At 46.9% G+C, this 142,829-nt stretch overlaps 2 protein-coding genes across 2 annotated transcripts; one reads left to right on the forward strand and one right to left on the reverse strand.

Moving 5' to 3' along the window:
* The first annotated feature begins 8,208 nt into the window (after positions 1-8,208).
* On the forward strand, positions 8,209-74,211 carry CMTR1 (cap methyltransferase 1). The gene is made up of 24 exons (XM_081247738.1): positions 8,209-8,364; positions 10,345-10,482; positions 19,897-20,048; positions 21,573-21,731; positions 29,377-29,469; positions 30,868-30,939; positions 32,075-32,169; positions 32,288-32,360; positions 37,378-37,576; positions 38,448-38,566; positions 40,591-40,687; positions 41,010-41,142; positions 42,053-42,232; positions 63,670-63,726; positions 64,486-64,543; positions 65,048-65,116; positions 66,111-66,242; positions 67,146-67,268; positions 67,947-68,038; positions 68,898-68,966; positions 70,349-70,396; positions 71,336-71,448; positions 72,064-72,172; positions 72,845-74,211. Exons 2-24 carry the CDS (start codon positions 10,350-10,352, stop codon positions 72,975-72,977), a joined length of 2,508 nt encoding a protein of 835 aa, XP_081103864.1. The 5' UTR covers positions 8,209-8,364; positions 10,345-10,349; the 3' UTR covers positions 72,978-74,211.
* A 1,243-nt stretch (positions 74,212-75,454) lies between these two features.
* Positions 75,455-90,829, reverse strand: CCDC167 (coiled-coil domain containing 167). The gene is made up of 4 exons (XM_081247739.1): positions 90,746-90,829; positions 77,537-77,631; positions 77,285-77,337; positions 75,455-75,825 (listed from the first exon to the last, which is right to left on the reverse strand). Exons 1-4 carry the CDS (start codon positions 90,785-90,787, stop codon positions 75,722-75,724), a joined length of 294 nt encoding a protein of 97 aa, XP_081103865.1. The 5' UTR covers positions 90,788-90,829; the 3' UTR covers positions 75,455-75,721.
* Between the last annotated feature and the right edge of the window lie 52,000 nt (positions 90,830-142,829).

Consider the following 142,829-nt stretch of genomic DNA (forward strand, 5'->3'; position numbering starts at 1 on the left):
GATCCTGCATGCCACACAGTGCAGCCAAAACAAACAAACAAAAAAACCTAAGCAAAAAAAATATATAAACAAGATCTATATGAGGAAAACTGTAAAACTCTGATGAATTAAATCAAAGAATTAAATAAAATGGAGAGATATTCCATGTTCATGGATAGGGAATTCTCAGTATTGTCAAGACGTCAGTTCTTCCCAACTTGATCTATAGATTCAATGCAATCCCAATCAAAATCCAGCAAGTTATTTTGTGGGTATTGACAAATTGATTCTAAAGTTTATGTGGAAAGCGGGAATAGAGGGAACGTACCTCAACATAATAAAGGCCATATATGACAAACCTACAGCTAACAGTATACTCAATGGTGAAAAGCTGAAAGCATTTCCTAAAAGATGAGGAACAAGACAAGGATGCCCACTCTTGCCACTTTTATTCAACATAGTTTTGCAAGCCATAGCCACGGCAATCAGAGAAGAAAAAGAAATAAAAGGAATCCAAATAGGGAAAGAAGAAGTAAAACTGTCACTGTTTGCAGATGACATGATACTATACATAGAAAATCCTAAAGATGCTACCAGAAAACTACTAGAGCTCATCAATGAACTCGGTAAAGTTGCAGGATACAAAATTGATACACAGAAAGCTCTTGCACTTCTATACACTAACAATGAAAGATAAGAGAAATTAAAGAAACAATCCCATTTACCATTGCATCAAAAAGAATAAAATACCTAGGAATAAACCTACCTAGGGAGACAAAAGACCTGTACCCTGAAAACTATAAGATGCTTATGAAAGAAATCGAAGATGATACAAACAGATGGAAAAATATACCATGTTCTTGGATGGAAGAATCAATATTGTCAAACTGACTCTACCACCCAAGGCAATCTACAGATTCAATGCAATCCCTATCAAATTACCAATGGCATTTTTCACAGAACTAGAGCAAAAAATCTTAAAATTTGTATGGAGACACAAAAGACCCTGAAGCAATCGGGGTCTTTTGCCAAAGCAATCTTGAGAAAGAAAAATGGAGCTGGAGGAATTAGGCTCCCTGACTTCAGACTGTACAGTAAGTCCCCTACACATGAACCTTCAAGTTGTGAAATTTCAAAGATATAAACGTGTGTTCGCATGTCCAGTCACGTAAGTTAGTTCATGTGTCTGGCATACATTGTCACATGTGTGCATCCTCTACAAGTGGTTGTACAGTACTGAATAGAGTACAGTAGTACAGTAGTACAGTATTTTTATTTCAAGCCCAGGATGTCCGGAAGCAAGTGTAAAAGCAGTGGTATATAGCTGATTGTGTTAGTTGGGTACCTAGGCTAACTTTGTTGGACTTACGAACAAATTGGACTTACGAACATGCTCTCAGAACAGAACTCGTTCGTATGTAGGGGACTTATTGTACTACAAAGCTACAGTCATCAAAACAGTATGGTACTGGCACAAAAACAGAAATATAGATCAATGGAACAGGATAGAAAGCCCAGAAATAAACCTACCCACCTATGGTCAATTAATGTACGACAAAGGAGGCAAGACTATACAATGGAGGAAAGACAGTCTCTTCAATAAATGATGCTGGGAAAAATGGTCAGCTACATGTAAAAAAGTTAAATTAGAACATTCTTTAACACCATACACAAAAATAAACTCAAAATGGATTAAAGACCTAAATGTAAGACCAGATACTATAAAACTCTTAGAGGAAAACATAGGCAGAACAACACTCTTTGACATAAATAGCAGCATAAATGACATAATGACATAAATATCTTTTTTGAGCTGTCTCCTAGAGTAATGGAAATAAAAACAAAAATAAACAAATGGGACCTAAGTAAATGCAAAAGCTTTTGCACAGCAAAGGAAACCATTGACAAAACAAAAAAACAACCCAGAGAATGGGAGAAAATATTTGCAAATGATGTGACTGACAAGGGATTAGTCTCCAAAATTTGCAAACAGCTCATGCAGCTCAATATCAAAAAACCAAACAACCCAATCAAAAAATGGGCAGAAGACCTACGTAGACATTTCTCCAAAGAAGACATACAGATGGCCAAGAAGCACATGAAAGATGCTCAACATCACTAATTATTAGAGAAATGCAAATCAAAACTAAAATGAAATATCACCTCACACCAGTCAGAATGGCCATGAAAAAAAATCTACAAATAATAAATGCTGGAAAGGGTGTGGAGAAAGGGGAACCCTCCTGCACTGTTGGTGGGAATGTAAATTGGTACAGCCACTATGGAGAACAGTATGGAGGTACCTTAAAAAACTACAAATAGAACTACCATATGATCCAGCAATCCCACTCCTGGGCATATATCTGTAGAAAAACATGGTTCAAAAAGATACATCCAACCCAGTGTTCATTGCAGCGCTGTTTACAATAGCCAAGACGTGGAAACAACCTAAATGTCCATCGACAGATGAATGGATAAAGAAGATGTGGTATATATATATAATAGAATTTTACTCAGCCATTAAAAAAATGAAATAATGATATTTGCAGCAACATGGATGGACCTGGAGATTATCATACTAAGTGAAGTAAGTCAGACAGAGAAAGACAAATATAATATGCTATCGCTTATATGTGGAATCTAAAAAAAATGATACAAATGAACTTATTTACAAAACAGAAACAGACTCAGACTTAGAGAATGAACTTATGGTTACTGGGGGGAAGGGTTGGGGGGAGGGATAGAGTGGGAGTTTGGGATTGGCATGTACACACTTCTGTATTTAAAATAGATAACCAACAAGGACCTACTGTATAGCACAGGGAACTCTGCTCGATATTCTGTAAAAACATAAATGAGAAAAGAATTTGAAAAAGAATAGATACATGTATATGGGAAAAAAATGTAGTTGAATGCACAACAATGTGAATGCACTTAATGTCATTGAATTGTACACTTAAAATGATGAAAGTGGAAAATTTTATGTATATTTTACTTCTATAAAAAAACAAAAATATATTTGCAATAATATTAAAAAAATAAATTTTCTGTGGGTAGGCAAAAGATCCAGAATAGCCAACACATTACTGAAGGAGAAGAACAAAGTTGGAGGACTGACAGTACTCAACTTCAAGACTTACTATTAGGCCATAGTGATTAAGATATAGCAAAAGAATAGACAAATAGATTAATGGGCAAAATATAGAGCCCAGAAATAGACCTGCATATATATAATAGATTAATGGGCAAAATATAGAGCCAAGAAATAGACCTGCATATATATAGCCAACTGATCTTTGACAAAGGAAAAATGGCAGTACAGTGGAGCAAAGATAGTCTTTTAAAAAATGGCACTAGAGAAAAAAAAATGATACCAGAACAACCGGACAGTCACTCTTAAAACTCTTAGAACTTAATAATAAGATAACAAGGGACTTCCCTGGTGGTCCAGTGGTTAAGAATCCATCTTGCAATGCAAGGGATGGTGGTTCGATCCCTGGTCAGGGAACTAAGATTCCACGTGCTGCGGGGCAGCTAAGCCAGCGTGCCGCAACTACAGAGCCCATGAGCTCTGGGCCCTCACACCACAATGAAAGATCCTGCGTGCCGCAACTAAGACCCGACGCAGCCAAAAAATAAATAAATAATAATAATAAGATAACAAATAACCTAATTAAAAAATGGGACAAAGACCTTAACAGACCTCACCAAAGATACACACATAATAAACAAGTATATGAAAAGATGTTCCATATCATAGGTCATCAGGGAAATGCAAATTAGAACGAGATACCACTACACCCATACTAGAGTGGCCAAAATTTGGAATATTGACAACCCTAGTGCTGGTGTGGATGTGGAAAAGTGGGAACTCTCATACATTGCTGGTGGGAATGCAAAATGATACAGCCACTTTGGAAGACAGTTTGGCAGTTTCTTATAAAACTAAACATACTCTTAACATATGATCCAGTAATTGTGCCCCTTGGTATTTACCCAAATGTATTGAAAAATTATGTCCACAGAAAAACCTGCATATGAATGTTTATAGAAACTTTATTTGTAATGTCCAAAATTTGGAAGTAACCAAGATGTCCTTCAGTATGTGAATGGATAAATAAAACTGGGATACATCCAGACAATGGAATATTATTCAGTGTTAAAAAGAAATAAGCTGGGACTTCCCTGGTGGCGCTGTGGTTAGGAATCTGTCTGCCAATGCAGGGGACACAGGTTTGATCCCTGGTCCAGGAAGATCCCACATGCTGTGGAGCAACTAAGCCCATGCGCCACAACTACTGAGCCTGCATTCTAGAGCCCATGAGCCACAACTGCTGAAGCCCGCGTGCCTAGAGCCCATGATCTGCAATAAGAGAAGCCACCGCAGTAAGAAGCCCATGCACCACAATGAAGAGTAGCCCCCGCTCGCCACAACTAGAGAAAGCCTATGTGCAGCAAAGACCCAATCCAGCCAAAAATAAATAAATAAAGAAATAAGCTATCAAACTATGAAAAGACATGGAGGAACCTTAAGTGAATCAAAGAAACAAAAACCACGCGATTTCCTCCAGTTTCTCTGACCTATAGGGACTTATTTCTTGCTTCTGGGATAAGAAATAGATGGTTTCTTGGAGCCCTTTCCATCTGCACCCCTTACACGTTCCAGGTTTCAGGCTGCCTTTCAGTCCTGTCCAGGAGATACCAGAGGGGGAACAACTGGGAAACTCACCCCGATTTGGTAGTTCTTTGACTTCTGTTTTTCCTTCCAAGAATTCTGCTGGGCTTCGCTGGTGGCACAGTGGTTAAGAATCCGCCTGCCAATGCAGGGGACATGGGTTCAAGCCCTGGTCTGGGAAGATCCCACATGCCGCGGAGCAGCTGGGCCTGCCTGTTGTGCCACAACTATTGAGCCTGTGCTCTAGAGCCCGCGAGCCACAACTACTGAGCTCACATGCCACAGCTACTGAAGCCTGCGCGCCTAGATCCCGTGCTCAGCAACAAGAGAAGCCCATGCACCGCAACGAAGAGTAGCCCCTGCTCGCCACAACTAGAGAGAGCCTGCGCGCAGCAACAAAGACCCAACGCAGCCAAGAATAAATAAATAAAATAAATAAATTTATTTTAAAAAAAGAAGAATTCTGCTACCATTTCTTTTCATAATCCTCAGATAGGTGTTGCATGCATTCTGCCTAGGTTATAAATTGCATTCAGTGGAAGAAATGGGATGGAATGTGTTTTCTCCATTTTGACAGGAATTGGAAACTTCTGTTTCTCTTTTTGTTGTTGGGTATTATATATTTTTTTGGAAATAAGTCATTTGTCAAATATTTGTACTGTGAATGTTTTTCTTTCAGTCCGTGGCTTGCCTATTCAATTTCTTAACGGTGTCTTTTGATGAGCAGAAGCCTTTGTATTTTGTGAAGTCTATTTTTCTCAATTTTTTCTTCTGATTAATGCTCTCTGGGTCCTTTGTAAAAAATATCTTTGTCTACTCCAAGTCTGCAAAGATATTTTTCTATGTTTTCTTTTTTTAAACTTCTGTTTTCCCCTGTTTTATTGAGATATAATTGATATAGCATTGTATGTTCAAGGTGTAAAACATAATAATTTGATATATGTATATATTGGAAAATGATTACCACAGTAAGTTAACATCCAGCACCTCACATGGTTATAACTTTCAAATATACAATACGTTATTGCTAACTATAGTCACCTATGTTTTCTTTTATAAGCTTTTTTTTTCTTTTCCGTTTTTGCTCTTTGTTTAGGTCTGATCCTTTTTTTTTTTTTTTTTTTTTGCGGTACGCGGTCCTCTCACTGTTGTGGCCTCTCCCGTTGTGGAGCACAGGCTCTGGACGCGCAGGCTCAGCGGCCATGGCTCACTGGCCCAGCCGCTCCACGGCACGTGGGATCTTCCCGGACCGGGGCACGAACCCGTGTCCCCCGCATCGGCAGGCGGACTCTCAACCACTGCGCCACCAGGGAAGCCCAGGTCTGATCCATTTTGATTTAATTTTACATATGGTGTAAGGTAGAATCAAGATTCATCTTTCCCCTATATATTTATCTGGTTGTTCCAGCATTATTCACTGGATTTACTCATATATATAAAAGTAAATTTATCATTAATTTTCCTGTGTTTTAAATGCATTCTCATTATTTAACGCTTTACATTAAAAGTAAATCACAATTTAAAAGTAACTGTATTTCGGGGCTTCCCTGGTGGCGCAGTGGTTGAGAGTCCACCTGCCGATGCGGGGGATGCGGGTTCGTGCCCCGGTCCGGGAAGATCCCACGTGCCGCGGAGCGGCTGGGCCCGTGAGCCATGGCCACGGAGCCTGCGCGTCCGGAGCCTGTGCTCCGCAACGGGAGAGGCCACAACAGTGAGAGGCCTGTGTACCGCAAAAAAAAAAAAAGTAACTGTATTTCAAATAATTGATTTCCTTTGTAATCCTATACATAGTATATTATGCCCTTCAAATTATCATTTTGAGAATGGGTTCACAAGCTTTACAAGATTACCAAAGGTATCCAATACATGTTAAGAATAATGTCTTAACCCATGTTAAGAACCCCTGGTGAGGTGGAAAGACACAGCTTTAGAACAGTTTAAATGCTCATTTGTTGCTTCCTAGCTCTGTGACCTGGGGCACATCACTTAACCTTCATTCATTTTCCATACTTCCACATATTCAATTAAATGTCTATTGCGTACCTACTACCAGCCACAATATTAAATCTTATGGATTTAATACAGACAGACATAACCTTTCCTGTACAAAGTTTACAGCTGAGTGGGGAGGCAGATGAGTCAGTGGGTCATTGTACAAGACTGGTGAGTGCTTTGATAGTGAATGACAGAAGGCTATGGAAGCTTAGGGGGACTCCCCACTCAGACTTGTGGGGTCAGGAAAGATTACCAGAGATAAGAACACTAAACAGGCCTCAGGATAAGTGGACATTATCCAAGCAAAGAGAGGGAGAAGAGCAATCCAGGAAAGGGGATGAACTCTTTCGAGAGGCATGGCATGGTTGAGAAACCAAGAGAAAACCGCAATGGGGAGAACTAAGGGACCAGTAGCTCAAAGTATGACTGCAGAAGGGGTCAGATGGGAGGGTCTTGTATGCCATCCTAAGGACATTGGCTTCATCCTAAGAGAAGTGAGAAGCCATTGATGGGCTTTCATCATTGATGGGTTGTAACAGGATCAAATTCGTTTTTTTTTCTTTTAATAACTTTGATTTGTGGAGACTGCACTAGAGGGATCCCGACTGGAGACAGGGACAATGATTTGGAGATTATTGGAGAAATCCTGAGGAGAGAAGGTGAGTGCGTGGTTAGTGGCAATGTGGATGGAGAATGGATAGATTGGGATAATTTGTAGGTAAACGCAATAAAGTATATACTGGAGACTCTGGGGCATGAGAGGAGATTTCTGGTTGGACCAATGGTGGTGTAATTCACTGGAAAAAGAGCAGGCTTATGGGAGAATATAAGGTCAGACTTGAATCTATGGGTGTGAAGTGACTGAGTGAGGATGTTCGTCAGACTTTTGGCCATATTGGTCTGAAGATCAGAAGAGGGGTTTGGCAAAGGAAGCCATCTGTGTCCATATGGTAAAATGCCACAGGCGGCCTTCTTTCTTTCCTCTGGACCTTCGTTCAATATCTGTAGAGAATGTACTGTATGCTGCGTGTTGGGGATACAGCAGTGAACAAGAAGACTGGGTTTCTGCCCTCAACCAGTTTTCCGTTTACCTCTCTAAACTTGTTCCTTTTTTTTTTTTTTTTTTTTTTGGCCGCGCCGGGGGCCTTGTGGGATCTTAGTTCCCTAACCAGGGATAGAACCCATGCCCCAGAAATGGAAGCGTGGAGTCCTAACCACTGGACCGCCAGGGAATTCCCTCTCTAAACTTGTTCTTAATCTGTAAAATTAAGATAATAATGAGATTAAGAGAGATGAGTTGATGTGATGGCACCTGGCCTTTTTTGTTTTTAATATTTGTGTCTCGTACGCAAAGCCGCAAGATACCTGGTTACTTTTGCTTTTGTGTCCTTTCCCCGTTGGGTCTTCTGCGCAGGCGCTCTGGGCTGCTCGGGGGCAGGGGGTGGGGCGGGCCAGAACTAAAGCGGTCTACCCCGGGGCCAGGGCCCGGGAGGGTGGAGGGAGCTGGATGCCCTGACGTCATCAAGCTGCGCGTCCCGCAGGGCGGGACCCGAGCGCGACTACGCGACCAGCGGACCGGGGCGGGCTTGTGGGGAAGCGAAACTGGGGGAGGAGGAGGCGGCTCTGGCAGCGGCAGGGCCAGGCCTGGTGGCGGCGGCATCGGCGGCCTGATCCCCCCCTCTCCGCTCCTTGGCAGCTCGCCCTCTTCCCTCAGCGTGAGTGCCGACGCGCGGCCCGGGGGGAGCGAGCGGGCGGGCCCGCGGGCTCAGTATCTTCCCCTCGGCCCCCCACGGGCGGTCGTGACCCTCACCGCCCTTTCTCTCTCCCTTCCTCCTTTATACCCTTCTTCCCCGCGCCCCATCCCCAGTCCACCAGCTGCCGCTGCCAAACGTCTCTGCGCACACATTCAGACACTCACGTTATCTACAAATGAAAAGACTGGCCCTGGGAGATGTGAGCTCATCTCTTCCCTCTATGAATAGGGGTGGTAGTGCGAAACCGAGGCCCAGGTAGAGAAGACTGGAGAGGGGATTTGAACCCCTTCCCTGGGGGAGCAGCAGGTAGAACCAGGCCTTCTGCCTTCCACTTAGAAGTTCTCTGCCAGGGCACATTCTTTTGGATGTGTAGGTCACTTGAGCTGGGCACTGGTTAGCTGTGCGGCCTTCCCCTCTCGGGCCTCAGTTTCTTTTAGTGGAAAAGGAGAGGGTTGAATGAGGTGATTTGGAAGGCCCAAATCTAAGGTGGTTTGGGAGGAGCATCGGTATCTCCTGCCTTTCGGACGCTATTTCCTCTCCTTTGTTGGCACCTACCTCAACACAGTTCTTGAGTTTCCTGTGCTTCCAGTCTCCCCCGGAGTCGCTAGGAATCAGAGGGCCCTTTTTGCTTACGTTATGGGCCTTTGGGGTGAGGGGTTATTTAACACCGTAGTTTAAAGTGAAATGTGGCTCAGCCTGGTTTTGCTTTCTGTTTGTTCAACGTCTCCTGTTCTTCCTACTTCCGCAGATAGCCCCTGCCTGTGCCTAGTAAGAGGCTGCCTCCTTAGGAAGGAGGAGATTATGTGTTGGGTAGGCTGCCTCATCCTTGAGCTGGGGAGAAGTGAAACGTGATTCATGTTTGAATCATGAGGGGATCAGTGGTATCTTTGGATTTCATCACTCTCTTGCTGCTGTGACCCATACTGTAAGCCTGTTCTTGTGCACCTGCAACTCCCCTTTCCTAAGGAATTGCAGCGCAGCTGAGCACCCACCTGTTTGCTCCTACTTTTGAGTACTTTCTCTTTTCTGAGTCCTCTTATAGCCCACGGTTGTGTGTAAACCACACTGTATTCACTTCTACTCCTAATTGTTCTTTAATTTGATCATTCCTTAAGATTTCAGGAATCTCATAATCACTTCATTCCATCTCATTTTTTCCCCTCATGCTTGCCTCTTATGCTTACCCATGGGCATGGATGATGGTGACATGGTGCCTTGCCTGTTTCCATTCTTTTTTGTGGAGGTGGGTTCTTGTTCTTAAAATTGTTTTTGTACCTGAGTCCTATGATATGGCTACCTCTGGTCCTGCTAACTTTCCCACTCTTCTGTTTTCTCAGTCCTAAGTCAACCACTACTTCCATTCCTTACTCCGTTTAAAAACTTGCCCAATTCTCCCATGTTTTCAAACATCCTGAAGTAAACCAAAACCCAACATTTGTATCATATTGTATAATCTCTTAATTGTCCTGGTGAAATAATAATGGTGATGTAGCAATCATTCTGGGATGATTTTTTCACCTTGGAAATATTTGTTGATATTCATCAGGTTTCATAATTAATTTCTAGTGTACATGGTTGTCACACATGGCCAGTGTTGCATCAAAAATACAGAATAACAAGTACGCAAGGTCTTTTTCCTCCTGTGGCTCGTGGAGTTGATCCATGACTTTTTGGTATCTGACACCAATGGCCCAGAGGCTGCTGGGTCTGTGAGCACCACATTTTCCAGTAAAACTAACAGCTGTTATTGAAAACCAGAGCTTGGCTAGCATCTTTCCTGGACCTCATTCTGAGGAAGAAGCTATTCAAGTGCTGGCAATGGAAGCTGTTTGGAGTTGCCAACGTTCATGCATTAATGGTTCATTCCCATTCTTTGGAATTCCTGCTGTGATCCTAGTGTCTCTGACAAGGGCAGCTGACTATCTGGATTTGTGGTTGCAGCAACAATGAGGAGGAGAAATGATTCAGAATGCACTGCCCCTCTCAAGAAACAGAAGAAAAGAGTTGCAGAGCTTGCCCTGAACCTCAGCTCTACATCTGACGATGAACCTCCCTCCTCTGTCAATCATGCAGCAAAAGGTAAGCTTGCCTGTGTGGTCAGAGGCCACTGACCATCTGGTTATTTGAATCGCTGATGCCTGAGTTGGGCAGAATACAGTTCAGTGTCTCTTGAGGAAGATTAGGCAAATTCTACAGAGAGATACTGGTTGTAGACTCTCTTCTCTTTTGTCATTCTCCTCCTGGGAGTTGGGAACATGTTTTAACTAAAAAATTGGAATTTTTACAGGTGTGCCTTAGTTCTGTTGTGGTCCTTCAGTAGGTGGCACTCTTTTGCTCCCTTAAACCAGGTGGAAGTAGTGGTGAGCATTGAGTGCCCTGTGCTCTCAGCTGTTAATGATCTTGGGGCTCTTTCACAGGGCTGGACTCTTTGCTGCAGTGATCTGGCCTAATTCCCCTCAAGTTTTTGCATTCTGTTTCCTCAATTCCCTCAGCAGTTATGATCAGAAACACCCAAATGAATTGGAGCATCCCTGTGTTGACTGTTTACTTTAAGCTCTAAGGATTTCACTGATCTAGTTGAAACTAGCATTTTGCTTTGCCTGTTTTTTAGGGTTACAGATGTTCACAGTTTCCACAGGTGCTTTCTTTTTTTTTTTTTTTTTTTTAAAACAGTTTTATTATCCCCTACCCTGTTTTCTCACCGTTGTGGTCTCTCCTGTTGCGGAGCACAGGCTCCGGATGCGCAGGCTCAGCGGCCATGGCTCACGGGCCCAGCCGCTCTGCAGCATGTGGTATCTTCCCGGACCGGGGCACGAACCCGTGTCCTCTGAATTGGCAGGCGGACTCTCAACCACTGTGCCACCAGGGAAGCCCCACAGGTGCTTTCTATGAGAAATTGTGAAGCGTCTCAGAGCTTGCCTGAAATACCAAACAATTAGAAGTAGTTCAATTTGCATTTACTTTACTTGCCAGCTGTATTAATTTCCTAACAAAGTACCACAAATTGGGTAGCTTAAAACAATAGAAATTTATTCTCCACACTTCTGGAGGCTAGAAGTCTAAAATCAATGTGCCAGCAGGGCCATGCTCCCTCCCAAGGCTCTAGGGGAGAATCCTTCCTTGCCTTTTCTAGTTTCTGGTGGTTGCTGGTGATCCTTGTGTTCCTTGGCTTGTAGCAGCATAATTCCAGTCTCTGCCTCTGTGTGTGTCTGTGTTCAAATTTCCCTCTTCTTATGAGGATATCAGTCATTGGATGAGGGCCCACCCTAATCCAGTATGACTTCATCTTAATTTGATTACATCTGCAAAGACCCTGTTTCCAAATGCCATGTTCCCAGGTGCTGGGTGGACATGACCTTTTGGGCACTATTTAAGCCAGTACACCAGCAGTCTTGCATTTTGTATCCTCTGCTGGGTCACTGGTAAATTGGAATGAAATTTGGTGACAGATTGATGACTGAAAGAGTGTGAAGAATCCTTTGAGGGTGATAGAAAATACAATTTATTCTCAACTGGTTGGCTAATTGAAGGGCAGTTACTCATCAGTTGTACCGAGTAGCTGGTCCAGAAAGGAGAAGCTTGACAGGCCTTACGTACAGCTAATGAAGGCTTTGGGGCAGCTGTGATCCTGGCTGGATCAAGAGACTCTCTTATAACCTTGTGTGTAGAGATACGTGTGCCTTTAAAGTTGTCACAGTGTATTCCAGGGTAGGTGAGAAAGGCTGTATGTATTGAGGTTACTAAGTGGGAGAGCAAAAATATATTGGGCATATAGGTTCTAGGGCCTGTTGAGGAAAGGGAGTTTTGCTTATCATCTGGGATTTGAGCAACTTGATGAAGGTAGAGTCTCCTTGGGCAGGGCTCTGGGTTAGTGGGAGAAATGGCCTGCAAGAAAGGGAGAGCGTGCCTGGGGGAATAAATGATACTTAGGTGGTGGAGGTATCTGGTTCTAAGTGGATCTTGGGGGAGGTCTGCTCTCAAGAGAATGGCTCCCAGGTAGAGGAAGGTGTATAGTTAAGGATCTTTCAAGGGAACCAGTCTAATTTAAATTTCAAGCTTTTAAAAATGTGACTGTGAATTGAGATTATCCTCCTCCCTCCCACCCTCCCACGAACTCCCTTTAATTGTACCACATGTCTTTAACCTTTTCTAGAAGTAGCACCATATGACTCAGTCAGGATTGACTGTTGCTGTTTGTACAGAATGGAAATCTAGAGGTGGCCTGTACCTTGTATGTGTCTGGCAATAGGCCGTTTGGTCCCTTTCATTTGCAGAAAAATGAGGCAGGAGACAGCGGCAAACAAACATTGTTAGATTTCCCTGGGTCAGCTAATTTTAGGAAGGGCAGCTCCACACTGACAAAAAACCTCTGAGGGCTGGAGTCTGGTGTCTTCATCAGCAAGACTGCTCTCTGTGCCCCTCCCCCTGCAACCCTATGCCTGGTGTGGAATAAATGCTCAGTAAATATTTACTGAATAAAACTGATGGAAGGCAACAGTAGTATCTTTTCCAAGAAGCTTAAAATGCTTTGCCTCATTCATTTTGCCTATGCCTCCTCCAGTCTGCAGAGGATCATTTCATTAAGTACTTCGCATTTATATCATCTCTGTTCTGTGTTGGCTTCTCTTAGGCATCCCCTGGACAGTGTGCCCTGGTAGTTAACTGTCTCGCCAGAAACTACATATCCCCTGAGATCTATATGCGGCTTTCCTATTCAAGTCATTGCATTAAAGCAGGTGTGTTTCCTTTTGCTCCAACCCCTTCTACCCGGACATACTGTTGAACAGATGATTGAAAAATACTCTTTAAGGAGTACAAAAAAAAAAAGTAGCTGCTATTTCTGTCTGTCTGGGCCTTGTTTGTGCTTTCTCTGCTAGATCAATGTGATGACTCATTAATAGATCTATTTAGTTTAATCGGTTTTTATTTTACATTATTGACAGGGTAGCTGCATTGCCAGTCAGAGTCTAACACCTGACCAGACTAAAGAAGAAAAGGGATGTTGTTGTCATGGCCACTGGGGCATCATATACTCTTTAGAGTATTTTAAGAGGAATTTGAAGGCATTTTCAAGCCTAAAGAAACTCTTGGAAATTTGCTATTAAATAACGTTTTGAAGCAATGACCTCAGATGGAGGTCATTTTTTTCTTTTTGGTTGTTTGTCACAGGGAAACTGTGGTCTAAACCCCAAGACAATTTCCTTTTCTCTTCAGCTGTGCATCTAATGTGGGCTCCTGGCCCTCCCACAGCATGTTGCTTTGGAAGTGGCTGGGCTCCTTCACCAGCACCACACTGAAAGTGCCTTCCCCTCCGTCAGGTTTAATTCTTCGCTAAATAGGCCATTTTCCCTGAAACACCATCGTTTTCCTGTCAGCCCAGATTCATGACCTTAATCAAAAACTTCCTTTATTGGTGTCTGTTTAAATTGCTTTAACGAGTTACCATTTGTCTGGCATGAAGGAGAAATTGAGTCTTTAACCAGGAATGAGTGTATTCCACAGCAGTTGTTAGGCAGGATGTGGTGTTTATTAAAGTCCATAATTTATTCTTCTGCATCTGTGTGCTGCTCACCTTGGCCAGTAGTGGTTAGAGCTGTCCCTCCTTGTGTGTTGTCACTGTCATTTTTAATCTTGGCATGTTTGACCTACTGTTCTGTTATGGAAAATTTTGTCAGTAGCTGGGAAATCTCTGATTCTTCTATAAAATGAACCTGTTTTCTTTAAACTGACTTAAGAGTAATGATTTCTATCAGGTAGAGAAGAAATCTTAAATGAAAGCTCTAAATAATGTCTTGGGCTCTCTGGTAGGTTTTAGAAGGGGAGCTCCTGGGGAGGTAAATGGGAATGCCACCCAATTTTGGCAAGTTCTTAATGAAACTCATGATTTTAATAGACTGACCTTATTACTCCTGTTAATTTATATCCTCATCACAAGATTGTCTGCTCAATGTTTGCTAAATTCTTAGCAGTCTTGGGAGGCTGAACTTCCTCTTTAGCTCCTGCTGCAGCCAAGACAGTTGTCTTCTTTTCATCTGAAAAGAGTGGCCCCAAAGGCCCAGGGTGAAAATGAATAGTGGCTGTGGCAGTCTGTGGACATCAGGACTAATCTAGGGAACTTTGTCTTAAATCATGTCAGGCTGAGAATTGGCTTTAAATAGCACATGAAATAAAAGAGAGAAGTAAGGCTTATCTGCTTATCCAGCACACTTTTTGATCTCACAAAGAAAAGCCTTGTAGGGTGATATTTTAGCTCTCATCAACCTCATTCTCAGAACCTGGACAGGACAGCTATCTGTACATTAGGTAACACCTAAGGAAGAGGAATGGAGTGGAAAGATCTTTGTGCCAGAGTCTGGTGCTAGAATATTGCACCAGAGCCACCAAGGATTTGTCCAATGAGCCTTGCACCCAAATTTGGTTCTTCCTGTCATTTTGGTCCAAAAATGGCATGAGGACAAAGAAAACAAAAGATCTCTCTCTGAGATCTGAGGGTGGCAGGAACCCTGCATGCCCAGGAATGATATTCATACCATTGGTGGGTGCCCAGTGATGGATCCTTAAGCAAACCTAACAGCCTGGCTACTCCCTAGAGCTGGACCAAGGGCACACTCTCCTTTGAGAAGGACATCAGGTTTCCCTAACCTTTATATAGATAGACCTGTGAATCTCCAGATAGCTGGTGAAAGAAATAACAGCTGATTTAACATTGTAGCTTCTAGGTTAGTCTCTGGATTCCTGGGCTGCCCAGGGAAACTATAGGGCAGTGCTCAGGGAGCTGCCCCCATTCCTGCACTAATCGGTACAGGTTGGAGGCATGGAAGCAACTGAGTGAAGAGACTCTGCACCTTTGGAAGCACAGTTCTTTAACATATGGGAGCTCTGTTGCAGAGCACATTTCTCCTTCACGTGGGCAATGAGAGATGAGAGGCCCAGGCTTAGTTTTAAGCTACTCAGAAGGTCTTTCCCCTCATATCTGCTGTCCTCTGAAGATTTCTCTGGAAAGGAACCAAATTCTGCACAAGGCTTAGAATGATACTTTATTTCTTTATAGCTTTCTTTTAAACCCTAATTTTCAAAGTAATATATTCTTATTTCTCACACAGAAAATGCAGAAAAGGCAAAACAAAATAAATATCACCGCACATCTCAGTTTCCATGGTTACTCATTGTTAATGTTCTGGGTCTTTCCTTCTGAGTAGCAGTCTCTGGCACTCTGTGACGTGTGCTGCATTGGTCCGTGTAAGCGAGTCAGCTCCTTATTGAGGGAATTGAACAGCCACCTTTTTAAAAGGACGAAGGCAGATTTGGTGCCTCTCATTCAGGGATATTCTCAACCAGAATTCCTCCTTAGGAGCCAGAATTTTGGTTTTAAGTTTATTCTAATTTTTTCACACATGTTCACCTGCCTTTCTTTTGCAAAATGTTTTACCCTTAAAAATGCATATTTATTTTAGCTATTGGAGTTTTAAGCTCTCTGGGGGTAAGATTGTTACTTTTGGATAGTACTCCATTGTATATAGCATGGACCGTTTATAAAACAGGTCCTGAACCAAAGTTGTTGTCTGATCTGTTAAACAATATCAGATGTCCTTTTTCAGCCTACTGGGGTGCAGGGTGCTAAGTGATCATCCAAGGGGGACTCAGTTCTCTGCTAGGATATAGGTATTCCATCCTCATGCTTAAACTTTTTGTTGTTTTTATTGTTGAACCTTTAAAAAAACCTTTTTTTTAAAGGCTTCTTTTTTTTTTTAGAGCAGTTTAAGGTTCACAGCAAAATTGAAAGTACAAAGATATCTCCTACACACCCTGCCCCTATATGCACAGCCTCTCCCATTAGCATCATCTCTTACCAGAGTGCTACATTTGTTACGTTGATGAACCTGTGCTGGCACAACCTTATCAACCAGAGTTCATAGTTTATATGATGGTTCACTCTTGATGTTGTACACTCCATGGGTTTGGGCAAATATATAATGACATGTACCCTTCCTTATATATATATATATATATATATATATATTTTTTTTTTTATTTTTTTTTTTTTGCGGTACGCGGGCCTCTCACTGTTGTGGCCTCTCCCGTTGCGGAGCACAGGCTCCGGACGCTCAGGCTCAGTGGCCATGGCTCACGGGCCCAGCCGCTCCGCGGCATGTGGAATCTTCCTGGACCGGGGCACGAACCCGTGTCCCCTGCATCGGCAGGTGGACTCTCAACCACTACGCCACCAGGGAAGCCCTCCTTCCTTATATTTTTGAGGGCTGAACGTCTTGCACTGCATGTATGAGGTGTTGTAAGAGGAAATATCCTGAGGTACACTTAGTAGGTGCTTAGCAAAGATGACAACTGGGTGATAGTTCTTTAAATTCACTACAGTGAGCGGTTAATTCATTTCTGTTAAATGCAAAGCCTTAGTCCAAGTGTTGGAGATAGAATGTTGGTTGTGGCAGAGTCCTTGCTCTCTAGGAGTGACCCTGTCCAGTGGGGTGGCATGTGACAACTAGCTCTCAGGAAGTGTGATGAGTGCTGTGCTGATGGTATGAATACTGGTGCTACTGGAGCACCGTGGAAGGGAGAGTCAGGCCTGGGGTGCTGGGGAAGACTTTGCTTTTCTCTGAATGTCAACCCTTAGTTTGTGTTCTCACTGGGAAATGGGTGTCTTTACACAGTCTTTAGAATTAGGATGTAATCCTCAAGTTCTGAATACCTGTATAATGCCCATTTTGGGTATATATAAATAATTTTTTTACACGGCTGCCCTTTGTGCCTTTCCTCAAATACCTCCCACAAGCAGCCAAACTTTGAGTCAACATCTCTTCTCAGGGACTTCCTTTCTTCCTTAAAGGAATTGTGCTACATTGCTAAGTTAGTTTTTTTTTTTTACATTTATTTAAAATTTTAATTAAGATAATTAATATTATCTTTTAATTGAGATAATATATTCACATGGTTCATAAATCAAAAATATAAAATGATAGCCAATATAAACTCTAGTGATATAAAAATGTAAATCAAGTTTCACTTCTTCCCCTTTCACTTGTTCCAAGTAATCATTTTGGTATTCTTTTTCCATGCCTCAACCCCACATGTGTGGATAATCACTTTTATTGGTCTTGTATATCTTTCCTTCCAAAAGCTCTTTTTGTAATTACCAGAAATAAAAATTTATATTTTTATTGTCCCTCTTTAGTACACAAGAGTTAGGATGCCATGTTCATGAACATGGTCTAGGTCTTCTATTATTCAGTTGACAATGTGTCTTGGTGATCTCACCATTTCAATACAGAGGGAGGTTCCCAAGTTTTCTTGGTTTTGGGCACTCTTAGTGCTGCCTTAACATTTTTCACCATGCCCTAAAAATACCAAAAGAAATACCTAACAGTTTAGTTTATTAAGTATTTAGGTCTAAATAACAAGCATTTATATCCTAACAACTAATAGATGTTTGTAAGAATAATATTTGTAAATTGAATTAAAAAATTTTATTCTTAAATAAGCACAATTACTTATTAATGAGATTTGTATACTGTTGAGCACTATACAACTTCTCAAACCTTGGGATCAGATTGGATACTACCACCCTTATTTCCTGCTCCGCATTCCTCCTCACTTGCAGTTTAATACCATTTTCAATGGGAATATGCAGAAATTGTTTACCAGATTTTTTTTTTGCCATGCATAGCAGCATGCGGGATCTTAGTTCCCCGACTAGGGATCGAACCCTTGCCCCCTGCAGTGGAAGTGTGGAATCTTAACCATTGAACGGCCAGGGAAGTCCCCTGTTTACCAGATTTTTGAGATACAATCTATTTCCAAATTTGGGTGGGTTTTCATTAAGAAACAACCTCAATAAAATTATATTGGGTTGAAATATCTTTTTTTTTTTTTTTGCGGTACGCGGGCCTCTCACTGTTGTGGCCTGTCCCGTTGTGGAGCACAGGCTCCGGACGCGCAGGCTCAGCGGCCATGGCTCACGGGCCCAGCCGCTCCGCGGCATGTGGGATATTCTCAGACCGGGGCATGAACCCATGTCCCCTGCATCGGCAGGCGGACTCTAAACCACTGCGCCACCAGGGAAGCCCGAAATACCTTTTTTTTGGCCACGCCGCGTGGCTTGCTGGATCTTAGTACCCCAACCAGGGATCTAACCTGGGCTCCGGCAGTGGAAGCACTGAGTCCTAACCACTGGGCTGCCAGAGAATTCCCTGAAATATCTTTTTTAAAATAATTAATTAATTAATTTTTGGCTGCATTGGGTCTTCATTGCTGTGCGTGGGCTTTCTCTAGTTGTGGCGAGCAGGGGCTACTCTTAGTTTCAGTGTGTGGACTTCTCATTGCGGTGGCTTCTCTTGTTGTGGAGCACAGGCTCTAGGAGTGCGGGCTTCAGTAGCTGTGGCATGTGGGCTCAGTAGTTGTGGCTTGCGGGCTCTAGAGCACAGGCTCAGTTGTTGTGACACACGGGCTTAGTTGCTCCGTGGCATGTGGGATCTTCTTGGACCAGGGCTAGAACCCATGTCCCCTGCATTGGCAGGCGGATTCTTAACCACTGCGCCACCAGGGAAGTCCTGAAATATCTTTTAAGTTAAGAGATTCACGTATCTATAGAAGATGGGGAAAGACCCAGTTACAGTGACTATCTAGACTGTGGATTATCCCACTTTTGACCAGGAGACAGGTAACCCACCACTTCCGGCAGCTGCTAAGGTGGGTCTTATTTGGAATCCTTTGGCACCAAGGTTGCTGACAGTGAAGATAGAGGCTTGGCTCACTCAGGCCGGCAGCTCCCTCCTGGAGCCTTTAAGTGCAGCTCCTCTACTCTCCGCCTCTGTTGGTGTTGCTGCCTGAGCGCCCCATCTTCACCGTCCTCTTTTTTGCTTCTCTTTTTCCTTCCTCTCCTGTCTTCCCCTCCCCCTTCACTTCTCCCTTTCTCTTCCCCTCTTTCCCCCTGTGAGCCGGCTCTTCTCTGGGGCTGTGCTGTAGATCCACCATCTCACCTACAAGTTTGAAGGACTGTGAAAACAGGAAACTAGGAGGTTAAACAATCAGAAACTGTTAGTCCTGTGATAGAATTGTTGAAAATGAAACCAGGTATCAGTGTTTGGAAATTGATATTCAAATAATAAATAGCAGAAATAACAATCATATCATCAATAAATACATTTTATATCTGACAGTATACTTTCAAATACACTTTTTCACTTAATCTTCAAACAACCCTATGAGGAAGGTATTACCATCCCAGTTGTGTAAGGGATGGGAAAGGAAAACTGATATTTTGAACTCCTGTTGTGTGTCACGTACCATTAGGAACCTCAGTGACTTGCCTAAGATTACACAGTTTGTAAGAGGTAGAGAATACATTTGACCTGGGTCATTTAATGAACTTCATGTGTGCAGTGCATATACTGAACACTAGTTGAATAAATGAAACTTGGACTTCTAGAGGCTATATTGTTCCATAAACGCACCAAAACATCTTCCTTTTTTCTTTTCCAGCATCTGCTACAAGCCTAAGTGAGTCTGACAGTGAGACTGAGGGGAAGCAACGCAGCTCAGACTCTTTTGATGATGCATTCAAAGCAGACTCTCTTGTGGAGGGAACTTCTTCTCGCTATTCCATGTATAACAGTGTGTCCCAGAAGCTTATGGTATGTAAGGGCTTGGGTTGGGTTGGGTTGGGTTTCTGAAGCTCTACTAGCAGAGTGAGAGAAGGGAAATTGTATTGGTATGAGAAGAAGCAAAGTGAGGGCATGAGTTTTTCCTCTGCTTTAGTTTAGTAGAGAGCTGCTATAGTTTAGTAGAGAGAATGTGACCCCTTCTTGATAGAAGTATCACATTTGAATCATCCACGGGAAGTGGCTGCTCAGGCCTGCTTCTCCTGTCCTGTCCAGAGCTGAGTTCTTGTGAGCATATGTGAACACATGAATGTGTGTCTGTGGATAAAGAGACTTCATGCTGAGATTTTTTTGCTCTAGTGAGTGATATCAAAAGAAATGACTAAAATCCTGCTCACTCCTAGGTATAAAATAAATGGGAGTAGTAGTCTTCTGTATTACTTCCAAAAGAGGGCCTAGTTTTCCTTAATAACTTCAGTACCCCCATTGGTGTACCACAAGAAGGAAGGTGAAAAGGAAGATCTGCTACTTTCCTTATGAGACTTCAGTGTATGTGCAAAGGTTAGGGAAATCCAAGTTTGTCTTCTGTCTAGCTTCAAGAATATTATAGTTGACCTCTCCATTTTCTGTTGGATTCATTTAAGAATGAGAACTGCCACTTCTGAAGTCATAGTCAGGATTCTGGGTTGGGGCCAAAAACTTTGGGGAAGTGGAAGATGGGGAAGTTTGTGACTGAGTCAGACTCTTTGACCTGGGGAAAGATTTGTGGCTACTGTAGGAATTTCATGTGGCTCCTGAGCTGCTAATGCCCCTTCCATATGGAATATAGACCTTCTAGGTAAATCAGATCTTCTTAGGATTGGAGTTCTTTTATTAGACAAGGGTGTGTGGGTTTTGGGATTCGGGTCTCTGGTTTTGGGGGTATGTAACTGGGTTCAGTGACTCTAGAGTTTAATGTAAGCTTTTTAGTTAGTTGTGACATTTAAAAAAATGTTTCTGTCCAGAGTCTTATAGTATCTCCCATACCTCAGTTTTACATGAAGTGATTTTTCAGTTAATCTCTTGATTAAGTGGGCTGCTACAAGCCCTCATTGTCCTTGCTTAGTAAGGCTGTTTGACTGGTTAAAGGGTAAGGTTTAGAAGTTGCCGCTTGAAGCGGTTCTATTTTAAATTATGTTCTCTTTATCAGCTTTACTCTGGATCTACTTCTCACTTATTCAGACAAATTAGCTGGAAGGGTAGTTGTGCAAATGTCCGATGAGATTCATTATATACTCTTGGTGCCTTTAATTACAGCTATGAGGTCCCTTCTCTTTTATCCAACTTATAGTTGCCCTAGAGTTTCACCTCCAGAGTAGACAGCCACTGGGCCCACAGTTAAACTGCAGTTATTTATTTATGTTTCTTTTCATTAGGCTAGAAGGAAAACCTTAGGCCTTACTCGTTTATATTTAACACGTCTGACACATGATAAGGGCTTAACACGTCTGACACATGATAAGGGCTAAATAAATGTCTGTTTATTTATATAAATGCACCATTACTTCTCTTTTTCAGGCCAAGATGGGCTTCAAGGAAGGTGAAGGATTGGGTAAATACAGCCAGGGTCGGAAAGACATCGTTGAGGCCTCTAATCAGAAAGGTCGACGAGGCTTGGGTCTGACGCTGCAAGGCTTTGACCAAGAGCTGAATGTGGACTGGCGAGCTGAGCCAGAGGTAACTGATATGGAGAGGAGGAGACAGGAAAGCCATTTATGGCTTTATGAAGCCATATTAACATTAACAAACTAGAAGTCTCCAGAGGCAGTATGATCAGAGTGGTTAGTGGAGATTGGAGCTAGTTTCTTGTGTGGAAGATACTGGGGGTGTCCAAAATGGAAAACAGTAGTCTGGGGGAGATATGGTGGGATGTGGATTTGTTTCCTGTTGCTTCATATAGGACTGTCTAAGACCAGTGGGTATAAGATGCAAGAAGGCAGGGCTTCCCTGGTGGTGCAGTGGTTGAGAGTCCGCCTGCTGATGCAGGGGACACGGGTTCGTGCCCCGGTCCAGAAGGATCCCACATGCCGCAGAGAGGCTGGGCCCGTGAGCCATGGCCGCTGAGCCTGCGCGTCCGGAGCCTGTGCTCTGCAGCAGGAGAGGCCACCCAGTGAGAGGCCCGTGTAGTGCAAAAAAAAAAAAAAAGATGCAAGAAGGCAGAGTGTGTCTCCACAGAGAACTTTAATAAATAGATACAGCTTTCCACCAGTGACGAAGGTGCCTAATGAGGTAGTGAGCTCCTTTTGCTGAAAGGATTCAAATGGGGCCAAATGAGGACCTACTCTCCCATTGTGTGAATGACTGGATTAGGTGCCCTCCAAGGTCCTTGCACCTCCACAGGTTTATAGGTGTTTGTTTATGCCATATAGCTTTTCTATTGTGGGTTTAGTCTGCTTATCTCCTTGGATATGAGTTTGCTAAATACCAAAGGAGGCTCTATCCTTTTACATGGCACAGGTAATGTTGAGATTTTATTTTTATTTATTTATTTATGCCCTACCTTATTCCACAGAGGATTTGAAGTAGGTATAATAAAAGCACCTAAAAATAATGGTAAAATATTACCATTATAGAGTTGAAACTAGAGAAAATAGAACACAGATATCTAGCCTTCCACATAGTTGCTGTAGTTGAGCTTCAGATGTGGGTCTGAGCTCTGGAAAATTGATATTTTATTTGTCTCCTGAACTGATGTTCCAGTTCAGGAAAGAAATCCTGTGAACCTGTGCATGATAAAAGCCTAATAAGGTGTCAGAGTAAGATCCTGATAAGCCAGGAGCTAATGGGTTCTGGGGGTGATCCTGCTGTGCTGCCTTGTAGTTATGAGGAGACGAGACAGGCAGAATAGGGCAAATGTTTGTAACTGGGGCTAGATGTAGGTTTTTACTTCAGAAATACTTGGTGCTTTCCATGTCCTCATTTGTGTGAAAACAAGTGAAGAGTCCCCATCCTCTCAATGGGGCAGAATTAGAACTAACTTTGCAAACTTAGAATCTGAAATTTGCTCATAAAATCTCGGTTTTTAATGTAGACAGGCTATTGGGAGAAAAGAATTTTTTTTTTTTTGGCCATGTTGCGCGGCTTGCAGGATCTTAGTTCCCCTGATCAGAGACTGAACCTGGGCCGTGGCAGTGAAAGTGCTGAGTACTAACCACTGGACCACCAGGGAATTCCATGAAAAATTTTTTTGAGGCAAAGCTGTCCTAATTATCATTTACCATAATTTACTTTTTCTCTTAAAAAGATGTCCTGTCTTTTGGTTAAGAATTTGGCTCAACTATTAGTTGGTGGCCACTTCTTTAAGGTAGATGAGTCTGGGCAGCCTGAGGTGAATGTCCAGTTCCTGGAGTCACCACACGGAGAGTGCTCAGTGGCCACTGCAGCCCAGGAATATGGAGTGCAAGGTATGAAGCTTCAAAGTCCACTTTGTGGGTAGCCTTAATGTTCAGACTTCCATGGGGAGATTGAGTCTGCTTTTCCTCTCCAAAGGGGCATCCAAAGTGTATATGAGCTTCTTTTTAGAGGTTATAATTCACAGCTATTTATGCTTAACGGGGGTGGATTTGACCAGGGGGAGAAACCATTATTCACTGCCAGATTCATTGACAAAGTTTTCGGTAATTTTTCTTTTAAACTTTTTCTCTGTTAAGGGTGGTTGTCTTGCCCTCAAGACCTTGCATTGTGATACCATTTTATGCCTTTCAGAGCATGTAATATTGCCTTTAATCTCATCACTTCAATTCACAGTGGTGAATCTCTTCTCCACACTTGCTTGGAGGGAATGTGTGGAGCTGCCAGTGCAGGTTAGCCACCTGTTTAGGTTTTATAATCCATGTCTTTCTAGCCCAGTGAACTTAGTTCTGGCTGCACGTTAGAATCACCTGGAGACTTCTAAAAACATACTTATACCCAGTCCCCACCTCAGACCAATAGAATCATATACTCTGAGGGTGAGGCCCAGGCATCAGTACTTTTTAAAAGGTCTGCAGATGATCCTAATGTATAGCCAGGATGAAAACCACTGTTTTAGCTCGATAAGGAAAGTAATTGAAAAATTAAGAGGAAGCAGCATTAGAGATGCCAGTTTCTGCTCTGTCTTGGAATGAAAGGTATCAGGAGGTGAGACTCATTGCACTGAGTCTTCCTGATGTAATTACCTTATCATGGACTTATATCCTACGTGTACTTCTCTGTGTCCCCACTGCTCTGACTATAGGCCTCTTGAGTTAAGGACCATGTCTTTTTTTTTTTTTTTTTTTTTTTTGGCCACGTTGCACAGCATGCGGGATCTTAGTTTCCCAACCAGGGATCAGACCTGTGCCCCCTCCAGTGGAAACGCAGAGTCCTAATCACTGGACTGCCAGGGAAGTCCCAAGGACCATATCTTTTTTTTTTTTTTAACATCTTTTTTGGAGTATAATTGCTTTACAATGGTGTGTTAGTTTCTGCTTTATAACAAAGTGAATTAGTTATACATATACACATGTTCCCATATCTCTTCCCTCTTGCGTCTCCCTCCCTCCCACCCTCCCTATCCCACCCCTCTAGGCGGTCACAAACCACCTAGCTGATCTCCCTGTGCTATGCGGCTGCTTCCCACTAGCTACCCACTTTATGCTTGGTAGCGTATATATGTCCATGCCACTCTCTCACCTCGTCATAGCCTCCCCCTCCCCCTCCCCATATCCTCAAGTCCATGCTCTAGTAGATCTGTGTCTTTATTCCCGTCTTACCATCTTACCCCTAGGTTCTTCATGACCCTTTTTTTCCCCTTAGATTCCATATATATGTGTTAGCATACGGTATTTGTTTTTCTCTTTCACTTCGCTCTGTATGACAGACTCTAGGTCCATCCACCTCACCACAAATAACTCAAATTTCATTTCTTTTTATGACTGGGTAATATTCCATTGTATATATGTGCCACATCTTTATCCATTCATCTGTTGATGGACACTTAGGTTGCTTCCATGTCCTGGTTATTGTAAATAGAGCTGCAGTGAACATTTTGGTACATGACTCTTTTTTTTTTTTTAAACCATTCTCATGGGTGTATAATGATATCTCTGTGGTTTTAATTTTCTTTCCTTGGTTACTACTGATGAGCACTTTTTTTTTTAATGTTGAGCCTTCTTTTAATTAATTAATTTATTTTTTTATTTTTGGCTGTGTTGGGTCTTCGTTTCTGTGCGAGGGCTTTCTCTAGCTGCGGCAAGTGGGGGCCACTCTTCATCGTGGTGCGCGGGCCTCTCACTCTTGTGGCCTCTCTTGTTGCGGAGCACAGGCTCCAAATGTGCAGGCTCAGTAGTTGTGGCTCACGGGCCTAGTTGCTCCGCGGCATGTGGAATCTTCCCAGACCAGGGCTCGAACCCGTGTCCCCTGCATTAGCAGGCAGATTCTCAACCACTGCACCACCAGGGAAGCCCAGTACATGACTTTTTTTTTTTTTTATTTTTTTATTTTTATTTTTTGCTTTATAACAAATTAAATCAGTTATACATATACATATGTTCCCATATCCCCTCCCTTTTGTGTCTCCCTCCCACCCTCCCTATCCCACCCCTCCAGGCGGTCCCAAAGCACCGAGCTGATCTCCCTGTGCTATGCGGCTGCTTCCCACTAGCTATCTACCTTACGTTTGGTAGTGTATATATATGTCCATGCCGCTCTTTCACTTTGTCACAGCTTACCCTTCCCCCTCCCCATATCCTCAAGTCCATTCTCTAGTAGGTCTGTGTCTTTATTCCTGTCTTACCCCTATGTTCTTCATGACATTTTTTTTTCTTAAATTCCATATATATGTGTCAGCATACAGTATTTGTCTTTCTCTTTCTGACTTACTTCACTCTGTATGACAGACTCTAGGTCCATCCACCTCATTACAAATAGCTCAATTTCATTTCTTTTTATGGCTGAGTAATATTCCATTGTATATATGTGCCACATCTTCTTTACCCATTCATCCGATGATGGACACTTAGGTTGTTTCCATCTCCGGGCTATTGTAAATAGGGCTGCTATGAACATTTTGGTACATGTCTCTTTTTGAATTATGGTTTTCTCAGGGTATATGCCTAGTAGTGGGATTGCTGGGTCATATGGTAGTTCTATTTGTAGTTTTTTAAGGAACCTCCATACCGTTCTCCATAGTGGCTGTACCAATTCACATTCCCACCAGCAGTGCAAGAGTGTTCCCTTTTTTCCACACCCTCTCCAGCATTTATTGTTTCTAGATTTTTTGATGATGGCCATTCTGACTGGTGTGAGATGATATCTCATTGTAGTTTTGATTTGCATTTCTCTAATGAGTAAAGATGTTGAGCATCCTTTCATGTGTTTGTTGGCAGTCTGTATATCTTCTGTGGAGAAATGTCTATTTAGGTCTTCTGCCCATTTTTGGATTGGGTTGTTTGTTTTTCTGTTATTGAGCTGCCTGAGCTGCTTATAAATTTTGGAGATTAATCCTTTGTCAGTTGCTTCATGTGCAAATATTTTCTCCCATTCTGAGGGTTGTCTTTTGGTCTTGTTCATGGTTTCCTTTGCTGTGCAAAAGCTTTTAAGTTTCATTAGGTCCCATGTGTTTATTTTTGTCTTTATTTCCATTTCTCTAGGAGGTGGGTCAAAAAGGATCTTGCTGTGATTTATGTCATAGAGTGTTCTGCCTATGTTTTCCTCTAAGAGTTTGATAGTTTCTGGCCTTACATTTAGGTCTTTAATCCATTTTGAGCTTATTTTTGTGTATGGTGTTAGGGAGTGATCTAATCTCATACTTTTACATGTCCCTATCCAGTTTTCCCAGCACCACTTATTGAAGAGACTGTCCTTTCTCCACTGTACATTCCTGCCTCCTTTATCAAAGATAAGGTGACCATATGTCCGTGGGTTTATCTCTGGGCTTTCTATCCTGTTCCATTGATCTATCTTTCTGTTTTTCTGCCAGTACCATACTGTCTTGATTACTGTAGCTTTGTAGTATAGTCTGAAGTCAGGGAGCCTGATTCCTCCAGCTCCATTTTTCGTTCTCAAGATTGCTTTGGCTATTCGGGGTCTTTTGTGTTTCCATACAAATTGTGAAATTTTTTGCTCTAGTTCTGTGAAAAATGCCAGTGGTAGTTTGATAGGGATTGCATTGAATCTGTAGATTGCTTTGGGTAGTAGAGTCATTTTCACAATGTTGATTCTCCAATCCAAGAACATGGTACATCTCTCCATCTATTTGTATCCTCTTTAATTTCTTTCATCAGTGTCTTATAATTTTCTGCATACAGGTCTTTTGTCTCCTTAGGTAGGTTTATTCCTAGATATTTTATTCTTTTTGTTGCAGTGGTAAATGGGAGTGTTTCCTTGATTTCACTTTCAGATTTTTCATCATTAGTATATAGGAATGCCAGAGATTTCTGTGCATTAATTTTGTATCCGGCAACTTTACCAAATTCATTGATTAGCTCTAGTAGTTTTCTGGTAGCATCTTTAGGATTCTCTATGTATAGTATCATGTCATCTGCAAACAGTGACAGCTTTACTTCTTCTTTTCCTATTTGGATTCCTTTTATTTCCTTTTCTTCTCTGATTGCTGTGGCTAAAACTTCCAAAACTAGGTTGAATAAGAGTGGTGAGAGTGGGCAACCTTGTCTTGTTCTGGATCTTAGTGGAAATGGTTTCAGTTTTTCACCATTGAGGACGATGCTGGCTGTGGGTTTGTCATATATGGCCTTTATTATGTTGAGGAAAGTTCCCTCTATGCCAACTTTCTGCAGGGTTTTTATCATAAATGGGTGTTGAATTTTGCCGAAAGCTTTCTCTGCATCTATTGAGACGATCATATGGTTTTTCTCCTTCAATTTGTTAATATGGTGTATCATGTTGATTGATTTGCGTATGTTGAAGAATCCTTGCATTCCTGGAATAAACCCCACTTGATCATGGTGTATGATCCTTTTAATGTGCTGTTGGATTCTGTTTGCTAGTATTTTGTTGAGGATTTTTGCATCTATGTTCATCAGTGATATTGGCCTGTAGTTTTCTTTCTTCGTGACATCCTTGTCTGGTTTTGGTATCAAGGTGATGGTGGCCTCGTAGAATGAGTTTGGGAGTGTTCCCCCCTGAGTACATGACTTTTTGAATTATGGTTTTCTCAGGGTATATGCCCAGTAGTGGGATTGCTGGGTCGTATGGTAGTTCTATTTGTAGTGTTTTAAGAAACCTCCATACCGTTCTCCATAGTGGCTGTATCAATTTGCATTCCCACCAACAGTGCAAGTCCCTTTTCTCCACACCCTCTCCATCATTTATTGTTTCTAGATTTTTTGATGATGGCCATTCTGACTGGTGTGAGATGATATCTCATTGTAGTTTTGATTTGCATTTTTCTAATGATTAATGATGTTGAGCATTCTTTAATGTGTTTGTTGGCAATCTGTATATCTTCTTTGGAGAAACGTCTGTTTAGGTCTTCTGTCCATTTTTGAATTCGGTTGTTTGTGTTTTTGTTATTGAGCTGCATGAGCTGCTTGTAAATTTTTGAGATTAATCCTTTGTCAGTTGCTTCATGTGCAAATATTTTCTCCCATTCTGAGGGTTGTCTTTTGGTCTTGTTTATGGTTTCCTTCGCTGTGCAAAAGCTTTTAAGTTTCATTAGGTCCCATGTGTTTATTTTTGTTTTTATTTCCATTTCTCTAGGAGGTGGGTCAAAAAGGATCTTGCTGTGATTTATGTCATAGAGTGTTCTGCCTATGTTTTCCTCTAAGAGTTTGATAATGTCTGGCCTTACATTTAGGTCTTTAATCCATTTTGAGTTTATTTTTGTGTATGGTGTTAGGGAGTGTTCTAATTTCATACTTTTACATGTACCTGTCCAGTTTCCCCAGCACCACTTATTGAAGGGGCTGTCTTTTCTCCACTGTATATTCTTGCCTCCTTTATCAAAGATAAGGTGACCACATGTGCATGGGTTTATCTCTGGGCTTTCTATCCTGTTCCATTGATCTATATTTCTGTTTTTAGGACCATATCTTTTTAACTCTGCATTCTGAGCTCTTAGCCCACAGTAGGTATTCATCAAATAATATTGGAACAAATGAAAGAAACTTTGTAAGTTGGGGGCGTTCCTTAGGATTCAAACCAGAATTGGACCTGGCCTTCAGAAGTTAAACTTTAGAATTCTGGCTCTTAGTTCTAATGTCTGACACTGCTAGTGGCCTCAGCTTCCTGGACCCTTTTCACTCTGAGTCCCTCTTGATCGTTTTGGGGAAGCCCTGGTGAGTTGGGGCACAGCCCTGAGGGTATGTCTTACCTGACTTACTTCCCTCTCTTTTGTTTGTAGCCCAGTGCCTGTGAGCAGGTGTCATGGTTCCCAGAATGTACCACTGAAATTCCTGACACTCAGGAAATGAGCGATTGGATGGTTGTGGGAAAGGTAGGATTTCAGGAAAATGTACCCTGAATTCTTGGCACTTATCTCCTGACTTTTCTCCTCCTCAAGTCAGTTGTGTACATCTGTGTACTCACAGTTTAAGAAAAATGTGAATCTGAGCGTTCTGCATCAAGAGGGTGTGTCAGGGGCTTTATGGATATGCCCCTGGCAGATGAGGCAGACAGGGTTTTTCCTCCTTTAACTTGCAAGGCAGCACAAAATGCATAACTTCTGTCTTCCTCTTGGTTGCTTTTTAGAGTAGCTTATTATACATCTGTATATTCTGGTCACTGCTGGGCACTGTTTCAGGTAGATAAAAAGACACTATCCCTGTCCTCAGAAAGTATTGAGGGAGTTGTTATGGAGGAAATTTGTTTAATTTCCTTCTGGAAAATTATAAGAATAAAGTAGATAGCTATATCAAGTCAGCATGGTCTAGAGAGCAGTTTTCAAAGTGTAGGGACCTCCAGGGATCTCCATGACCCTTTCACGGGGTCTACCAGGTCAAAGTTATTTTAATAATGATACTGGAAAGTTATTTGCCTTTTTCATTCTCATTCTCTCACAAGTGTCCAGTGGAGTTTTCCAGTGACCATGACATGTGATATCACGACCAATTGAATGCAAATGTGGACAGGAGAATCTAGCTGTTGTGTATTAAGCCATATTGAGAGATTTGCAAAATGGAAAACAGGGCCACTCTTCTCAATAAATTTTTTTTTTGGAAATATAGTTTTTTCTCATAAAAATGTTATTTATGTTAATATACCATCTTCTTTTAAACTAAATTAGTAAATATTTAAACATTTTCTCAGTTTTAACTTCTAATATATATATACATATCTCTTATATAAACAAAAGCTCTTTGGGGGCTCCTCAGTGATCTTGAAGAGTGTAAACCTGAGAACGCCAAGTTTGAGCATCACTGATTTAGAGGTAGCCTCACTCAGACATGAAGTTGGGCTTGACATCCCCATGAGGCTCCCTCACCCTTGTTTTCTGTGACACTACCAGGTCAGTGCCTGGTATCCTGCCTTCGTACTCCTCACAGAGCAAGAGGCTTCCTGGTTGAGGGAAAGGCTTCTGTCATTTGGGGCATTCCCCATCCTTCTGCCTCCACACTCTAGGGACAGACAGCTTGGATGTCTCCTTCCTGTTTGCTTTTCTCAGCCTCAGCATTCATGAGTCTTGTATGCATATGGTGCTCTAGTCAGAGTACCCAGGGGGCTGCTTCATCTCACAGCCATCTGGACTAGAGCCAGAGGGGTTTAGGATTTTCTTTATCCCGCCCCTCAGGGATGGATGTTCTTTGGCCCCTTTTGCTCTACTCACTCAGAACCCTAGTTTCTCCATCCATCCCCCCAAATACAGTCATTATTGATTGTTTTCTCCTCCCTGTAGAGAAAGATGATTATTGAAGATGAAACAGAGTTTTGCGGGGAAGAGCTGCTTCACAGTGTGTTGCAATGTAAGGTAAGGACTCGTGGCTAGAGCTGGAGTTGAAGATTTTGTGTGAGGGGTTGTGCTGGGCTTTTCTTGTTCTTTTGAGTCAGTTGTGGGGAAGCTGAAGTTTAGCTAAGATTTTTCTTTGAGATCAGATAGGTAGCTTGGTACATTTCTGTGAGGTGTCCTTTTTCCTGGTGGCTCTCCTGCCCTGTAGTGTTGTGCTATCCCTGTGATCAGTAGCCAGGAAAGGAACCACTTAATTTCAGTGGGTTGGTTCATTGTAATCCTGAAGGGGGCCTGGCATAGTGAAAGGTTCGGAATCGTTGTGTAGCATCAGATAGAGCTGAATTCAAATCCTAGTTTAGCAGCATTTTTTTTTTTTCTGTGTGACCTTGGGCCACTTGCTTTAGCTTCTCTGAGTTTGAGTTTCCTCATCTATAAATTGGGGAGAAAATACTCGCTTCCCAGTGTTGTTGTAAAAATTAAAAGAAGTAGTTGGTGTTACCCTCCCCTTGATGTCTTTTGGCCTGTCTTTGGGTCAGGAAGTGCATTGCTTGGGGCAGAATGAGCCAAGGAAACTCTGAGGAGGAAGTGGGTTGGAGAAGAAGCAAGACCTCAGACTAGCTTCACAGAGCTTATTTTTCTGGCAGGCAGAGTGTTGGGAATATCCTTAAGGTGACTGGAACTCAGGTAAGGTGAGGCTTTCTTTTTTCAGAGAGAATAGTAGAGAACAGAGATGGGTTCCCTCCTGTGTGGTAGGCGCCCTCAGAAAACTCTGGTCTTGGCTTGTTTACCCTCTCTCTGGGTACCCTTCATATCAGAACTCTGGTCCCTTGGGAAGTTGCTGCTGGAGTGGAGAAGCAGATTTGTTATGAGGATTACCAGTGCCAGGAGGTGACTCCGTGCCATTTATTAACCACTTACCATGTGCCAGGCACATGCTTACTTCCCTTTTATTTTGTACCATTTTACAGGTGAGGTAGTTGAGGGTCAGTGATTGAGTGACTTGTCTAGGGTCACACATCTGGTCATTTCAGAACTGAGATACGGCAGGAGCCTAGCTCTTCAGAGGGCTGTGAATCAGGCCCCTGAAGCTCGTTAAGACACCTGTTTCATCCCAAAGGGTGATGCTCACCTTCAGGTTCTGATTCTCTCTGGGCAGAATGTGTTTGATGTCCTGGATGGGGAGGAGATGCGGCGAGCTCGGACCCGGGCCAATCCCTACGAGATGATCCGAGGAGTCTTCTTCCTAAACAGGTTTGCTGACATTTCCTTCCCCCCCACCCCGATGTACACTGCTCTACCTTTTCATTTGAGCCTTAGCTCTCCATATGTCTGGTACTGAGGCACACTTTTCTGTCTTGCTTTGTTGCAGGGCGGCAATGAAGATGGCTAACATGGATTTTGTGTTCGATCGCATGTTTACAAATCCGAGGGACTCTTATGGGGTGAGAACAAGATTTTGCTTCTGAATTCATAGTGCCAAATGAGCTTGAGCTTCAGTGGTTCCGAAATTGCCATTTGTGCAGTGCTAGGAGAGTATTCCTGCTAGGTGATAGAGATGTATTTTGTGAAAGAGATATATTTTGCTTTGAGCTCTTCAGGTAGGGTTCCACAGTGCTTCCTGTGGTCCCAGGAGTGCCCCAGTAAGCAGTTGTCTCTAGGGCTTCAGGCCCTGAGTCCCACCCCCCCAACTCTGCAGACCCTGCTGCTCACTCTGAGTGGAGGCAGCGGGGCTTACAGGGGTGGAGCAGCGGCATTCCTGACAAAAGCAGCAGCTGTGCATCTATAGGCCTAGGGAGCAGGGAGACGAGGCCATGAGCTAGAACACAGGCCTCCCTCCTCCATTCATTAAACGTGTATTTATCGAAACCCCGACTTTGTGCCAGGCACAGTACCAGCAATATAATTTTGAAGGAGGTAGATGTGACCCCTTTCCCCATGGTGCTTGTGTTCTGGAAATTCTGGTAGACTTGAGAGCTGATAAGGGTACAGGGTTGGGGGTTTGTAAAGCCTTTCTGTGCTCATTGACGTGTGGAGGCCATTTGCCACCAGGGAGCTTTCCCCTGCTTTCTTCCTACCATGGATGAGGTAGAGTCTGAGTACAGTCAGCCCTCTGTGTCTGTAGGTTCTGCATCCACCGATACAGAGGGCTGATTGTACACTGCCATTTTATATAAAGGACTTGAGCATCTGCAGATTTTGGTGGCTGCAGGGGTCCTGAAACCAATCCTCTGCAGATACTGCGGGATGACTGTATACAGTCTTTACAGTGAGTGTTCCAAATTGAAACTTGTGACATCATCTGATTTGGTTGCTGTTTCTGGTATGAGAGGGCAGTACTCAGGGAAATGTTTGAGTGTTGAATGAAATGTGGGCATCTGCGTTCTTTCACTGGTCTATTTAAAATCAATATTGTGTCTGAAGATCTAGGCTGTGTTCAGTGAGGGTTGAGGGCGGGCATGGAGTGCAGCAGTTAGTCGCAGGTGGTGTTGCTTAGGTTCACACCTTCTGTGGATCTCAGCTGCCTCATCTCTGAAATTAGCCCTACTAACCTGCCAGAGGGCCGGGGTAGGACCAAAAGACTCTTAAGGTTTGTTCCAGCTCTAAAATCTGTGATTTCAAACATGGCCCCTTTCCCTTTCTGCCTCTCTGAACAAGCTTTGTGTGGGATCATAATTACCAGTCTTTGGCCCTTCTCAAGAAGTGATAGAGCAAAAGGATTTTCTACTTTGCTACATGTCATTTTTCTGAACACAGACCCTCCATAATGATAGAGAAAGAAAAAAGGAAATTTCATTCTAACATTCCCTTCAGGGTTTCAAAGCATTTTTACCCAGTCCTAGAAAGTTAGTTCTCTCTGACAGTGAAGGGGCCAGGAGCCAGCTGTTCCCAAACCTGTTTCTGCTTCACTCACCCTCCTTCTACTAGGCCCCGATTATCCACTGCTTAAAGAAACTTGTTTTCCAAGTTCTTTAATGTTTCGGCTTCACCCACCTGACTACTTCTTCAGTGCTGGCGAAACTGGTAGGTGGACCCCTCCAGTCTTTAGTTATTTTTCTTTCCCAGGTCTCCCTCCTCATTTTACAGTACCAGCAAGCTGCACAAAAGGGCTCTTGGAATTAGCATCTTGAGAAAATTAGGTTGATATAATGTTGATTTAATTTTTTGAGCTCCAAATGATTTCTTTTAAACCCCTGCATGGCAGAGGAACTCTGTCAAGCCGCTGGGAAGTCACAGCATCACTTTGGGCTTTTGAATGTTAAACGCCTCCAGCAGCTGGTATCTGGTTATTGTCTTTCGCTGTCAGGAAAATGAAGTAGGCATCAGGGTTGTCCCATTCCGGTCGTGGGTGGAGATATTAGTTACATAGGAAAAGGCAGCCGTGTTTGTGGTGCTTCAGGCAGCTTCTTGACTTGAATTGATTGACAGTGGCCATGGAGAATTGCCCTTTCAGAGATGTTCTTCTGCACTACACTATAAAAAGTGATTTCTCTTCAGCTCCTAGTGTTTTCTTCTCTCTTTTCACCTCTGTTTTCCCCCAAGGACCAGAGTGACAGCCAAGCCCGGCAGGCTTGGTGTGTTTTTCAGGCGACACACTCTAGAGCTCTCCCAGCAGAGCTGGGAGTGGGGGAAGCCCCAGGCACATGCCCAGGTTTGCCAGGGTCTCAGTGGCTCTTGGGTCAGGCGAATTACAGAATAAGAGTGTGGAGAACTTGAAGCTTGGGAAAGTGTGAGGAGGTTGGAGGTGGGAAGCCAGAGGGAGGGTCTCTGAGGTTTTTCAGTGTGCTTCTGCTTCTGCAGGTTGTGGAAAAAGAAAAGAGGCTGGGGTAGGGAAATAAAGAAATCATAAACAAGAATTGGAAGGGACAAAGGAAAGAAGGGAATTTAGATTCTTTGGGTATATGGAAGCATATTATAAACCAAAACGTTATGTGAGGGACTTGTGTGCTTGGGGTTATTGTTGAGGTAAGAAAACATCGGCTGTGAAGCGTAACAGGAAACAAAAACTGAATGTAGATCTTTAAGTTTCAGTGCTGTCTTAGAAGAAATTAGACAGCACTTACAAAGTGCCCGCTGCATGTGGAGCACAGTGCTAGGCATTGCAAAGGCGAAAGGATGGAAAGGACCAGAGTTTTGACTCTAAGGAAGTTGATCTAGTTGAATATAATGTTATCTTACATTTGTTTAGTATTGTACAGTTTCTAAAGGTCTTTGACATATGGTACTTCATTTAATCCTCTAATAGCCTTAAAAAATAACCTGCATTAGTCCCAGTTTACAGTTGAGGAAGCTCGAGCTTAAAGACATAAGTTATGGACTTGCCTTTGACTGCACAGCCAGTAAATGGCAGAGGTGAGAATCCCAGATGTCCTTTCTATGAAAGGACCTTCTGGCTGTGGCCTGTGAGGGTATGACACATCTTGACATCACAGAACAGATCATATTTATGCCCTCTTCTTGGAGGTGAGATGCTTTCATTGATTCATTCCCCTTCCTTCTCCCAGTCTTCCTTTGGGCCGTCTGCTCACCCAGAGAGGCTGGAGCCTGTGGCTAGGACATGGGCAGTGGTGAGGAACAATGTTTTCACTCTTTCTAGCACGTGCAGGCCTTAAAATTGTGACCCCTGCCTCACTACCACTTTGCAGCCTGGGAAGTGCTGCATAATATTCTCGGCAAATGCCATTAGGTCTTTCTTTGTGTGTGCGAATGAATATAATCCAAAAGTATGAAAACTGATGGCTCAGGAACAAAAGTATGCTAGGGTGGAGTGGCAGAGGTAGGGGAGGAAGAACTGATATATCCCAGCATGCTGAATGGGCTTGTCACAGGATGATGAAGTTTATTTTTAGCTAAAGTCACTTTCTCCTGAGACTTTTTCACTGTTTTGATAAAGGTAGATAACCATCATCAGAGGCAAGGCCCTTGTCACCTAGAAAGTGACTGGATCCTGAGCATCAGTATTTCCATTTCTTTCTTATAACTGTTTCCCCTGAAGCTTTCTGATCTTTATCTAGCAGTTAACAGAGCTCTGGACAAGCACCCAGCCATGCCAAACCTATATAGAGAGAAGGCTGAGCTCCCTTAGCCCCTTTCTGCTGGATGTTCATGAGGGTCCCCTGCAGTCACCCCCTCTAGAACTCAACCTCTTGTCACCAGTGCAGATGGTTTATCCTCTCTGCTGTGGAGGGTTGGGCCAAGTAGAATTCATCATCTAGGGCCCAGGTGTGTAGAAGAGAAGTGTAAACACACAATCTAGGTCTGCATGCAGCGTACATTTTATTTTATGTATTTATTTGGCCGTGCTGCATGGCTTGCGGGATTAAGTTCCCCAACCAAAGGTCGAACCTGGGCCACAGCAGTGAAAACCGGGAATCCTAACCACTAGGCCACCAGGGAACTCCCAATATTTTAGATTAAGAGTTAAAGCCACTCAAGTGGCCAAAACTATAATCCAATAAAAATACAAGTGATTATTGTAATTTAGTTATTCCTTAGGTGGGTGGGTGCTCTGATGGCTGCCCGGAAGCTGTACACCATTGTCTCCTGTTCTCTCTACCTTGTCAGCTCCCAGCTATGCACCACCCAGGCCCTGGCTAGCAGAGGAGCAAAGGCAGGAGAGGGAGTGGGTGTTAAAAAGGAGGAGACTCAATGCACTATGGTATCTTGGATGGGGTCATGGAACAGAACAAGGGCTCTAGTGAGACCTGAATCAAGTCTGGACTTTAGTTAATAGTAATGGACCTGTGTCAGTTTCTTAGTTTTGACAAACGACAATGTAAGATGTTAATAAAACTGGGTGAAGGGTATATGCGAACTTTATTCTTGCAGCTTATCTGTAAATCTAAAATTATTCCATGATAAAAAGTTAATTGGAAAAAAAAGGGAGAGCCTCAGAGGAAGGGGAGAAGGGAAGCAGAGGCTATGATCTGGAAAGATAGTCCCTGTGGCTGGGAGGGGGTGATGTGAGAGCCCCTCAGACTCTGGTTGGACAGGAAGGCCGGCATCTAATGGTCAGGCTGATGGGATTCTGATTTAGCTTTGCTGCGGACTGTCTGTGAACAAGTCGCTTTGTGTCTTGGGGTCTCTTTTTCCCATCTGTAATGTGGGGTTAGAACATCTATTCTGCTCAGTGGGACTCTTGTAAGGCAGGATATGGTGAGGAAAAGATGCTGAGAAATAAAAAATGCACACTTAGATGCCCATTAAGATGTTTTTATTAGGAGTCTGAGCTAGGCCTGGTGGGTTGAAAGGCATCAGGGGTGTTTTGAGGTGGGGATGGGCAAAAACTTTGGAGGGCAATGATCACAGAGGACACATTTCTGGGCGCTTGTGGCTCTGGCCACAAGAACTCTGCATTGTGCTTGCTGAAAGGCTTATTTTACTCCCCCTGCCTTCTCTTTCCTGCTCCCCATTTAGCCATCTTTTTTCCCTTCCTCCCCTGACTTCCACTTGCCTTTGCAGAAACCACTGGTGAAGGACCGGGAAGCTGAGCTTCTATACTTTGCTGACGTCTGTGCAGGCCCAGGTGGCTTCTCGGAGTATGTGCTGTGGAGGAAGAAGTGGCACGCAAAGGGCTTTGGAATGACTCTGAAGGGTCCTAACGATTTTAAGCTGGAAGACTTCTACTCGGCCTCCAGTGAGCTCTTCGAACCTTACTACGGTAGGGACGTGGAGGAGGGTACCAGGGGCTATGAGAGGCAGTTCTCTTTGAAGACTTAAGGTCAGAAGTAGTTATTATCCACTTGCCATGTTTTCTTTCCCAGGTCTCTGAGTCTGGGGTTCCCAGCCAATGTCATGAAGGTCTCGGTTCCCTCTCGACTGTCCCTTTTTACCCCAGGCCTGTGGGTACACTTGCCATGTTTTCTTTCCCAGGTCTCTGAGTCTGGGGTTCCCAGCCAATGTCATGAAGGTCTCGGTTCCCTCTCGACTGTCCCTTTTTACCCCAGGCCTGTGGGTACAGGTTAAATACTCCACTAGGCAAACTCTCATCAGAGCCATATTACTTCCTCCTTTCTTCTCTTGTGGTGACAGGAGATAATGAAACTGCCTGATCTCTGGCTGAGAACTGGCAGGTTTATTAACACATACAAACCCACACCCATCTCTAGCCAGCTCAGCAGCCCTCCAGCAGTTCCCTCCACTCTGGCTTGCTTTTTGTGATTTGGCAGCAAATCCTAAGTCCTTTGTTAACAGTTCTTATTAAGAAATTGATATTGGTTCCTAAATGTAGGTGCTTTAAACACAACTTTGATCTTGAATATGAAGACCTTCTGTTTCAGTTGATGACTCTTGGCTGGTCAACTCCTTCTGAACTCTGCTTTATTATAGCAGGGCACTGTTTTTGCCTCCTGTCCATCACTGCAAGGCAGCCTTGTATGATGGGTCCCTCAGTGAGTTGCTCCTCACAGGGGCTTTTCTCCTGGGCCTCGAGGTCCACCTGGTACCTGTGTTCACAGCCCCAGAGAGCTTGTGTCCCAGCTCCAGGGATGCACAGGGCAGATGAGCTAAATGTGAATCTTGTGTCTTGTCAGGTGAGGGTGGGATCGATGGAGATGGAGACATCACCCGCCCGGAGAACATCACTGCTTTTCGGAATTTTGTCCTGGATAACACAGATCGCAAGGGTGTCCACTTTCTGATGGCTGATGGGGTAGGTGACCTGCTGTTCATAGGGTGATGCTTTAGGGATTTATCATGTTAGAGGCTTGAGAATTGGTTTTGTTTGTTTTGGTTGGTCCTTTAGCTGCCCTGGAAGGGCAGATAGTAGGGATGTGTGTTGTATGTTTCTATTCTTTTTGTGCATCTTTTCAGTGGTAACTTTGTCAAGGCTGTGATGTTGTGGGCATCTTTGCTTGGAGCAAGTGGACCTTGTCAGCTCACTTCTTCAAAGGGCCTTGGTTGGCTATGAGACATGGTGAGAGGGGGGGCATGACTAAGATGAGCTAGGCAGAGCTGACCGGGAAGAACATTCCCGTCATTTGTCACCTGGGTGCTGCTCCTGGTAGAGGCTGTCTACACATGGCCGCTCCTAAGCCTCTGGATGGGCTAATAGGTGACCGCATAACTGAAGGCAGCAGCTCAAAGGAGTCCTCCGGGACTCCACAGGAGGCTCGGTCAATCGCTGAGCTAAAGTGAATATTCAAGTCGCCTGTTTCTTGGGCAGGTATTTGATGTATAGAGGCAAGTACCCTGCAGCTTTCTCACCTAGTAATCTGATGCTGCAGGTAGTCTTTTCTGGAATGAGCCACAAATTAGTGTAGAGGAGGGTCAGAGAACGTTGCAGTTGCTCCGGGGTGACATGGCCAGAGTTGAGAAGAGCCTTTGGAGCCCCTTGGGTAGCCTTTCAAGCAGTAGCCCTGTGGAGAGGTGAAGAAATGTTTAGGATATCAGCACAGGATCTGAACATGCACCTCCCTCACCAAAGCTTTGTGCACAGCAGGGGACAACAGATAGACAGGCTTGGGTGGAGGGGGGGAGGGGCTGCTTCACCTGTGCTTGAGGGATCTGATAGTGCTTGGGAGGCAGGCAGCCTTGCAGTTTGTCAGCTAGAGTGGCAAACTCAAGGACTGTCCTTCTGGCTTAGGCAGCTTAGACTGGTGACCTGTGTGGCTGATTTATTTGTTTGTCTATTTCCCCCATAAACAGACATGCATTGTAGGAAGCATCTGTAAATCTGGAAGACGTTGCTAAACATTTTTGATTCTGGAGACCTGGCCAGGCTGGGCCCAGCTTAATGGAGGCCAGCCTCTTTACTTTTCTTAATTATTGTGATGAAAAACACATAATGTAAAATTTACCATTGCAACCGTTTTTAAGGTTACACTTCAGTAGTGTTAAATATGCACACTATTGTGAGACAGATCTCCAAAACTTTTTCATTTTGCAAAATTGAAACTCTGTACCCATTAAACAACAACTCCCCTCTCTTCCTATCACAGCCCCTCTGGCCTCCTTCACTTCTGTGTGAGCATGGCTGTCTGCTCCCTGCTGGGATCTCACAGAGAGGGAGACCACTCCAAGGACAGCAGTGTACATTCTTTGAACAAACACCCTGGCCAGAGAGACTGCCAGCTGGAGGGAGAGGCTCCACGGTCTTGGGACAGGAAAGGGGGTTTTGTGAATAAATCCTTGGTCCGCAGAGAAAGAGATTACTGTGACTGTCAGAGTTATGCTAACTTTTCTCCTGTCACCAGATTGGGGCCTCTTCGGTGGTCAGCCCACGACTGAGCGAGCCCATTGCAGAGTTTCAGGCCACATGTACTCCCTGGGTCTCACTGGATTCACCAGGGCATTCAGTTTCCTATCTTGTAGTTGGCCTGTGACTAGCGTATTTTGCCTCTGTTTTGCCGTATTCTTCCCTTGGATTCCCATGTGAGTTTTAAAATTTTCTTGACCATCTCCTTGGAGGAGCAGACTTGGTTCCATCCCTGGGAGTGATAGAGCAGGAAAACAGCACTGGCTCAGTAGTCAGGCCTGGGTCCCAGGTGCTGTCTTCACCACAGTGAGCCATGTGACCACGCCAAAGAATCTAAACACCAAGCTGTATCTTTATCAGTCAGATGGTGGAGATCAATGAAAACACTTCAAGAAATCTCACAGAAGATGAGGTAGGGGTACTCTTTTCAGTCCTCATCACTTCTCTTTTCTACCCTGATCCTTGTGCTCTCGTTTCAGGGTTTCTCAGTGGAGGGACAGGAGAACCTGCAGGAGATCCTCAGCAAACAGCTGCTGCTCTGTCAGTTCCTCATGGCGCTGTCCGTTGTCAGGACAGGTGACACTGCCTCTGCTGTCTCCCCACCCAGACCCACCTCTTAGAGGCCCTGTTGGACAAGAGCATGTATAGGGGTTGGCTTGGAAGTTAAAAAACAATCTGCTTATATTAGGTGACAGGTGGCTGAATGAGGAATTTAGGGGGAAAAGTGCCATAGAATCCCCAAAGTCCCCTCTAAAACTGAGTCTTTCCCTTATATTGCCTGTGACTTTAATGGACCCAGCTGCTGGGTCCCTGACTTCATCATACTCCCTGAGACTGCCTTACCCACCTTGTGGAATAGAAGCTGCTGACTGCTACTGGTGTTTTCTCTCTCATCTAGGAGGCCACTTCATCTGTAAAACCTTTGACCTCTTCACACCTTTCAGTGTGGGGCTCATCTACCTGCTGTACTGCTGCTTTGAACGAGTATGTCTCTTTAAGCCGATCACCAGCCGTCCTGCCAACTCAGAGAGGTGAGGCTTTCCTCTCCATTTTAATCAGACTAGTTGGCTAAATGTCAGAACAGCAAATCCTGGTGCATCTCTGGCATGACCACTCAAGCTACATTAAAAACCTTGACTTAAAAAAAGTGATTGGAGGGCCTCCCTGGTGGCGCAGTGGTTGAGAGTCCGCCTGCCGATGCAGGGGATACGGGTTCGTGCCCCGGTCTGGGAGGATCCCATATGCCGCGGAGCGGCTGGGCCCGTGGGCCATGGCCGCTGGGCCTGCGCGTCCGGAGCCTGTGCTCCGCAACGGGAGAGGCCACAACAGTGAGAGGCCCGCATACCGCAAAAAAAAAAAAAAAAAAAAGTGATTGGAGCCAAGAGGAGTCAGGATTTGGATTTTAATGGTTCTTCAATGTACCCGTCAGCCTCTGCCTCCTTTTCCACAAACCCTATTCACCACACTTACGTGGGCAACCCTTGGCTTGGCCCGGGAGGGAGAAGGAGACCAATAGAACGGTCACCTGGAGGGACTAAGTGGGCCACTAACCACAGTCACTGTTGGCATCCCAGGTGGGACACAGTGTCCATACACGATGTGAGGGAAGATGTGGCCAATCCGAATTTCTAAGTGGCTTGTTAAAAACACAGATTTCTGGGCCCTGTCCCTGGAGAGTCTGGTTGTCTTTAACTTAACAGACTTCCCAGGTGACGGTGATGCAGCCAACCTGTCACAGGGCAGTTGGGAACCACAGCCATAGAGAGTAGAAATACAGCCCAACATAAAAAGAAAGGATTTGAGGTGAACTTTGCAACACACAGCACAGACTGTGCTGTTCTTTGTGCATAGACAAGAGCTTCACGACTCAGCAAGGGGATTGGGGAAGGGAAAAGTGAGAGAAGCCCTTGCTCAGTGGAGTGACAGTATATCTCCTGCCAGGTATGTGGTGTGCAAGGGCCTGAAGGTGGGCATCGATGACGTGCGGGATTACCTCTTCTCAGTCAATATTAAACTCAACCAGCTGCGGAACACCGATTCCGACGTGAACCTTGTGGTCCCCTTGGAGGTGATCAAGGGAGACCATGAATTTACTGACTACGTGATACGGTCCAATGAAAGGTAAGCAAACCAATCTGTTTTTTTCTTTGTTTCTTTTTTTTTTTTTGCTGGCACCACTGAGCTATCAAGAAAGACCAGAGAATGAAGGACTGAATGACCGGCTGTTGGTATCACTTTGTTAATTTTGAAAAATTGGTAACTGGGATTGGTCTGCTCATTCCAGGGCTCCCTGGGACTTTGGGTACCTTGAGGACTTTCATCCTGCTCCCATGCCCTGTCACACGGGTGGCCAGTGGGAGCCTGGCTGGCATACCCCTGCCCATGGGAGCCTGAGTATGATAGTGAAACCTGACAGAGAGCAGACTTGTTCTGTGTCCTCAGAGGAAGGAGTAATCTCCCTTCAATTGCTTCCATTTGTAAAAGGCCATCATAGTTTGTTGCCCTGTGAAGTCCCCTTGTTGGAAGCAAGAGATGGCTAGAAAGCAAATATATAACATGCTTTGGAAATTTCTGTTACCAAAGCTTTTGCCAGTCCATGAGTTCCCCAAATAGGCCATGTGAATGCTGGTTTTTGGGTTTTTTTTAACCTTCATTAATTGTTTTCCCCCTTCCCCATTAGTGGTGATAATTTAAAGTTGTGACAGTTGGCTCAGTTTGCTAAGTGGGCAAGCCTTATTGAACAGTTTTCTGGATAGGTTGGAGAGTTGTATAGTGGCAATGAATCAACAGAAGTGCTTTCTTAGGGGGGCCAAACAGGTGTTGTAAAGGTCATTCTAAGAGTACAATCCCAAGTCTCCCAGAGAAGTTCCTTCCATGTCCTGGCTATAGTAAATAGAGCTGCAGTGAACATTGTGGTACATGATTCTTTTTGAATTATGGTTTTCTCAGGGTATATGCCCAGTAGGGGGATTGCTGGGTCATATAATAGTTCTATTTTTAGTTTTTAAAGGAACCTCCATACTGTTCTCCATAGTGGCTGTATCAATTCACATTCCCACCAACAGCGCAGGAGGGTTCCCTTTCTCCACACCCTCTCCAGCATTTATTGTTTGTAGATTTTTTGATGATGGACATTCTGACTGGTGTGAGGTGATACCTCATTGTAGTTTTGATTTGCATTTCTCTAATGATTACTGCTGTTGAGCATCCTTTCATGTGTTTGTTGGCAATCTGTATATCTTCTTTAGAGAAATGTCTGTTTAGGTCTTCTGCCCATTTTTGGATTGGGTTGTTTGTTTTTTTGATATTGAGCTGCATGAGCTGCTTGTAAATTTTTTTCTTTTTTTTTTAGCAAGTGAATAATTTATTTGTTGTAAATGTACACACCTATTCTTTTTTTTTTTTTTACATCATTGACATCAGCATCTTTATTGTTATTCTTTTCTTTCATTTAACAGAATTTTCCAGGTTACAACGTTTTTACTTCCATTTACATTGTATGAGATACAGCACCTAACATTCTAATAAGACACTATCATAAGAAAAGTCCATCCCAAGACACAATTATTCATTATATAGCATTGAGACAATTTTCTTTTTTCTTTCTTTCTTTTTTTTTAATTAGTTTCTGCTTTATAACAAAGTGAATCAGTCATACATATACATCTGTTCCCACATCCCTTCCCTCATGCATCTCCCTCCCTCCCACCCTCCCCATCCCACCCCTCCAGGCGGTCACAAAGCACCGAGCTGATCTCCCTGTGCTCTGCGGCTGCTTCCCACTATCTATCTACCTGACGTTTGGTAGAGTATATATGTCCATGCCTCTCTTTCGCTTTGTCACAGCTTACCCTTCCCCCTCCCCATATCCTCAAGTCCATTCTCAAGTAGGTCTGTGTCTTTATTCCCGTTTTGCCCCTAGGTTCTTCATGACATTTTTTTTTTTTAATTCCGTATATATGTGTTAGCATACGGTATTTGTCTTTCTCTTTCTGACTAACTTCACTCTGTATGACAGACTCTAGGTCTATCCACCTCATTACAAATAGCTCAGTTTCGTTTCTTTTTTTTTTTTTTTTTTTTTAAGTTTATTTATTTATTTTTTAAATTAGTTTCTGCTTTATAACAAAGTGAATCAGTCATACATATACATCTGTTCCCACATCCCTTCCCTCATGCATCTCCCTCCCTCCCACCCTCCCCATCCCACCCCTCCAGGCGGTCACAAAGCACCGAGCTGATCTCCCTGTGCTCTGCGGCTGCTTCCCACTATCTATCTACCTTACGTTTGGTAGTGTATACACGTCCATGCCTCTCTTTCGCCTTGTCACAGCCCACCCTTCCCCCTCCCCATATCCTCAAGTCCATTCTCAAGTAGGTCTGCGTCTTCATTCCCGTTTTGCCCCTAGGTTCTTCATGACATTTTTTTTTTTTTAAATTCCGTATATATGTGTTAGCATACGGTATTTGTCTTTCTCTTTCTGACTAACTTCACTCTGTATGACAGACTCTAGGTCTATCCACCTCATTACAAATAGCTCAGTTTCGTTTCTTTTTATGGCTGAGTAATATTCCATTGTATATATGTGCCACATCTTCTTTATCCATTCATCCGATGATGGACACTTAGGTTGTTTCCAGCTCCGGGCTATTGTGAATAGAGCTGCAATGAACATTTTGGTACATGTCTCTTTTTGAATTATGGTTTTCTCAGGGTATATGCCTAGTAGTGGGACTGCTGGGTCATATGGTAGTTCTATTTGTAGTGTTTTAAGGAACCTCCATACTGTTCTCCATAGTGGCTGTACCAATTCACATTCCCACCAGCAGTGCAAGAGTGTTCCCTTTTCTCCACACCCTCTCCAGCATTTATTGTTTCTAGATTTCTTGATGATGGCCATTCTGACTGGTGTGAGATGATATCTCATTGTAGTTTTGATTTGCATTTCTCTAATGATTAATGATGTTGAGCATTCTTTCATGTGTTTGTTGGCAGTCTGTATATCTTCTTTGGAGAAATGCCTATTTAAGTCTTCTGCCCATTTTTGGATTGGGTTGTTTGTTTTTTTGCTATTGAGCTGCATGAGCTGTTTATAAATTTTTGAGATTAATCCTTTGTCAGTTGCTTCATTTGCAAATATTTGCTCCCGTTCTGAGGGTTGTCTTTTCATCGTGTTTATGGTTTCCTTTGCTGTGCAGAAGCTTTTAAGTTTCATTAGGTCCCATTTGTTTATTTTTGTTCTTATTTCCATTTCTCTAGGGGGTGGGTCAAAAAGGACCTTGCTGTGATTTATGTCATAGAGTGTTCTGCCTATGTTTTCCTCTAAGAGTTTGATAGTTTCTGGCCTTACATTTAGGTCTTTAATCCATTTTGAGTTTATTTTTGTGTATGGTGTTAGAGAGTGTTCTAATTTCATTCTTTTACATGTAGCTGTCCAGTTTTCCCAGCACCACTTATTGAAGGTGCTGTCTTTTCTCCATTGTATATTCTTGCCTCCCTTATCAAAAATAAGGTGACCATCGGGCTTCCCTGGTGGTGCAGTGGTTGAGAGTCCGCCTCCTGATGCAGGGGATGCGGGTTTGTGCCCAGGTCTGGGAAGATCCCACATGCCGCGGAGCGGCTGGGCCCGTGAGCCCAGCCCGTGAGCCATGGCCGCTGAGCCTGTGCGTCCGGAGCCTGTGCTCCGCAATGGGAGAGGCCACACAGTGAGAGGCCCGCATACCGCAAAAAAAAATAATAATAAATAAGGTGACCATATGTGCGTGGGTTTACCTCTGGGCTTTCTAGCCTGTTCCATTGATCTGTATTTCTGTTTTTCTGCCAGTACCATACTGTCTTTTTTGTTTTTTTTAAAATTTGTTTATGGCTGTGTTGGGTCTTCATTGCTGTGTGCAAGCTTTCTCTGGTTTCAGTTAGCGGGGGCTACTCTTCATTGCCGTGCGCGGGCTTCTCATTGTGGTGGCTTCTCTTGTTGTGGAGCACAGGCTCTAGGCACGCGGGCTTCAGTAGTTGCAGCACGTGGGCTCAGTAGTTGTGGCTGTGGGCTCTAGAGCACGGGCTCAGTAGTTGTGGCGCACAGGCTTAGTTGCTCCGTGGCATGTGGGATCTTCCCGGACCAGGGCTCAAACCCGTGTCCCCTGCATTGGGAGGTGGATTCTTAACCACTGAGCCACCAGGGAAGTCCCATACTGTCTTGATTACTGTAGCTTTGTAGTACAGTCTGAAGTCCGGGAGCCTGATTCCTCCAGCTCCGTTTTTCTTTCTCAAGATTGCTTTGGCTATTCGGGATCTTTTGTGTTTCCATACAAATCGTGAAGTTTTTTGTTCTAGTTCTGTGAAAATGCCATTAGTAGTTTGATAAGGATTGCATTGAATCTGTAGATTGCTTTGGGTAGTAGAGTCATTTTCACAATGTTGATTCTTCCAATCCAAGAACATGGTATATCTCTACCTGTTTGTATAATCTTTAATTTCTTTCATCAGTGTCTTATAGTTTTCTGCATACAGGTCTTTTGTCTCCTTAGGTAAGTTTATTCCTAGGTATTTTATTCTTTTTGTTGCAGTGGTAAATGGGAGTGTTTCCTTAATTTCTCTTTCAGATTTTTCATCATTAGTGTATGGGAATGCAAGAGATTTCTGTGCATTAATTTTGTATCCGGCTACTTTACCAAATTCATTGATTAGCTCTAGTAGTTTTCTGGTAGCATCTTTAGGATTCTCTATGTATAGTATCATGTCAACTGCAAACAGTGACAGCTTTACTTCTTCTTTTCCAATTTGGATTCCTTTTATTTCTTCTTCTTCTCTGATTGCTGTGGCTAAATCTTCCAAAAGTGTGTTGAATAATTGGACTTCTTTTTGTTGAGCCACGCTGCCATCTGATATGGGTGTGTGTGGACGCATGGCAAAACTGGACTTCTCAATGCTCCCAACTGCACAGAGTGCTTAAGCAACCTGTAAATTGATTTGCATTTTTATTAAGTTGTAGGAATTATTTATATATTCTGAATGCAAGTCTGGTGTGTTGTGAATATCTTTCCCCAATCTGTGGTTTGCCTATTCATTTTCTTAATGGTGTCTTTTGATAAGCAGAAGTTAAAATTTTTTTGAGTCCTTTTTTTTTTTTTTTGTGGTACACAGGCCTCTCACTGTTGTGACCTCTCCTGTTGCGGAGCACAGGCTCCGGACGCGCAAGCCCAGCGGCCATGGCTCACGGGCCTAGCCGCTCGGACCGGGGCACGAACCCGTGTCCCCTGCATTGGCAGGCGGACTCTCAACCACTGCGCCACCAGGGAAGCCCTGAGTCCTTTTTTAAATTGTAAAATATACATAACATTGGGCTTCCCTGGTGTCACAGTGGTTAAGAATCCGCCTGCCAATGCAGGGGACACAGGTTCGAGCCCTGGCCCAGGAAGATCCCACATGCCGTGGAACAACTAAGCCCATGCACCACAACTACTGAGCCTGAGCTCTAGAGCCTGCAAGCCACGACTACTGAGCCCACATGCCACAGCTACTGAAGCCTGTATGCCTAGAGCCCATGCTCTGCAACAAGAGAAGCCACAACAATGAGAAGCCTGCGCACTGCAATGAAGAGTAGCCGCCACTCACCGCAACTAGAGAAAGCCCGCGCACAGCAATGAAGACTCAACACAGCCAAAAATAAATAAATAAATATATATATATATAACATAAAATTTATCATTTTAACCCTTTTAAAATGTATAATTCAGTGGCATTAAGTATATTCACTTTGTTGTGCAGCCATCACCACGATTCATTTCCAGAACTTTTTAACCATCCAAAGCAGAAACTCTCTACCTATGAAACAGTAACTCCCATTCCCCTTATCCCCAGCCATTGGTATCCTCCGTTATTTTCTATCTCTATGAATTTGCTTATTGCAGGTACCTCATATAAGTGCATTCATACACTAATTGTCGTTTTGTGTCTGGCTGTTTCACTTAGCATAATGTTTTCAAGATTGATCATGTTGTAGCATGTTTCAGGATTTCATTCCTTTTTAAAGGCTAATTAATAATTCATTATATGTACATACCACATTTTGTTTATCCATTCAGCTGTTGATGGACATTTGGGTTTTCCCCACATTTTAGCTATTGAGAGTAATACTGCCATGAATATTGGTGTGCAAAGTAACTGTTTGTGTCCCTGCTTTCAGTTTGTCTGGGTATACCTCTGGAAGTGGGATTGCTGCACCATTTTACATTCTCACCAGCAATGCACCAGGGTTCCAATTTCTTCACATCTTCTCCAACACTTTAGCCATCCTAATGGGTCTGAACTGGTCATTGTAGTTTTGGTTTGCATTTCCCTAGTGAGTAATGATGTTGAGTATGTTTTCATATGCAAATTGGCTGTTTGTATATCTTCTTTGGAGAAATGTCTATTCAAGTCTTTTGCCCATTTTTATTCTTAAAATTTTATTTTTTATTGAAGTATAATTGACTTACAATATCATATTAGTTTTAGGTGTACAACATAGTGATTTGATATTTTTATACATTACAAAATGTTCACCGCAGTCTAGTTACCATCTGTCACCATAAAAAGTTATTATATTATTGACTATATTCTCTATGCTGTACATTGCATCTTATGACTTATTTATTTTATAACTGGAAGTTTGTACCTCTTAATCTCTCTCTCTGACTTCACTCATTGCCCCCCACTCCCCTCCCCTCTGGCAACCACCAGTTTGTTCTCTGTATCTATGAGTCTATTTCTGTTCTGTTCTATTTGTTCATTTGTTTTGTTTTTTAGATTCCACATAAGTGAAGTCATACAGTATTTATCTTTCTCTGACTTATTTTACTTAGCATAATACTCTCTAGGTCCATCCATGTTGTTGCAAATGGCAAGATTTCATTCTTTTTTATGGCTGAGTAATATTCCTTTGTGTATATATACCACATCTTCTTTATTCATCTGTTGATGGACACTTAGGTTGCTTCTGTATATTGGTTATTGTAAATAATGCTGCAGTGAACATAGGGGTGCATATATCTTTTTGAATTAGCGTTTATGTTTTCTTCAGAAAAATAGCCAGGAGTGGAATTGCTAGATCATATGGTAGTTCTATTTTTAATTTTTTGAGGAGCCTCCATACTGCTTTCCATAGTGGCTGTACCAATTTACATTCCTACCAGTAGTGCACGAATGTTCCTTTTTCTCCATATCCTCGCCAACACTTGTTATTTGTTGTCTTTTTGATAACAGCTATTCTGATGGGGAGGTGATATCTCATTGTGGTTTTGATTTGCATTTTCTTGATGATTAGTGGTGATCTTTTCATGTGTTTGTTGTCCATCTGTATGTCTTCCACAGAAAAATGTCTATTCAGATCCTCTGCCCATTTTTTAATCAGGTGTTTTATTTTTAAATTGAAGTATAGTTGATTCACAATGTTGTGTTAGTTTCTAGTGTACAGCAAAGTGATTCAGTTTTATATATATATATAACGTGTATTTTTCAGATTCTTTTCCATTACAGTTTATTATAAGATATTGAATATAGTTCCCTGTGTTATACAGTAGGACCTTGTTGTTTATTTATTTTATATAGTTTATATTTGATAATCCCAAACTCCTAATTTATCACTCCCCTCCTCTTCCCTCTAACCGTAAATTTGTTTTCAGTGTCTTGTGAGTCTATTTCTGTTAGTCTGTTTTGTAAACAAGTACATATGCATAATTTTTTTAGATTCCACATATAAGTGATATAGTATGAATTTGTCTTTGACTTACTTAGTATGATAATCTCTAGGTCCATCCACGTTGCTGCAAATGGCATTATTCTTTTTTTATAGTTGAGTATATTCCATTATGTATATATATACACCACATCTTCTTTATCCATTCATCTAGGTGTTTATTTTTTTTTGATGTTGAGTTGTATGAGTTCTTTATATATTTTGGATTATAACCCCTTATCAGATATATTGTTTGCAAATATCTCCCTCCCATTGCTGTGCAAAAGCCTTTTAGCTTTTGATGTAGTGCCATTTGTTTATTTTTGTTTCCCTTGCCTAAGGAGACATATCAAAAAAAAAATTGCTAAGACTGATGTCAAAGAGCATACTGCCTGTGTTTTCTTCTGGAAGTTTTATGGTTTCAAGTCTTACTTATATTTAAGTCTTCAATCTATTTTGAGTTTATTTTTGTGTATGGAGTGAGAAAGTAGGCCAGTTTGATTCTTTGGCATGTAGCTATCCAGTTTTCCCAACACTGTTTATTGAAGAGGCTGTTTTTTCCCCATTGTATATTCTTGCCTCCATTGTCATAGATTAATTGACCCTATTTCCCTAGTTTGAAATTAGGGAGTGTGACACCTCCAGCTTTGTTCTTCTTCTGAAGGTTGTTTTGGATATTTGTGGTCTTTTACGGTTTCACACAAATTTTAGAATTACTTGTTCTAGTTCTGTGAAAAATGCCATTGGTATTTTGATAAGGATTGCACTGACTCTGTAGATTGCCTTGGGTAGTATGGTCATTTTAACAATATTCTTCCAACCCACTGGAATCCATTCTTCCAATCCAATATTCTTCCATCCAAATGGAAAGTATATCTTTTCATTTGGTTTTGTTATCTTCAGTTTCTTGAATGAATCAACGTCTTATAGTTTTCTGAGTACATGTCTTTTTACCACCTTGGTTAGATTTATTTGTAGGTATTTCATCTTTTTGATGCAGTTGTAAATGGTATTGTTTTCTTAATTTCTCTTTCTGATAGTATGTTGTTAGTGTATAGAAATGCAACAGATTTCAGTATATTAATTTTGTATCCTACAACTTTACTGAGTTCATTTATTCTAATAACATTTTGGTGGCATCTGTAGGATTTTCTGTATATAGTATCATGTCATCTGCAAACAGTAACAATTTTACTTCTTCCTGTCCAGTTTGGATACCTTTTATTTCTTTTTCTTGTGTGATTGCTGTGGCTAGGACTTCCAATACGATGATGTTGAGTAAAAGTGGCGAGAGTGGGCACCCTTGTTTTGTTCCTGATCTTAGAGGAAAGATTTACAGCTTTTCACTGTTGGGTATGATGTCGGCTGTAGGTTTGTCATCTATGGCCTTTATTATGTTGAGATATGTTCTCTCTACCAACTTTGTTGAGAGTTTTTTTCATCATAAATGGATGTTGAGTTTTGTCAAAAACTTTTTCTGTATCTATGGAGATGATCTTACGATTTTTATTCAGTTTGTTGATGTGGTGTATTATGTTGATTGATTTGAAGATATTGAACCATCCTTGCACCCCTGGGATAAATTCCATTTGATCATGGTCTTAATCTTTTTTTTTTTTTTAAGATGTTGGAGGTAGGAGTTTATTAATTAATTAATTTATTTTTGCTGTGTTGGGTCTTTGTTTCTGTGTGAGGGCTTTGTCTAGTTGTGGCAAGTGGGGGCCACTCTTCATCGCAGTGCACGGGCCTCTCACTATCGTGGCCTCTCTTGTTGCGGAGCACAGGCTCCAGACGCGCAGGCTCAGTAGTTGTGGCTCACGGGCCCAGTTGCTCCGCGGCATGTGGGATCCTCCCAGACCAGGGCTCGAACCCCTGTCCCCTGCATTAGCAGGCAGATTCTCAACCACTGCGCCACCAGGGAAGCCCCAGTCTTAATCTTTTTAAAGCATTGTTGAGTTCAGTTTGCTAACATTTTGTTGAGAATTTTTACATCTGTGTTTATAATTGATATTTAGCCTGTAATTTTCTTTTTTTGTGGTGTCTTTGGTTTTGGTAGCAGGGTGATGCTAGCCTAGTAGAATGAGTTCAGAAGCATTCCTTTCTCTTCAGTTTTTTAGAGTAGTTCGAGAAAGAGGTATTAACTCTTCTTTAAATGTTTGTTAGAATTCACCTGTGAAGCTGTCTGGTCCTGGACTTTTGTTTGTTGGGAGGTTTTTTGTTTGTTTGTTTTTACTGATTCAGTTTTATCATTGGTAATCACTCTGTTCATATTTTCTATTTCTTCTTTTTAAAAAATTTTATTGAAGTATAGTTGATTTACAGTGTTATGTTTCATTTCTGCTATACAGTAAAGTGACTCAGTTACACATATATATACTCTTTTTTATATTCTTTTCCATTATGGTTTATCATAGGATATTGAATATATTTCTGTGTGCTATACAGTAGAACCTTGTTGTTTATCCATCCTATATATAATAGTTTGCACCTGCTAATCGCAAACTCCCAATCCTTCTCTCTCCCTCTGCACTCCCCCCTGGCAACCACAAGTCTGTTCTCTATGTCTGTGAGTCAGTTTGTGTTTCATAGATATGTTCATTTGTGTCGTATTTTAGATTCCACATATAAGTAATATCATATGGCATTTGTCTTTCTCTTTCTGACTTACTTCACTTAATATGATAATCTCTAGGTCCATCCGTGTTGCTGCAAATGGCATTATTTCATTCTTTTTAATGGCTGAGTAATATTCCATTATATATATATATGTGTATATATATATATATATATACCACATTTTCTTTATCCATTCTTTCAACGGATTCTATTTCTTCTTAATTCAGTCTTAAGAGATTGTATATTTCTAGGAATTTATCCATTTTTCCTAGGTTGTCAATATAATTGTAGTAATTTTAAAATTTCCTTTGTATTTCTGTGGTATCGATTGTGACTTCTCTTTCATTCTGATTTTATTTATCTCGGCCCTCTCTCTCTTTTTCTTGATGAATTTGGCTAAAAGTTTATCAATTTTGTTTATCTTTTCAAAGAACCAGCTTTTAGTTTCATTGATCTTTTCTATTATTTTCTTCAGCCTCTATTTCATTTCTTTCTGCTCTGATCTTTATTTCTTTCCTTCTACTAACTTTGGGTTTTGTTTCTTTTTCTTTCTCTAGTTCATAAAGGAGGTGTACAGTTAGATTATTTGATATTTTTCTTATTTCCTGAGGTAGGCTTGTATTGCTATAAATTTCCCCCTTAGAACTGTCCCATAGGTTTTTGGATCATTGTGTTTCCATTTTCATTTGACTTTAGGTATTTTTTTATTTCCTCTTTGATTTCTTCAGTGACCCATTAGTTGTTTAGTAGCATACTGTTTAGCCTCCACGTGTTTGTTTTTTGCAGTTTTTTTCTTGTACTTGATTTCCAGTTTCATACCTTGTGGTTGGAAACAATGCTTGGTATGATTTCAGTCTTTATAAATTTATGGAGACTTGGTTTGTGGCCTAGCATGTAATCCATCCTGAGAATGTTTCACGTGTACTTGAAAATAATGTGTATTCTACTGCTTTTGGATGGAATATTCTATGTATATATCTATTGAGTCAATCTGGTCTAATGTGTTATATAAGGCCAGTGTTTCCTTATTGATTTTCTTTCTGGATGATCTGTCCATTGATGTAAGTGGGGTACTAAAGTCCCCTACTGTTATTGTGTTACTGTCAATATCTCCCTTTATGTTTGTTAATATTTGCTGTATGTATTTAGGTGCTCCTATGTTGTATGCCTATATATTTATAATTGTTATATCTTCTTGTTGGATTGATCCCTTTATCATAGTATAATGTTCTTCTCTGTCTCTTGTTACAGTTTTGTTTTAGAGTCTATTTTGTCTGATACGGGTATAGCTACCCCAGCTTTCTTTTAGTTTCCATTTGCATGGAGTATCTTTTCCATCCCCTCACGTTCAGTCTCTGTGTGTCTTTAGATCTGAAGTGAGTCTTACAGGAAGCATATATGTGGGTCTTGTTTTTTAATCCATTCAGCCACTGCATGTCTTTTGATTGGTGCATTTAGTTCATTTGCATTTAAAGTAATTATTGATAGGTATGTACTTATTGCCATTTTGTTCACTGTTTTCTGGTTGTTTTTGCATTCTTTTTGGTTCCTTTCTTTTTCTTTTGCTCTCTTACCTTGTGATTTGATGAATGTCTTTAGTGTTATGTTTGGATTCCTTTCTCATTTGTGTGTGTATTTATAAAAGGTTTTGGTTTGTGGTTACTGTCAGGTTAATACATAACAATCTGTATATATATACGTGATTATTAAGTTGATGATCTCTTAAGTTTGAATCATTCTAAACACCTTGCATTTGTACTTCCCTCTTCCCCCTCCCACGTTTAACATTTTTGACATCATATTTTATGTACTTCTGTTTGTGTGTCCCTTAACTACTTATTTTGGATATAAATTATTTTACTATTTTTGTCTTTAACCCTTCCTAATAGCTTTATAAGTGGCTGATTTGCTAACTTTACTGTATATCTGCCTTTATCAATGGGATTTTTCCTTTTTTAATTTTTGTATTTATGGTTGTGGCCTTTTCTGCTTTGAGAAGTCCCTTTAAACATTTATTGTAAAGCTGGTTTAGTGTTGTTGAACTCTCTCAGCTTTTGCTTGTTTATGAAAATCTTTATCTCTCCTTCAAGTCTGAATGATGTTCTTGGAAGGTAGAGTATTCTTGGTTGTAGATTTTTTTTCCCTTTCATCACTTTGAATATATTATGCCACTCCCTTCTGGTCTGCAAATTTTGTTGAAAAGTCAGCTGACAGTCTTATGGGAGTTCCCATGTATGTAACTAGTTGCCCTTCTCTTGCAGCTTTTAAGATTCTGTCTTTATCTTTTAATTTTTGCCATTTTAATTATAGTGTGTCTTGGTGTTGACCTCTTTGGGTTCATCTTGTTTGGGACTCTCTGTGTTGCCTGGACTTCTGTGTTTCCTGGATGTCTGTTTTCTTTCCTAGGTTAGGGAAGTTTTGAGATATTTTCTCCTCAAATAAGTTCTCTGCCCCCATTTCTCTCTTTTTTGCTTCTGTGAACTCCATAACGCAGATGTTAGTATGATTGATGTTGTCCCAAAGTTCTCTTAAACTGTCCTCATTTTTTTTTTTTTTTTTTTTTTTTTTTTTTGTGGTACGCGGGCCTCTCACTGCTGTGGCCTCTCCCATTGCAGAGCACAGGCTCCGGATGTGCAGGCCCAGCGGCCATGGCTTACGGGCCCAGCCACTCCATGGCATATGGGATCCTCCCAGACCGGGGCACAAATCCGCGTCCCCTGCATCCGCAGGCGGACTCCCAACCACTGCGCCACCAGGGAAGCCCTGTCCTCATTTTTTAAAATTCTTTTTTCTTTTTTCTTTTCAGCTTAGGTGATTTATACTATTCTGTCTTCCAGTTTACTTATCTGTTTCTCTGTATCATCAAATCCACTGCTGATTCCTTCTAGTGTGTTTTTATTTTTTAAACAGTTTATTTAAACCCATTAAGGAGGTCATTTTTAAAATTTATTTATTTATTTATTTATTTATTTATTTATTTATTTATTTATTTTTGGCTGTGTTGGGTCTTCGTTTCTGTGCGTGGGCTTTCTCTAGTTGCGGCGAGCGGGGGCCACTCTTCATCGCGGTGCATGGGCCTCTCAATGTCGCGGCCTCTCTTGTTGTGGAGCACAAGCTCCAGACGCGCAGGCTCAGTAGTTGTGGCTCACGGGCCTAGTTGCTCCGCGGCATGTGGAATCTTCCCAGACCAGGGCTCGAACCCGTGTACCCTGCATTGGCGGGCAGATTCTCAACCACTGCGCCACCAGGGAAGCGCTCTAGTGTGTTTTTTATTTAAGTTATTAGATTCTTCAGCTCTGTTTGATTCTTCTTTATATTTTTTAACTCTTTGTTAAACTTCTTACTGTGTTCATCCATTCACCGAGTTCATTAAGCTTCCTTATGATTATTACCTTGAACCCTTGATTGGGTAGATTGCTTATCTCCACCTCGCTTAATTCTTCTGGGGTTTTGTCTTATGTCTTCATTTGGTGTATATTCCTCACTTTGCCTGATTCTCTGTTTATTTCTATGTATTAAGTAGGTTGGTTACGTTTCCCAGCCTAGGAGAAGTGGACTTATATAGGAGATGTCGTATGGGGCCCAGCAACACACTCCTCTCTGGTTACCAGAGGTATGGGCTCTAGGGCTATGGGCTGCATGGGCCCTTCGGTTATGGCAGGGTTGACTATTGTGGGTGTGCTGTTAGGTGGGGCTGGCCCCTGACCCAGTTGGCCGCCAGGCCCTACCTTGTGTGGTAGTTACCAGCTCGCTAGTGGGCGGGGCTGGGTCCCATTGTGGCTGACTGCCTGTCCCAGGAGGGTCCTGGGGCTGGTGCTGACCCTCTGGTGGGTGGGGCCTGATCCTGGGGTGGTGGCTGTGGGGCCCTGGGGGACCAGGGGCTGGTGCTGGCTGCTTGTGGATGGGGCTGAGTCCTAGGGCAGCTGTCAGAAGGGGCCGGGGGGTGTGTCTCAGGACTGGTGCTAGCCCATTGGTGGGTGGGCAAGCCCCCAGCACTAATAGGTAGAGGGAGGACACCAAAATAGCACTTGCACACACCACTGTCCTCATGGTAGAATAAGCTCCCCCAAAATGGCTGTTGCTAGCATCTGTGTCCCCAGGAGGAGTCCCAGTGGCCTCCTGTCTCTCTGGGAGACTCTCCAAGATCACCAAGTGGGTCTCATGCAGCCTCCTTTACAATTACTGCCTGAGTGCTGGGACTTGGGAGTATGTGAGAATTTGCATGTGCCCTTTAAGAGTGGAGTCTCTGTCTCCTACAGCCCTCCAGCTCTCTTGTAAGTAAGCCCCGCTGGCCTTCAAAGCCAGACATTATGGGGCTCATCTTCCTGGTGCAAAGCCCCTGGGCTGGGGAATCCAATCCAGGGCTCAGATGCCTCAGTCCTTGGGGAGAACCTGGGCAGTTGTGATTATCCTTCCATTTGTGAGTTACCTACCCAAGGGTGTGGGTTTTGACTATACCACATCTCTACCCCTCCTACCCATCTCATTGTGGTTTCTTCTTTATATCTAGCAAATCTCTTCTGGTAGTCTTCAGGTTGTTCTCATAGCCAGTTGCTCTCTAAATAATTGTAATTTTGGTGTCCCATGTGAAGAGGTGAGCTCAGGGTCTTCCTACTCTGCCATCGTGGCCACACCTCCCTTTGTCCATTTTTTTTTCTTTTTTTAATAAATTTATTGTATTTATTTATTTTTGGCTGTGTTGGGTCTTTGTTGCTGTGTGTGGGCTTTCTCTAGCTGCAGTGAGCGGGGGCTACTCTTTGTTGTGGTGCATGGGCTTCTCATTGTAGTGGCTTCTCTTGTTGTGGAGCACAGGCTCTAGGTGTGTGGGCTTCAGTAGTTATGGCACGTGGTCTCAGTAGTTGTGGTACACAGGCTTAGTTGCTCTGCAGCATGTGGGATCTTCCCAGGCCAGGGATCGAACCCGTGTCCCCTGCATTGGCAGGCGGATTCTTTTTTTTTTTTTTTTTGTGGTACACGGGCCTCTCACTGTTGTGGCCTCTCCCGTTGTGGAGCACAGGCTCCGGACGCGCAGGCTCAGTGGCCATGGCTCACGGGCCCAGCCGCTCCGCGGCATGTGGGATCTTCCAGGACTGGGGCACGAACCCATGTCCCCTGCATTGGCAGGCGGACTCTCAACCACTGCGCCACCAGGGAAGCCCTGGCAGGCGGATTCTTAACCACTGCGCCACCAGGGAAGCCCTGCCCATTTTTAAATTGGTTTGTTTGATTTTTGTTGCTGAGTTATAGGAGTTCTTTATACATTCTGGGTATTAATCCATTAATCAGATATATGATTTGAAAATATTTTTTTGCATTCTGTGGGTTGATTTTTTACTATATTGATTGTGTCCTTTGATGCACAGAAGTTTTAAATTTTGATGAAGTCCATTTTATCTGTTTTTTTCTTTTATTGCCTATGCTTCAAGTCCATTCCTAAATCCAGTGTCATGAAGCTTTTCCCTGTGTTTTCTTCTGAGAGTTTCATAGTTTTAGCTCTTATGTTTAGGCCTTTGATCCATTTTGAATTGATTTTTATAGATGGTGTAAAGTAAGAGTCTAACTTTATTCTTTTGCATGTGGATATCCAGTTTTCCCAGCACCATTTGTTGAAAAGACTATCCATTCCCCATGGAATGCCTTGGCACTCTTGTTGAAAATCATTTGATCATATATATGAGGGTTTATTTCTGAGCTCTCTATTCTGTTCCATTGGTCTTGATACCAGTACCACACTGTTTTACTGCAGTGTTGTAGTAAGTTTTTTTGAATTCAGGATATATGAGGTCCCCAGCTTTGTTCTTCATTTGCAGTATTGTTTTGGCTATTTGGGGTCCTCTGAGTTTCCATATGATTTCTAGGATGGATTTTTCTATTCCTGCAGAAACTGCCATTGGGATTTTGGTAGGGATTGTACTGAATCTGTAGATTGCTTCGGGTAGTATTGTCATGTTAACAATAGTCTTCCAATCCATGGACACAGCATGCCCTTCCATTTATTTATTTATGTCTCTTTTCATTTCGTTCAGCAGCGTTATGTAGCTTTCAGTGTACGTATTTCACTCCTTGATTTAATTTATTCCTCAGTATTTTATTGTTTTTGATGCTATTGTAGATAGAGTTGTTAATTTCATTTTCAGATTGTTCATTGTTAGTGTATAGAGATGTGACTGATTTTTGTCTGTTGATTTTGTATCCTGCAAGTTGGCTGAAATTTGATTATTATAACAGTTTATTGTGGAATCTTCAGGTTTTTTTGCATAAAAGGTCTGTCATCTGCGAACTGAGATAATTTTACTTCTTCCTTTTCAATTGAATTGCCTAGAAGTTTTTTTTTTTTTTTTTGCCGTACGCGGGCCTCTCACTGTTGTGGCCTCTCCCGTTGCGGAGCACAGGCTCCGGACGCGCAGGCTCGGTGGCCATGGCTCACGGGCCCAGCTGCTCCGTGGCATGCGGGATCTTCCCAGACCGGGGCACGAACCCGTGTCCCCTGCATCGGCAGGCGCACTCTCAACCACTGCGCCACCAGGGAAGCCCTGCCTAGAAGTTTTAAATTTTGCTGCTGAAATACAGTTTATCAGTTTTTTCTTTTTGTTGGTGATTTTTGTTTTCTCTAAAAATTTTTCACTTATACTGAAGTCATGAAAGTATTCTCCTGCTTTCATCTAGAAGTTTTATAGTTTTAGCTTATATGTTTAGGTCCATAATCCATCTGAAATTAATTTTTGTATATGGTATGATGTAGTGGTCGAAGTTCTTTTTTTCCATATAGATATCCAGTTCTAGCACCATTTGTTGAAAATACTATTCCTTTTCCCATTTAATTGCTTTGGCACCCTTGTTGAAAATTATTTGACTGTATATGTGTGATTTTATCCAGGGCACTCTGGTTTTTTTTTTTGTTTGTTTATTTGTTTGTTTGTTTTTGCGGTACGCGGGCGTCTCACTGTTGTGGCCTCTCCCGTTGCGGAGCACAGGCTCCGGACGCGCAGGCTCAGCGGCCATGGCTCACGGGCCCAGTCGCTCCGCGGCATGTGGGATATTCCCGGACTGGGGCATGAACCCGTGTCCCCTGCATCGGCAGGCGGACTCTCAACCACTGCGCCACCAGGGAAGCCCCAGGGCACTCTTGTTTCCATTAATCTGTTTGTCTGTCCTTTGTTACGTTTCTTGATGACTATACCTTGAAAAAAGTCATCTTGAGATCAGATAGTATATGTTCTCAATCTTTGTTCTTCTTTTTCAAGATTGTATTAGCTAGTCAAGGTGTTCCTTTTGTTTTGTTTTGCATTTCCATATAAATTTTAGAATCATCTTTTCAATTTCTACAGTAGGCCTGCTGGATTTTTGATGGAGATTACATTAAATTTATAGGTCAATTTGGGGGAGAATTGACAGCTTAACAATATTGAATCTCCCCATACATGAACCAAAAAGTAACCATTTATTTAGGTTCTTTAATGTTTCTCAGCAATTTTATAGTTTTCAGTATAGAGGTGTTATACATCTTTTGTTAAATTTATTTCTAAGAATTTTATGGGTTTGGATGCTATTGTAAATTGTGTTTTAAAAATTTCCTTTTCTAATTGTTCATTGCTAGTATATGGAAATACAATTGATTTTTGTTTATTGACTACATATTTTGTGTGAATGCTTAATTTACTTTTTAGTTCTAGTAGTTTGGTAGATTCATTAAGATTTTTTACATATATAACCATGTCTTCTGCAAATAAATAATTGTATGCTTTCCTTTCCAATTTATATGCCTTTTAATGTCCATTGACAGATGACTAGATAAATATATATATTCCTTTATATATATATATTTAAAGGAATTAAAAAGGGATTAATAAAGGGAAATTTATAGCATTTAAATAGATAGATATTTAAACAAGACAAAAACTTCAAAAGACTACAGATTTATAAATTAATACCCCTCATGAACATAGACATAAAAATCCTTAATAAAATGTTAGTAAATCAAATTTAGCAATATATATAAGTGATACTCGTGACCAACTGGAGTTTATCTAAAAATGCAAGATCTGTATACCTTTTGAAAATCATTCATTGTACTTCACTGTATTAAAGGAATAAAGAAGAAAAATAATATAATAATTTTTATGGATACAAAAAGACTGTTTGACAAAATTAAACATCCATTCATGATTAAAAACTCTTAGCAAACTAGGAATAGAAGAAAACAATCTGGTAAAGGACATCTACAAAAAACCTACCTACAGCTAACATCATACTTAGTGGTTAAATACTTTATACTTAAAATCAAGAATAAGGCAAAGATGTCTGTTTTCACCCTTCAATTCAATATTATACTGGAGGAACTAGTCGGTGCAATAAAGAAAAAAACAGAACTACCATAAGATCCAGCAATTCTACTTCTGAGTATTTATCCAAAAGAACTGAAATTAGGATCACAAAAAGATATGAGCCCCCCCTCCCCCCCACCAATGTTCACTGCAGCATTATTCACAATAACCAAGATTTGGAAGCAACCTAAATGTCCATTGACAGATGAATGGATAAAGAAAATGTGGTATATACATAAATGGGATATTTCCCTTAAGCCTAAAGAATTTATTTTAGAATTACTTTTTTAGTGCAAGTCTGTTGAAGAGTAATTCCTTCAGCTTTTGTCTTTTGAAAATACATTTATTTCTCTTTCGAAGGATATTTTCATTGAATTTAGAATTTGAGGCATTTTATATTTTGTCGGTTAATCTATGACAAAGCAAGAATATACAATGGAGAAAAGACAGTCTCATCAATAAATGGTGCTGGGAAAACTGGTCAGCTACATGTAAGAGAATGAAATTAGAACATTTTCTCACACCTTGTACAAAAATAAACTCAAAATGGATTAAAGACTCATGTAAGACCAGAAACCATAAAACTAGAAGAAAACAAGGGCAGAACACTCTTTGACATAAAGTATAGAAATTTGGGGGGGATCAGGTCCTAAGGCAAAGGAAACAAAATAAAGAAATTCCACCTAATTAAACTTAAAAGCTTTTGCACAGCAAAGGAAACCAAAAAAATGAAAAGACAACCTACTGAATGGGAGAAAATATTTGCAAACAATATGACTGATAAAAGGTTAATATCCAAAATATGGAAACAGTTCATATAATTCAAATATCAATAAAAACAAACCATCCAATTAAAAAACTGGGCAGAAGACCTGAATAGACATTTTCCCAAGGAAGACATACAGATGGCCAACAGGCATATGAAAAGGTGCTCAGTATCACTAATAATCAGAGAAATGCAAATCAAATGAGATCACCTTGCACTTGTCAGAATGGCCATCATCAAACAACAAATGTTGGTGAGGATGTGGAGAAAAGGAAACCCTACTACACTGTTTGTGAGAATGTAAATTGGTGCAGCTACTGTGGAAAACAGTGTGGAGGTTCCTCAAAAAACTGATCCAACATGTGATCCAGCAATACCACTCCTGGATATTTATACAGAGAAAACAAACACTAATTTGAAAAGACTGCATCCCACTGTTCATAGCAGCATTATTTATAACAGCCAAGATATGGAAGCAACCTAAGTGTCCATCAACAGCTGAATGGATAAAGAATATGTGAGATATATATATAGATATAGATACAGATATATAGATATAGATATATAGATATATAGATACACACACACAATGGAATATTTATTACTCAGTCATAAAAAGAATGAAATTCTGCCATTTGCAATAATATGGATGGACCTAGAGTGATGGACCTTAGTGAAATCAGTCAGACAGAGAAAGACAAATACTGTATGTTATCACTTATATGTGGAATCTAAAAAATAAATGAATGAATAATAAAACAGAAACAGACTCACAGATTTAGAGAACAAACTAGTGGTTGCCAGTGGGGAGAGGGAGGAGGGGAGGGGCAAGATAGGGGTAGGGGATTAACAGGTACAAACTACTATGTGTAAAATATATAAGCTACAAGGATATATAGCCAATATTTTATAACTTTAAATAGAGTGTAATATATTAAAATTTTGAATCACTATGTTGTATACCTGCAACTAACATAATATTGTAAATCAACTATACATCAGTAAATTAAATAAGTAAAAAAACATTTATTGCTAATATCATATTTTTCATTTCTAGAGTTTTTATTTGCTTTTTAAAAATTCAGTTTTTATTATTTATTTATTTATTTTAATTAATTAATTAATTTGGTTTTGCCGGGTCTTAGTTGTGGCTCATGGCCTCCTTAGTTGCAGCATGTGGGCTCCTTTGGTTGCGGCAGGTGGGCTCCTTAGTTGCGGCACATGGGCTCCCTAGTTGGGGCATGCAGGCTCCTGAGTTGTGGCATGCAAACTCTTAGTTGCGCATGCATGTGGGATCTAGTTCCTTGGCTAGGGATCGAACCCAGGCCCCCTGCATTGGGAGCATGGAGTCTTAACCACTGCCATTAGGGAGGTCCCCAAAATACAGTTTTTATATCTCTGCCAATATTCTCCATCTTTTATTCATGTTATACCTTTTCCACTAGATCCTTTAACATGTTTTTCACAATTATTTTAAAGGTCCTGTCTGATAATTCCAAAACTTGGATCACCTCTGGGTCTTGTTCTATTGGACTGTTTTCCATCTTGTCAGTGGGTCACATTTTCTTGCTTTATCACGTCTCACTTTTAAAATTAGAAGCCAGACGTGTCTAAAAGAGTCATGGAGCCTAAAGTAGAAAGGGCAGCTGTTAGTGCAGGTAAGTCAGTTTAGTGTGTAGTTGAACTGGGTCTGCACTCTGTTGTTGCTTTATTTAGAATCAGTTCAGAGAATTCCCTGGTGGTCCAGTGGTTAGGATTCCACGCTTCCACTGCAGGGGGCACAGTTTCGATCCCTGGTTGGGGAACTAAGATCCTGCAAAACTAAGATTCTTAAAAAAAAAAAAAAAAAAAAAGAATCAATTCACTACTGCTTTCAAATTTTTAAGGATGCTATCAGAACCTTCCTTTTAGCTGGACTTGGGATCTGAGTGTCTGGAAGGTTTGACTCAGTTCTTCTGCTTTACCCTAAGCCTTCATCAGGTACCTTAAGGGTATGGTCGAGGGGTTTCTCTTTTGACTCTCTAGCCCCTCCCTCAAACATAGATGGCCATTGCTCTGGCTAAACTTCTCTGTCCTGATGTCTATTGGCTGTCTTTTTTGGTAATCCTTCTGAGATAAAATCTTTTTTTTTTCTTCTAGCCATTGTAGTCTGCAGATCAAAGCTCTGGCCAAAATCCATGCCTTTGTTCAAGACACGTGAGTGTTGCCCCTTTCCAGAATTCACCTATCTCAAGGGAAGATCTTTAAGTTTTGTTCCTCCTCCTGAGCTCTCTATTTCATTTACACAAACATTTAAAAATACCTACTTTTTTAATCTCATACTTTGCTGTAGTCTGTGAAGGATGCCAAAGAAGCATATGGCATGAACCTTGCCCTCAAAGATTATGTTGTCTTTGGACAGACAAGAGTAACCCAGGAAAAGGATACAGGAAAGTTGTTAACAGTGCATCAGAGGATGTAGAGTGGCATAGCACGCGTAGAACATCTAATGTTCAGGGGACACAGAGTAAAGAGTGATCAAAAGAGGAGATGTAGGACTGGTCAAGGATAACCTCTGGTAGGGGGTGAGCATAAGTTAATTCAGCTTTCTGGGACGTGGTGACATCCACCGGGATGGACTCAATGTGGCCTTTGTCAGAGAAGCCAGCATCTGCCGATGGGTAATTGGAAGAAGGGTGTGTGGGGACCCTGACATCCAGGGTGGTCAGGAGGGTGGTCTCCTCCCTTCCCTTTGTGGTGGGACAAGGAGGTCATCTCATTTTGTGTACATCTGAGCTCCCGTCTCCAAGAGGCAGAGGCATGGGAGTCTTATAAGCACCCTGGGTAATGGCAACTTGGCCTCGTATGTGCATGTACACACGGACGTCCTCTCTCTGAGGTTCTGATGGGTGCGCAGGAGGCACACTCCTTGTATGTCTTTGAGGTATTAGTCATTTACCGGCTTCATTTTCCCAGGACACTGAGTGAGCCTCGGCAGGCAGAGATCCGGAAAGAGTGCCTCCGGCTTTGGGGGGTGAGTGTCTCCCCAGCCCATTTTTGCTCCAGGGCAGGGAAACTTTAAAGAAGAATGGGACTGACTCCCTACCCGGTCACCTTAGGGTTCCCCGCCCCCGCCCCAGTGAAGAGGTCTGCCTACCCTCACAGCACTCCAGAACTGGATGTCTCAGCATTGTTGGGAGTAACCTCCTTGGCCCTTTCACTGCTCGTTTAGCCCTGCAGGCTGGTTAGCATGGACAAGGGTGGTGGGTAAACAGGCCTCATTTTCCTGCTGGTAGCAACACTGACCACAGAGAGCCCCAGAGAAAGGTAAGTGGCCTTTGGGGTGTGCTACCACAGGGCCTGAAAGGGAGCAGTGACTGAATTAGCCAACTCCACTTCCCACCCCACCCCAGCTTCCTTTGTTGTATGCCATTTCCTCTTGCCCAGCCTGAGCCTATGCCCTTGCCTGCGTAGACTCACACATAGCCTTGGTCAAAAGTGTGTTTGAAAACCAAAGCTCTTTGCTGTCTTGTTTTAGATCCCAGACCAGGCTAGAGTTGCTCCTTCTTCCACAGACCCAAAATCTAAGTTCTTCGAGCTAATCCAGGTAAGCTTGGTATCTGGTGAAGATAAAAAGTTAGAGAGGCCTAATTAGATGTAGTATCACTGAGACCCCCAGATGCCTGGCCTCCAGAGGGCTTGTGCAGGTACCACATGGGTTCCCAGGGGCTGGGCTGAGGCCACCACAGATGGGAAATTTTGGTGTAGGGTGTTGAGTTCCCTGGGAGCCCATCAGGCTGCCTGAAGATTCTTGGCCCTAGATGTGTTCTGTTCAGCATTCCTGCTGCCCAAAGGGTGGTGCTGGCTCTCACTCCCTGGCATGTTTAGGGTCCTGTGAGTGTGCCTGCAGGGGAGACATGAAGTATGGGATGATCTTAGGCTGGGGAGCTGGTCAGAGGGCCAGGAGGGGCTGCCAGGAGAGCTCACAGTGGATCTGGCCTAAACTTAGGCTCCCTGTTCTGTTTCTGGTGAGTGGTCCTCAGAATTCTTCTGCCCTATGTTTTCCTACCACCTGACTTCCAGCTTTTCCCTGGGCTTTATTTAAATCTGGCCCAGATCATGGGCCATTGTGCTGGTTTTGTAGGGTTAGGGACTGGAGAATGAGGTTCAAGATGACCTCAAAAAAAAAAATAGCACGTGTAAATTTTTCTGAATGGGTAGAGAGATTACTTAACTGCTTTCAAACCAACTGCTTGCAAGTCTTTGCCTTCAGTTTTATTGAAGGGGAGGCTTTTATATTCTGGTGACATTTCCTTATAGCTCTGGTAAATCGATCCGTACTCTGGGGACTTGGTGTTCTTTCCTTTCCCAGGCTCTCCTAATAGGTCCTAAAGGAACACTCCAAGCAGACAGAATTAGATCCCAGTTAGTGCATGTGGAGGTAGAGCAGGGGGCATGTTTCAGACAGCAAGTGCTTCCTGTCCCTCCCCTCCCCCAGCCTGCCCTAACTCCCTGACCCACCCCCCACCCCCCAGGCACCCGTACTGAGCGCCTGTCCCTTCCCCCAACCCAGCCGTGTTTTCTCTGACCCGGGGCTGCAGGGCACCGAGATCGACATCTTCAGCTATAAGCCCACGCTGCTTACTTCCAAAACCCTGGAGAAGATCCGCCCAGTGCTCGACTACCGCTGCATGGTGTCTGGCAGTGAGCAGAAGTTTCTCATCGGCCTGGGGGTAAGTCTGCAGCTGACTTCCTACCCAGCTTGGATGGTGGAAGCTTGCTGTCTGTCTGTGGGAATCTGGACAGCTGCCTGCCACACTTGGTGAACGTTCTCTTGGCACCAAGGAGCTGGAGCTTTGACCCCAGGGAAGGTATTTCTTGAAACTTCACTTCCTTCCTTCCTCTGAGTTAGCCAAACATCATTCATTCATTCTTTCTATCTTTCATTTATCCATGTACTTGCTTATTTACCTCCATGTATTGCTAAAGGGAGGAACACTGCCTCCTTTCTTGTGATGTGGAGCTTCCTAGGCTAGCAGGATGGTCAGTAGGCTAAGCTGGCTTGAGCCCATGCAGCTATTTCTTTGCACCACCACCACCATCCCATGTCATCCCCTGTCTTTGGAGTCTAAAATGAGGTGAGGGAAAACCTTGGCAGTTCTATGTCTTAATTGGGTTAAGTCCTCATTGCTCTTTCCTTCCACTCTGGGCTGTCTTTACAGTTTTCTCTCTTCTTCCTCACTTACTTTCTCTGTATCCTCTCACACTTTATCTTTTTTTACTTTCTCTCTGCTCTGCTCTCCGGACCCTTCACCAAACCCACTTCAGACATACACCAAGCTGGACCTTTCTTGAGGGCCTCTGATCATGAACTCAGGCCTCTTGAGTGGTGCCCTGAGCCTGTTCCCTCCCAGTGGGACAGAGTCAGAGCTCTCCTCTTCCACTGAGGCAGTGGAGGACAACACTGTCATTATAGTGTACGAAGTGTAACTGACTAATCTCTCCGAGACCTTTTCTTCTGGCATTTCCCAGCCCCATCAGCTTGTAGCCACCAACTAAAAGCCCTTTTGAGAGCTGAGCTTCTCACTGCTCAATGTCTTTGTCTGCCTGACCTGGCCCTTTCTCTCTGCCCATAGAAGTCTCAGATCTACACATGGGATGGCCGCCAGTCAGACCGCTGGGTCAAGCTGGACCTGAAGACAGAGCTACCCCGGGACACTCTGCTCTCTGTGGAGATTGTCCATGAGCTGAAAGGGGAGGTTAGAGGTGGTTCTGCTCACGTGTATGGCTCTGCCATCTGGGGAACAGCTGGGCCTGTCCCTTCGCCCCCATGCCCCGAGTTAACTGGGTTATGTGTATGTGGTGCCTGACAGGGCCCAGGGCCTGGCGAGTGCTTTGTAATTGTTCCTCCTCCTTGAGTTGTTGCTCTAAGCCATGGCATATTCAGGTAGGAAGGACCACAGTCTCCTTATGTTTAGGAGATCTTGATCATCTCTGTGTGGCAAAGTCCCTGGTGAACCTGCTGCATATTTTTTAGCTGCTGATTGTTATTGACCAAGGATTCCTTGGGAAAGAAGCAACTTGTTATTTCCCATGAGCTTTGGGTATTACAGCCATACAGATAACTTTCAGAACAGTCAGTGGGAACAGTTGGCCAGAGTGGGAAGCCAGGTCCTGCTGGAGCACCATGGCGGCAGCCTCACTGGGTTTGAGATTCAAGGGGGCTCATCACCCATCACCTCAGGCCTCTGTCTGCTCAGAAGCATGGGCCAGCCTGGTGCTGAGAATCAACTGGGAGGGAGGTGAGAGAAATATCCTGTGTTTAGAGCCCTTCCCTTCCCCCGGCTATATGTAGAATGGAGGCCAGTGTGCCACAGTGGGCGGAGTGAGCCCCAGGCCAATTCCTGGCAGGGTGGGCAGTGTACTTATCCTTCTAGGGGAAGGCCCAGCGGAAGATTAGTGCCATCCACATCCTCGATGTCCTTGTGCTGAATGGCAGCGACGTGCGGGAGCAGCACTTTAACCAACGGTCTGACCTGGGCCCTGGGGGAGGGAAGGTGGGCCGGGGTGGGCCAGGGCAGCTCTGTGGCGGCAGCCTCTGTGGCTTGGGCCTCACCCAGGCTTTCTCTGCTTAAGCGCATCCTTAGAGTTTCCCTCTTCTACCCACTATCTGGTTCCAAGGGCAGGGTGAGAAATTGGTGTTGGCACTTCCGCTTACCAGGACTTGGGCCTTGATTTCATACATACTAGCACACTCCATTTTGCCTCAGCTGTTCAGATCAGAGGTGATGTTTGTTTTAAGGTTGAGCAAGAGGGTGACCTTATGGGGAAGAGGGAGGGTCTTCTCCTCTGAAGAATGTGTTCTGTTCTTGGTGGTCCCACTTAAGTCAGTTTATGTGGATCCCAAAACTCCCACAGAGGTACTTTTGTTCGTGGATAGATGCCTAATCAGTCGTTTAAAACGGGGGTACAAAAAGGAGAGACATCTTACACCGCCATGGTGCTGAAGTCACTCCTAAGTTGGTTCATCTGAGTGGGCACACTGTGGTATCTGTGGTTTGGGGTGAAGGAGCCAATGCACAGAATAAAGATGATGCTTGAAGTTCTGGTGGAGGTGACTGAACACAGCCGAAGTTACACTTCAGGAAAACCAACCAAGATGTATTGAAAGTAGAGGTCAGAGTCCAGAGCGGGGGAGAGGGCGTTCATGACGACATCACGAGAAGGGCAAGGGTGGGCTTCCTGGGAGACATGAGTGCTGCCTCTTGGAGCCGTTTTGCTGCAGATTCAGGAGTGTTCTCTCACTGGTGCCATGACAATGCCCTGGGGGTGTGGGTGCTGGTAAAGATACCCTTACTTGCCTCTGAGAGACTCTGTTTGGATTGTAGAATTCAGCTTGCTGAGAAATTTGTGAAAGCTGTTTCCAAGCCCAGTCGGCCTGACATGAATCCCATCAGGTGAGCAGATCATCTCTCCCCCCAGATCCTCCTCTCCCATTGCTTCTTTCTGGCTAGTGCCTGCCTCCCTGTCCTGTGAGGGGTGGGAGGGCTCAGTGGAGGAGACCAGGCCAGGCTGGCATTAGAGATCAGACTGCCATTGAGTGATTTGCTTGGGGGTGCTGGGTAGGTGACTCCTTTGCCCCAGAGTATCCCCCATCCTGCCTGTCACAGTGGGCCAACCTCCACAGGAGAGGTTCGTTCCTCAGGGTTAAGGCATCCTCATTTAAGACGCACGTGCTTCTGAGAGCACTAACACACCTTGTGAGCCACACATTCATGCTTGAGTATCATTAGCATATCAATCCCGGCCTTTTCATTTTTTTCAGGTAAGAAAAGGGTGCTGAGGGAATGGGAGTTTTTGAACATGAAAAAGAAAAGGTTGGTTTGAGGTAATGGGATCCTTGGTGCATGGAAAGAAGGCCATGGTTTGTTGCCACGTTAGGTAATGTAAAAGTTCTAGGCCTTGAGAGGGTAACAGTCAGGGAGCAGACAGATGGAACAGACTTTTCCAGTCTGGGCTGAGGTCTGAGGTTATTATCTTTGGGGCTTCATGTGACTGCAGACTGAGGTATCTATTTACATTTTATCAAAATCATTTTCATTATTCTTTTTAATACAGATTTACATAGGATTAAATCCAATAGTGGGAATGCACTTTTAGAAGTCTTCTGAAAGTCTAAAAGTAATTTCTTGTGCTTTAAAATGTCCTGTCTGCCGGGTCCTGAGAAGCAGCTTCCAGGGGTCCTGTCTCTGTTGCTTGTGACAGTTTGGTTGCTTGGCTTCTGGGCACCTTACTCAGTAGCAGTTCCAAAGGCGTGTTCAGGGGCCCCCAGAGGTGGAGGGCTGGGCATCAAACAGGAGCCCTGCATCCTGGGTAGGGGGGGTCTCCTCACCCCTAATGGTAATAGGCCTATTAGGACGATTTGGAAGCAACTCTGTTACAGGAAGGCCTAAAATCCATGTAGACAGACCTGGGCAAGAGCCTGGCCCTTGGTGTTCTGGCCTCTAGAGATGGGGACCATAACCCAGGGTGGGAATGCTGACAGGGACATCTTCATCTGCCAGACCTTCCTCTTTCCCTCACCTGACTTCCTGAACCATAGCTGTGCTCCCCAGGTGCCCTGGGGCAGGCTCCAGGGGATGCTTGGCAGCTCTGAAACCTAGGGCTTGTCTGTGGAGGACGGCAGTGACAGGCTAAGGGTCCTCATTCTTGGTGCGTTGGGTGGTGCAGGGCCTGAGGCAGAAGGTGAGGATAGGCACAGCCTCCTGCCTACCAGCTGCTGCCCAGACAAGTGTCCCACCAGGAATCCTTTGTCAGCTCTCTGTCCGTCTGTCCACAGGGTGAAGGAGGTATACAGGCTGGAGGAGATGGAGAAGATTTTTGTCAGGTGAGTGACTCAGCCAGGGTAGCTCAGGATTTGAGAGGAGTTGGGGTGGGGGGCATGGCAGTGTCCAGGATTCGTTCTCTTTTTCTGTAGAGGTGGGTTAGGGGTACAGCGGTGAGTTGCCCTGGTGGCTGCCTCTACCCCCCACCACACACCTCCTTTGCCTGCGTGGCTCAGCTGCAGCCAAGGGCCCCCCAGCTGAGAGCTGATTCAGCACTGTCAGGAGGGGAGCAGGGCGGGTGTGAGTCAGGCAGAAATACGGGCTCGCTGATGCTGTAACAGTTACGAGGGGTGTGTGCATCAGGCAGAAATAGCAGCGGGCTTGTTGATGCTGTAACAGTTGCGATTGTCCCTGCTAGGGGCAGAGCAGCAAGCTGCTTGAAACACTATAAATCCCAGTTCCTGGTGCTGACAGAGATTGAGCCGGGAGGGCTAGAGGGGGCATAACTGCTTCCTCATAATCTTAGCGGTATGCAGGGTGCTCAGATCTGAGGGTCTCATCCTGGGTGTGCCCCTGTGGCCACTGGAGCTGGGCTGGGTCTCAGTGCTCCCGAATTAACTCTTTAGTAGCCACACTGATGCCATGGGTGGTGAACTGAAGACCCAGTGGCACTAGTAGTCTCACATCTTATCCTTACCGGTGTCACCCTGACACCCCGCAAACAGCAGCAACATAGCAGGGGCATGTGTCACTTCCCTGCCTCCATTGCTTAGTTGGGAGTTCAGAGCCTGAGTTCTAAACCCACCACACTCACTCACTTGCTGTGTGGCCTGGAGCAACTCAAGTCTCTGCCTCAGTTTCTCATGTTGAACTGAGGTAAAGTACTGTGGTTGGTTGGCTGATTTTGACATTAGCGAGAGACTAACGTTAGGGCTTTCTCTCTCTCTCTCTCTCACACACACTCACGCTTCCTGTTTGCATGCCTACTCTGGAAAATCAAGGTTAGAAATGAAGATCATCAAGGGCTCCAGTGGCACACCAAAGCTCAGCTATACAGGGCGGGACGACCGGCACTTTGTGCCCACTGGCCTCTACATCGTCAGGACAGTGAATGGTGGGTGATGAGCCACTGTTTCCTAACCCCACTCCCTCAGCCAGGGCACCTGGCCCAGACCCTACTTGAGCCGGAGCTAAGGGCTCCCTACTGAGGTGGGCATTTCTTTGAGGTGTATGTTGAGGGGGACTGTGTTCCCTGAGCCTCTTCTGTTCTTCGGTGGATCCTGGGGGTTGGGCTGGGGCTGCAGAGAGGGGAGCCCAACTTGTATATGCACACGTGGTGTCCTCATGGCAGGAGAAGGGCCTTTGCGGTGGGCAACAGCAGATCCAGAAAGTCAAGCTGGGCCATTCGTATCACCTGTAGAATCCTTTTTCCTTAGTGCCCTCTGGCTAACCGACTCCTACTCCCACTGCCAGGGCCCGAGAGATGTTGCCCTGGTAGCAGGTTGGCGGGACTGGGGAGAGTTGTTGAGAATTATCTTAGTCATCTTCCTGGAGCCCCTCTGGGCGGGTGATGAAGGCTGTGTCCTCACAGGCTGTTCTCTGCTGCTGTTTGGAGGGGAGGGGAGTGGAGGAATGGGCGTGAAGGCAGGCATGCCCTTCATTGGCCTGACCTGTCCCCCATGGGCATTTTGTGTCCTTTCTGGGCTTCTTCCCCCTTTCCTCCTGTCAGAGCCATGGACTATGGGATTCAGCAAAAGCTTCAAGAGGAAGTTCTTCTACAACAAGAAAACCAAGAACTCTACCTTTGACCTCCCTTCAGACGCCATTGCTCCATTTCAGTAAGTAGCCTTCTTCCAGGCCTGCCCCCTGCAGCCCCAAGTACTCCTGCTAGAATGCCAGCCTGACCTCTCGGGGCACACCCGGGTCCTGAGACTGACTGCTGCCCATGCAGGGGCTTCCCACGAGGGTATGGCTGTGATGGTTGGGGGTCCTGGGTGTGAAGGGCCCGACCCTGGCCGGGGCGTGGGCTAATGCTGAGGTCCACAGTCTTGCCTTCGGACCCAGTGTGTTGCCGGATTGTTGGTCATAGGTTTCGACAGCAGCCAGTAGCCCTGATGTGCCTGTAATTAGCCACTGACACCAGTGTGTCACCACACTAATACTGTTCTATTAGAGCAGCAGAGACAGATAAACCAGGAATATCAGTAATTAAAGGATCCAGTAGGATGCAATTAGCAGCAGTAGAAGCTGTGTGTTGAGAAAAGCTGGTTCTAGGAGGCAGGGAGCAGGGCCTACTAGGTACGTTTGGCTGCCAGAGGGAAGACTCTCAATTGGAGTCATTAGTGAGACCTGCCCTCCCCCCCCACCCCCAGTGCGCACACACACACACACACACACACACACACTCTTAAGAACACCCATCCCCGAAGTCACGGGTGCCAGGGTGGGTGGTGAGCTCTTGGTCCTGCTCCACGTGGGTACAGCCCTCTGACCTCCCTTCTCCTCCCCAGCATCTGCTACTACGGCCGGCTCTTCTGGGAGTGGGGGGATGGCATCCGTGTGCATGACTCCCAGAAGCCCCAGGACCCAGACAAGCTGTCCAAGGAGGACGTCCTCTCCTTCATCCAGACGCACAGCGCCTGAGGATGCCCACCCCTGCCGAATGCCCTGTCGTTCCCTGAGCCTGGCCGTGAGGTTGGTGGTGTCCTCTGAAGAGCTCAATTGGGGCCTTCTGGGACACTTTTTGGAATTCCCTCCCCGGAGCCCTGCCTGGGAACTGTCTCCCCTGCCAGCACTCAGCCTGAAGGATGCAGCTCCTACAGCACGTTTGAAGTCAGGGCCCAGGGCACATGGGGCCAGTGGAGGATGTGTCTGTCGGAGGGCAGCAGGGCTTCGGCTCTGCCATTCCTTCCTGTATCCTGTGGACTCACTTGTCTGAGTTCCACGCAGTGCCCTGAGGGCGGCCATGCCCCTGCGTTGCCCAACTTTTTATTGGGCCAACCCTGAGAGGCAGGAGGCCCACTGTTGAGAGCTGGCCAGGAGCAGCTGCTATATAAATCAAGGTTTTGTTTCTTTGAACTTGCTCTGTTTTGATGCCAAGTTGGAGATTTTCTTGTCTCCTCCCCCTACCCTCTCCTGGTCTTCCCTGGAGTTCTTCCCAGCCCAAACCTCTGACCGTCCCGCAGGCCGGGAAGGGAGGCATGTGGACCCCGCATCTCTGACACCACGTCAGGATGCAGGTAGCATTGTCTGGTGGTAGGTGTGACTGCTTCCTGGGGTTGTAGAGCCTTCCTGGGCCTCACCCCTTTTGATCCAAACCTCAGGCAGCTCTAGAAGGGGAGGAAGCAGCCTTGAAGACCTGCCGTTTTCTATGCGCCAAACAGTAGTGGCCCCACTGTAACAGAGGTCCTGTTGGGTTGGGTCGAACCCAGTCCTCTGGCAATCATGGCACTCCCGTTTGTCCCAGCCACCTTGCTACCCTCCCCCCTCCATTTTTTCATCCCCAGCAGGAGGCACAGTTGCTTTTTTGTCCTTTTGTGGTCACTCCATTTCCTCTATCTTGGCGGGTGGAGGGGGAAGCTGGGCAGTAGCTTTGGGTGGGGGAGGGAACCTGTGGTTGTTTTTAATGGGAAATACCTCTCAGAGATGCTCCTGTGGGCTCCCTAGGGTCTCATCCCAGTGCTAGACTGGTTTCCATGGAGATAGATAGAGGGCACTGAGGCTCCCCATGAGGTTGGAATTGACTCCACCTCAGGGGTCTCAGGCCAGCATCCCCCAGGCTGTCAGCAGCACCGCTGAGATGCTGTATTTCCACCCAATTCTGGGTATCAGTGTGTCTTGCAGGATCTTGGATCATTAAAGATAAACATATTTTTAATGCCTGTGTGGCTCCGTGCTGGGGCTTGTCCTTTGGTGCTTTGTGGTCTGGGACTTGCGTGAATGAAATAGCTTGGGCTGGAGGTGAAGGGGAGGAAGCTGTACTCGAGGGGAGAAAAGAGGGTGGGTTTAATCAGAGCCTTGTCCAAGCTCAGGGCTGCTGTTTGTTTGCTGCCAAAGAGGGGCCCAAGGAAGAGTCAAAAAGGGGCCCAAGGAAGAGTCAAAATTATGTGGCTCCTGTGAGAAGCAGGGATTAGAGAATGAATGAACCTACAGCCCAGCAGGGCAGTGTGACAATCCAGGATCAGTATGTGTGACTAAAATAACAGAGGCGTCAGACCAATTAGTGCCACTAGATGGGGAAGAAAGGGAGGGAGAGATGGTTTCGCTGACCCCGCCAACCTCCCCTGTTCTGCGTCTGCACTGGAGGCCGTGCGTGTGCTGATGGCACCTCTCCCTCTCTGCTCTAGGATAGCGTTTCTCCACCAGTCCCATCACCGGTGCAGGTTCTCCCTTAGAGCCCACTGCCTATGTGCTTAGCTCCTTCACCTGGGCCCCCAGATTCCTTCCTTAATGTTTCACAGCCTTACTTTAGCTCCCGGGGCAACTCCTTTCCTTGCTTTTACTTACTTGGTGTGATCTCGGCTCCCAAGCCCCTTCATCTTTTTGGTTGCCCTACTCAGCCTTACTCCAGCCTCCCACTCCCAGCCCTCCTGGCCCCTGTGCTGGGAGTAGAGGGCTGTGCTCGGGGGCGGTGGGGGTGGGGGGGAAGGTCTGTGTTTGCCGCTCCTGCAAACCCCGCCTGATTTACTGGCCACTCACCGTAAGTCTGTCTGGTCATTACCGTGGCTCCGGCTGCCCACTGGCTCTGCCACACCTCGCCAGACTTGCAGCCTCTTGAAGATGGATTAACTCCGCACTCCCGTGGGACCACCACACGACCACCTCAAGTCCCCAAGTTGCCCTTTGCTGCACAGGCTGCATTTTTTCTGCCATAATCACAGGCAGTGGCACCGACTGGAGGGCAAGACAGGGTTTGGTGGGGGGTGGCGGACAAGTGGTGTTAAGGTCTGCCTCTCAGCCCCAGCAGTGCCCAAGTCCTCGAGATGGCGCCCACCATGGTTTGCCTTAGGAAGCACTTTGCTAACGCCTTACTCCCCACCTAAGCTGGGGGCTTACCTTCAGGCCCCTCTCCTCCCTTGCATCCTGAATGCCACCCCACTGCCCCCAGCTGCCACCAGATCATGACATTTACTCAGCACACAGAAGCAGCCAGGGTGGTCTTTATTGCCTTTCCCTTGGGCTAAGCCAACACAAAGCCCTTCTGGAGACTCAAGCCCCACAGCAGGAATGGGAGGCGAGAGGGGCTGGGCCAACAGGAAGCCCTGCTCCGATGTCTGGGTCAGGGAGAAATGGCCCTTGTACCTTGGTCCTCTTGAGGTTTGAAGGGCCTGCTTGGCTGTGACCACGGAGCTGAGGGGAAGCCTGTGCTGACTGGGGAAATCTCAGGCTCACAGGGTCCAGTAGGTGTAGATAAGCGTCAGAAGGAGGAAGATGGCCACAGACAGCAGCATGTTCTTCCGGTTCTCCTGCCGAAGCAACTCCAGCTCCTTCTCTGGAAGGAAAAAGGGTGGTGGACAGGTGGTCTGGGCCCATCTGCTACTCTCATCTGCCTCCACCTATCCCACCAATGGGTACACACACTGCTGAGCACAGAGGTGTTCCCTCCCAGCTGCCTCCTTATCCATAAAAGTGACTGTCCTCCTCGATCTGCCCAGATTTGGCTACAGATCCTGACCCCAAAAAAGCCCCAACCCCCAATGGTGCTCAACCATTTCTTTCCAAATGCAGTTGAAGATGGAGTATGTGAGGGAGACACAAAAAGGCCACACCTAAAAGCCAAGCTAGGTGGTGGCATGGCCTCACCAGGTGAGTCCTCTGGCCCGTCACTGGGTGCCCCCATGGTGCTCCTCCTTCCCGGGTGTCTCATCTGGTCAATTAGAGACTGAGGGCAGCTGGGACCTCCTTGGGCCTGACACTGGAGTAGGGCAGGGACAGGGTGGACCCACACCACCAGTGCTTCTAGTCCTGCCCTGCTGGATGCCCAGCTCAGCAGGAACGAGGTATGCTAAGACGAGGAAGTTTGTGCCCGCAAGGCAGTCAGGCTGCCTCTAGAGGAAGCAAGCCCTGCTATTCTACAGCCTGTATCCATTCATATGATACACAGGTGGTTGGTATTCTGTGAGGGCTCACTTGAGTGGTAAATGCTACAATTTTGTGTGAAAATTGCTAGGTTTGAGAGGGAACCGATGTCCCATCCCTCCCTGTGTGAGGAAGCAGGGAGATACCTGCAAACCAGCTCTGGGCAGGCCAGACGGGACCCGGGTAGGGGTATGTGACAGGCACCGTATGTGACAGGCACCGTGCTAACAGTGTTGATTCAACCTGGTTCCTACAGGAGGCTCCCTGCCATATGGACTATTCTAGGGCTGATTCTCGGCCAGGTCTGGCCCCTCAGGGTGAATAGAACAGACAAGCCTGAGAGGCCTCTGCAGACCCATTTCCTCCCGGGCTGCTGGGGGCAGCGCCCAGCAGCCTCCCTCTAGCTCCGTGCCCTGTCTGGGCTCTACCTGGCTCTGCACCCAGCACCCAGAAGGTGGCAGCATTGCTCCACTCAGTAGCCCTTCACAGCACCCCAGTGGGAGGTTCATCCTCCACCCTGGACCCCAAAGACCCTATTCCCATCACTCCATTGCAGGGTTTTCCTGGGAGAGAGTGGAGGTCTGGGAGGAGGGGGCGGGGAGGACAGACCTCCCAAGTCAGGGTGGATGTGAGGATCTCTTCACCTGGCCACAGCCATAACCCTTCATCCCACAGGAGAAGAACAGACCCACAGGACTCTCCATCTCCCTTGGAACAAAGGAACAAACTTGCTCTTCCAGGATGCTGGGCCTTCAGTTGGTTCCTGCAACCCCCTGGGGGCTGGCTCTCTCCCAAAGAATGCCCTTGACCCCCATCACTTTGTGATCCTAGGACGTGAGGGTGGGGCTGGTAATGGCAGGGAGCTTTCTTACCATAGTTGGAGGCTTTGTTCATCAGGCTGCTTTTCTCCTTCTCCAGAGAACTCCTGTGAGGGGGAAGGGGTCAAAATGGCTCAGGCCCTTTTTCTTTTTCCCACCTGAGGGGCAGCTGGCACACCAGAGCAAGGGAGACAAGAGGAACATGGGCTCAGGTCTCTGGTGGCAGGGGGATGGGAGGGGTGGCAGTTGAGGGCTGGGGCCCCAGGACAGATCGGAAGGACTGGGGGATGTCGGGAGGAGCATTACCTGGCCTCTGAGCTCAGCTCTGCCCCATAGAGCCTGGAGTTCACAGCCTCCAGGTCTCTCCAGCATCGTGACAGCTTCTTCTCCAGCCCATCTATCTGAAAGACACAGCACACCCAGCAGGTAGAGATGGGTGGCAGAGCCTTTCAATTTTCAAGACAGCTGGGATCCTGGGAGCGGGAGGAGGGAGCCTCTAGGAGTCTTTAAACTAGCAACTATGTTTTGCTGTCCTCTGCCTCCACGTGGTGCAGGCTGACCCCGGCTAGAAACAGCTTTGAGTGTTGCTCAGGGTCTCCAAGCTGCCCTGACTCACTGGGCCAAGCATGGGTTGGGGCAGATAGGAGCAGCCCCCCCAGTCAGCTGTCTCCCCAGCACAGGCCCCAGTTGGGCCCCACAGCAGGAGCAACCAGAGCCCTGAATGTGGCAGGCACAGGCGGCTCCTAGAATGAAACGAGACGACGCAGGAAGCCTCTGCCTTTCCAAAGCATTCCACGCGTGATTAGACATCTAGGGGCCAAAAAGCAGAGGCATGTTTTCTTGTTGGTACACTTCATCTTAAAGTAACCTAAGCTGTAATAATACACATTTTTCCATGAGATTCAATAAAAGTTACTGACAGTACAGCTCATGTTAGTTTCTGACTCGGTTCTTGCGCAAAAGCATTGACCATCATCAAGATAGCTTAACTTGGGGGGCAAAACAGCTAAGCTCCTGAAAGGCTGCATGCCAAAGGTACCAGTTCTCCCATTTGTTTTGATTATAGTTTCAGAGATGTGTTCTTGGGGAAATAATTTGAGTTATGGGGAAATGTTTTATGAAATACTGGACTGGATCATCCAAGGTCCTGGTATCATGCATTTGGCTTTGAAAGTTCATCTGTGTCCATCTGTCTCCAGGTGTCTGTCTAATCGGCCACCTCTCTAGGCCCGGGCCTGTTCTTCTTGAACCTCTGCCCTGCTGGTGGGAGCCTAGATCTCAGTGGGTGGGAGTTCAGAGGGCCCTGTGTCCCTCACAGCAGCTGACTGAATAGTGCTTTGGGTCCAGCTAACGCTTGATTTTCCATATGACTTCACTCATTCTCACCGCGTCCCTGGGAGGGATAGCGAATACTGATACAGGCTCTACTTCACAAGTGGGAGAACGGGTCCTCCAAATGGAATGACTTTTCTGAGGAGTCACAGTGGAACACTTCTTTCCTTATCGGTCTCAGCCAGTTCTCTGCTCCAGTCCTTTCTGGAGCGGCCCCTGGACAGACGGTAATCAATGACTGCAACTACGAATCCCAGCATCCCTGGCCAGTGTTCTGGGGCCAGTGTCAGAGCCGCACTTGAAGACTCTGGGCCTTCTGCCCCTCCCCCTGGCCAGTACCCATCCCGGCCATTCTGGGTCAGCTACTTTCCCTCGTCCCAACGCCCAGCCCAAAGGACACACCATCTACCCACTTCCCTGCAGCCCCAGCCTGCTGCCAACTCCAGCTCTGGAAGCAGGGCCCGGTGGGAGGGAGCAACTGCAGAGCCTTGAGTTAACTGCTTGGTTAATTGTGTCACTTCTCTGCTAACGGGCACCAAAGGGAGGGCTGTCCTGGGAAACAGCCCCAGCCAGGAGATGGGGCCTGTGCCTGGGAGGCCAAAGGCCATGCTGAAACCTGCGCTGTAGGGAAATGAGCACTGGGAAGCCAGGCTCAGGGAACAGCAACAGCCTGATGTGAAGGTTAGTGGAGACGGAGCTGGGAGGAGCAGGTGCTTCAGGCCACCATGAAGCCTGCCCTTCATAGCAGTACCCCCAACACACACAGCCAGCCCCTCAGTACCCTAAGACTTGCTGTTTCCACTTCCCAGTGTAGAAACCACAAACAGAGCACCAACTTCCACGCTGGGTCCCACACAAAGCTTGATTCTTGCTCTATCTCCTCCGTGAAGCCTTCTCTATGGCCCTTGGCTGGAGTGGTACTGCCTCCTTCCCCCCGGCTGATTAACCACGCCTTCTCTCATGAAGCTGAGCGCGTATTGTGTCATCCAGCTACATGGGTCCAAACCTCATCTTGCCAAACTCTAGGAGACCCTAGGGCAGATGATGTAAACCTGCAGCCCAGTGGTCAAGTCTAGCCCAGATCGGCCCACACCACTTGTGTATGTGACTGCTGGGCCTCTCAGGATGCCTGACTTTGTAGCTCCTGTCCTAGAAGGCCTGGCCCACTGCAGTCCTTGTGTTTGTAGCCATGGAGGAATGAGTAGGGTTGGGTGTGGGTGGGGCCCAGGGGCTGGGCTTCATGTGGCACCGGGAGTCTAAAATCCTCCCCTCATGCCCAAGGAAGCTGGAAGAAGCTAGGAGCAGCAGCTGTATGTGCACATAGATTATGTACTTTGGGGATTACCCGGTGCAAGTATTAGTCCTAGGTTAGATTTCTCCCTGCCCCACCTTCGGCCAGCCCCTGGTTTGCATGTCATCCTGGGGAGGAAGTTGGGGGACTTCCATCCCTAAACACCTCTACAAGGCTACCAAGGGCCCAAACGGGATAACTGGGCCAGAGCGAGGCCAAGAACTCACGCTCAGCAAAACCTTTACATTGAGGTTGGCAAACCACAAGTGGCCAGGCTGGTCTGCTGTCATGCTCTGGGCAGGGCCTGCGGAGCTGGCAGCTAGAGGCCTTTATCTGAACGAGCCCAATGTATCTGCAGTTCCATGAATACCCCACTTTCACTTACCACTTTTTAATGAGCTTAAACAGACTAACAAATCAAGGTTTTAGGGACTCAAGTTCTAACCTCCCTCTATGAATATTTATGTCCTGCTGCAGCTCTCTCTGATTCCCTTCTAAGTATCAAGTTCTCCTCCTTTATAACCCAGCTGCTTGATATGGGCTGAGTGAGGGGGAGTCTGGGACTGTCAGGAGGCTCTTCAGTAGGCCACAGACCCATCCTCAGAAGGTGACCCCACTGACAGTTAAACACCCTGCAGCATTTGTTGATGCAGAAGCCAGTTCTCAAGCAGCTATAATAACGGGTGCCAACATTCTAGTGACCTACTGGCCGCAGATAAGGCAGGGAGGGAGGGTCAGGATGCATCTTTTAGTTGTGGCTGGGGTTGGGAGTGGTGGCTACAGAGCAAAGCTAGCCCAGCAAGATGGACCCAGAAATAGGGGAGAGGACCCAGGAAGTGGGTCTTAAAAGAAGCCCCTAGTTGGCTTTTCAGTCAACTCTCAATGACATGCACATAGCTAATGCACTTCACAGATTCCCCAAAACAAATCTATAGTCCTTGATTAGCTTCCTCTCTGCCCCCAGGCTGAAGGCAACAGAGGACAAGATAGCCAGGACCAGGAGAGAAAACACGGGTTAGGACCAGAATAAGGAGACAAATGTCAAGAAGATTCTGGAAGCATAAGGGTCAGAACTGGGCAAGCAGTTGGGAGCCCAAGTGCTCAGAAGCCTGAAATTGTAGTTCCTGAAAAATGTGGTAATAAGGAGTGGGGGCTGTAATCAGATGCCTCAGCTGGCCGTTCACTTGCCGTGCGTCTAGGTGACTTCCTTAATTCGGTGCCTCAGTTTACTCATGTGTAAAACAAAGATACTAATGTTTCCTATTTCAAAGAATTGTGAGGATGACGTGAGGCAATACGTGTACGATCCTTAGTGCCTAACGCACAGAGTGATGGCAAAACAAGTGTTTGCTAGCATTATTATCAGAATGGTTTTCATTAGATCTGTAGGGAAAAGAAAGAAAATTGAGTTAATATGTGGCAAGAGTAAGAGGAGGTAGAAGCCGGGGTGCGTGGTGGAGAGTACTCTCCATTGGTCACTGGCTGGCAGCAGCAGGGAGGGGAGCCCCTCTGGCTCAGATATGGCCATCCTGATTCTATGGAGGGGTTCAGCAGGGGTGGGGCCTGCAGGTGGACCATCACAATAGCAATGCCTCTACAGGCCAGCCTCTCCAGCTGGCTTGGGACACGGCATGCTGGGAACCTCATGATCCTGCCGGGGGTTGAAGCTGGGGTGGGGTCTGGAGCTGGTGCCAAGTTGTAGAGGCTCGGCCTGCTGGAAGCTGAGGATGAGAGGTCTAGGGCAGCGTCTAAGGGCAGAACAGACTCAGGTGTGGTCTGGGCCCTGGTGGGCATCTGAGGAGACGTGGAATAGCAGGTGAAACCTAGCAGCTGGAGTGCAGGTTCACTGACGCCATGGCTCTACAGCGCCTGGTGCCCAGCTAAGCTGGGAGCAGGAATGCAAAGCCCCAGGACTAAGGCAGGAAGAAGCCCCAACAAAGAGATCCGACCAACTCCAATGGGAAGAGGAGGTTACACTCTGGAGGCCAGGGAGGCTCCCAGGACTCCTGCCCAACAGGCTGGATAGTAGGTCAACTGGCAGGAAGGGCACGGCTGACCCAACTGGTTCAGTTCTGGGACTTCCCTGGAGCTGCAGGGGGCAGCACTGCTGGCTGTGACTGTCACAGGTAAAGTAATAGCCCAGGTAGGGACTGAGACTGGCACTCATTCAGGCACAGAGCCGGGGCAGAGAGTGGATGCCCCCGATGTACAATAACATGGACACAAGGAGTGTCCATGCATTACGTTTATACTCAGAAGACCAAGTGTCCATTTTTATACAGGAAAAAAGAACAGTATGTCTAAGTCACTGCGATGACAGTCAGTAGGTGAAACGGCTGCAAAGGGACCCAAGGAATCAGTAAGGCAGTGGTGTGAGCTCCATAACAGTTAGCCAACTGTGTGGCACGTCAAATAGAGCTGAGGACCTGGTAGGTGTTGTGTAAACCTGTGTGCAAGCAGTTCAGGGGACTGGGAAATAGGTGGTGAATATGCAGGGTGTCCTGGTGGGAAAGTCTACTCTTGACCCCAAGACCAGAAGTAGCTAAAACCTGCTCATGGAGACTGCTGGTCTGAGCCTCGGCAGGGAAGAAGGGAGGAGAAGAAAGGGAGAAAAGATATATGGGGCAGGGAGTGGGAAGGAGCAACCCTCACGTAGGAGGGAGTTGAGGGCCCCAGGGGAGGCCCTGGAGACAGGATCCAGGAAGTTTGTACTTTAGCAGGAAAGGCCCACGAGGGATTCCTCCACAGTCAGGATGGGAACCGCTGCCTTTCTTAACCAGGCACGGACTGGGGGATCGGAGCCTGGTGGGTGGCTTCAAGAGTGGGCAAAGGAGCAGGCTCAGTGAGGAGAAGTATAAGACCAAGGATTCTCCACAGAGGTGGGGATGTTTCCTGCAGAAGAACTCGAAGTTCTGAAGTCAGACTGACAGTCAAGGTCAGCAGAGGCCCCGACCCCAGCCAAGTGGGGCCACCGCTCCTGCTGGCAGTCATCAGAGCCAGGGTCTCTTCCTGCGGCCTTCCTCCAGGACCCCTCCCTCAGAAGCAGCTCTGAGCACTCGGCTGGCAGTTCAGTAGCCCTGAGACAGCTAAGCAAAATCGCCTCTGCCACCTGACTTGGGGAACAACACCCTACTCTCAGAGCTTTAGGGAAGTCTCCCTGGAGTCCTATATGCCATAAAACCACTGTGTTAAGAGAAACTGTAAAATTCTCCTGGAATCCATGGGTGGCGTCTTTTCAGGAATGTGGAGCCTCCCAGTACGGAAGCCCAGAATGAGGCCTCTTTGGGGGCAGGGAAGGTGAGTGCCATCTCGCACACAGATAAGTGCCCAGTGCCCAGGTCAGGCCAGGTCCGCGGGGGGCCAGCTTCAGGTCTGGCTGCTGCCAAGGCCTCCCAGCAGCTTTTTTCCGCCAACAAGCACTACTGAAGGTGGCTGAATGGTGCTCCCACAAGCATCTTGAAAGCCTGGGAGGTGGCTCCCTGCCCACTCCCTAAGGAGCCACTGTCTAGGGCCAGACTTTCTTCTGGGAAAGGGCAGAGGCACCCTTGGGGCTTGGCACTGCCAAGCTAGCCACTGTGCTTTCTGGTTTAGGAAGTTGTTTCCTGTCTTGCTGGCCTTGCTCTTGGGAGATTCTGGGCTGTGAGTGACAAAAAGTGGCTGGGAATGAGTTAACCTCAGGAGTCAAGCAGCGGTCATGGGGCATATCCTGCACCTGCCTGGCCGGGTCCTTGCTGGGCACCAAGACCTAACAAAGAGCACGGTGTCAAGGTACCTGAGCTCAACTCAAATCATGGACTTTCACGTGTCTGGATGGCACAGCACAAGTCAGAACAGCCTCTGGAAGCCCAAAGTCCACAGTAATACCAGTAGCAGCCAACACTACGGTAGCAGGCATATGTGCCAGGCACTGCTCTAAGCACCTCACACGACTCCCTCACAGGACACTCACAATAACCCTGGCGGGAGAGGAGTAGCATCAGTATCCACACCCTGTGGATGAGGAAACTTGGGCTGCGGGGATGAAGTAACTTGTCCAGGGTCACGCAGCCAGTACCCAGGGGAGCGGGCGGTTGGGAGTCGGTGCTGTGAGCTACCAGCACACATGGGAGGAGCTCAGAGGCACCAGCCCGGAGCCACTCTTAGCTCCTGGGCGTAAACTCCGCTCCTTACACCCTGGGCCATGCGGTTTGTGGGCAGCTTCCCGTATGCTCCCCAATGTCTGCATCAACTCTGCAAGGAAGGGACTTTTTACAGTCTCCCCTTTACAGGGGAGCAAACTCCCACACGGAGAATTTAAGCAACCGGCCCTAGGTCGTGTCACTGGGAAGTGGCAGAATTGGGGTCTGAATCTGGGTTTTTCTGCTTCAGAGCTTATGCTCCTTCCACCTCTTCAAGCTCTTCCTCCAAAATCCCTCGTGAAAACATTCATGACAAAGAAGGGTTCTGTGGAACAAAATCATTCCACATCCCAGTCGAAACCCATCTAAGCTTGTTGATCTGGCTTTAACAGATTCTCTACCCTGAATAATCTTGTATAAGGGCTTTGCTTGCTTTCTGTCCACATAACAGATACTCACTGTGAGGGGAGAACCTGATTGAAATCTGTTTGCTTGGAGACAGTGAGCGTCTCCAAGCCCAGCGTCTGTCCTCACACTGAAAGCAATTACTCTCTAACTCTGGGCTTCACGGACATACCAGGCACCCTCCCCCAAACCGCCTACGCTGCCAAAGCACCCTCCAAAACACACACAAAACAGACCCGGGTTTGAGAAGGAAAAAGGTGGGCTAGTTGGGCCTGATAAACCCTCCTTTCCCCAAAGTCTTTCTTCTCACTTGCTAATAACTCACAGCCCGGAGAGTGGTGTCAGCTGTTTCAACTCCAGCCCCAGCAGTCTGGGAACCGGATTTCTGGAAATCCACTCATTTTCACATGTCAGGGAAGCCCCAAAATGTTTATTACAATGGGTAGAGAAGCCGGACCACCTGCCCAGATGGCCTCTGGCAGGAGATCAGGGGCTTCCCATCTGGGGCCTTGAGGCCACACAGCCAAGTGACATGGGGGTCATGGGCCTTGATTTTCCAGGTGACTATCCTCAAACCCCAAAGGACCGATTACCCTGATACCGCTTAAGGGATGTTCTTCTGTGGAGGAGGCTCTGTGAGGGCAGAAAACAAAAACCTCCGCCATGGCTCCCAAATCATCAGAAGTTTCTCTCCCAGGCTGGGCAGATGAAGACAATAAACCTCCCCGATTTTTAATCAATGAACAACTTTCAGGAAAAGCAGAGAGCCAAGGGACTTGTCATTTCTCTGGAGAGTCACCTCCCGCCCCAGGTCAAGAACGTAGAGGTCCTCCTGAAGCCCGCGCAAGCTCCGAGGGCTTCTGGTCTCTGAGAGGCTCTGCAAGCAGAGCCACGTCAGTCCTCATCTGAAGCCTTCAGCTGTCCCTGGGCCAGAACGTTGTCTGGGGTTTCTTTTCTCTTCTTTCCCCCAATATATATTTTTTGATAAAGTAGCAAAAGCTTCTTCATCACTGAAAGGCTCAAAGCACTTTTCCAGAATTGGCATCCACCCCGTGCCTTATGAATTCATTAATTAAGATGCTGGCAAACAGCCACTCCACACATGCTGACATCCAGCCGTGTTAGGTAATGAGGTTTTAGTCTCCTGACCCCCATCAGATGGAGTGGAGCCAGACGCAGGCTGCTGAGAGAAATCACCTGCCCAATGGCAACCTGTCGCTTGAGCCTGGCAGCAGGCGAGGCTCATTTAATGGTCAGCCGCCCTTGAACTGTGTCTGCAGGCCTCAAGCCTTTCTCCCAGCCCTGACTGGGCAGCCGCCAGCAAGACAGTGTCCAGCCGCCTGCTCCACTGTGGCCTCCTGATCTCTCACCAATGAACCACTCAACTGGGCCCAGAAGTCAGGGGTGAGGGTTCAAGTGCCTCCTCTAGCCTCTCAAAACCAATTCAGTAAATATTTATTGAGAGTCCACTAGGCTGCTTCTATCCCTTGTCTCAGAACACTGGTAGGTTCCTGTCAGCCTTGTAACAGCCTGTTCCAGGACTGAGACTGTCTTCATCCCCACTTAGTGCTCCTCCCTGCCCCCAGGGAGCTCACCGTGGTGGCTGACACTACACAATCACAAGTGTCCACACTCCTCTCCTCCTGGTGCTCATCCTGCTTTGGCCATTTTCTCCACTCAACCTACCACCTGCCCTTCATCGTCACTGATCCTGGCCCCTTTTTCTGATAAGAATTCCAGTGAATTTTAAATGACTCCCATTAGGGCTTCCCTGGTGGCACAGTGGTTGAGGGTCCGCCTGCCGATGCAGGGGATGCCGGTTCGTGCCCTGGTTCGGGAAGATCCCACATGCCGCGGAGCAACTGGGCCCATGGGCCATGGCCGCTGAGCCTGTGCGTCCGGAGCCTGTGCTCCGCAACGGGAGAGGCCACAACAGTGAGAGGCCCGCGTACCGCAAAAAAAAAAAAAAAAAAAAAAAGACTCCCATTAACTTTTATTCCCTCTAGCAGATACTATTAGTTGGCCAACACAACATTGATTCCCTATCCCTCCTCCTTTGCCTGCCTCCACCATAGAAGTAAGAAAAGCTCAACAGATGCTTTCCCAGCCTCACTGCAGCCAGAGGTGGTCATGACCCAGTTCTGGCCAATGAGATGTTCCAGAAGTCGGCTGGGAGATGACTGAGAGAGCTTATGCTTTGCTGATAAAAGGGACAACGATTGTTATAGTTCCTTTTTCTTTTTTCCCTGACTTAAAGTTGAATATGATGACTGGAGCTGTGGCAGCTATCTTGTGACTAAGAGGAAACAGCTAGGAGAATGCAGAAACACCAGCTCTGACACAGCTGAGCCTTTGAACCAATGCCAGTAGCCACCTCCCTCCAAATTTCTTGTGATGGGAAAAAGTATATTCTTGTTTGATTAGGTCACTGAGGTCAGTTTTCTGTAACCTGTAGCTAAAACCTTTCCAAACTGACAGATTTTTGTACTAGGGACCAGATCCAACCAAGTTATCCCCTTAAAGATGTCAGCTAAGACACTGCACATCTGTTAACTAAAGACCAACTGGCTGTTGAAACATTTAAGACACTAAGAATGGTCCAGCTGAGGAAAAAAAGTACAATGACCAAATAACAGCTCATTACTATCAGAAATTTAAAAACAGGGCTTCCCTGGTGCGCAGTGGTTGAGAGTCCGCCTGCCGATGCAGGGGACACGGGTTTGTGCCCCGGTCTGGGAAGATCCCACATGCCGCGGAGCGGCTGGGCCCGTGAGCCATGGCCGCTGAGCCTGAGCGTCCGGAGCCTGTGCTCCGCAACGGGAGAGGCCACAACAGTGAGAGGCTCGCGTACTGCAAAAATAAATAAATAAATAAAAAACAGGTTTTACATCAGCCAAAATCCTATCAGTTTAGACTGAAATGCATCCTTTCCCTCGGCCAGAATCCTCCTATCAGTTTAGACTGAAATACAACCTTTCCCTCCTCCCACACAACTTGAAAATCAGTACCAGAGCTGGTGATTTCTCACCTGAATTATAATTCTCTCATTATTCAGACTAAAACTCATAGCCAGTTTTTCCCAAATCTGAGATCTCACAAGGTGGCAAATGAGTTGGATAAAAAGGTCTTGAAAGGAGCCACAAGTTGGGAAGGCTGGGAGGTGCCTTGGTGTCCTGGGAGGTGACTGCCCAGTACAGCTGGCCCCAGCCAACCCTCAGGGGGAGTGCTCAGTAATTGCTTCATTACAAGTGGAGGCTGTTTGCAGGTGCTGAGATCACTCACTTGTGGGAGTTTTATTGCACTTGTCAGATTAACATTTTTGATTAAATCACCACTTCATTGGCTTTGAGCACACGACTTTTAATAACAGGACAATATCTACTGCTACTGAGCACCAGCACACATTCAATACTCAGATCCACAGGGGGCAAAGGAGGAACAATGTGAGGAGATGGCTAGATGCCAAGTTTTTTCTCAGGTGCACAGTGGCAGAGCTCAAATCTTAGACTATCCAAGCAAAAGGTAACCTAGACATCAAGATGGCCAATGTAAATATCTATATTGGTATTGATAGGTTAAGAAAATAAAGGGGTGAAGGTGACTGGTATACGGCACTAGGAGAGCACGTACCCCACCAAATTCAAAACACTTTTAAAACCCGTGTCAGCCAAACAAAAGACATCTATGATCATCTACGATCTATATGTGGACCACAGTCAGCGAGTCTTGTGTCTGTAACCCCTGGTGAAATTCAAGTCCTTCATGTTACAGATGAGGAAACTAAAGTCCAAACAAGGGGGCTGACTTAGCCACGATGGAAGGACACGAAAGAACTACGAAGGCTACTGATAAGAAAGCACTGTCTGTTGATTATCCACCCTGTGATGCACGTGCTATGGGCACTTTACAAATACTGTCTTATTTAATCCTCAAAACTACACTGTGAGGTAAGATGGAGTCTGCTGAGGAGAAGTGGGCTGTCCACTAAAATACACTCTTCTTCCACAGCAATGGAGCTGTAGTTGGGCACATGGCCTCCTAGCTGATGAATGCATGTCCCACCTACCCCTTGCAGGCTTTGCATTTTAGCTGCATCTTTGCCAACGGGAAGTGGGCACTCTGGGCCCAGAATTCTTAAGACAGTGGGTGTGCTTTCTCCACTCTCTCTTTCCCACCAGTGGATACCTCAATGGAAGGCAACCTAGTTTCATTCATGAGGTGACAACAGGCCCTGGCCCCCAGCAGAGCCACAAGACGGAAGGAATATGGCAGAACCAACACTGTCCTGGTACTCTAGACCAGGGGTTGACAAACAATGGTCTGTGGGCCAAATACGGTCCATGACTTGTTTTTGTAAATAAAGTTTTATTGGAACACTCTCATTAATTTATATACTGCCTATGGCTGCTTTTGTGCTAAGACATCCTATCTGAGTACAGCTGAGTCTCATTATTTGTGGTAGTTATGTTCTATAAGGTTGCCAACAATGAATTAGCAAATACTGAACCAGGTTAGGTTCTGGTGAGCCTCTGGTCACAACATTTTTATCAGCTGATCAATACAAAACCTTGTTTTGTCTGTGCTTCTGTTTAAAGAGACCTTATTTAATACATATTGTTGATTAATTAACACTGAACTCACATCCAACAGGACTATAACTCATGCCTGAGAAAGCTTATCTAACACACATATTTTCTCCATAAGGCATGTCACAGCCTTCTTACACTTTGGAAGACTAAATAGCACTTCAGCACTACACTCGAGGGCCATTTTAAACAGCAAAATCACCAAGAAAAGCACAAAAATGCAAGAAACTTGGCAGTAAATACACCAGAAAAAGGACACTTGTTTACAGCACACAGAAGAGCTGAAAAATAAGACACAGCATTGCCTTGTTCCACCTTAACTAGACACATGGGTCTCAGGTGAATCAAATCTTGACGCTTTGAGTCAGCCTGTTAATTACTACAAAAGCATTTCGAGGACTGATTTGGGGGTTACAAGTACATTTTAGTAAGTAGACAAATGCACAAATATGGAATCTGTGAACAATGAGGATCAACTGTAGTTGCAACAGAGACCATATGGCCCACAAGGCCTAAAATATTTACTATCTGATCCTTTATAGACAACATCTGCCGATCCCTGCTCTAGCCTGTTAGAAAAAAAACAAACAACTTTCTTGTTCTTGAAGCCACTGAATTTTGGGGTTTCTCTGTTATAGCAGCTTATCATGTTCTAATACAGGCTATAAAGTCTAGGCTAGTTCCATTTCAGAGTGCCATCTCATTTTAGCATCTATAGTCTCTCTTACAAGGAGATTCACATTTCCATCGTTTTTTTCCCTACCAAGTTGGCCAATATTTCTCAAGGGGTGGTACTAAAACCTCCTGCATAAACACTGGTGTAGCTTGTTAAAAATACAGATTCTTTGTTAAAAATACTCACCCAAGTCCTACTGAATTACTCGGGGTGGGGGAGATTCAACTCTCCATTTTTAAGACAGATGATTCTTAATGCGTTCTTAAGACTGAGAACCACTCAACTGGTAGTAAGCTCAATAAGACAATTACCCAGTATCTTTCTTGCAACCCCAGGGAGGGTGATCTAAGGGAACAGTAACACAGGAGAAACAAGATGCACCAGAAGGCAAATCACCTGTGCTTGATTCTCGGTGCCTCAACCATTTCAACGGTTGGGCTCTACTTGAAACCTCAGGTTCCCCATCTGTAAAAATCTCACAGGCTTGTAGTGAGAGCAAATAAAGTAACAAATAGCGGCTGCTCGATATGCATCAATTTTCTTTCCTTCCATATGCAGTCAATTATTTGTAAGCTCTTTGCGAACATCACCATTCCAGAATTCTCTACAAATTCCCACAGGTTCCCAAAGTAATTTTCAAGCTTCATGCTTTAGTACCCCGGAGGAAAAATTCCCCATCTCAAGGGACAGTTAAGCCACCAGTAATACATTAAACAGTATGGGGTCCCTCACTTCTGGGGGTGCCCCCATCTACAGGTCTCTAACCCTTTGGGATCCCCTCACCTGCGAGTACCCAACCCTTTTGGGTCCCCTTCACTTAAACGTCTCCCCTCAGGGCCTCAAGATTTCGGTGTCACGCCCTCTTTGGTGCTCCCCTTACCTGCCTGTCTCTTCCTCTCTGGAGGTCCCGTGGCCTTCTGTTCCCAGCTCTCGTGGCCCCTCGGGCTCTCCAACCTTCGGTTCCCCCAGCGGGCCGTGTCCCAAACCCACGTCGCCCTCACTTCCTCCCCTCACTCCCTCCTCCAACCTGCAGCCGGGCCGACCCACTACCCCGCCGCGGGGAGAAGGCAGTTAACGACGTGGCCCACCCCCCTTTCTCCCCCTCACCTCTAGTGCGACGCCCAGATTCTCCCGCTTCTTTTTAGTCATGTTACTCGCCGGGTTCCCGGAGTCATTATTGGACTCGCCCACCGGCGGCGCCACGCATGCGCAAACCCCTGTGGTTCTCCCTCATTGGCCGCCGACGTGGCGGGAGGTGGGACTACTGGCGGTGTCCATCTAGTTGAGGGGCGTGGCCAGCTTGGAGCGGCCATGTTTATGAGGGGCAACCGCTCTTTGAGGCTTCAACCTAGCGGGTGGTGGGAAGAGGATAACTAGATTGGCCCGGGAGGAACGACGGCCCACCCAGGGGTGGAGCTGGCCCTTTCCTTACGAATTCAAAGGCACTTTACAGCACAGAGAGGCTGTTTCTTCACCCCGTCGTCTTCTGTACCCTTCTTCCTTTTTGTGACCACCCTGCCCAGTTTGAGGCCAGCTCCCATCCCTTCAATTCTGTCAAGTTCTTTCCGACCTTCAAGGCCCATCCTGAAGCACTGATCCTCCATGAAGCCCCATCTTGAGCCTCTTGGCCCTTTGGGAGCTGATCATGACCTTCTGTTGTTATTCCTCCTTTTTGTCTGTGCTTACTTATTTTTCTTGTTTTATTGTAACAGAAACAGCCTGCAAACGTCACAGAAAACTTTTAAGTGAAAAGCAGCATCCTTTACCCTACTGTTCTTAATACAGTTCCTATATTTGTTTCTGTATATTCCGACCCAGGCTTGGTCTCAGACATTTTTTTATACTGTTGTAATCCTACTGTACGGTATGCTGTAGACCTATGTCCTTTGAAATGGTTTGACTGTGATCCAATGATTAAAAAATAAAATTTTGTATCATGACCCAGTTACCCATATAACTGAAACCAAATTTTCCTGATAAACACCTTTACCATCTTTGATGCATTCAAATATTTTCTAATCTAGTCTATTTCATTAAAAAAAAACTTGGTGGCAGGACACCTATTAATTTTATTTCATGACTCATTAATGGATATTGAACTTCAATTTGGAATAAACATTTTCCCATGTTTTGAAATCATCATTTGCGAAGGCCGTATATGCCACCAAGTGAATACATCCCATTCTTGTACTGGACATTATTATATTGGACGTTACCTCCAAATAATACTAAAGCAAACATCTTTGTGTACATAGCTCTGTCCTTCTGAACTATTATTATTATCGTTTTGCCTTTTATACTGTCATTTATTATGGATACACTGTTAGTCCACAAATGTAATCTCTTTGCCTATTATATATCACACACATAAATATTAGCATACAAATAATATATTCTTCATTTTGAGATTTTTTTCAGTACAGTTTCTGTCTTTATTTTTTACCTTTTGGTTAACCCCTTACCTTCTTCCATCCTCACACATTCACGCAATACTACACATAAGCTCCCTACCCCTATTTCAGCCAGATAACCATCTGAATTATTTCTTTAAGATAAATTCGCACAAGTGGAATTATGGGGTCAAAGACTATGAGACGGGAATCGAAGCTCCTTATTTTCTGGCCAGTTATCTCTCTGTTGGAGTCTGTGTTTCTGTGTGTGAATAATAACCCTGATGCAGTGTTTGGGTGAAAAAAAAATGTTTTCAGATCTGTTTTCTCTTCTTGATAGAGTCATTGAATGATGGAGCAGGAGGGGAACTGAGATACCATCTCGCCTGGACGCCTGACTGAGGCCACAGAGGGAAAGTAGTAAATTCTGTCTGAACAGGTAGCAGGCTGCTCAGAAGTTGTTTAGTGCAGGGCTTCCCTGGTGGCGCAGTGGTTGGGAGTCCGCCTGCCGATGCAGGGGACACGGGTTCGTGCCCCGGTCGCAGAGCGGCTGGGCCCGTGAGCCATGGCCGCTGAGCCTGCGCATCCAGAGCCTGTGCTCCGCAACGGGAGAGGCCACAGCAGTCAGGGGCCCGCGTACAGCAAAAAAAAAAAAAAAAAAAAAAAAAGTTGTTTAGTGCAGTTCTTAACTTAACACCCAGCCCAAGAAAAAATTAATCAAGAACATTGTCCATCAACTGTCAATCAACAGCATTTATTGTCAGAACACTCTTCATATCATTGGTTCTGATCCAGAAAAACCAGAGTCTGTGCTTCCCAATTGTCAGAGGCACAAGCCCAGGGAAGGTGAGAAGAGGAGGAAAAACACTATGTTCTTTTAAAAGTGGTTCCTTCCGCATTTGTTTGGCACCAAGAAAAAGTCACATAGATCTGGGTACGTCTCATGTCAGTCCCATGTCTCTCTTCCCCATTCCCTGTGAAATGATGCGTGAGCTGTCATCCTTCTCCCCAAAGAGCCTTGGATTCTCCAAGCCAAACCTTGTTCCACGGTTCTGCTAATGGGACAAAATACTTGAAGTGGGGCTGGAATGAGAGCCTATGTGGGTTGGAGTGAGGCCAACCGGGATTCCAGTCCCAGCTCTGCCGCTTAGCAGTGGTGTGACTTGGGGCAAGATACTTAAATTTGCTGAGCCTTAGTTTCCATGACTAAAACAAGCTCATTGTGTCAGACTTATAGGGTCATTGTGAGAATTACTAAGTGGTTGGTACTGTGGCTTGTGAGTGACCAGGAGAGACTCAGCAGAACTGATGCACCTGCTGCCAGCTTTTCATTACAGGGTTTCGCTTAGCAGTTGCTGCCATTCATATATTTTGTTATTGTTTTGGTATCAGTTTCTATCAGCTTTGACATTACTGTAAACGATCTGTCATTAGGAGTTTGGGGCAAATACTTGGGTTGTTTCCTGCTATTAAGGATGCGTAGTTTACTGCAAAAGGCAGCCACTAACATACACAAGTGTCTCTCCGCAGAGAGGAGATCCCCTCTTCACCTCTCTACTCATCTTTCCTACTGAGACCATCGATTTTGGGTTTCATGTGCCCAGACACTGCAGGTGGTGGTTATCCCCATGGCGTTGGGGAGGCTGAAAGAGCCCCAGGTAACCCACAGCATTCCTTTCATCCCCGGATACATAAAAGACCAGCTTTGGGGCTTCCCTGGTGGCGCAGTGGTTGAGAGTCCGCCTGCCGATGCAGGGGATGTGGGTTCGTGCCCCGGTCTGGGAAGATCCCACATGCCGCAGTGCGGCTGGGACCGTGAGCCATGGCCGCTGAGCCTGCGCGTCCGGCTCCGCGACCGGAGAGGCCACAACAGTGAGAGGCCTGCGTACCGCAAAAAAAAAAAAAGACCAGCTTTGATTCCCATGGGGGCTGTTTGCTGAGCCTAACGCAGCTTGGCCTGGCTTCGTGCTGTAAATTCTGCCCACACGCAGGTGGGTTACTGCGAGCCAGCTGTCTGTCTGTCTGTCTTTGTTCTCCAGTGAGCTGTGGTCCTGAACTGTCTATCTGGGAGTTTTAGAGCTAAGTTTTTAAGGAAAATCGAGCACTGCACTGGGAGACAGGAGAAATCGGTTAATTCCTGGCTAGGCCAGGTTCTCACTGCATAACCTTGGTCAGGTCAACCCTCCTCTTTGGCTCTCAATTTCCTTGTCTGTGAAATGGGCACAGTGGAAAAACTAGACAGCTTAGATACCCTAGGATTCTTTTTTTTTTTTTTTTTTTTTTGCGGTACGCGGGCCTCTCACCATTGTGGCCTCTCCCACTGCGGAGCACAGGCTCTGGACGCACAGGCTTAGCGGCCATGGCTCACGGGCCCAGCCGCTCCACGGCATGTGGGATCCTCCCGGACCGGGGCATGAACCCGTGTCCCCTGCATCGGCAGGCAGACTCTCAACCATTGCGCCACCAGGGAAGCCCTAGGATTCTATTTTTAATGGCCTTGTTATTTGTAAAGTGCCCAGATTTAAGGCACCCTCATTGGCTATAAGGTAGACATATAAAATAAGAACCAATCATTACCCTCAAGATATCTTCAGTCTAGTTAGAGAGACAGACTGACAACATGAAATAGTGAATGCCAGACAACATATAATTAAAAGCCAGTTGTCTGGTACTTACTGTTGATGCATTAGGAGCTCAGGGGAAAAAAAGAATGCTGTGAGTATTGGGGGTGGCTTTGGAGGCTATGGGTCCTGGAGGATAGACGAGATTGGGTCAGGTGAAGATGGGGAGAGGACACTCCAGAGGGGAACCCAAGGGCTTCTTGTGCCTACAGGAGGTGCCTTTTTCAACTCTGCACGAAAACACTGTATAGGCTAGCCACCGCCCTGGCTTATTTGTCATGGAGACACTTAGGTCAATTTTTCCATCCCTTGTCCCATCTTGGGCTTGCCTGACCCATGGGTCCCAGACCTGGACCCCTACCACTGCCCCGAGGGCACCTTCTCAGAGCAGGAGTGGGGGAGAATGGAATCATTCACTGTCAGAAGCATTTCAGGCAGGAAATGAAGAATTTTGTAGGTGGTTAAAAATACAGTGGAGGCTGATTTATGTTTGAATTTTGTTCCAGGACAGCAGATTACAGCCCAGGTTCTGAGGCAAAGGCAGCCGTGTCTTTATGGACTGCTTAGATCAGTTTTATGTCTTAGTGGTTTTTATATGTTTCAGCTAAGCCAAGATGCTCGAACTTTTTGTCCCATACTTCACTGGGGAACTCATGTACCACTCCTGCACCCAACCTCATTTTCCCATAAATAGAAAAAAAAGCAAAATAGATGAAAATAATGTTTTTGCTTCCTACTTAGCTGGTATCCAGTAATTTAAGCTAAATTAAATCAAATCATAAATAGATGATGAATCCACATGACACCCTGAAGTAGATGTCAGGGAACATCGTGAAAATAAAAGGACAGAAATCTAAGTATTGTTGAATATGCAGATCACTCCATCCCATAATATTTTCTTGATAAGAAGAAATTTCTTCTTTTTTTTTTTTTTTGCGGTGCGCGGGCCTCTCAGTGCTGTGGCCTCTCCCGTTGCGGAGCACAGGCTCCGGACGCACAGGCTCAGCGGCCATGGCTCATGGGCCTAGTCGCTCCGCAGCATGTGGGATCTTCCTGGACCAGGGCACGAACCCACATCCCCTGCATCGGCAGGCGGACTCTCAACTACTGCACCACCAGGGAAGCCCCAGAAGAAATTTCTATCAGATATTAGCACCAAGAAAAGCTATGTGGCTCTTCCTGGCATGCTAACAGGTTTTTACCTCATGGCTACTCTACCTTTTGTAACTGATCATGCTTCGCACTTTTTTTGTTCATGATGAAGCTCAGATCTGAACCTGTTCAAGGATTTTGAGCAGAGGTTTCCACATACTAGCATTCTCCCTGGCTTTATTTTCTTTTTCTACCCTTGTTTTCACTTTGCTCTATCACTTTATCTATTTTTATCTCACTGTATTGTGTGCATTTTGATAAACTACCTCAAATCCTTTTTTAGAACACAAAGGAGCATAAATAAATCAATAAATACATCCTGTGTTTGTAAATATGGCACTTTGTTCTTTCTAAGGCAAATTTTCACATCCATTAGCTCTGTGGGTCCTCACATAGCACTGTAAGGAAAGTTAAGCAGGCTCAGTCACCCTCATTTTGCAGACAAGGAAGCTGAGGTACATCCATGAATAAAATGGTTTGCATAAGAGGACAAACCCACTCTTCCATCTGTATAGAAGATCACCTGAACCCCTCTGAAGAAGGAGACAGGAATATGAAACAGCCCATTAGGTGACCTTTTTGTAGAGATGCGGAATGAGAAGGAGGAAAGTTTGGAGGTCACCACTGGAGAGGACACAAATTGGGGTGACCATTGGCTTCAGAGATTCCTCCAGAGTCCATATCTGTGTTGTCATTTCTACCGCCTCCTGCCTTTTGATAACAAACCCACTCCCACCTGTCACACGGGTGGCATATAACTCAAGCAGGGTAGCCAGTCATAGAACCACATGCTCCTGGCCATAGTGATTCGTTCAGACAGGAGAACACATGACCCAAGCTGGGCCAATAGGAGTTCTTCACTGAGATTTTTAATCTCTAGCTGGGAAATGAAACCTCATCTCAGCTCTGGTTGCAGAGCTGTTGAGATGTGATCCTGGAACTGCTGATAGCTGTGCTCCCTTCTATGAAAAGAGGCTCCTGAGGAGTATAAGGGGAGGCCAGCAGCATGAATAAAGCAGAAGCTGTGAGAGGTGGTGAGAGAGAGTGACTTGTGGATGTTTGGAGCTGAGGTTCCAGGCTCCTTAACCTTGCCCCTCCCAGGATGGAGGCCAATACATCCCCTTTTTTTTTTTTTTTTTTTTTTGCGGTACGTGGGCCTCTCACTGTTGTGGCCTCCCCCGTTGCGGAGCACAGGCTCCGGACGCGCAGGCTCAGCGGCCATGGCTCACAGGCCCAGCCGCTCCGCGGCATGTGGGATCCTCCCAGACCGGGGCACGAACCCGTGTCCCCTGCATCGGCAGGCGGACTCTCAACCACTGCGCCACCAGGGAAGCCCCATCCCCTTTTTTGAGTAAGCTAGTTTGAGCTGGGTTTCTCTCACTTACAGCCTAGAGATTTCTGAATTCATATAGTTTGGAGACTGCGTTTGTTTTTGTTTCTGAGGGAACCCTGAAGTTCTGCTTTTCTGGAATCCAAATTTTGGTCTCCTGTGTCTACACAACTGGGCACTCAATGTTTAAATCTCAGTGTTTAGCTTATGCAAGGGAGCTTAGGCCCTGGGAAGTGATAATAATAATTACCAGCCCATTGTCATGCATCTGTCACTGGAACATAAACAAAGGCAGTAGAGCTTAGTGGTTCAGAATGTGGCACCTGGCTCTGCTGCTCATCAACTGTGTGACCCTAGGCAAGTTACTTAACCTCTGAGTCTCAGATCCCTCATCTGTAAAATGGGGATAAAATAGTAGGCACCTCATAAAATTTTTGTGAAGATTATATTAAAATAATCCATTTCAGCACATAATGCTGTGCCTCATACCTCATTAGCACACCATAAATGTAGCTCAAGTATTTTGGATAATTTTACATGTACTATCCCTTGAGAACTTCTATGAACGTGAAGCAGAACAAATATTCTCGTATTCATTTGGCCAATGAAGACTCTGATGTTCAGAGGGGTTAAGTGACCCATGCAGGCCACATAATAAGTGGAAAAGTCTGGATTCTTGATATTGGAGTCAAATCCAGTGTTCTCTCCTTTGGACCATGTTACCAAGTGGTGCTGTGCTGGCTATTGTCAGGAAGCCAGTTTAACAGCTTATAAAGGGCACTATCCCTCCAGGCACAGAGTCCATTAGCGAAGCCAAATTCTGTCCAGGAGGCTGCTTGCTGAGGACAGAGGATTGGTACTGGAAAGATGCCCACAGAAAAGACTGCTTAAGCTGGCTTCCCTGGTCACCTCCAGCAAGTGTCTATCTATATTCCTCTAACTCTTCATCCTCCCTGTCAGCTCCCAGCACCCACACATCTCACATATAAGAATTCTAGAAGACAGACTGCCAGAATCAGAAAGTAATATAGAGATTGCTCGAGTCCATCCATTCATTCAGCAAACATTTGTGAAGCTTCTACTCTGTGTCATGCATAGTAGATGTTATGGTGAACAAGACACAGATCAAATCTCTCATTTTACAACTGAGAAAAACCAAGTCCTAGGAAGGAAGATGGTTTCCCTAAGGTCTACAGTGAGTTAGTAACTTTGTTAGACATCTAGATGTATCTGCCTAGCTCACAGCAGCACCCCCTTTTCTGAGGTTTACGTGATCTCACCTTCCTTGTCATAGCTGGTTGGACCGGGGGAAAAAAAAACACCTGACTGAAGCTAAGCCAACCAGATTTCATCTCCCAGGAATTTGACCCTGGTATGAGATGCTGATTTCAGCCCAGAGAGAAAGGAACAGAAGGAATGCATGGTCCAATCAATAGTCTATCTATCTCCCCTTGGGTGTTCTACCAGTACCACCCATCCCTTATATCTTTCCTCCTCATTTTGGGAGTTTTGAATGTTTTTTTTTTCTTCTTGCAACAAAAAAATAAATAAACTAAAGTAAGACTGTGTTCAAACTTTTTTTTTTTTTTTTTTTTTTGCAGTACGCGGGACTCTCACTGTTGTGGCCTCTCCCATTGCGGAGCAAAGGCTCTGGACGCACAGGCTCAGCGGCCATGGCCCACGGGCCCAGCCGCTCCGCACCATGTGGGATCCTCCCGGACCGGGGCACAAACCCGTGTCCCCTGCATCGGCAGGCGGACTCTCAACCACTGCGCCACCAGGGAAGCCCCTGTGTTCAAACTTTGATTAAAACCTAAGCCTCCTGTCTCCCAGACCTGTGTTCTTTCCATCATGCCAACTGGCAGCAGAGATGCCTTCCCTAGGATCTCTCAGAACTCTGGCCTTTGGATTTGCCAAACGAAACCTTGCCACCCAAAGGGGTTCTCAGCGTTCAGAGAAGGGGGCTCTGGGAGATGCCAGGCCCCTTGATCTCTAGAGCAATTGCTTTTGGTGTGTGTGTGATGGTTTCCAGAACAGCAGGAGAGGATGGTGATTAAAAGTTCAGGCCCTGAAGCCAGACTGCCTGAGTTCAGATCAATCCAGGTCCTCCACCCTTGGGCAAGTCGATTTTCTCAGTTTCCTCCTCTGATATTTACCCCCATGGGGTTGTGGTAAGGCTCCATATATGTATGAAGTGCTTGGAATCGTGTACAACTAATGCTAGCTGTTTACTATGCAAGCAGCCTGCTTTTTTCAATTGCATTTGCTTACAAAACATTCCCAGACCCTTAAGGTTTAGCTTTCACTCACTTCTCTAGCTACTGCTAGTCCCCTGAGATCCACCTTGGCCTGATCACATTTTTAGCATAAAAACAAGTAGCATTCAAAGCCCAAATCAGATACACACATGAAAAGCAATCAGTCTCTGACCTTTTACACACATTGATGTGTGTGTTGTACCTGTGATGAGGTAGTTGTCTCGGCTAGTACACTCCCCTAGGGCAAGAGCTGACCAGCCTGATTAAAGTTTCTCATCAAACCTTCATTCAACAATCATTTATTAAGTGCCTACTATGTTCTGAGCTCTATACTGGGGCTGGGGGACAGGGGCTTTCTGTGTGGTGACAGACTAAAAGATAAATACAATACCATGTTCCCAGCACTGTGAGAGAGGCAAGCATAAGGATCTATGAATGCATTGAGAATGTGGGTCTAGCTCAGACTGGGGAGTTAAGGAAGGAGTCTCAGAGAAAAGGAAAGATGAGTAAGAGTTAGGCAATGCAATTTCGCACCCATCAGATCTGCAGACATCTGACAAACCCAAGTGTTGACAAGGATGTGGAGCCATGGAAACTCTGATACATTGCTGGTGGAGTGTAAATTCGTACAAAACTTTGGAAAACAAATCAGCATTAACTAGAAAAGTTAAAGATGCACTGGTGCACCAGCTGACATACTACAATCATGTACATTGTTGCAATAGCAAAGAATTGTTTCTTAAACTTAAATGTCCATCATATTAGTCAACTACTGCAGCAATAATACTGTGTAACAAATAATCCTAAAAATATCTCAGTGATTTACAACAGCGAACATATAATTCTTGCTCACAGGATTTCAGCTGGGGTGATTCTGCTTAGGTTTGCATCTGCTCCATGTATCTCTCATTTGGAGACTCAGGCTGAAGGGAAAACAGTTTTCTGCGAGCATGCTCTTCTCATGGCAAATGGCAGGAGGCCAAACTAAACCATTTATAACCTCTATATGCATCACATTCTCTAGTATTCTCTTGGTTAAATTCCGCTGGGTCAAACTCAAAGTTAATGGAGCAGGGATATGTTTTCCATCCCCTCCACATGGCAAAGGATGTAAATGTATAGTTCTATATAGTCGTGGAGTAAAGAGTTGGGAACAATAATTCAATCAACTATATCCATCAATAGAAAAATGGGTCAATAAATTGTAGTGTAGTCATACAATGAAAAATTATACAGCAATGATGGTCTAAAGCAGGGATAAGCAAACTACGCTCAATCCAGCTTGCTGCTGGATTTTTTTTTTTTTTGTAATTACAGTTTTTGCAATTACACTTGTATTGGAACAGTCATACTCACTCATTTACATGTTGTCTATGGCTGTTTTCACATTATAGCAGCAGAGTTGAGTAGTTGAAACAGATTGTTGAGCCTGCAAAGTTTAAAATACTTATTACCTGTCTCTTCCAGAAAAGTTTGCCGACCTCTGATCTAGAGTTACGCACATCAACACGGATGAATCTCACAAACATAATGTTGTTTGAAAAAACAATTTGCAGAGGAACATAAACCATATAATACCACTTCCCTAAAGTTTCAAAACATGCAAAATATTCAAAACAATACTATATATTGCTTTAACTACTCAAACATATGCTGTATAAACAGTAAATGTCAAAAGCAGGCTGGCACTTCCCTGGCAGTCCAGTGGTTAAGACTCTGCGCTTCCACTGCAGGGGGCGAGGGTTTGATCCCTGGTCTGGAAAGTAAGATCCCTCATGCCACTAGAAGGCTAGAGATTATCTCAATAACTGGGGAGATGGATGTGACTGGGGACAGGCGCTCAGGGGGTTTCTACTGTGTTGGTAATGTTTTATCTCTTAAGCTGAGTGATGTTGGTCATATAAGGGTATCAATTTTATTATTACTTATACCTTTTATGTAAGTCTTTCATATTTCATAAAAGAAAAAAAAAAGAGTTAGGGGAGCACAGAAGATGGCTGAAGGGTGTTCTAGGCCCGGGACCCAGGATGCAATGATGGAGGCATGAGGAAGACTAGAATGACTGAAGCATGAAGTGCATGGGGAGAGGAGGCTGGGAAGATGAGATGGGGGGCTGGTCTTTGGACCATTCTAAGGAGTTTGATTCCTTACTGAGGCAGAGAGGAGTTCCTGGGCAGTTCTGAGCATCAGTGGCATTGTAATCAGATTTGTGTTTTAGAAGCATCAGCTGGTTGCAGTATGGAGGATGGTGGGGAGCAGGGCTGCCACACATCTTGCCCCCCAGGTGTCTTGCTTGCCTCAGTTTACTCCCAGCCCTGGTCTGGAAGTGGGTGAAACTGGAGGCAGGGACAAGGTTAAGAGGCTGTGGCAGTGGTCCAGGGCCTGAGCCAGAGCAGTCACAGTAGGGATGGGAAGGAGCTTGGAGAGCTATGAAGGAGGTGATTAAAGAGGGAATGTGGAGAGTAAGTGAGGGAGAGAGTCTAGGAAGCCACCCACCTTTCTGCTTCAGACAAATGGATGGTGTTGCCATTTGCTGGGACAGGAAATCCAGGCAGAGTGGCAGATTTTGGAAGAGCAGTGGTGAGTTCAATGGAGCGGGGATCCAGGATGTAGCTGGAGGGATGATAGATGGAGTGGGAGGGCAGGCAGGTGGTTGAAGGACCCTGAAGTTTTTTGTTTTCTTTGTGCTCCAGGAGGGGAGCAGTGGGAATTGGGATGGGCATGGCAGATACTGTCCATCACCTACCCCCCAGCATTCCTCCTCCTTTGCTAGGAGAGCCCAGTTTTCTCCAGGAGTCAATGTGTCCAGCCCCCAGATTAATCATGATTGGTACAAATCAATGATGACCGTCTATTTCTCTCTTCTAGTAATTGGCTTAGGAATAGACATGTGACCTCATTCTGAAAATGAGACATAAGGAATAATATGCTGGGACTTCTAGGAAATTGTTTTCTTCCATGATAAGAGACATGTGTGAAGAAAGCCTTCCTGTCTTCTCATTCTACATGTACATTTTTCTCTCCCTGACTCCTTCATTTCTACTTGGGAAGCTGTTGGGAAGGGGTGTGAGGCTTGGAACTGCAGCAGCCACCTTGTCACATTGAGGAGACACATTGAGGATGGCAGAATGAAAAAATAGGAAGAGCCTCTGGGTCCTTGATGACATCTGTGAACTGCTAAACTAGTTTTGGGACCCGCTACCTTCAGATACTTGTCCAGTACATAATATATGTCCTTATGTTTTGAGCCACTGCCAGTTGGTTTTTCTATTACTTGTGGCCAATTACACCCTAATCAGTATAGGGGATTTGAAATTTTGAAATAATTGCAGTGTGGCTTGAAAGAGGGAAACCAAATACAGTGTTGAGGGTTCAGCTGAGAAAGAGGATCTTAGGATAGCCTACAAGGACCTCCACAACTGGGTCCCCCCCACCTCTTATTACTCTCACTTGCTCAATCAACCCAGCCACACTGGCCTTTGGCTATTGCTCAAACGTGCCAGGCATGCTCCCACCTCACAGTCTTTGTACCTGCTGTTCCCCCTGCTTGGAATGCTCTCCCTCCAGGTGACTACATGGCTCCCTCTCACCTCCTCTAGGTCTTTACTCAGAACTCACCTTCTCTGTGAGATCCTCTCTGGCTGTTCTCTTTAAATCGAACCCCCTCCCAAGTCTCTTTCCTTTTCCTCCATAGTACTTACTATGTATTTTGCTTATTTGTTTTGTTTATTGTCTCTCTACACTAGAATGTAAAACTGGGAAATTGGGTGGGGGGAGGCAGTGCTGGAAAGGTCAGAATTCACTGATGTATCCCCCAGGGCCTAGAATAGTGGATATAAATAGGAGATGTTCAATAAATATATATTTTTTAAAATAAATATATATTTATTTATTTATTTTTGACTGCGTTGTGTCTTTGTTGCTGTGCGAGGGCTTTCTCTAGTTGCGGCGAGCAAGGGCTACTCTTCGTTGTGGTGTGCGGGCTCCTCATTGCAGTGGTTTCTCTTGTTGCGGTGCACGGACTCTAGGTACGTGGGCTTCAGTAGTTGTGGCTCGTGGTCTCAGTAGCTGTGGCTCACGGGCTCTAGAGCGCAGGCTCAGTAGTTGTGGCGCACGGGCTTCATTGCTCTGCGGCGTGTGGGATCTTCACGGATCAGGGCTTGAACCCGTGTCCCCTGCATTGGCAGGCAGATTCTTAACCACTGCGCCACCAGGGAAGCCCAATAAATATTTGTTGAATGAGTGAATGAATAAATTTATTTGTAGGGACTCCAAGACTGACAAGAAGATATCATTTTCTCTTGCTGACGTCAGCAGCCTGGAGGGTGAAAGCAGATGACTAGATGGATTCAGGGATAGGGTTTTGCTCAGAAAGGGCAGCAGAAAGGGAACAGGAGGGGCAAAGGTTTGGAGGGGATTCTCTGGGATAGGGTCTCCACATCTGTGGTTATCAAGTCACATGGTGTGGTGTTTGAGAGCAGGGACTCCAGGACCCATATCTGGCCCTTTCCACCAGCTTGCCCAGCACACAGAGAGCTCCCTGCCCTGCCTGTTCCAGACTCCTGCTTTTACTTGGTGACTCCTCTCACCTGGAATTCTGACATTTTCCTTGCTGGCTCCCCTGGCCCTATTTCCCCCTTCTTGGAATTCCTATATATATACTACCCCGAAACCCTGCCTGTCCCTTCCAGAGTTCTCACGTTGTTTCATGTCTGTGTTTGTTTGATCTCCAACCCAACGTCCAGCCTCCATCCCCTCCTGTGCTCCTGGAGTCCACAAGGTGGGGTGCCCATGAAGACAGTCAGAAAACCCTTAGGGGGCGAGGGAAAGGTCCTGTTATTTCAACAAGACACATTTAGAGATGAGTATTCCTTTTGGGTATTCCATCAAATGGCACTTGCCCACCATCCTCTGTTTCTTCTGGGGAGGAACATGTGCTTTCACACGTGTGTCACATTCACTTCTCCAAGAACCCCAGGAAGTGGGTGTTATTATTGCCACTTTCCAGAGGAGGACACTGCGGCCCAGAGAAACGCAGGATCCTGCTCAGAGCTTCTCAGTTAGACAGATGCAGAGCCGGGTCTGAGGGTTCTGAGTTTTCCCAGGGAGGAGGGAGAGAGAACCCCTTCCCCCCGTCGCTCCACCTCTCATTCAGGTCTCCCCTTCTCAGGAGGAAGGGAAAACCTGATCGGTGTGTTTTGCAGTGAACAAGGCTTGGAGCTCTTCCTAAACGGCTTGCTGGAGGCACCAGTGTTTTTATATATGGCCTCCCGTCTCCCTCGCCTCCTCTCTTTGAGGTTGTAAGGAATCAGAGAGAGCGAGCACCCCTCCTCCTGCCTCCTGCCTGGATTCCCTGTGGTGGCTCCCGCCTGGAGTTAGTCGGATCACTGCTTAGCTGCCTACCCTGCTCTGCCCGGGGGGAAGCGCAGATGTCTTCCTCTGACATTCCTCGTGCTCCCTGGGATGTGAGTTTTCAGTGCCTTGCTCCCAGGCCTGGACGACTGCCTCTCTGGACGCATCCAAGGGCTCCCTTGCCTTCTGGCTTCCAGTTGGGCTTAAGGAAGGGAGGGGAGTGAGGACAGGGAATTTATTACTCCAGCTTCCTCCCTGCAAGGTCACCACTGGTTGGCCATGTCCCTCTACCCGTGATTACCCACCATCAGGCAGCCCTCCCCACACTGCTGCTCTCTCAGGGGCTCCCCACTCTTGCCAGCCCTGGGTGTTGCAGCACCCTTGCCAGTTTCCCTAAACCCTGCCTGCACCTTTGCAAACAAGCTCTTTACTAAACTCTCCTCATGTCATCCAGGGTGAGGCTGTCATCTCATTGCCCCTAAGACCCCGAACTAATCAAGTACCAGCCAGTTGAGAGTCAGCTGAATCCCCAACAGGAAACGGGATCCAGAGAGACAGCCTCATTGGGCAGGAGGGCGCTGTCACCACCTCCTGGCCATCAGTCTCCCAGAGGGAAGAACCCCTGGTAAGCCACAAGTGGGAGTCCAGTCAACTCCACCCTGTAAAGCAGACTATCTAAATGCCTGCTGCTTCCAAACTTGGAGGAGAGAGCAAACTCTGAAAACTGCTGCCTTTGCTTCTCCCCCAGGAAGAGGAAGACTGCCCTGATGGGTCCTGATCCACAAATGGGCACCATACTATGCAGTAAATGGTAATCTCCAAATATTTTGATCACACATCCCTGTGGGTAAAACATATTTGAGAATGTGCCCGTATATCAGTCAGGGTCTCAGCAAGAAACAGATGTCCTGGGCTTCCCTGGTGGCGCAGTGGTTAAGAATCCTCCTGCCAATGCAGGGGACACGGGTTCGAGCCCTGGTCCAGGAAGATCCCACATGCCGCGGAGCAACTAAGCCCGTGCGCTACAACTACTGAGCCTGCGCTCTAGAGCCCGTGAGACACAACTACTGAGCCCGCGTCCCTAGAGCCCACGCTCCTCAACAAGAGAAGCCACCTCAATCAGAAGCCCGTGCACTGCAACGAAGAGTAGCCTCCGCTCGCCGCAACTAGAGAAAGCCCCCGTGCAGCAACCAAGACCCAATGCAGCCAAAAGTAAAAAAATAAATTTTTAAAAAAAGAAGAAGAAGAAACAGATGTCCTGTTTATGTTAGGGTAATTCAAGCAAGTTTATTTACAAAAGATTCTTTATAAAGGTGTGGGTGTGGAGGCACCATAACGGGTAGTGCAGTAAGCAGAGCTGTGACCACCCCTCAGTCCACAGGGGAGGGGAGGGAGTGGTACACCCACATTTGGAGGGAGACAGCCAACCTGTGAGGAGCTTTCCACTAAGGGACACGGCCACCTGAAGTGGCCCTGCAGGGAAGGAGCCATCGGAATAAATTCCCCAACTGCACTTTCCTCTTCCCATTAGCCCTCCCATTGGCCAAATCCCACCTGACTCCACAGGGCAGGGAGCCTAAGGGCTGGGCTGAGGAGGGCTGAAGGGACAAGCAGGAAAGAGTAAGTCACATCCCCCGCAAATGTATGTTTATCTATTAATAACTTCTAAACATGCACAACTGTGCTACTATATTATGTACATTATAAAGTACGTACAAGGAGGGAAATTGAAAAGGACAAGACAGAAGAGATAGAAGTTGTGCCCCAATAGATTATTTCCTGTCCCCTTGGAGGTGTGGGCTCCCTGCTTTGATGAACACTGTGTTGAGGACCAATGTCCCTGAAGGAACATTCTGATGTGATGGAAGTGTGTAAAAACCAATCAAGCTGGACACTTGAGATGAGTGCATTTGCCTGTGTGTAAATCTCTCATGCACACACACATGCACATGTACCTCTGGGCCCCGTGGGTTCCCACTTTTCTCCATTGTTCGCTCAGGAGGTGGGAGCAGCCTGTGGTTTCTGGGCTACTTCTCTCCCTTTCTCCTCCTCTCACTCGTGTCTCCCGGTCCCTGCACCAGCTGAAGTGGCCCAGCCCAGGGCACCTCCCTCTGGAGGAGGCTGACACCTTGTTCTCTCAGGGTAATGAATGAGTCACACTTACAGGGCTCTTGCCACGAGCTGGGAGCTGCTCCAGGCACTTAATATGCACTAACTCATTTAACCCCCACAACAACCCTCTAAACACTGGTACTATTTTTACCTCTTTTTTCCAGGCACAAAGAGGGCAAGTGACTCACCCAAGGCCACACGGCTAGTAAGAGGCACAGTCAGGATTCAGCTGCAGGGTCTGTGCTCTGATCCAAAGCTGTGTGGCTTCTCTTGGCTTCCCTGGGGCCAAGAAGGAAGCAGACTCAGCCTGTCCCCTCGAAGCTGATCTCTTTTTCTCTCTCACTTTCTCCAATTTCCTCTCACGTGGTGATTGGTATGGGAGGGAGGGGGTGACAAACTAGCAGCACCTGAGGGCAAGTGGCCTGGGAGGCTGGGCCTCTGTGCTTTCACCCAACCTGGAGAGGGAGAGGTGCATGTCTGCCCTACACCCTCTCCCTCCAGCAGGCTGGCCTCCTTTCTCCCTCCCTGGCTGACTGGCTCCTCCTGACCTCTGCCTTCAGCCAGCCCCCTCCCCACCCTCTGCAATGCACTCCTGCCCCCAGCCCAGCTGGCCTTCCAGGCTCAGTTGAGGTCCCACCTTCCGTCTAGGGAGTATCTCCCCTCCCACACACACCCTAGCCCACTTTTTGAATCTGAGTCAGGCCCCCCTCCTCACTGCCAGCTCAGAGAGGGTAGGCACCACATATGTCTTGCTTACTGTCACCACCTGGACACCTTCCCCAAAGGTGCTTGGGACAGACAGAGCAGGCACCCAGGGATTGCTGGAATCAGCAAAGGAACGGAACGTAGTGCTGTTTGTGACTTCTGACGTTGTTTTGGGCCATCAGTGGGTCATCAGAGGTTTTTCGGCACGTGCATTTCATGATCAGAATTCTCCAAGGGTCCCACAGCGTTTAGGGGGGCATCTTCCCCCCTTTCTGAAGAGTGTTTGCCAAGAGCTGCGGCAGCTCGGGAAGACCCCTCCCCAGTGACCGCAAAGGAAATGGTGGGCCCAGGCTCCTTAGCAGCACGCGCCGTGGGCAGCCAGACAGGGCAGCGCCACGAGGCTGGCTCTGCTGACTACAGGCACCATTCGTGCCCAGCCGGCGGGGGAGCCCGCCTGCGTGGGCCTCACGACAGCCTCGTGTCAGAAAGCCCTGGGCACCTGAACTCTCGCCTCACAAGACAGGTCACTTCCCTCCCCGCTTCCAAGTCTTTACCGGAGCTGTTTTCTTGTCCCTTAACTCTGTTGGTATTGAAGTCTGGGCAGCCTGACAGCCCTGGCAGGCAGCCCAGAGGCCAGGGCCCCAGGCAGACACTCTCTCTGCCTTATTATTCAGCTGTAGCGGGCTGCGATTGGGTGGCATTTGTGAGCACAAAAGAGATGACGAGGTCATTCAGGAGACTCAGAAAAGGGCGCCACAGGCCTCCTGGCTGGAGGTTCTCCTGGGGTCCGGTTGAGTCTATTTTCAGCTGTCCAGACATTTCTGTTCACATCTGACCCTGGCCTCTGGGCCTCTGCATACCCCGGGGGGAGGGGGCTGGCATGGAGATTTCTTCTAGGACCTCCCTGCCTAGAGAGCCCGGTGCTGGCTACCCCGATCTGAGGCCCTGGGCACTCTACTTGCCCACTCTCTCATGAATGGGGTGATGGGGGTGGCATCCACAGGGGTCAGTTCCCTCCCACAGGCACCTGCATCCACCTGGCCTCCCTCCACTTGACAGACCAGCAGAGAAGAGAGCAGAAGCAGCTGTGCTGCTGCTGCCGCTGGCTGCCGTGTACTTGCGAGTCAACGATAAAGGGCCAACGCCCTTAATTGGTACCTCGTGTGATTCGTGGCTCCTTTGTCACCCACAACATCATTCCTGGTACCCAGATCAAAGCTCCTGCCAGCTGTGCACCGAGCCCTGCTCTCGGCAGGAAACAGTGAACTGGAGCAAGTGAGGAGGAAAGATGAAGCTGAGGATGGAAAGGCATTTTTTTTGACAACAGGCTCTGTCCCCCTGCTGCTCCCTGCTGGCCTCTGCCCCCAACCTTGTTTCTAGTCCTGGGAGCAACGGGGGCTTTGAAAATTCCACCGAAAAATGGTGCCCTGGTTCCCGGCATGCCCTGTGGCCATCTGTCGTTGATTTGAAATCTTTTTGCCCGGAGTCCCAGTCCTGCTCAGTAGACAGCAGTATTTGCTTATTAATTTGTTTATTGATTTACTGGGCTGTACTTGGGGCTTCTCCCGGGAAGAACTCCAGACATGTGGGCTGCCCAGCATCCAGCCATCAGTCAGAATCAAGTTTGGGCTTAAGATGCCACACGGGGGTGGGATAGGGAGGGTGGGAGGGAGGGAGATGTAAGAGGGAGGGGATATGGGGATGTATGTATATGTATAGATGATTCACTTTGTTATAAAGCAGAAACTAACACACCATTGTAAAGCAATTATACTCCAATAAAGGTGTTAAAAAAAAAAAAAAAGATGCCGCACAGCTTGGAGTGGGCAGGCCTCGGACCAGCACAAAGTCCCAAAGGATTGAGGGGATGGACAATGGGGCATTGGAAGGCCGAGGCCAGTCCGTGAGGAGGTGGGCTGACACAGCAGCCCCAGGGACCGAGGCACACTGCATTCTGTGGGAATGGCGCCCCCTGGAGTTGTGCAGCATGGCACTCCGGCTTTGGGCCTCTGCCTGTGGAGAGGTTATTATAGACTCGTGGCCAAAGGGAGGGAAGCGCACATCTCCATCTCAGGGAGTGGCCCTTCTCCTGCTCAGCAGTATTTAAGAGGCGTCCTTCCCAGAGGCGGGGGATGGAGGAGAACCAGTCCAAGGTCTTTGGTGCCCGAAGTCGCTCAGATTCACATCTTAGAACGGGCTTTCTGAACGTGCCAGGACTGAGTAAAGCAAGTGGTGTTTCTAGCAACAATTCTCTCAGCTCTTGCATAAGAATACTACATTTTAACAAAACTCTGAGGAGGTCTGTGGCTTTGTCACCTTTTCAAGACCTATGTTGACTACAGATTGTGGTAGCAGGATGGGAGGGGGAGGGGAGGGTGGTGAGGGAAGACGCAGCAGTATCTGAACAGAATTCTGTCATGGATATAAAGGTCTCTGACAGAGAACTTGTAAGAGCCAGGCGACTCTGAGTGTGGGCTTGGGGGTCACACAGACCTGGTGCAAGTCTCGGCTCCGTCATTTATGAGCTGGGCAAACCCAGGCAAGTTACTTACCATCTCTGTGCTTTGTCTCATCTGTAAAACGAGGGTGAGCATGTCAACCTCATGGAATTGATGGGAGGTATAAATAAGACAACATAAGAAACACACTAATATATGGATGTTTGTTATCTTCCTATCCTATACACAGGATTAGACACATGATGTTTCCTGATGGAAATGTTACCCCTAAAATGAAAGGAGGGCCCTGTCTGAACGAATCTGGGGTCTGCTTTTCAGATGTGCTTTTCTCTTTGGCTGCTTTGGACTTACCTGGGCTTCCCTGGAGCCCCTTCTCTTCGCTTTCCCTCAGGACCAAGATCAAAATCACCTGGTACTGCTATAAGCCAGCCAGGCACTAATATTGCCCGCAGACGATACCACATGGGGAGGGAAGTGGGGGTCAGGGTGGGTAGAGGGAAAGGGCTGAGAGTAGCTTCTGTGAAGCCACGGCCCTGTGAGAGTGCATAGGGTCTCAGGGGAGCACCAGGCTGAGAAGTCCACTGCCCAGACTCCAATCCCAGCCCCACCATTCCCTGCTGTGAAGCCTGGAGCAAGAAGTTTAATCTACCTTTGCCTGGTTTCTGCATTTGCAAAAGGAGATTATAAGAGTACTTGTCTCATAGGGCTGTTGTGAGGTTAAACAAATTTATACATGTTACACACTAGGCATCTGTACAGAGTTTCCAAGTCGTACCCCATACGGGTTTAAAACACTCATAACTCATCTTCCACTATTCCTGCCCCATTCCTGTGCACACTGTGCTCAACCTACAACCGACCATCCCTGTCCTTCAGTCACGGCCTCTTTGCCCTGTCTCGCAGCCAGGAATGCCCTTCCTCCCAGCCTTGGCCTGTCCAGGTCCTTCTCACCAGAGTCTGGCTCCGCTCACTCTGGAAAACCTTTCTTGGTCTCTCAGGACAAAATTTATCTCTCTCTCCAGAGTTCCCCAAGCTCTCAGCATATATGCTGAGAATGTGCTATGTCTCAGTTATAGCACATTCACCCCTCTCCCCCTACATCTCACCATCTTGAAAATTCCAACTCATTCTTTGCTTTTTTTTCTTTTTTTTTTTGCGGTACGCGGGCCTCTCACTGTTGTGGCCTCTCCCATTGCGGAGCACAGGCTCCGGACGCGCAGGCTCAGCGGCCATGGCTCACGGGCCCAGCCGCTCCGCGGCATGTGGGATCCTCCTGGACCAGGGCACGAACCCGTGTCCCTGCATCGGCAGGCGGATTCTCAACCATTGCGCCACCAGGGAAGCCCCCATCTCCCCCTTCTTCACCTCTTTCTTCTACTGTGCTTCAGGGATCAAATAGAAAGGAACAAACCCTTCCTGGACACCTATTCCCCACTGAGAATATTATTTGACAGGGGAGGACACTGGGGCTCAAGGAGACCTGGTCCCTGACCCTGTGTCACCGGCTAGTTGGTGGCAGGATGGAGGGTGAAACTCTGCCCCTTGCCTGGTGGGCAGAAAGTGGCTGCCCATTTTGCAGATGGGCACATCAAGGCCCAGAAATTTAGTTAAACTATGCCCAAGCCACAGATTACACAGTGAGTCAGGGATGGAACTTGGATCTCGGGGATAACCGGTCCAGGGCAGGCCCATTTGACTCCATCATTGGCCCCATAGGTTTGGTTTCTAGGACCCCAGAGATCTCAAAGCACCTAGTTAAAATTGTGGAAGGCCTCGTAATCAGCAAGTGCTTGTGGCCAGGCTGAGTCCTGGCAAGCATCGCAGGAAGTGCTGTGAGGAATGCAAAAGAAATTAAGATGTGATTCTTATCTGGAGGCAATGGTGGTTGGGGTAAGGGTGGTTCCAATCGGGTTGGGGAGATGAGCTCTTGAAAACAGGAAACACATCTAACACTCAAACATTTCAATATACGGTAATGCCCTTGAGAGCCAGTATGGACCGAAGCAGTTAAGAAAGCTTAATGGGAGAAGAGGATTTGAGCTGGACCTTAAGAAGTAGTAGGAATTAAACTCATACCCAAAGGATGGAGAGATGGCAGGAGGGTAGGGGTACCAGCTTGAGGCACAGAGGCTGGACTGAGGTGGCACATGCCAAGTACGATGTGAGGCCTGGCTTGACTAGAGTGGCCTTGTTGGAGAGGAGTAAGTAATGACCCTGCAGAGGAACTGAGAAGCCTGACAGTGAAGTGGTCTGGAAGAGCAACAGAGGTATTTGAACTTAATTCTGTAAGCCAGGGAAGATAGCTCTTCAGCATGGGTGCCTCCAATCTCCTTCCTCCATTCACGGCAGACATCACTAGTCAATCACTGCACTCTCCCTGCTGAGCCACACACGGGCCTTAGAGTCCTTTTCAACCCAAAGCTCCAGGCAGTCCCTGCCTACTTAGTTGTTGTGGGTAAATGGGAGCCACTGCATGTTCTTGAGCCGGAGAATGAGTGTCAGAACGTATTTTGTATTCCTGGAGCCTGTGTGGGCTACTTGCCATGATCCCAATCAGCCTTGAGTCACATCTGTGGTGGGGCTGTGGCCTCTGAAGACCACAGGGCAGTGGAGCTTCTGCCTTCACCCCTATAAACCCACCTCGCCCAGGTTGCTCATCTGGGGAGAGGACCCAGTTTTTCTCATCATGGAAACTGAGCAGAGAGAGAAAGAAGCAGTCACGCCACTCAGGAGAGATTGAATTCTGAACAAGGCCCTGGTTGGCTGCCCCCCGGCTGAGAAAGAAAGGCGTCCAGGCCAGGGCTGGATGGGTGCCACCACTGACCCAGATTCTAATGTAGTGAGTTTAAATGCACCTTTAAAATTCATAAAGGGCCGAACAAAACTCATCTGTCATGGTTTTCAGAGTGAGAGAGATCCTTCCATCCACCACAGATACATATATGTGTGTATGTGTATATATATATATATATTTTTTTTTTCTTTCCCAAAAGTAAGTATTGATTCTCAGTGACTGTAAACAGGCCATAAGAACGCTCTCAGGCAACCCACACTCTGATTTCAACCATGCAGGTATGATTCTGAGATGACATTCCTCCTGTGGTTCTGGTTTGTTTGTCATTGCTGGGGTGTGTGTGTGTGTGTGTGTGTGTGTGTGTGTGTATAGTGGGTTGGTGAGAAGCACAGGGACTAGAAAGGTGGGGATAAAAGGGAATCATTCTGTCTGCCCAGAGCTACTGTGGACACTGAATGCAGCTGTTTTTCATGGGTCTTGCAGGCTGGTGGATGGGAACGGAGCTCCAACATGTCTGGAGGGAGGACCTGAAGGTTCCCTGCTTTGCAGGCCCCCAGAACCCCACCCCACCTCCAGTCTGCAAGTTTATCCCTGGCTGGGGAGGCTTGCTGATAACTCAGCTCCCTGGCGAGCGCTAGGTCCATGAGCAGCTGAGAGATATGTTTATTTCCTTTTAATGTTTTTCAGGGTTCAATTTACCCAGTGGCATGCTAGTAAATAAAAAAGAAAACCAAACCTTTGACAGGAGAAAATATGGAGTTTTCCTCCTACATTCCTGAGTAATATCTGAAAACTTTTGTGACTCATGAGGGCCTGCAGTGTTTGGCTAAAGTGGGAAAAAAAAAAAGAAGGAAAAGAAAACCATCTCGTTTCTTATATATTTGTCAACAGCTTGTTTAGAGAAAGTGGAGAATATTCTGCAGAACGTGGCCCTGTGCACCATCCGTGCTGCTGCCAGGTTTCCCGAGGTCTGTGGCTGTGTCTGAAGCCAAGGAAATGTAGCCTGTATAATTGTATCTCTGTAAAGGGGGCCATTTTCTACTGCCCAGAACCCATTACCCACCAAATCTCCTGACACTAATCTCCCAGGCTTCCAAGATCTGGGCATTAGGGGTGGTGAGTTATGGCACAAAAATCATTCAAATATTCTGGCTCGGAACACAGAGGCAGTAAGAAAAAAAAAAAAGGCAAACAAGGGAGGAGCTGTTACAGGCGAATGAGGCATTAGGAGGTGAGACCGGGGAGGTGAGAACGACAACTCTGCATTCTGTTATGTGTTTACCTGGAAGACTTTGAGACCTTGTGTGCCAGGCATTGAGCAGGGCACAAGGAGAGTAGGTGACAATAACAACAACAATGCAATCATGATAACAGTAATAATAACGGGGCCCTTTACTGAGCCTTTAGTAGGTGCTGGGCCCTGTGCTGAGCACATTATCTCAGAGTTGAGTAGCCAAGCCAAGCTCCTCGCTCTTGGGGAGTTTACAATCTGGTGCAGGAGAAGGGAGCGGGATCAGCTGACTGCTGGAAATCCAAGGAGAATCCTGGTCTTGAAGGACAGTTGGGAAAACCTCCAATTTGGGAATTTTTGTAAATTTTGAAATTAGGGGCTCTGATTGATAGTAGAGGCCTCAGTCCTGTCCATTTGACAGACTAAAGGCTAAGATTAACAGGAATCTGGTTATTTAGGTTTTCATGGGAGAGCTTGCCAAATTTAGCACAGAGGGGATGGGCAAAGGGGTGAGGACAGGTGGAGGCTGGTGAGGGAGAGAAGGGGACATTCAGGGCACAGAGAAAGGCAGGGGGCAGGAAGAGAGGAAGGGGGTGGGGAGACTCTGACCACCAGGGTGTGAGGTGAATAACTGTGACAAGCAGATGAAGGCTGGGGGACTTGGAATTCTCCAGCCCAGGGCACTGATTGGAGAAGGAGGGAGATGAGGGCTGTTGGCTGGCTGGCTGGGAGCTGGGTTCAGTGGTAACAGGTCTTCTGTAGCCTGAAAGGAATCAATGAAGGCAACTGAGAGTGAAATTCCTCCTTCAGTTTCAGGACAGACTTTGAAGACGTGCCTCCCAAGGAGGTAGAGGGGAAAAGAGGGGTTGTGAGTGGAATCCAAGGCACAGCAGGTGGAGGGAGATGGTGGGGAAATGGCTGTTCTCAGTGGGCTCCCTTGTCTCAGGCATGGGTGGAAGATTAACATTGAAGGGAGATCCTGGGAGCTGTCCAGGCCCCAAGTGCTGAAACGGATTCCTGGAAATAGCATTTTTTGGTCACAGGAGCTAAAAGGCTCCTACCCAGTGGTTCTCAAAGTGCAGTCCCTGGACCAGCAGCACCAGCACCACCTGGAAACCAGATAGCAATGCACATTCCCAGGCTCCACCCCAGACTTAATGCATCAGAATCTGTGGCGGGAGGGTGCCTGCAGTAGCAATCCATTTTCAACAAGCCCTGGAGGGGATTCTGATGCCCCTCAGCTTGGAGAACCACTTCTCTAACCAATAGCTTTTCCTGTTCCCAATCCCAGACCCCCCAGTCCATTCCTCCAGGGACAAGCCCTTTACACAGCTCTACCGTGGCACTTGCCACCCTGCCTTTAAACATGTCTGTGTTCATTTTCTCATCAGCTGAGCTCCATGAGGGGAGGGTAATGTCCTGCTTAACTCTGAACCACCAGTGCCTGGCACAGACTGGCACACAGTAGATGTGCCGTAAATCTTGTTAATGAATGGATGGAAGGATGGATAGATGAATCCTAGAAAGGCAGCTAATGTGACCTTTAAAAATATAAATACAGTTGTGTCACTTTCTTGCTTAAAACCTTCCCGGGGCTGCCAACGCATTTAGAATGAAATCTAGCTCCTTACCCTGGCCTACGAGGCCTTTTGATCAGGACCTGTGGCCTCACCTCTCTAATTTATCCTGCTGTCTCCCTCAGCCACTATCCCATTCTTCCAAACGCCCCAAGCTCATTCCCGCCTCAAGGATTTTACACAGCTGTGCCCTCTATCTGGAGTGTTGGTTGCCCAGATGGTCACGCAATGGGCTTTCTCTCATTCCTCAGGGCTTGGCTCAGATGACACCCTCTCAGAGAGGCCTTCTCTGACCACCCATCTAAAGCATCACCTCCCTTCTCATTCTGTCGTCACCTTGTTGGTTGACTGGTTTGTTGTTTGGTTGGTTTGCTGGTTGGTTGGTTTACTGGTTGGTTTTCTTCTTCACAGTACTAGTACAGATTCCAAGGGTGCAAGGGGAGGGATCCTCCTCCACCATTTCCATATGTCCCTCTGTATAAAAGATAATTATCGTTCACATAGAAAATTGACATTGCCTCAATTAAAAAAACTTTCTATATTTATTTAGATATAAAGTAAAATCATTGTGTGTACTTAGCAAACCCTGCTTTAGGGTGAGTTCCCTTCTAATCATCTTGCTGCATCTAAGTCCCTTTGGATGGGGCTTCTGAAACAGCCAACGACCAAGCCCCTTTAATCCCACCATGGTAAGAGCTATAGACTTAGGATAAGATGGGCCCTGTAACCTGGGGTGTTCCATTGAGCAAGAAGGAAAATGGGCCACCTAAAGAAGACACAGAGATTATGGGTGAAGACTTCAACACATTCAGAGAAATGAGAGAAGGATGCATTCTTTGGGACTGGGGTACAAGTTAATCAGAAAAGGCTTCTTGCATAACTGAGCACTTGTGTTGCATGGGGAAGATTTTAAAGTGATGAAGATGACAAATATAACCGTAATAATATTCTGTTTAGTGCTTGACTTCTTGCCAAGCACTGTTCTAAAAACCCATATTCATTTACTCCTTACAAGAACCTTATGAGGTGGGTGCTATTTTCACCCCCATTTTACAGATTGGGAAACTGAGGTACAGAGAGGTGATGTAACCTCTCCAAGGTATGCAGCTAGAAAGAGCTCGAGGCAGGAAATCTAGTTTGAGCCTTAACCGTCACCCTCTCCTCTCCAGTAATGACATCAGCAGTCCTTCAGTTTTCTGTACAGTTTCTCAAGCCTGTCCCCACACTCTAGCTGGCTCTGAGCACCTATGAGGTAGTCAGGGCAGGTGTTTCATCTCTACTTTTGAGGTGAGGGTGCTGAAGTTGGTGAGGTTAAGCAAACCACCTGAGGTCCCACAAAAAAAGAAGAGGCAGAAGTGGGACCATAGTCAGCAAGCCCAGCCCGGGAAAGAGAGGGCCTTTGGGAAGTGACATTGAGAGCCGGCAGGCGGGCAGCATTCCTGCTCCTTTCCCCAACCCACCCTCACCCAGCTGTAAGATATATATAGCGCCAATGGAGCAATGAATCGTGTGTTTGTCTGCAGCACCTTCTGCAGATCCATCACAGAGCAGCGCTCGGTGCAGATTTTGCAAACAGCTTGAGATTACTGAATTAATTAGAATAAAATTAATCAAAACCCCCACCACAAAGGAACCTGAGCGTGTGGAGTGTGTCTTGGGTGAAGAAGGAGGCGCCGCAGAGAGATGGCACCACAGGCCGGACTGGCTGTCCGCCCAGAGCCTGCTGGGGCAGCAAAAAGCCGCTGGGCGGGGGGCTCTGACTCCTGCTGGCACTCCAGCAGGCTCCCCAGCCCCCATTTCTGCACACTGGGTCTTGAAAAGGTGAGGACTCTCTCCCTTTGGTCCAGGCATTTTTTTTTTTTACTTTTTATTTTATATTGGGGTATAGCCAATTAACGATGTTGTGATAGTTTTAGGTGCATGCAGGCTGTACCTTTTGTAGGGACTGAAGCTTGGGTCCTATTGGAATGTTTGAGGTGACGCATGGGAGGGAGGTGAACAGGCGGGGATAATGCCACTGATTACAGTTCAGGAGACCTGGGGTCCCTGAGCATCATTATCCTAGTTTACCAGGAAGGATGGTTTCGACTTTACTCACATGTTTCAGCCCTTGTAAGTCTTATAAAATATCAACAGACGAGAAGTTAAGAGTATGCACCCTCGGCCAGACTGTCTGAGTTTAAAGCTTGGCTCTTCCACTAACTAGCTGTGACCTCAAGCACTTACTGGCTGCATAATCTCACTGAGCCTTAGTTTCCTCATCTGTCAAATGGGGATAAAATATAGTACCTCCCTTCCGGTGCCTGTTGTACAGTAAGTGCTATGTAAATGTAAGCTGTTCTGATATCTAACCTGTCAAGAGGCCCTGTCCATCTTCCTTCAATTTGCCTTCATATTTCCTTTTTCTGTCTGCTGTCACTGTCTCAGTCAGGCCTTCATCACTCCATTCATTCATTCATTCATTCATTCATTCCATAAGCATTTATGGAGCTCCCACTATGTACTTGACACTGGACCAGAGCCTGGGGATGCAAAGATAAGACCCAGCCACTGGGGACTTCCCTGGTGGTTCAGTGGTTAAGAATCTTCCTGCCAGTGCAGGGGACACGGGTTTGATCCCTGGTCCGGGAAGATCCCACATGCCGCGGAGCAACTAAGCCCGTGTGCCACAACTAGTGAGCCTGCACTCTAGAGCCTGTGAGCCACAACCACTGAACCCATGTGCCACAACTACTGAAGACCGCGCGCCTAGAGCCTGCGCTCCGCAACAAGAGAAGCCACCGCAGTGAGAAGCCCGCGCACCGCAACTAGAGAAAAGCCCATGCACAGCAACGAAGACCCAACGCAGCCAAAAATAAATAAATACGTAAATTAACTTAAAAAAAAAAAAGATCTAGCCACTGCCTTTGGGCATTTCCCATCCAACAAAGGAGTATGGATGCACCTGGTCAAACTCCCAGGGATCAGGGAATGCTTCACAGAGAGCTTGCAAGCCTGGGAAAGACATTCCAGCAAGGGGAACAGCATGTGCAAAGCACTGCCACCAGAGTTAGTATCCTAAAACACAAATTTGGTCAAGTTATGTCCTGGTTCAAAACTGATAGTCAGCCCCGTTAGCTCACTGCGGTCCATGCTTCTCCCAAATCTGCCTCCACTTACCCTCATGCTCTCCAACTCCCAGCACTCCCCTCCAGCTGGGGACTGCAAGATGACAGGGTTATCATAGAACTTAATGATTATGTGTATGCAGCAGGTGCTTAATAAATGAGGCTACCCCTCCGTCCCATCCCCACACTAAATTGCTTGGTCAGCTTCTCTTTGTTTAAGTGTGTGCAAGGGGCAGCACCATGCAGCATTCAGAGTGCCGAGCCCTGGCCTGGGGGTCAGCAGAGCAGTTTCTAGTCCGGACTTTGCCTCCCAGCAGACTGGCCTTACTGCCTTTTCTGCCCCAAGCAGATCTTCCCTTTATTTCCTCATCTGAAGAATGAAAGGTCCCAGAGTTTTTCAATGAGGGCGCTGTGGGCATTTTCAAGGGGTCTATTCTTTGTGAGACCCTCCCATGCAGGGAGGGACAGTTTAGCATCCCAGTAGTGCCCCCCCTCCACCCCCGGGCATCGAAGCAACCAGAACCACCCCTCACATTTCCAACCTCTCCCTTCCTGCCCCAGGGCAGAGACCCCCTTTTGAAAAGCATTTTTGTAGTCCTTTTGAGCTCTGACCTTCTATCAGTCTCTGGCTCCTCAAGGATGGGTCTAATGCCTCGAGGGGACTCTGCTTGTGCCCCGTCCCCACAGTGCCTAGAGGAGTTGGAGGCACGTGATAAGGCAGTAAACAGGGAGCCCGTGAGAGCCTCCTGGGAGCATCCACAGCCCAGGCTCTGGAGCCACACTGAGAAATTTCGAATCTGTCTCTGCCATTTACCAGCTGTGTGATGCTGGGAAAGCTTCTCAGCCTCTCTGAGCTCCAACACTTGGTTTATCCGTAAAATGAATGATGGTGGTAAGAGTAACCACCCCATAGTGTTATTGGGAGGGTTAAATAAGATAACAAATGTAAAGCACTTAGCACAGAGCCTGGCAAGTAATTAATATTCAATAAAAGGTCTATTGGGTCATCTTGGGCAAAATTGAATCTCTCTCAATTTTCTCATCAAACAAGACTCTCCCCAGGCTGTCAGGAGGTCAAAGTCAGCAATGCATGTGCATGCCTGGCACAGTTAGCTCTCTGCAGGGCATGCAACTGGTGGAAGTTTAAGTGATTCCCCATCTTTGGAGGTCAGTTGGGCAGCATTTTCAAAATTATAAGTGCACATACCCCTTGTCCCAGCAATTCCATATCTAGCTATTTTTTCCTATAGATATACTTCCAAGTGTGCAAAATAACACAGGTACAAGGTTTGTATTAGCAAAAGATTGTGGATAACTCAAAATAGCCATCCAGTGGGGATTGGTTAAATCAATTATGGGACATAAATGCACTGGAATATGAGACAGCTGTAAAAAGGAGCGAGGACGTTTTTTACATACTCCTATAGAAGGATCTCCAAGACACATTGCTCTGGAGGAACAAAGAACAGTGTGCTGTAATGGCTGTATTTGTGTGCGTGTCTATCCGTAGACTATCTCTGGAAGGATCCACAGTAACTCAGTGACAGTGGCTGTTCTCTCCAGGGAGGGGATGAATGGTGCAGAGAAGGGAGGAAGGGTTTTGTGAATGTGGAACCATGTGCCTATAAAAGCTATTGATAAGCATAAAACCTGACTTAAAACATCAGGAACCGTAATGAGCCCAAGTCTGTAGTGAGATTCTCCTCTGGGCGGTGACTGTGAGGCTTAGCTCCCTCTGTCTCAGGCATATGGCCCCTTGCTCTTGCTGGCACCGCACACTTCTGGAGGCCTAGAGGTGGGCCTCGGCTGGGGGCCCAGAAGGATGATGCCCCCTCAGGGCAGGCAACGTCTGGGTACATCCCCAGCACCTTGGGGAGACCACTTTCCCCCAAGGGCCCCCATATGTTTGCACTTAAACTGAGGCTGTGGTACCAAGAGCCTGATTGCTCTGCCCAGGACCACGCCATCCAAGGGCTCAGTGGGCGCCCATGTGATTGGAAGAGGAGTCCTTGGGTGGCCTCTCAGGTCTGCCAGGGAGGCAATTTCACAGACGGCCTGGTTCTGCACCCCTTTTCTCTGCCTGCAGCAAAGGAGTTGCGGCTGTAGCTCTGAAGGAATGAGGTGTCCATCCTGAAGCAGGATTCAGCCTCTCAGAGAGAGAAGTGAGAGGCGGATGGAGATCTAGAGCCCATGGAGTCAACTTGAGTTGAACACTTGGGTTCAAATCCCAGCTGGGCCTACTGTGCAATCATGGACAGGGCACTTGGCCTCCGTGGGCCTCAGTTTCCATACCTGTGACGTGGAATGATCACACTCACTTCACAAGGTTTCTGCTAGGAGTGAAGGTAATGTCTTCGAGGTGCACTAGCACAGAGTCATAACTAAGGCCAGGATTTGAGTGCAAGTAGTTTATCTGGAGGGTGATCTTGGAAAGCACTGGGCAAGGGAGACAGGGAAGGAGGAAATCCAATAAAGGGTGTGTTGAAGAGCAGTTACCACCCTGGGTCCCAGGCTCAGTCCTGCTGGACCTCTGGGAGACTGTGTAGAATAAGCCTCAGTTATTCTACACAGTCTCCCAGAGGTCCAGCAGGGACAAGCTTGCTGGGGTATTTATATGCCAACTCCCTACCATCACTGGTTAAAGGCTGCTCTGGGCACTTAAACCACTTGCACTTCCAGCCTGCCTGGAGCTCAGGGCAAGCAGGCTGGGAGTGGGTGTGTGGGTGGAGAAAGCTGTCAGGCAGAGAAACACCCGGTGCTTGGAGCTGGAGCAAGTCCAAGTGCTTCGCATGGGACTAGTGAGTGCTGAGGGCATGTGGCAGGGGCACCAATGTCTCTGTCACAAGTGGTTTAGCACGTGCTTGGCACTGTTTTAAGCACTTTACAAATATTAACTCATTTAATCCTTTACTACAACTGAATGAGGTACGTGAAGATACCAGGGCATGGAAACGTTAAGTAACTTGCCTAGGTTCACCCAGCTAGAAGGGAGAGCCAGGATTTAAGCTGAGGAAGTCTGGTTTATTAGGTCTAAAGGGACCTTAGAGACCACTTAGGTCAACGCCTTCATTTTATGGATAAGGAAACCAGAGAGGAGAAGCAATCTGTCCAAAGTCACACAGCTAGCTAGTGACAGAACAAAAACTTGAACTCGGATCTCCTGTTCCTTCTCTGACACTCCCCCCAACCCCCATCTTCTCAACCTTAGCCCTTTCTCCTCTGGGCTACCAGTCTCGGGTTGGGGGTGGAGAGACAGGTGGGAGGGGTGTGGAAGGTGGCATTCTGCAGAATACTGGGTGCTGCAGTGCGGAAGCCACGGGGCCATTAATCGGCTGGTAAGGCGGGCATGGCAGAATCAGATTAGATCTTTAAGATGCATGCTTGGAATCTCAAAATCAGCGAAGGAATCAGAACTCAGAGGAGGCGTGTGTCACTTGTCCCTGACTTTTAACCCCAGGCTGGCATCAAAGAGGAAAAGATGAGCTGGGCTCACTAGGGTGTGAAATTTCCTTTTTGTCTCCTGAGGTGGGGAGGGAGAGATGAGAAATTGCGATGAGCCCTGTGTGTAATTAAAGGCTCTAGAATTTGTTGAAGATTATGTTGCTCAAAGAGACACAGGGGGGTATTGCTGGGCCCTGGCTGACGTGCCTTTAGACAGACTAAAAGAGGTAAGGAGGTGTGTGGTGTGTGTGCGTGTGTGCATGCTTGGACTGAGGGGAAATCATAACTGACAAGATGTAAATTAACCCTTGCAACTTCATACTTTTCAGAGAAGTCAGAGCAGGGACTAGCTGTCCTTGCCTGAGACAACCTTCTAGAATCTTCACCCTTGAGTTGCCAAGGGGTGTCCTTGCCAAACTGTCCGTTGGTTGCTGCAGACATGGCTGGCACAGCAAGGGTGACCGTGTCCCAATTTGCCTGGGGCTGTCCTAATTTTAGTATTGAAAGTGCCATATCCTGGGAACCCTTCTCAGTTCTGGATAAATCACAATGGTTGGTCACCCCAGGCATGGCCCTTCAATCCCCATCCCTCCTAAGGCCTGACCAAGAGAAGCTACCTGTATCAGAAGACTGGGCCTGTGGGGCATGGAGGAGGGCAGGGTCATGGACAAGTGCCACCCAGCCAGGTGTCCAAATCTGCCTCCAACTCCTGTCTTTGGAATCAAAGACTGCTCCCTCAGATCAGGTCACACTCCTGTCAGAGGTCCTTCTTGCTCTGAGAAGGGGGTCCATGATTCCCTTGTGGCTGGCAGGGCTGTGTGCTTGGGAAGGACCCTGGTATAGGGACATGTAGGACAGGGCCTGAGGCCAGACTGTGAGCATGGTGCAACCTGGGACAGTCCCTTTCCCTCACTGGGCCCTGTTTCAATGAAGTGATTGGACTGGAGGTCTCTTTTTCTTTTCTCTCTTTTCTTCTTTGTTTGGGGGGTGGGGGTGGGGAAAGATTTATGTTGAAATTATGAAAGTAATGCAATTGTTTTTGAAAAAAAAGTTAACAGAACAAAATTTAAGAGTGAGAGGTTAAAATCCCTTTCTCATCCTTATCCTGTGGGACAACCATTAACAGTCTCTTTTTTATCTTCTCAGACATTTTCTCTGCATATGCAAGCATGTGAATATATATAGCCTTTATTTAAAATGTAACACAAATGAGATCCTTCTCTACATGTTATGCTGCAACTTGCTGTTTCTGTTTAACAATATATCCTAGACATCTTTCCACACACACAAATCTCCTTCTTGCCAGCTGTAGAATGTTCTGCTGTCAGGATGCACCATGGCTTGTTTAACCAGAACTGCTGGTTTCTAGGGCCCTACTGGCTCCCAAGTTCACTGCCCCGGCAAGAGTCACATCTCTTCACTAAGAGCTGAAAATGATTCGGAGAAGGGTGAGGAGGAAACAGAACTCTTGGGTCCCGAGAATAAGGCGTGGGATGGAGAGCTCCTGAAGATACAGAAAACAGCCCCTCTGGCACCGAGTTGGGGCCACAGACACAAGGCTCTCTGCTAATGCAATGTGACAGGGCTGCAGGGCCCGATAGGTTTTTCCATTTCTTTGTCTTTCCTGAGAGAAGCTCATGATTATCACCTTCCAGGTCACCAGGAGCGGAGCGCAGAGAGACAGCACAGCTCGCGCGCTTCCAGCTGGCTCACATCAAGAAGTTAGAAGGGAGCCTGCAAATGCATTTCCTGTTATCATCTCTCCACCCCAGAACGACTTTCCCTGGCGGGGCTGGGGGAGGGGAAGCGGGCAGCAGGCCCCTCAGCAGGACCTGGGCAGGAATATTAATGCCCGAACAACTTCCTAGCGCAGCGGGGAGGAGCGACGCGGCTCAGCTGGTCCTGGGAGGATCTGGTTGCTGAGCAGCCAGAGCAGGGACGGATCCGCGGGCTCGCGGCAGGGGCCGCCCAAGTCTTAATGAAAACGTCTCCTCGCTCTGGGCCGGGCGCCCCCAACACACTGCCCGGGCCTCTCTCGGCCACCTGGGAGAGGATGGGCGCTGCGCGCGGACACCCAGCCGGCCTACCTAGGCGCCAACAGCGACAACGCTTTATTCCCGGCTGGTGCATCCGTCTCGCTGGGTCTAGATAGACAATACAATCTCTCTGCCCACACCCCATTTGCTAGGAGACAGCCTGGGCTTCTGAATTTTTTATGGCCTCACTTAGCTTGGAGGAAATCCAGAGGTCAAAGCCGGCGCAGACGCTCCAGTCACCTTGCCCGTCCGGGCGCGCAGCCTTTCCGAAACGGGCTCACCCACGGGGCTCTAAATTACGGCGATTACACTGCAATTCGCGGCGCGGTATTACTTCGATACACTACCTGCTGCAACCGGCACTGGGAGGCGTGCATTATTTACCAGGGAGGCTGCCAGCGCTGCGCACCAGAGCCGCCAGCGTTCCACGGGGTCTTTCCTGTCCCTGCAGCCCCGCCCCCGCTCTCACGGTGCAGGGTCTTGGGTGGGGAGAGGAATGGAGCAGCTTCTCTCCGAGTGACGATTTTCTGACCGCAATATAGGCCGGGAGAGGAACGAGTGACAGAAATGGCAGCTGGCGTGAGGTTGGGGGTGGGTGGGGAGAAGTGCTTTGCCCGCGGCTCCTCCTGCTCCGAAGGACACCCCTGGTCCCTCTTAGCCGTCCTAGGAGCCCTTGTCGGGTGCGTCCTGGGAACCGCGCGGAGGGCGCGTCCAGAGCGCACAGCTGGCTCTTGGAGGCTGGCTAACTGCAGCAGCCCGTTAACCCTCGGCCAGTGGTGGGGAGGGAGGGAGATCAGGTTACGCCCCTTCCCTAGGTCCCTGGAAACGGAGTCTGCTGCAGCCGGAGGCCCACTTTCATTCTCGCTGGGGGCCAGGGGCGGGCTCGGGCAGCTGGCCTCCTTCCGGCTCCCCTGTTATGGCTTGGCTTCAGCATCTAGATTGCAGGTTACTTCTGCTTTTATCCAAAGCGGTCCTTAAGGGAGATGGATTTCTGATTGAAATCCAGTCAATTGGCGCCGAGGCTGGCAGGGCGCAGCGTGAGTGCACTTCTGGGGAAATTGCCCTGGGCCGGGTGTGTGTGTGTTGGCAGCGAAGGGACAGGAGCTGGGGGCCCTGCTCACCGTCCTGCTCAGGAGCCTGTGAATGAGCTCTGGTTTGCTAGTATCTGTAGGAGTCCCCTACAGAGAATCTGCTCTGCCTTTTCAGCTCCTTGGGATTGATGGAGCCAGAAACCTTCTGTAGGGACCCCCAGAGGTCAGTGCATCCAGTCTCTGGAATCCAGACAGTGTGTGGTTAATGAGCCAGAGGAGGAGACCAAAACTGGTGAGCTGGGAGGTGTCTGTTTTGTGGGGTGGAGGATAGTCTGCAGTGGGTCATGGTGGTTGATCTGTCCAGATGTGGATCAGTGTCAACATCCTAGTTCCTGTTCTCTAGGATTTTCTAACAAACAGGGAGAGGTAATCGTTCCCTGCAGGACATGCCTGGTTCAGGACATACCTGTTGGAGGGGGCTGCCCCCAACCCTGTGAAGTGTGCCTAGGGTCCTTGTTATCTGCTTCCCCTCCTGGATCGTAACCCCCCACTTCCACCTTCCTTTCCCATCAAGGAGTAGCTGAGGAGCCCTGGGAAGGCATCTCCAAGCCCCACATCTCTCCCCAACATCCTGAAAGTCCTTAATGTCCATGTCTAGATTCCAGATTAAGCCTCACCTCTCCACTCTTGCAGAGCCTGACTTAAAATGCAGATTCTCCTGGGAGGGGTAATACTTTGAATATCCACTGTCTTCTAGCTGAGGAGCTTATCAGTCCTTCCCGAGCAGCTAGAGGAACTGGGTGTGGAGGGGCTCCTGGAAGGAAGCACAGGGGCACAGGGAGGTAAAGGATGACAGATGCCCATACTTCCCAAATTGCTTGGGAGAGGATGTGGCTGTGAGAGGAAACAGGAAGACTGGGATGGATCCCAGAAATGTCAGGCACTCATTCTGCCTGCTCTTCCTGGGCCAGCAGAGAACATACATATCACCTCTGTGCACTTTGGGACCTGCCTAAGATGAACATATTTTTTTGTTTTGTTTTTTTTGCGGTACGCGGGCCTCTCACCGTTGTGGCCTCTCCCGTTGCGGAGCACAGGCTCCGGACGCACAGGCTCAGCGGCCATGGCTCACAGGCCCAGCCGCTCCGCGGCATGTGGGATCTTCCCGGACCGAGGCACGAACCCGTGTCCCCTGCATCGGCAGGCAGACTCTCAACCACTGCTCCACCAGGGAAGCCCAGATGAACATATTTTTAAAAGGAATCCTAGCCGCTGCAGGAGCAAATGGTGCTGTGAGGGCCTCCAGGGGCGGGAGGAAGAGCGCTGGCTTGCAAGTAAGGAGCCCTAGGGCTTTGCCAGGCCCTGCCCCTCACTAGCCGGGTGACTGTGAGTGAGTCACACTCCCTGCCCCGACCCAGGTTCCCTTGTGAAGAGTGGGTGGGTCCCCTGCAGTGCGCTGGGTGAGCTGAGGCCTCGACCCCCTGCTGCCGTGAGGACAGAACACTACCCTGGTCAGCAAGGAAGACTTACTTCTCTACTTACTTGTCTGTTCAGCTGCAGGCATCGGGGCTGTCTTGCAGGACTGCACCCGCCATCACTGTGCTCACCCCTCTCTGCTGCAGCTGTTTGCCTGACTGACTGATTTAGTGGCCTCCCTGGCTGGAGCTGGGTCCCTGTGTCCTCCTGCTCATTTCCTCTGGCCCCTCCCTGGGGTTATCAGGAGGAGCAGCCCTACTGTGGAGGTGGGGGAGACTAGGACATCCACCATCACTGAGTGCCTCTTGGGTTTGGAAAGGATCTTAAAGGCTGCCTGCTCCAGTGGCCACCTGGTGCTCTGGGCCCCCTCCTCAGAAGCTTCACTTCTCATAGTAGGAGGCTCACTATCTCTCACCGATCCACTCTCTTAGAAAGTTCGTCCTCTTCTGGAACCAAAGTCCAGTCCCCTAATCATCTCCCCTTAATTCTAGCTCTTCTTCTTGGGAACAGCACATACAAGGAGTGGATTCTACAGGATTCACAGGACAGCCCTTCTGATACTTCAGGGCAGTCATCTTGTCCATACCCCACCCTATGTTCTTGGGGCTAAACACGCCTGGCCTCTTCACACTGCTGCTTCCGAGTCCCCTCACGATCTTAGCTCTGACAAGAATTGATTACGCTTCCAGTCTGATGGCAGAGCCCCTGGTCTTCAGGGAGCTTCCAATCTGGGAGATAGTCTTCCTATGACCAAAACAATGAATAATAAAATGGCACAGGTATTTGGGATGGTTGGATTTCCAACTGGCATGGCTGCTGGTCTAGAAACTTGCTCAGAGGTGAGTACATCAAGTCGGCCAGAGAGGGGAATTTTCCAATTCTAAAATAGCTGCCTCGGGGCTTCCCTGGTGGCGCAGTGGTTGAGAGTCCGCCTGCCAATGCAGGGGACACAGGTTCGAGCCCTGGTCCGGGAGGATCCCACGTGCCGCGGAGCAGCTAAGCCCGTGCGCCACAACTACTGAGCCAACATGCCGCGGCTTACTGAGGCCCACGTGCCTGGAGCCTGTGCCCCGTGGCGGGAGAGGCCACCACAATGAGAAGCCTGAGCGCAGCAACGAAGACCCGATGCAGCCAAAAATAAATAAATTAATTAATTAAAAAAAATAAAACAGCTGCCTGCCTTTCTCCAAGAGGGTCTGTTTCAGTGCCCCCATCCTCCACGGAGAGGGAGAAAGGAGCCGTGGGAGAGAATGCTCTTCAATTCTCTCCTCCCCAACCCAGCCATCGTTGGGGGATGGGGACCCACGGCTTTGGTGCCACAAAGATCTAGGGTCAGTGGGCCTGTGGCCTTGGAGAAGCCTCCTCAGCTTCTGAGACCCCAGTGTTCCATTATTTCTCTTGATTCCTAGATGTTCCTGGAGGGGCCGATCTGCCCCAGCGTGGAGTGGGTTCTCCCTATCGACTCCTCCACCCGCCTGCAGGTCTTAATTTATTATTAACTCTGCAACTGGCTTTGAGATTACGGAGGACCGTGTTGTTTCTTTCCTTGGCGTCTCTTAAGGTCCCTGAGGGGAGGCGAGCTGAGAGCTCCAGATACACAAATATGCTGTGAAAACCCTGTGGATTTGCAGTTCTAGCAAAGGGGAAGGAAATTAGCTGTAATAACTGCTGCCACTTCACTCGAAAGACTCCACCGCAGACCCTCAGAGGGGCTCCTGGCCCCCTTCCTCTGTTCTCTTCACTTCCTGGCCACCTATCTGGAGACCTCGTCTTCAAGATCCCCTGCAAGACAGTTGGCCTCCTCCCCACCCAGTCCTGGGACATCGAAGTCACCGACGGGGATTGTCAATATCCCCAGGGCCGGTGAGGAGGAGGAGGGGGAGGAGGAGGCCACAGGCACACAAAGGAGCTATCCCTGGCCTCTCCCTGAGTGATTTGCTTGAATGGTGGTAGGAGAAGCAGGTGGAAGTCAATTTTCATTCTCCTAGAACTACAGGAAGGGAGAGGGCTATTTGGAAGTTTCTGAGAAGTGAAAGGGATTCATTGGCCCCCAAATAAAAGGATCAGTAGGCATCTGCCTTTTCCTTTTTCCTCTCTTGAGGAGAACCAAGGGCTAAAACCCTTGAGTGACTACCCCACAGTGGCAGCTGCACTTAGGCAGAAAATAGACTCCGGCTGTGGCCGGAGCAATGGAAGGAGCTGGTTCTAGCCCTCGACTGGCTAACAAGCTGACCCACCATGATCTGGCCTCTGGCTTCCTCTCTGGCTTCTGGTGCAAAGAACATAACTCAATCATGTGGCAGATGTTATACAAATGTTCATTGAACTGAATAGTTTAGGTTCTCCTGCTAGTTTGCTGTGTGACCTCTGGCAAGTCACCTAACCTTTCTGGACTTCTGGGTTTTTTTTTTTTTTTTAATATATAAAAGGAAAACATTGGCAAGATGTGACCCAAACACACTTTCTGCCATGTCCACCAGCCAAAGTGATGTGCTGTCTGCTGCAGTCTCACACAGATCACGTAAAAGGAAAGTTTTACACCCAATGGGATAATCATGATTTTTCACTACTAACTATTATCTTTGTGAATTAAAACTTTGTCAGTAAAATTGATTCCTACCAATATTGTTGTATCTTTTTACTTTAACATTTACTAAGATGTTTTTCCCCTTGGAGAGACAGTAAGATGTAATGGTGAAGAGTGTGAGCTCAGGAGCCTGACTACTTGGCTGTGAATCTTGGCTCTGCCACTTACCAGCTGTGTGATCTTCAATGTGTTCCTTAACCTCTCTGTGTCTCAGTTTCCTCATCTATAAAGTGGGGAACATGATATATCATAAGTTTGTGATCCGAAGGGCTTAGGACAGTGTCTGGAGCACAATAAAAGCATACCCGATAGGTGTTGGGTATTATTACTGTAATAACAGCATGTCTTTAAACACTTCTTAGGAAATGTGAGCTCTTTGCTTTTATTATGCTGGGTCCTGAATCTTTGCTAGATGACCAGTTAGAAACATAACTTCTAAAATCCTGAGAAGCCCTGAACAGGATGATCTTTAAGGTCATCCATCTATGCTTCCAGCTAGAGTGTTGGGGGTGGCGTGTGTGTTCCTGGTTAATAGAATATTCTAGTTAACAGAGAGTAGCCCATTCCTTTTAGTTTCATTCCCTTTGTAGTTGAAAATTTATTTGAAATGCACAAACCCATTTCCTTGCTTTACTCAGCAAGGTTAATTAATATTCCTTTCTGTGGAGGCCTTGAGGTATTATTGGAAAGAGCCCTGGCTAGGCTGTGGGGAGGCTGACAAGTCTGTCCTGTCTCCACCCCTGGCTTCTGCATCTGTAAAATGGGGTGTGGCGGGGGGAAGGATGAGACCTGGCAGGAGTTGGGGCTTTCCCTTCTCACAAGGAGAGATCAGGTGGGATGAGGGTTCCAAGAGAACTTTGTAAACTCAAAAGCCCTGGGCCCCCAAAAGGGTGCCTCATCTTCACCAGAGAGACTCTGCTCCTTGGGAGCCCATTTCCAAGGCAAGAAGTCACCCCTCCCCAGGCCTTCCAGGGGAGGCCCAGGAGATGGCCTAAAGGGTGCTGGGCCTGAGACTTTACCCCAAGGAACAGGATGTTGTTTTGTTACTTTTTTGTGTTCTTTTCTGATCTTGCTTTATCCTAAAGTCAAAATAAAAATCCAGTTAATGGACAGTTCCATGAACTGAGACTTTAGAGGTTGGATATGTGTGTTAAAACATGTGATGCATGTATGTGGCATTCCCTTGGGACCCAACCTTGACCAAGGTTTCCAGAGTTCACCCTCACATCTGGCCAACACTGCATGCTTTGCCGATGTAGTTGTTCATTCATTGAAGAAGAATTTATGGAGAATCAGTCAGATGCTGATCTAGGCGCTGAGGAGACAGCCATGAATAGGACTGACAAGGTCTGTGCCCTCATGGACCCCACACCTAGTTGGGGAGAGAAAGATAATAAACAGAGAGATAAATAAGAAGGGCGGTTTGGGGACTTCCCTGGCCATCCAGCCATCTGGTGGTTAAGACTCTGTGCTTCCACTGCAGGGGGCACAGGTTCCATCCCTGGTGGGGGAACTAAGATCCCGCATGCCACGTGGTGTGGCCAAAAAAAAAAGAGAGAGAAGGGACGTTTTGGTTGTGATGAGTGCTGCGAGGTAAGTAAGCCAGGTGGACATGATGGAGAGTGACTTGGGGCCTAGGTCACTTTCTCAGGACAGGACAGATTCTGCTGCATGGACAGCTTTATGTAACAGAGATTGTCCTAAATTCTTTCTCTGTAATAGAAATACACTACCATGCATAATAGGAATGACAGTAGTTAACAATGGGTGAGCTGGCAGGAATTCCCTGGATGCCTAATGGTTAGGACTTGGCGCTTTCACTGCTGTGGGCCAGGTTCAATTCCCTGGTGCCACATCCCGTCCTGAATGGTTTGCAAGAATCATCTAATCCCTTCAACAGCCCCATGAGGAGGGTATTGTTATCCCCTCTTTACAGATGAGGAAATTGAGGCACAGAGGTTAAGTAACTTTCCCAATATCTCACTGCTAGTAACGAGTGAAACTGGGATTTGAGAGTCCTGATGGATTTATGAATATTGTTGTTTTGGGGGGTTACAGTGTAGCTATTTGAACTGTCACTGGAATAGTTACACTCCATTAAGTATTCTTCATTCGATTTGACCCATTTTCAAAATGCATTTGGTAATTTGTAGGTTTTATTTCATTTAGTGAAGAGGGCTTCCCTTAGGAATTAATTGGAAAGCTGGTGGTTCAGAGAGGTTTGTAGTTTCTAGGGTGGTAGAGAAATCACAAAGCCGTGGCATAGGAAAGCTGCAAATGCTATGGAGACCATCTGGCCCAGGTCACTTATTGTATAGATCAAGAAACTGAGTCTAGGGCTTCCCTGGTGGCGCAGTGGTTGAGAGTCCGCCTGCCGATGCAGGGGACACGGGTTCGTGCCCCAGTCCGGGAAGATCCCACATGCCGTGAAGCGGCTGGGCCTGTGAGCCATGGCCGCTGGGCCTGTGCGTCCGGAGCCTGTGCTCCGCAATGGGAGAGGCCACAACAGTGAGAGGCCAGTGTACCGCAAAAAAAAAAAAAAAAAAAAAAAACTGAGTCCAGAGAGCGTATGAGTCACCCAAAGACACACACACATCACACACTACACACACACACACACACACACACCACACTTTGGGTCCTCCCTCCAAGCCTCCCACACATTTTGAGGAGCATGTCAGATTCTATTAAGTGTAACCAAGTGCAGTGTTCAGACACGGTTTCAGCCTATTTACCCAGGGACTCCACAGCTTTGGAGGCAGCAAACATGCCCATTTGTTACTATTTGCAAAATGGTGTACACCAAATATGGGCTTTCTGTAAACAGATTAAAAAGTAATAAAGTGGCCCCATCTGCATACTAGAGCACCGTGCTTCCATTTTAATGAAGCTTGCTCTTGCAAAACCATTTTTATGGCTTGTCAAACAAGCTGAAGACCATGGCTGAACATGGAGATGTGCTTTCACTCCTTCCTTCGGTCCTTCCTCCCTCCAGTGTGTACAGGGCACCTGCTGTGTGCAGATGGGGCTGGGCCCAGCCCCTGGACCATCTGCTATGCTCAGGAGACCCGATGAGTACCTACGATACTGTTAAATAGCAAGGTTTGACGCCATAGTCCACGTGAGCCACGTGAACAGTAATAATAGTAATAAAATTTCATCAGCGTTTACCATATGTCAGGGTGCTGGATATCTTGTCTAATCCTCCAAATCCACTCTCTGCCCTCTGCCACCTTGCCCTGTGCTCTGGGAGGCTACCTCTGTGGATTGCATCCCCCAGGCTTCCTGTGAACTCCTCTTGTTGGCATTGCCCAGTGGGAGGCACCACTAGGAGATGAAGGGGGGAGAAAGTGGGGTTGAGGTAGGTATTTCAGGATGCAGGGGCCACTCCTGCAGTGCTCATGGTGCCTGTCTTGGCCCCTCTCCTATAGTGTAGCTCTGTCTCTGGGTTCCTGCTTCCTCTCTGTACCCCTCTAGGCCTAGGGGTGCTAACAGTGCCCTAGTGTTGCCAGCCCTGGGGTTCTGCGTCACCCCCTTGCTGCCTTCCTCAATGCTGTGCATATCTCTGCAAACACCTGCTTTGGTAAACTCTCCTCAGTGGTTTGAATAAACCATCTGTTTCCTGCCAGGACCCAGATGAGCACAAACAGCTTGAGCTTAGCCTTTACGGATATGCTCTCCATCTTCCTCAAAAGAGCTCTGTGAGGTAGAGGGTGTTATTAGCCCCAGTTACAGATGAGGAAACTGAGGTTCAACGTGCCCAAGGCCAAAGAGGTGGCAGAATTTGGCCACCTGTGTTGATTGATAGAATTTTCAGTCTATCAATCAACAGAGATAAACTCTTAATCACTGCCTCACCTGCTGGAGAGGAAGACTGACTCCAGTCCTGTTTACCTTCAGACACCTCCAGAAAGGGAACTGGTTCACCTGTCACGAAATCGTTTATTAACAAACATTTATAGAGCACCTACTATGAGCCAGGCACAGTGCTAGGCACTGAGATTTAGTGTTAATATCAGCTCCTCCTTTCTATGGAGGAGACCACAGCCTGATCCCTTTGTTCTCAACCATGGCGAACACAGCCTGGTCCCTTGGTTCTCAACAATGGCGGCACGTCAGAACCACCTGGGGAATTAAACAGAATCAATGTCCTGCCGCCCCACCCCCAGCCAGCTAAATCAGAATCCCTGGTGGTGGAGCGCAGGCATTAGTGTCTTAGAAAACTCCTCTAGTGAGTCTAATAAGTGCCAAGGTTGGGGACTGGGCTCAAGGGCCACGCTTGTGTGCCACAGGGGGTCAGAGAAGGTAGAGAGAATTTGCGGCTGAGCAGGTTGGGAATGTGGGCTGACTTTGGAGGACATGGAAAGATGGAGGTCGGTAGAGGTGAGCCATCTAGGCTGGGGAATAACTGGCCAGCATGTTTGCGATTATTCATTCAACAAACACTAGTTGGGCAGAAACTCAAACTCAAGCAAGCAGTGTAGTTCATGTGCAGAGATGGACCTTCTGGCCCCCACGGCACAGGAGCTTCCCTCTGGGACTTGGGATTGGGCTGGGCGTAGGGGAGCCATCCACACTCCTCCCTGCTCCTGAAGCCAGGGACAGGGCTGTGAAAGCTGCTGGCTGAGCCTGGGGCAGGACCAGAAAAGAGGGTATGGCCTGGACACGACCTCCATCAGCCCTCATCACCGAAACACGGACTCTGTGGCTCTCACTGGGTCTCTCCACTTCCTGCCAGGACTTTAATTCTCTATCTTGCTGCCCACCTACCCAGACAGGATGAAAGCAATTTTTGAGTAAATGGAACACCATCATGCCCTCCCTAGAGCAGCCATGAGGCCAAAGTCTTGTTCCAGGAGATAAGTGAGGTGACACCCGGGAAGGAGACTGAGGGGAGACACAGCCCCGGCCTCAGGGAGCCCCAGAATGAGGGGAGAGAAGAGTGACCATTTCTTCAGAGAGCTGGAAGTTTGAGTGGGGAGACACCACATGTGAGGGAGCCTCACCCCCATGTAGAGTTAGGACGAGACGCCTTCTGATCGGGGCTCCTGCCGGCTACTCCTGAAGTCAACAGAGCCTTCTGGTTCCCACTCCACACTCCACTTTCCCCAACAGCGGTGACTACCCCGTCCCGATGAAGTCCTAGGCCACCCCATCCAGGAGGCAGAGACCTTAAAGGAATGGTGGTAGCCTGAGGGCGGCCTTGTGAGGGGGGGACACCTGACAGCAGATGAGTTCTCTGCGTCTGTTTCTCCCTCAGGAGCGGAGCAGAGTGCGAAGACAGTGCAGAATGAAGGAGGGGAAGCGGGATCCAGGCTGGGCAACCTCAGCCCGGACTTCTCTCCCTTAGAAAGACCCCCCACCTCCCACCACTTCTGCCGCTGCTCCTTCCAGACACCCTCCGCTCCTCCCCTTCACCACCGTGTGGTCCTTCTGCCTCACTATTTATATCTAGACCCTCCAGGGCCCACAAGGACGCCAGAAGGACCAGCAGCTGATAATGACAATTGACATTTACCATGTGCCTGCGATTGTTTGAAATCTTTGTCTATTATTATTTAATGCTTACAACAGCATCGGGAGGTGGTTTCTATTATTATCTCCAGTTTATAGATGAGGAAGCAGAGGCCCAGAGAGGGTAAGCAATTTGTCCAAGGTTGCATAGCTTGTAAGCACCAGAGGTTGGACCCAGGCTGCCCCTGCCCTTGCTGGCTTGCCCTTCTGTCTCCTGGTAAAGTGTGTGGATTAATGAGGTGTAGATGTGAGGCCAAGGCTTTGGTAGATGGAGTCAAAGGAAGCAGGCCTCACCCCCATGTCCCTTTGGCTAACTGACCCTGGGAAGGAAGGAATTCAAGCTGGAACTTGTTTAGATTCTGTTTCCCCTGGTTCTCCTGTTGAGAGGCTGAGGTTTGGGGCTTGAGGCCCCTCTGGCTTGGTGTAGAGGAGGAGCAGGGAGGGTCATAAATTAACCACCCTCTGAGACTGGCAGGTCCATCCAGCCCTGCACAGATGGCAGCCCAGGGCGGGGGCAAGAAGCTCTATTAGCAGCTCTGGATTGGCTGCATCTGGAGCCAGGGTTGGCCTCCTTTCTTCTCTCCTCCTGGAGAGGAAGGTGAGTCATGCTGGCTTCAAGGTGACCCAGGGTGGGCCAGGAGGCAGCTTCTAGGCTGTGCACCCAGCCCCTGCCAGAGGGGTCACCCATGGCTGAGTCTGTAGGAAGCTAAACTGCCATTGAAACAAGCCCTCCCTGGTGCTAGGATATGTGCATTAGCTCACTTAATCCTCATATCAGCCCTGTGTAGTGGGGATCGTTGTTATCCCAGTTTTTCTATAGGTTCAGAGAGGCCAAGTCGCTTGCCCAATGTCACACAGTCCCTGCGAAGTGCAGAGCCAGTGTCCTCGACTACCAGGTACTTGTCTTGCAGCCTGGTCGAGTCAGCCCACACAGCTGCACCTGCGCCTCAGTTTCTTCTCTGAGTCTGCAGCCCCCAGTGGAAACAGAGCCCTGCCTGGAACTCCTGCCTCTGAGCCTGGGGTCCTGACCCTTTTCGCCCAGCTTGGCCGCTTGCTCCCCATCTTGCTCCCCCAAGGGATTCATTGCAGGGATAAAAGGATGCCTACACCTGGGTCTACAGGTACCTGAGACAGAGCCTAGCATGGTGGTTCAGAGCTTGGCTCCTGGACCAGTTCTGGCTCTGCTGCATGGTCCTGGGCAAGTTATCTAGCTTCTCTGGGTCTCAGTTGCCACCCCTGCTAAGTGGGGATGATAATTTCTGGTGGGGTGGCCCAGGAATCTGAATTTTTAAGTTAATCCTCCAGGTGGATCTGATGTCCACTAAAACCTGAAGCCTCTGCAGGTGGAGGGGAAGGGTGGGGACATAGACTTGTTTGGATGGACGTCGGTCAGGGGAGATCAGATCTGCTAACCCTAAGACTCTCTGACCCTTCACCCTTGCACATTGTACTCCTGCTGAGGAAAACTCTAGGGACCCCACCTCCCCTCACTGTAGTGCTAGTCTTCGAGTTGTATTTTCCATGATCACCTAAATCCCTCCTATATGACAAGGAGCCCCCAGGCATCTCCATCAAATACTGAGTCTCTCTCCTTAGAAAGTAGACACAATGGTTCCCTCTGACACAGCTTTATGGGAGTCCGTGGGCATGTGTGAGAGTGTGTGTGTGTGCCCATGTGTCTGTGTGTGTATCACTCTGTGTGTGTGTGCCTGTGTGTCTGGATCCATGTGTGCACAAGCTCTCTCAGCAGCAGCATGTTTCTGGTGATGAAGGGCCTTGGGCTGGTGTTCCTGTCTGAGTGGCGGCAGCTGCCCTCCACAACTCAGGTCATCTCAGCTTCCTGGCACTCCACATCCAAGAGCCCGGCAAACCCAGCTTCTGGCCTCTGTGCCCTCCGAAGCTGAGGTTACTTTTCTTTAACTATTTCCTGCCTAAAGTCCGGGGTGCCATCTTTAATTATTTATTGCCTAACAGGCCAGCACAAAGCCATAGGCTAAGACAGCGGAACTGGGAGCCCCTGGAGGTCACCAGGTTGAGGCCCTGGGAGCAAAGTGTAAGGGCCATAAAGTCCACTTTGAGATCTGCCCGCTGGCTGGTACCAGTTGTGTGATTGGTTAATATCTCTGAGCTTGTGTCATCATCTTGGAAATGGTGACAATAATAACTATATTATGAGGTTGTTAGGAGGACATGAGAGGCCCAGAGCCCAAGGTCTAGCTGGGGAGACAGACTCATGATCAAATTATAATATGGTAAGAGCCAAACTGGTCTTAATAATAATAAAAAGCAACATTTATTGAGGTCTTACTCAGTGTCACACACTGGACTAAGCACTTTACAAGCCTCATATAATCCCCACACCAATCCCATGAGGTGGCTTCTGTCATTATACCCATTTCACAGATGATGACATTGAAGCCCAGAGAGGTGAGGTAACTTGCCCAAGATCGCACAGCCAGCAAGAGGCAGAAATGGGATTTGAACCCAGGCAGTCAACTCTTGCATCCGGAAAGACAGAGGAAGGTGGGAACAGTTCTGCCTGGATAGGTGAAGATGCAGGTCAGGAAGTCCATTCTGACCTCTGCTGTTGAGATGGGGGTGGTAGACGTGTCCCCAGGAGGACAAAGATGAGGAGCAAGGGCCCTGCTGAGTCTGATTCATCCTCCCACCTGTGACCAAAGGTTGGTGGAGGGTCGCAGCCCCGAGGCCTGGTAAGGTGGGCTCTGTCCCCTGTCATCAGGGTGGGTATTCCGGCTCCAAGTATCCCTCTTTGCTGAGGGTAATAAACCTGCCTCCTTATCCCCCTCTAAAGAGGTCCTTTTGTTACTCCTCGGTTCTCCCCTCACCACAGCGCCAATAATCTGCGTCTTTATGGCAGACAGCAGACACGCTGAGCTGGTTAGGGATGCTCCCTTGCCTGGTGTCTGCCCAGCATCTAAGAGGAGGCCTGGGCCCCATTCCCACTCCTCCAATGCAGAGCTGAGGGGCTTCTTTCTTTTTTAACAGTTCCACTCCAGGGGCTGAGTACCCTAATCTCTTTTCCAATCTTTGGTTACAACACTTTATTAATTCTATAGCCGTATGGTGTGTAAAAGGTCTCCTGACTCTTGTGAGTCTTGGCTGTAATGACAGACTCCTAGAAGGTACTGACTAGATTGGAGGTGGGGTTGGGGCACTGATGCTTACCGTGTGCCTGGCCCACTATGTGCCAGCCACTGGTGTACACAATGGACATCGAATCCTTCCCAGTGACACCCCTAAGAGGTGCATGACCTTGGGCAACTTAACCCCTGTGGGCCTCGGTTGCCTCATCTATACATTGGTGATAATAATAGGGCTCACTTCCCCGGGTTGTTGCCAGGAATAAATGAGTTTGTCCAAGAAAAGCAACTTAGAATAAATAGGGTCTCCACACAGCAAGCCCTAGCTGGGGTGACAGTGCTGGTGAGGGTGACGGTGTTTGAGGTTCGGGGGCTGACATTACTCTCCCAGGTCACACAGCCAGGATTTATGTCCAGGCCTCTCTGGCTCATTCCCCTACAGTGTTTTGGCATCTAATCCCAGGCCTTCATTCTGCAGTGAAGGCAAAAACGGAGCCTGGAGAGGTGTAGCGACTTCTCCAAGAGCACACAGCAGCAAGCCAGGAGACATGTGAGAAAGTGCCCTGCATGGGTGACAGACAGCCCAGTTTGGGTCCCAGCACTGACACAACTCACAAGGCACTCCCCTTCTCTGGGCCTCAGTCTCCTCATCTGTAAAATGGGTTAGGGAGTTAGTCAAACCTGATGGGTTCTAAGGCAATTTCTAGTTCTATGTTTGAGTGGTAGAAGCTAGATCTAAATCATAGAGATTGTGTGTGTGTGTGTGTGTGTGTGTGTGTGTGTGTGTGTGTGATTATTCTGCTAGTGGATGTTTAGTAAGTTTTTGCACAGAATCTGGACACCCTTGACCCTCTGCTCAGCCCCTTCTCCCACTGGCTAGGCAAATACTCATAGAATTGGGCTGGAAACACAGTCTCTAGGGCCCCAGTATTCAGTCTGGGCAGGAGGTAGTGGGCCGTCAGCCAGCTCTCCAGGATGCTGATGGACATCTTCCTGGGGACCAGCATCTTCTCAAGCTCCAGCTGACCCCCTTGCCAGGGAGGGAGGCAACCCCACTTGGGCCCGTTGGCTGCAGTGAGGCCTGCAGGCATGGTTGCCCAGAACCCCTCAGACAGGCCAGGACTGACTGCAGCCTGCCCGGGGAATAGCCCTGAGCAGCTGAGAAGCTGGGCACACCAGGAACATGGTCTGTGGGTGGTGGCGCCCCAGGTGCTCAGGGGAGCATTCTGCCACCTAAATCATGGAGATTTTTAATGGTAGATGGGACCCTAGACTTAACCTTCACAACATCCCTGTACTGTAGGCATCATAAGGCCCCATTTAACAGGTGAGGAACATGAGGCCCAACACCCCACAGCAGGACCGAAGCCTGGACATGGAGCGCAGTTTGCCCAGACTGGCAAAACAGATTCTCCTGATTCACTATTCTATGCTCTTCGCACAAAATTGTGCCCCAGCCAGAGTAGGCGTTATCTTGGGGGGCTCCCTCTGGCCCTGTCCTTTGAGACGGGGTAGAAGGATGGAGAAGAGGGAGTGTGCTCCCACCTCCACACTCTCTTTCCACCAGACGACGACCCCCACCCCAGTCTCTCCAGGGCTCCTATGTTCTGATGGCTGGAAAGGATCAAAAACACAGTGAGTTAAAAGCAAAAACCCACAGCATTTTCTTCACAATTCCCTCTGCCCTTGAGGAGGCATGAGTGTTCGTGGAGCTTTCAAGTTGTCTGGAACAGAAACGGGACCCTTTCATGGCTCTTCCTCTGTGTTTGAGGCCCTCCGTGCAAAGTGCTATTATTAGCATTGCCTTCACTATCTGCCAAACAGGCTTCCCCTCCAAGAAGTAATTAAATGTGTTATTTGGTACAAAATAAAAGCCTATATCTGCATCTGCAGCCTCAGACACCATCACATTCATTTTTGCAATTTTTACAGTTGGGGAGTCTTGTGGCTACATTACATCTAAATAAGGCGATTAACCCTGGGGGAGGGGGAGGGCAGGATGGAAGGCAGAGGGCAGAGGGCAGGCCCTGGTGACATCCTGGCAGTCAGATTAAGTGGTTTGTGTATGGGTTTTAAGGCTGGAAATGGGGGCCACTGGAGAGCTGGGAGGACTGTGGTGCCTGGGTTTGAGCCAGGCTGGGCCACCCCCTCGGTGATTAGGTGGAGAACAGGGATTAGAGGGTGTGACCATTGGCACCCTGCCAGGTGACCTGGATCCCCCCATGGACCCTGGCCTTGGCCTCTGGAGTCTCTGCCTCCTCTTGCTGGAGTGATCCCCGGCAAGAAGCCTCCTCTCTGACTCTACAGGAGCCAGAAACTGGGCTTTTTTAAGCCTCCATACCCAATCTGTTTCCTAGCCCTGCTGGTTTGATTTACTAAATAGCCTCAAATCCATCTGCTTCTCTTGCCAGCTGTCAGGCCTTAGTGCAGAGCCCATCGGAGCGGAGGGCAATGGCAAGCTGGGGTTTGAATCCTGACTCTACCATCACTTGCTCAGTGACCTTGGACTAGGGGTGCCAGATTTAGCAAATCAAAAATACAAGATGCCCATTTGAATTTAATATGCAACATTCAGGACATATTTATACTTTTAAACATTCCTTGTTTATCTGAAATTCAAATTTAACTGCTTATTCTGTATTTTATCTGGCGTCTCTACCTTGGACAAACTCCTTAACTTCTCAGCTCCCTTCTCTATAATGTGGGGATAATAATAGTACCTACTGCAGGGGTGGTTCTGAGGGTCAAATGAATTAAAAATGTAAAATAGTTAAAACAGGATGATAATAACCATCCGCACTCAATTAGTGTGTTAGGAAATGCTTTTTACCTTGAAAACTGCCTTGCAAACTCAACTGATGTGTTACTTTTGCTGTACCTCTCCTCTCCCTCAACTTCATCAGAGCCAGCAAAGCAGCAAAATCGGGTGTGGGGATGGAGATTAGACCTAAGGGGAACTTACAGGCAGGAGTGGGTGGGAGACAGCAACAGGTGACAGGTGGCATCCATATAGTTCCTTCCTGGCTCTGGGAGCAGGCCGTTAGTAAGTGTAGAGCAGTTAATCTCACCCAGAGGGAAGGCAGGAGGGAGGTTATGAGTCTGGGAGGGGTCTGCTGGCCTGCAGAGTCTCAGAAAGAGATGCAAGTGCCAAGAGCTGGCTGCTTGGCAGCTGGGAGGAAGGCAAAATGGGCTGGCCACCTAACAGCCTGGTTTGAGGGCTCCCAGGAGGGTGGTCATTCACTCACTCAGCAAATATCTACCAGGCAACAATTGGGCACCAAATGCTATTTCAAGTTCTCTCGCCAGCTACTGGTGCCAATGCCTGGGATGCCATTAGAACTTCTCTCTGTGGGGGCCAAAGTCTCCCTAGCCTCTCTGTTAGTACGCAGCACCCCCAGCAGGTGTGAGAGCTTGGGTGCGCGGGCCCGGAGGCTAGAGTTCAGTTCAGCCCCAGCACTCCTCACTATGCGATCTGTCTGCAGAGGACCCTCTGTGACCAGGCCTCAGGCTGCCGTGAGGATTGTCAGAGACTTGTCCCCAAATCAATAAGGTGCTGCAGCTGGGGAGACCTGGGCTGGGTCGCACAGCCAACAACAATCTCTCTACGACAGTGAGAATGAATGAACTGTGACCACACGAACCACGCGGAAGAGACGCACAAACACCACCGGGTTGGCTGGGAGAAGCCAGACGCAGAGAATACATAACATATGATTCTATTTATGTAAAGTTCAGAAACGCACCTAACTACACCGTATTGTTGAAGGAGCTCACACACTATAAAGAGAAACAGGAAGTGATTGCCCGGGACCTGAAGGAAGGGGAAGGTGGTTGGGGAAGGGTCCATGGGGTCGCTGGGTGCTGGCCATATTCTGGTCCTTGGCTGAGGCCGTGGCTACCTTGAGTTTGCTTTAAAATAATTTGTTAAATGGAACATTTGTCTCGTGACCTTTTCTGGAGGTGGATTTGTTTTGTAATGAAAAAAAAAAAGATTACAGGAGAGAGAAGAGGTGTGAAGGGTCATCAGTGGGGGGTACCGTGGTCTCAGGTCTCATGGTCTACCTTCTTCCAGAGAAGGGCCTCCAGGGAGAAGCAGGAAGCTGACCTCTCCTTGCCCCCAAAGTTAGAAAGTGAAGCTGGTCCATCCCTCTGGAGTGGTGCCCTCAACCAGGGCCCACTGGCCTGGGTCAGACTCATTAAGATCCTCCTCAATTCTGCCCTCAGGGTCCAGTGGGACAAAGAGAAACCTGTGAGCCATGCAGACACCTGGAGTGAGGGAGCAAATTGGAAGAAAGAGGTGGAGGAGAGGGAGGGATGGGGAAAGGGAGGAGGGAGAGGGAGGGGAGAGAGACAGAGAGAGGAAGCAGGTGGGGATGGGGACCCCGGGACCGCAGTTCAGGTCTATATTCTTAGCCAGTCCACTCAGATGATAGCTTTCCAAGCCTGTCCCTGCTCCCTGCCCCAGGAGCAGGGATAATTATTGGAGATAATGATCCCCCGGCAATGGGGACATTTTTTTATTAACCCCAGACCTTGTGTCCAACTGTCCTTCCCGAAAAGACTGACCCCCCCCATAAGCCCCCACCTCGGGCTGTGCCAATGGCAGGTCTCTCTGCCTGTCTTCACCTTAATTCCTGGGTAAGTGACATTTAAGGGCGAGCTCTTCAATGGGCCATAACAATTTACAAGATGTGCAGCGTGCAGCGGCGGGTTGTTCCAGGGCCTGCAAGTGGGGAACAGTCACCCTCTATCATCTGCTGGGGTGAGAGGGTCAAGTGATGCATGGTCCCTCATTAGAGCCCCATGCCAACCACGATGACACAGCCAGGGAAGTAAAGCAGTTTAGCAATCCATTCACTTTTCATTTCAAGGGTCCCCTCCCTGTCAGGAAAGCTGCTCCTGACAGGGCAACAGGGA

Source organism: Mesoplodon bidens (genome assembly GCF_964165515.1).
Source record: "Mesoplodon bidens genome assembly, chromosome: 10".
Classification (NCBI taxonomy): domain Eukaryota; kingdom Metazoa; phylum Chordata; class Mammalia; order Artiodactyla; family Ziphiidae; genus Mesoplodon; species Mesoplodon bidens.

What these genes read in the sequence shown, in the direction of transcription:
- CCDC167 (XM_081247739.1), bottom strand. Translation starts at nt 90,787, where the DNA reads ATGACTAAAAAGAAGCGGGAGAATCTGGGCGTCGCACTAGAG. An exon ending in GAGCTGAGCTCAGAGGCCAG is followed by an intron (nt 77,338 to 77,536) that starts GTAATGCTCCTC and finishes TCCCCCTCACAG; the next exon opens with GAGTTCTCTGGAGAAGGAGA. An exon ending in GAACAAAGCCTCCAACTATG is followed by an intron (nt 75,826 to 77,284) that starts GTAAGAAAGCTC and finishes TTTTCCTTCCAG; the next exon opens with AGAAGGAGCTGGAGTTGCTT.
- CMTR1 (XM_081247738.1), top strand. Translation starts at nt 10,350, where the DNA reads ATGAGGAGGAGAAATGATTCAGAATGCACTGCCCCTCTCAAGAAACAG. An exon ending in CGTCCTGCCAACTCAGAGAG is followed by an intron (nt 41,143 to 42,052) that starts GTGAGGCTTTCC and finishes ATCTCCTGCCAG; the next exon opens with GTATGTGGTGTGCAAGGGCC. An exon ending in AGTTTCTCATCGGCCTGGGG is followed by an intron (nt 66,243 to 67,145) that starts GTAAGTCTGCAG and finishes CTCTGCCCATAG; the next exon opens with AAGTCTCAGATCTACACATG.